The sequence below is a fragment of the Molothrus ater genome, chromosome 7 (assembly GCF_012460135.2).
Source record: "Molothrus ater isolate BHLD 08-10-18 breed brown headed cowbird chromosome 7, BPBGC_Mater_1.1, whole genome shotgun sequence".
NCBI classification, from domain to species: domain Eukaryota; kingdom Metazoa; phylum Chordata; class Aves; order Passeriformes; family Icteridae; genus Molothrus; species Molothrus ater.
Window position 1 is genome coordinate 2454181 of NC_050484.2, and position 118217 is coordinate 2572397.

General features: G+C 44.8%; 1 protein-coding gene across 9 annotated transcripts; it reads left to right on the forward strand.

Moving 5' to 3' along the window:
• Positions 1 to 9733: 9733 nt before the first annotated feature.
• Positions 9734 to 115817, forward strand: LRRFIP1 (LRR binding FLII interacting protein 1). 9 transcript variants are annotated; one of them, XM_054515323.1, is made up of 26 exons: positions 9734 to 9902; positions 55957 to 56043; positions 62672 to 62689; positions 65964 to 66011; positions 67265 to 67309; positions 67840 to 67890; positions 71204 to 71236; positions 72711 to 72758; positions 76022 to 76078; positions 79072 to 79152; positions 80285 to 80329; positions 81225 to 81290; positions 84258 to 84335; positions 92604 to 92636; positions 93411 to 93536; positions 93996 to 94067; positions 96079 to 96249; positions 97149 to 97241; positions 97702 to 97794; positions 98888 to 98980; positions 99448 to 99589; positions 109761 to 109807; positions 110627 to 110744; positions 111155 to 111234; positions 111926 to 112030; positions 113022 to 115817. In XM_054515323.1, the coding sequence occupies exons 1-26, from the start codon at positions 9813 to 9815 to the stop codon at positions 113130 to 113132; spliced, it is 2031 nt and encodes a 676-aa protein (XP_054371298.1). In that variant the 5' UTR covers positions 9734 to 9812; the 3' UTR covers positions 113133 to 115817. The 9 variants fall into 9 exon arrangements, with proteins under 9 accessions (XP_054371298.1, XP_036243174.1, XP_054371299.1 ...); XM_036387281.1 differs by lacking the exon at positions 79072 to 79152; XM_054515324.1 differs by lacking the exons at positions 93996 to 94067; positions 97702 to 97794; positions 98888 to 98980.
• The last annotated feature ends 2400 nt before the right edge of the window (positions 115818 to 118217 follow it).

The window sequence follows — 118217 nt, forward strand, 5'->3', positions numbered from 1 at the left end:
GTATTAATTATTAACGTTGCTAAAACACTCCAGAGATTGGCTTGGAAACATTAAACAAACTTAATATTAATAGCTCCCAGATGATAAGTGATGGTGAACATTAGCATGTGTTAAAGACCGAGGAGGGAAAATAACTACTGACTACAATAAACATTTGAAGTCTGGTGGCATTAAATTACAAAGAGAATACAAGTGTGAACCACAAGAAAGGCTTTCCTACAGCATTAGCACTTGAAGAGACAGGTGAGATTGTTTTCACCCCTGAAATTGCACTTGACAGCTCACAATAAATAGCCTTGAGGCATGTGCTGAGGTTCTTGCCATATGTCTAATAAGCAAGGTGCAGCTTGGGTGACAAGTAAATGTATGTGGCTTGCTCAAGTAAAGATGCCTGCATTGAACAGTTTATCTCAAACTTCACATTCTCATTTCTCAGCAGACCTTGGCCAGGAGGATCCCTCTCCAGGAGTCCAGCCCACCTTGCCAGGAGAGCTGCCATGAGAGACCTTTGGCTCTAGGCTGGGTACCTGACTTCAAAGGAAACAAAGGAAAAGCCAGCTCCCAAGGGCCACAGAAATGGAGGAAATGGTTCAGTGAAACAAGAGACATCTTTATCAGACAAGGTGCAGGTTTGGCAGCATTTCTCATGATTAAAGCATTTAAGCACTCTCTTCCACGTGCAGGGTCTGGTGTCTGCCCTGAGCTCCATGTGCTGCTTTCAAGCCAGTGGGGATATCACATTTGGGATGGACCTTGACCTCTCAGGAAAAATTGGTGGCAACTGGCCAGCTGGCTTCAGCTTTTAGTGTGGCACTGGCAGAGTGATCACACATGTTCCCTTAGGAAACCAGGCTAAAAATGGCTGTAGGTGGTACCTTTCCAAGCCAAGGGCTGTAGAGGAGCTCCCTGAGAGCCAAAAGTTGCTCAATAATCTCCCCCAGAAGCGCTTCATCTCTCTGTGTTTGCGAGGCAGCTGTATCCAACGCAACTGAAAATGTTTTGCCCGTGCATGGAAAGAGAACGATTAAAGCAATGCTGTCTAGCACAGACTTGAAAAGCTCATGTGGGTGTGAATATGAGCTTCACTTCCCTGAAGTCCCCCACCCAGCTTTGGGGATGCCTAGCCCAGAAAGCTTCACAGGGCATTTTATGACAGGTTTTGCCTCTCCATGGCAGCCAGGCCCAAGGCCACAGCATGGTTTTGCCTTTTCAGGTCACATCGAAATGTTTGGCTGGTTTTCAGCTGGGTTTTAGTCTCAGGCACTGTGTGTTACAGGCATGGTCTGTATAAGCACAAGAATAGAAATTATTTCATCAGTTTGAGCCTGAGTAACCTCGTTTAAGGCCAGATGCTGCTGGAAGAGTTGTAAAGCAGTCATCTTGGGCAGAGGTGAAATGAGTCATCTGTTGCCAATAAACTTGGAAGGAACAGAGATGCCTGGGGGCAGGGGGGGACAACATCATTATCTGCTGTTACCTCCAGCAACTCCTTTTATAATTGAAAAAGGTATTAAAAATTATTTTGGGAGTTTCTAATTAGTTGAGCTGAACCACTAATGTGCTCCGGATGTTTCAGAAACTTAACCTAGCAGCTTCCCCAAAAGAGGCCACGCAGAGAAGTGTCTTTCCTGCCTTTCCCCTCTGCCACCACCAGCTCCAAGGTCAGGGAGGATGAAAACCTCAGCAGAAATTGAAGTTGAGCAACAAAGGCGGTGCCTGTCAGCCCCTGGGGAGGTGCCTCCTCCTAACAGTGCCCAGACATCCATGGCTTAAGGCTGGAAGCCCTGCAATATATTGAGTAGCTGTCCTTAGGGAAAGGCACAGATAGCAAAGGCTGAAGGCAAGAGGAAGGAAAAGCAGAAACTTGGTGGCAGAGTCCATTCTACTCCTGTCTCTGGCTTCTTTTTTCCAGTGTGATCTTAACAAGCTGTTCAGCTGGCTGTGGAAATTGGTTATTTCTAGATGCAAAATGTTTTGCTTTCTGTCCAGTTTGGGTTATTCCATGCTTTATCTACCTATTGATTGATTTATTTACTGTTTTTACAGCAGCTGAAACAAAAGGGTTCTGCAGCAACTCAAGTTTGGAGGGGGGGGAAATTATTCTCCTAATTGTTGCTACAATGGGAGGAAAACTAAAAACTGGAGACTTTGACAAGACTTGTCTGACTCTTTTGGCTCTTTGTTGATGGAGAGGAGAGGAGCCGATCCCTTCACATTCCTACTGGGAAGGATCAGAGGGGTTTTAGTGCTGCAATAATTAAAGCTGAGGGAAAGCTCAAAATGGCAGAGCACAGTACCTGCTGCAGGGCTGGGATGGATGAACTGGGTTGGGATTCCCAGCAAGGCACTGGGCAGGTGAGTCAGCCCCATATGCCATTCATCAGTCACTCTGCATGGAAAACCAGGAATGCTGTGGATGCCAGAAAAACGTGTTATGATTTAAAATCAGATGCCCCAGCTCTAACACACTGTATCATCTCAGATGTTTTGTCTCCGTTTCCTCTAATGTTTTGTTACCAGTATCATCTTTCACTTCCCAGTTTAGGCAAAGTCCTTTATTTCAGGAAACTATAATGACCTGCCTTCCTGCCCTGCTGGTGATTATCCCAGCTGGAATGTGAAATCCAGCATGGCTCTAGGTAAGCCAGGAATTGTTAGCTGCCAGTGCTGGTTCACTGCTGTTCTGTGTGACAGGAGGTGGGGTAGGGATGCACAGCTTCAGATCATAAAGCAGAACCACAGGACATCACACAGGTGCTTTTCTGTCTGATGTCAAGTGGCTGGAACCATTCCCTGAGAACAGGCCTGGCCATTTTTCAGTTTGCTGTATAATAGGTGAGAGGAAAATCCTTCTTCCCTGACAAGAATGAAAGATGGTTTGAAACAGAGCACAGCTTTCTGTGCTTGAGGAGAGGGATGGTTTGCCTCTGGTTTGTGCCTTGGAGCAATCTGGATAGATTTCCATGGGGACAATAAACAGCACCTCCTTCCCCTCTTCCGCTCCAGCTTAGGGAGTTTTAGCTGTGATGTGGTTTCCCAAAAGCTCTTCCAAAAGCATGTTCATATGGTATTTTACAGAACACTATGACTAATTAGTGCAAGCACTTGGTCTTTTGCAAACAATTGGTTGTTTTTAGGCCATGTGTTGTGGCTGTGTTTTACCCCAGCCCAAAACAACTGGCGTTTCAGAAAATCTGGAGGGCCTGATTGGAAAATGTGGCTCAGCTTAACGCTGCAACATTTGGGATGGGAGTGGATGAGGCCACACAGCATGGAGCAGGAAAAACACAGGGAAACTTGTATCAAGGCCATGTGATTCCTCACTCCCGTGTCTCCAGGCTGTCAGTGGGGTGAGGACACCGGCACCACGGCAGCAGGAATGCTTTGAAATATTAATCCCAAAGTGGTGCAGGGTTAGCTCCTCAGCTGCTCCAGCTGATGTAATGCATTGTTTGCACGGAAGCCAGCCCAATTTTGTCTGGCTGAAGGATTTACTACTTCAGACTACGTTTTTGGACAGATGTAGAGGCTGTATTCCCAAATTAAATATGTACATTGATCTCTCGCCTGCATTCCACCTGGAGTGCAGGCAGAGGGGATGCAAGGCATCCCATAGCCTGGAATAGGTTTTAGGCCCACAGCACTTGAGGTAGGGAACAAGGTTTTTAGATTAGGTGGAAGAGACTAGGATGTCTTTTCTTCTGAAAATAGCACAGGGCTCTCTTAAAATGTAGCTTTTTTTACACATCAAGAGGGGAAGCCACAGAAGAAGCAGCCAAATTTGGAGCTCAGTGGTGCTGTGGCAGGCTGGGAATAGCAGATAGGAGCAGAGAAAGCAAACAACAGCCCATGACCATCCGGCTTTGGGAGACAGCCTGGGATGGGTTTGGCTCCCCACAGCCCCAGCTGCTGTGGAGCTGGCTTCACTTTGCTCTGCTGGAACACTGAGCCGTGGAGTGTCTGCTGCTAATTAGATTAGGTGCACAGAGGCTGCCTTGAGCGGGTTCCCATTTTTGCCTGAGAATTTTGCCCCCCCATTTTTTGTCACTGGGCTGCTCTCAGTGAGCTCAGTCGTGGATGGCTCAGCTGCAGGTGAACTCCCTGCCTGGCACAGCCACACAGAGCCTGCATGTGTTGGTCTGGGTGAAGGCTGGAGGTGCCCTCCAAGCAGGAGCATGGATGGGACAAGAACAACCTCTCCAGGGTCACTGAGTGTCAGCTGGGGTGGATACCCGTGTCCCAGATTTCCTGGCAGGGTGAAAAGCCTGCAGTGTTTGGACCAGGGCTTGCTAGGGCAGACAGACCCTCAGGGTAGTGCTTACCACAGACTTGACATACCCACTCAAAACCTCTTTTGGGGTGCATGCTCAGAAATTTGGCAAGAAACCTCTGGTATCCAGACTAGAATGATATATGGTCTGTTTAGCTGTATGCTTTTGTGCTGCCTTGGCTTTAAGCTTTACATAGCATCATCCCCATCCCACTTATCTCCAAAGGACTTTATAGAAGAGAGATGCACTTTGAACAGAAAAGCCAACTCCTTCTCATCTCAGTAAAGTCTTCCTGCTGCTTATCCTAGGAGCTGTTCTCTCCCCAAGTATTCAAGTTTGATTTATTTTTAATATGGAAAGGCAGGCTTGTGGCACCATTTTAGGTAAGGTCTTGCAGATGGTTGTGCAATGACCCTTTCTTGAAGTGCTCTCAACTTTAAATGCAATGTTTTGGTGTTTCTGTTGTGATGGTGGCACGCAACCAACCCTTGGCCATTTTGTGACCCCAGAACTTCCTCCTTTTTCCTTATTAACAGTTGGTGAGATCATGAATTTAGCCCTTGGCAAGGTATTGGCTGTCTGCTTGATTTCACTCCACTTGTTTCTCAAGTCCTTAACCTCTTGTATGACTTTACCCTCCTTTTTTGGTGACACTGTAACACTGTGTCATCAGCTTATTTCATTAGCACTGTCCTACTTGTGCTGGGGTGCAGATGGAAATACTAAATGAAATCAACCCCGAGGTTAACCTTTGAAAAACTCCCTCCAAGGGAAGATTCTTCCTCAACGCTAAAAGTGATCCAACGTTGAGACCTCGAGCTCCCCAAAGAGGCATCCTGAGTGACCTGTGAAAAATTCACAAATGGAAAACTATCTCTCATGGCATGCCAAGGTGATTAAAGGAGGCCAATAACTCATTAAGGGGTTTTGGCAAGATGAAGCCAAGAAATAAGCTTTCTTCAGAAAAAACCCACATCACATTGCTGTTGGTAAAAGTGATCAAGGGCTGCTGCTCTTGTGGGATTTTTTTTCTCCAGTCCTCCTAAAGCTTGGCTTGGAAGCCCCACAGTATTGTCCTTGGCCAACCCAAGCCCATGGATCTCTGTTTTGGACCAGCTGGGAAGACACTAATCAGTTCTGGCTTTGCTGTGTGACTACAAACTCCAGGCTAGACATGACAAAGCTCAGCAAGGCTCCCCAAGGGCCAGGGCTCTGCTGATGTAAATAATGACCCTGCTGACTTGAAGAGACAGAATAACAGTAAGGAATTTCATCCAGGCAAAATACACATGGACACCACCATTCTCCTGAGCCCTGTCTTGACACTGCTCAGATGTGGCAACACACCTGAAAGCTTTTCCCAGGAGGTCTGATTTGCTGGAGAGGATCACCTTGGTTGCACCAGTGTTTTGTTCATTTTTCTGCAGAACTTCAGTGCCAGCACATACTTGTCTGTGATGTAATTTTTTTTTTCCATTAATAAATCTGCGGACCCTGCTGGATGCCACTGCTGTTATGTTTGCAAAATATTGCAATGCTAAAGGAGCCCTGCTCATCTCATGTATCCTGACAATCTCAAATATTGGCCTCCTCAGTGTGGATTTTCCAAGGTCTTTAAAATGTTCCACTCTCCTTGGACTAATGGACATCTTGTTAAAGCTGCCAGGCTTCATTTCTGATTTGGCAGATGCCGTGACCTTACAGTGGAGTGGAGAGGTGCCCTTGTGTTTGCTTTTAACACCCTCACTCAGCCACTGGATTCCCCTATCCCAGGGCTTGCCTCTAATATAAATGTAATCACATTTTCCTTCACAGGATAAAAAAACCCATCAATTTTATTATGTAAAAGAGGTTCATCAAGTACACCACCACCAGTTTGAACAGCTGACTGCTTGTTCTGATTCTCAACAGTGGGGTTTTACAAGAGAGTTTGGTTTAAGAGCAGTACAGAGGGAAAATTGTATCTTTTAGGGTGTGCTCTGCACAAAGCAGCTTCCTTGCTCACAGGATACTGGAGAATGAGGGGTTTATAATGCACTTATAACAAAACCCTTTAAAACTGGCATGGGATACTCAGTGTTGTCCAACTGTCATTCATCATAGTCATGACTTTCAGACAAAACCAGCCTCGCCCTTGTGTTGCTTGTTAAAATAAGGAATGTATGCTCAGTGTTTCATTTTCACTCGCTGCACTCCACAGTGCAGCCAAAACCAACGTGGTTTGAACCATTATTTCAAATTTATCTGGACAAATTATCCATGTATAGTATTTTTATAACGAGATGGCTTATTTTGTCTATATTCAAAGAAAATAAAATTACTGTGCGTGTCTGGAATGCAGGGAAAGGGAAGGATTTCTTACACTGCAGAGCACATTCAGTGAGTGATTTGAAATCTGACTGCAGTCACCAACCAGCGTGTTCTCTTCCAATTTCTCTGCTTTATTCTTTGAATTCTTCCTTCCCTCCTCCAACTTTCTTTCCCCCTTCCCCTGTATTTCCTTTCTCTATTTCTTCCTTTCTCCCCCGTTCTGTTTCTTTCTTCTCCCCCTTTCCCATTTTTCCCCTGGATTTCTTTTTTCTCTCTGTTTCTTCCCTCTCCATTTCTTCCTCATTTTTCCTCCCTCCTCATTTCTTTCTCCCTCTCCATTCTCCATCACCCATTTCTTTCCTCCTTCCCCTGTATTTCTCTTCCCCCTTTGCCCCCTCAGATTTCTATTTCCCCTCTATTTCTTCCTCCCCTTCCCTTCTGCCTTTCCTTTGCCACCTCAATATTTGGTTTTTGGACAGAAAAACCTGCCTAGCCCAAGGCTCTGCAAGGCTTTCAGCAAGGCAGGCAAACAGCCCTGATGCAAATCCTCCTGCACCCCTGAGCAGGGAAATTCCTCGCATGGATACCGTGATGCAGCTGCACAGGTGGCTGAAATCCCTGCGTAACAGGGACCTAAAAATAAGGCACTGCCCCGCCTCTCCAGCCAGAATTCCTCAAAGGGCAGGGGCAAATGTGAGGATAAGGGCTCAGGGAATGAGTTATGCAGAGCCTGGAAGGGTGGCAGTGCTAAGCCAGGGCTTGGGGAGGTGGAAAAGGGAAGCCTGAGGGATATCTAGGAAAGCCAGACCCAGCAAAGCTTTGCCTTCAGGGTGAGAGATCAGTTTAAAGCCCCTGTGCTGCCTTGCTCCCTTTTAATCCACTTGTGTGGGGTCAGAGTAAACCTGACACCAAATCTGAGGGTGTGACACATGTTCTGCTGCCCAAGCAAGGTGGGGGGACTCATCCATCTGCTTCTGCTGACAAAATAATCATTTGATTCTTGCAAAGATAAACAGTCCCAGGTGCGAGGAGCAGCATCGATGCAGTATCACTACCCAGTCAGTCTGATGAGTCTGATCCCAGCCAGGATGACTCAGATCTCAGGTGTTGTACATGAAAACTGCAAAAAAATATTGAGCGGCCAGGTGTTGCCTTTTACTTAATCAAGTTTAAATCGATGGTAAAATTAAATCATAAAGATTAAAAGGAACTTTCTGGTCAGAAGGAAGTGGGTGGGGTTTGTAGTCCTTTTTGTCATCCTTTTCTCTGTCTATGTAATAATGTGAGCTTGAGCCACTTTGATTCATATTTAGGGAATTAGCATGAAAATTGAGGTGTAAGGGCTGTGACAGGAATCCCAGAAAATACATGTTCCTTGTCAACGTGAGTTAATTAAGCACTGATGTACTTGAAACTAAAATTAATCCTGTCCACTTACACTTCATAGGAAAATTCATTGTTGCAGAGACTCCACAGGGCTATGAAGATGTGTAAGGCGTCAGGACACAAGGAGTGTCTTGTTTCTGTCCTGCTCCCCCTCTATTTGGGGCAGAGGAACCCCCCAGCTTTACAACTGGCAAGGTTTTGATGCCCATTTCCATGATTTCTGGTAAATTTACTGGGCCCAGTTCTGAGCTCCTCAGGACAAGAGAGGCAGAGCTCCTGGACGGGGTCCAGCAGAGGTGATGAAGGGATTGGAGCATCTCTGAGGAGGAAAGGCTGAGGGAGCTGGGGCTCCTCCACAGGACCCACAGCTGAGAGGGGACTTCTGTAAAGTGTATAAATATCCAAAGGGTGGATATTTATATATCTGGATATTCCAGAGCATGGACCAGGCTCTGCTCCACGAGGCCCAGCAGTGGGACACAAGGAACAGGCAGATGCTGATGCCCAGGAGTTCCACCTGAGCAGGAGGCAGGAATTTTTCCCTGGGCAGTGACCAAGCAGTGAATAGAGTGTCCAGGGAGGCTGTGGAGCCTCCCTCACTGGGGATATTCCAGAGCCATACAGACACGATCCTGTGCCCTGTGCTCTGGGATGACCTTGCTGGAGCAGGGAGGTTGGACCAGATGATCCTTTGTGGTCCCATCCAACTTGACCCATTCTGGGATTCTGTAATTTCCTACAGCTTGGGGCACCCCAGCGGGAAGGGGGTTGGTCCACAGTGGGGCTGTGGGAGCAGGAAGGGGACCCCACACATCCTTGTGGGGAGAGTGAGCAGGGATCATCCCACAAACACACATTCTCATCGATTTTGGATGGTGAGGACAGCAAGCAGGGTCCCTCAAACAACCACCACCACCATCCCCCCAAATTTCAGGTGGTGAGAGCAGAGATCCCCAAATACACCCTGATTTTGGGTGGTGATGGGAGCAAGGAGGAATCCCACACATCCCCCAATTTTGGGTGGTGATGGCAGCGAGCACGGACCCACACACGATCTCGGGCGGTGAGGGCAGAGGACAGGGAGCCCCAAACGCAGCCCCGGTTCGGTGTGAGGACAGCGAGCCCCAAACACAGCCCGGGTTGAGTGTGAGGGCAGCGGGCAGGGAGCCCCAAACACAGCCCCGGTTCGGTGTGAGGACAGTGAGCCCCAAACACAGCCCGGGTTGAGTGTGAGGGCAGCGGGCAGGGAGCCCCAAACACAGCCCCGGTTCGGTGTGAGGACAGTGAGCCCCAAACACAGCCCGGGTTGAGTGTGAGGGCAGCGGGCAGGGAGCCCCAAACACACCCTGGGTTCAGGTGTGTGGGCAGCGGATAGGGAGCCCCAGACGCACCTCGGGTTGGGTGTGAGGGCAGCGGGCAGTGAGCCCCAAACACAGCCCGGGTTCGGTGAGAGGACAGCGGGCAGGGAGCCCCAAACACAGCCTGGATTCAGTGTGAGGGCAGGGAGCCTCAAACACAGCCTGGGCTCGGGTACGTGGGCAGCGAATAGGGAGTCCCAAACACACCCCGGGTTCGGTGTGAGTACAGCGGGCAGGGAGCCCCAAACACAGCCCGGTTTCAGTGTGAGGGCAGCGAGCGGGCACCCCCAGCCCGGTTTCGGGCGGGCGTGAGGCGGCCCGTCCCCCCAGGGCGGGGGGCGGCGGCGCATGCGCGGGGCGGGGGGCGGTGACGGCCGCGCCGGCGGAGGCGGCGGAGGGAGCGGGAGGGTCGCTCGGGGCCGGCGGGCAGCGGCTCCGGGTTCGGCTGCGCTCCGGGCCGGGCCGGGCCGGTCGGGACCGCCCCGCCATGGGGACGCCGGGCGCCGGACGCAAGCGGCTGCCGAACCGGGAGCGCCTGACGGCGGAGGACGATGCGCTCAACCAGATCGCCCGCGAGGTGAGCGGCGGGAGGCGGCATCCCCCCTTCTCCCGTCTCCATCCTCCTCCCCTCGCCTTCCCCCACGGGCTCCCCCGAGCGCCGCGCAGGCGCCCCCGGCCACCGGCACCGCGGCGGCTCAAGGGCGAGGTGGAAGCCCTGCTTCATCCCCGCCTGTGCTTCACCGTGCCCGGGCTCCGTGAGGGAAGGGCGTGCGGTGCCGGAGCCGCCCCGCTCCAGCCCCGCCGCAGGGGATGTCCATCGGCCGCTGCTGCCGAGAACCGCTGGGGTTGGTGTTAAGCACTGAAAATAGGCCGCTCGGGCGTGTTATGGATAGGTATAAATCATAGAATGGCAGCGTGGTTTGGGTTGGAAGGGATCCCGAAGATCATCTCCTTCCAAGCACGCTGCCGTGAAACACCTTCCACTGAACCAGGTTGCTCTGAGCCCCATCCAAGCTGGCCTGGAACACTTGCAGGGACGGGGGTGAAAAATGAAAACCAGAATACTGCAAGGTGGTGCTGGGTGTGGGCATAAGTGACCCCTCTCACTTGAAAACTGGTTTTTGTATTGCTGCCCACCAGATGCTGCATTGTGCTCAATGTGACTTTAACCTTCTAAACCAGCTGATTGCTGATGCTTCCTGCCTCCTTTTTCTCCTTAAATTGGTGCAGTGGTGACCAAGATAATGTGAATTTGTTTTTTATGTTTCCTAAATCTGACAAAGTCTGTTCTCCATCCTTGGTGTGGCAGTCCTTCAATAGGGGAAAGGGGGATAAGCAGCCCTGGGGTTCTTCTCCAGTAGGACATCTACGAGAAAGATGGAAAGGGACAGTTTACAGGAGCATGTAGGGACAGGACCAAGGGAAATGGATTCAGACTGAAAAAGACCAGGGTTGGATGGAATATTAGGGAGAAATTCTTCCCTAAGGAAGAATTAGGGTGGGGAGGCTCTGGCACAGGTTGCCCCAAGAAGCTGTGGCTGCCCCATCCCTGGAAGGGTCCAAGCTCAGGTTGGATGGAGCTCTGAGGAGCCTGGTCTGGTGGAAGGTGTCCCTGCCCATGGCATGGGGTTGATCTGAGGTCCCTTCCAACCCAAACCATTCTGTGATTCAGCGTCTAAACTGCTCCAGTGCTGCTGCTGAATGTGGGCATCCTCTTCCCCTAGTGTGGGTTATGTGTGTCAGCCCTCCTGGTGTTGCTATGACCCCAAGATGGATTACAAGATTAATTGCTCTTCTGGAAGACTTTTAGGTCTCTCTTGGTTTCCTTTGCTGATTCAGAGCTGCAGCAGGATCAGGTGAATGCTAATGTATTGCTTATTTCTGGTGGCACTGGTAGGTTGAGTTAGCTGTGACATTGCACTCCTCATTACCACCAATGCCTTTCCAGTTGTTGTGCACCATTTTCTGGTGGTTTGTAGAATCTTTGGAGTGCATCCAGCAGAGTTTTGTGTGAGTGATTCAGATAGTGTGTTCTCCAAAGGCAGATTTTTGTGGCAGGATGCTGAGTAGGTTCCCAAGGATGGAGTTTGAGGTAGGAGGACAAGAATGTCTCATGTCCTGGACATGAGATAGCAAGTAAGAGTGATTGTGCTGTCTGTTAGAGTCATGATAATATCCTAAGAATTGTTTTGGGATGAGGGTTTGAATTCCACAGATGTGTCCTGGCTGTGCTGTCATTTGATCAAGAAAGGCATAAGTCTCTAACAAGGAACCCAGCTGCTCTTTTCTGTTGCACGTTTTTCTCCCACTTTCTCTTTTCTTTATCTTAGATCTGCTTTTCACTGCATTGTGTAATGGTTTGAGGACTCAAACACTGTGGTGGTTTGTGTTTTGTTATTTTTTTTCCCTTTCCTTCTCCTGGGGATTATTTAAAGGACAACTCCATTTCCTCAAAAAGCCCAACACAAGCATGTCTTTTATCTTTTCCCTTGAGTGCTAAAACTGTGAGCTGCCAAGTTCAAGGTTCAGCATTTTCCCATATTATTTTATCTATTTGCATTACCCTGTCTCGGAGCACTTTAATTGTTCTGTTGTTTAACTGCCTGTTCTCCACACAAAGGATCCCAGATGAATCCTTCTGGATGATCCAGAATATGTCAACTAAACCTTTTGTCTCTCATTAGCGAGGATGCTGGGAGCCTCTATGTTTAGAAGGTGGGAAGGTTGCTGATATTTTGGCTCTTCCAGCCTTCCTCACAGGTGTTTAGACAAAGCTGGGACACAAACACGTGGCTTTTGCACATAAATTTTCACTCCTCTCTTGGCTTTGGTCCTTTGTTATCCAGAAGCCAGAGGTGATGGCAAGTTTTTTGCAGATCCTAGAGTCTCATTTTCCCTGTGGGAAATATATATCTTCCATATGGGATAGCCCAAGAGAGCATCCAAACCAGACTGATTCACAGAGCTACCTTTTATTTTGTGGTTATTTTGGCAAACCCACTGTTCCCACTCTACTATGTGCTCCTATAAGAAGACAGCAAGACTTGCAAGGTCTCTATGAAACTCCTGCCATTTGAATATTGAATTTGTTTGGATTTGCAGCTGGGATGTCTTGCTCTGTGTCTTGCACAGCCCAGGAGAGAGCCTGGCGTGGTGAAGAGGGCAGCGGGAGCGAGCGTGAGGGGAAGTAACTGAGCAAGAGGAAGGAAATTGTGAGAGTGAAGCATCTTGTAGTGACAGGGGTTTAGTAGCAGTATTGGTCATGTTAATCAGTAGTGGTTTTAATGGTTGAGGCAGTTTCTGAAGTAGTTTATCACCTTGTCTGGAGCTATTCAGAGCAGAGGTGGAAGGTGCAGATCCCTTCCATCAGGAAAGGGTAGTGCTGTACCGCCAGATCCTGCAGGGTTTGACAGGCACGATAATGAAGTGGATGGCAAATATGTAAATATAACTAACACGAAACACGGCGTTCTGAGTTCCTAACAGACTCACAGGCTGCCACTCACAGGATTTGCTGTTCACACACCTGCCCTGTGCTGCTGAGCTTGTTTTTTCCTGGGCGGCAGCGCGGCCGATCGATGATCGGCTTCTCCGCTGTCAGGCCGGCCTCCACACCAGCAGATTATTCCGTGTTTAGGCCAGTGGAAACTTTTGGGCTCTTTCATTGCCCTCGGTGAGCCCATGCCAGCAGAGTTTGCAGAGTCCAGCACTTTGATACTGCTCAAGGTCTTTGCCAGCAGAGCCAGCGGGAGCCGCGTGCTGCGCGCTCATCTGTGGCTCGGGAAGGCGCAGTCCTGCCCGGCTGAACCTTCCAGGAGCCGCCTTCCTGCTTGGATTACATGGCTTTGATGTGATTACTCGAGACATTGGTTCTTCAAGGAATATTTTTTTTTTGCTAACTTCCACTCCGCTGGCCGCAGTAATAATTGTTCCGTGCTGCAAATCCAGCGAGGAGCTGTGTAAATGAGATATTTCTCTTGTAGGCAGATAATATTAGTTACTGTTTTTCGTTTTCTTGAATGAGGAAGGACAGGGTCCATTTCTTGTTTGTATTAGGAATGTAATTGACACCTTGTTTTGCAGGCAGATGTGTGTTGCACTGCTCACAAAAATGATCCTGCCGTGTGTCCTCTCTCTGCTAACAATCTTCTTCATCCACCACTTTACAGAGCAGAGCTGTTTAGGTAATAATTAATTTGCAATTAGTAATTCAAGCAGCATAATTTATTTTTTATTGTTAAAGAAAGTAATGTTGCGAGGGCTTTGCCATCACTCTTTGTACACTTCGTGTCACTTTCAAGAAGTCACCTACATCTTTGTAGATACATAATTATTACTTTGTTAAAAACTAGCACGATCCATTTATGGACCATGCATTTGATTATTTCACTGGAGTAATCAGTTTGAGCATTGACCTGTATTCTTAGAGATTCAAAAATTGGGATGTTACACTGCTATGAAGGAGCAGAAAGTGTTGCTAATTAGAAAAAGCTCAAAATGCAAATGAAACTAGCCAGCCAGGTTTAATGGTTACAGTAAGAAGGCACTAAGTAACTTCAACAGGCTGAATTGGAGTTTAGAGACTAGTGAAGAGATCCCATGATGGTTGAATGTGGAATCTGTTAAATGGAGGGGTTAATGTGGGGGAGAAAACTCTGTTTTATACAGCACTTTGGGTGACTTCCATTAATAGAAATGGAAACAATTTGATACAAGTTGAAGCTAAAGCAAGCAGAGTGGCCATTTGTCCATGGAACACAAGCCACACAAACTTTATTGAACTGTTATGCAAAGCAGAGCATTTAAAGCAGTGTGTTCCCTAAGGATATACTCCCTTAGGATATATTCCCTATAAGATCTGGGTGCCTCGTTAGGGTGGGGGTGGAACTTTTTGGAGCAGCGTTTGGCATTACAGATGTGTGAAGGCTTTTGTAAGCTGGGTGGATGTTCCAAGAGAAGCCCTTACAAACAGCCTGGTTTATGTAGCACCAGTACTTGACTTATTTTTTTATTGCATTACTTTGTGCCTTTAGGAGTGTTCATGGATGATCCAAACAAATGATCTGAGAAAAGCATGTCTGGCTTTTCTGTTCTAGAACAGGGAGTTACGAAAGCAAGGGATGCTCTTGGAGGCCTTGACTCAGCCTGGCTGACCTAAATATAGGAAGGAAGGAGGACTCTGTGGGCGAGGCTTGCCAGTAGGGCGTGGGGAATTGTTCCAGATTTGAGATGATTTTATGTGGCAAATATGCTCTTCATCAAACTCTCCTTTTCCCCTAATGCTTTGCATCCATATATCCAACAAATGGTGTTGGCATCACTTACAGTCTCTCTCCCCCAAAGTAAATGTGGGAAGGAGCAGTTTAAAGAAGTGAGATAAAAAAATCTCAAGACCCATCTCATGATGGTTAAATGGGTGACTGGAGGCTGTCTTACAATCTGCCTCTCAACTTGAAATAATCAGTTGCCTTTTTTTGTGTCCGTGCCTGGCCTGAGTCCCCTTCAGCTGTTCCCTTGCTGTCTGAGGAAGCAGCTGTTTAGGAACTGTGATTCCTGTTTCAGTCAAGCAAGAGACTACTGTAGGATTAACAGCATGGGAAGCCCAGCCTCTGTCCTTGTGAGCCCAGATGCTGAGCTTGGCTGCAGGATGTAACACTAATCATTACCTCATCTAGAGGTATGTTTTTCCAGGCCTGTTGCTGGATAAAGTTGGAGCTCAAATGTGCTTGCAAGGCTTTCAACACTAGGATATTTTTTTTTTCATTCTTTGCTTGCAAGGAGCCTAATCCAGGTAGCATTTTGGGTTTGTGGAGCGAGGTATTTGTCCCTCCTGTCAAGTCAGCAGGTTGCCAAGAGCAGTGAATCTGTCTAGCTAGACTGGAGCACTCGTAGGCAATCCTTAAAATAGCAGCTCTGAAATATCAGCTGTTGTCTTGCTGGTGCTGAAATACTTTTTGGGGAGAAGCTGCCCACTGGAATGTGGGCTATGGTGGGGAGGGGGTGAGGGAGCTGCAGTAAACCAAATTTTCCTTGAGAAAGGTGACTTTGAGGGTTTATATTAAAGCCCAGAGATGGGGAAGTGCATGGTCACTTCAATACCAGAAGCAGAGAAAGCTCCCTCATAACTGGTGCTCTTGCACCTCTGAATCCACCAGTGACACAGCTGGCTTTGCATGGAGTAGAAAAATAAGCTGATTTTTGTGCTTCATCACACAATAAAGATGAGGGAAGTGCTTAAGGGCTTCTTGTCAGAGGACATAGGTACCCTTTAACTCTCCTTCACCTTATTTTAGTTATGGAACAAGAAGTAGGCTGAAGAACTTTCCTGGCTAATGCTGGGAAAATAAACTGGCACTGAAATGAGAACATCGCATCAGGCCAAAAATATATTTCCAAAGCATCCTTATGGGCAGGCTTGGTGTAGAATCAGTAGGTTGCAAGAAATGTAAGGCAGCTCTCAAAGGCTTGGCTGCAGAAGATCTATCTGTTGAAATTAAAGCTTGGTGTGGCACAATAAATACTAAATAAAGCAGTGCTTCAGTGGAAGGCATGTGATGGTTTTAGATAGGCAGGAAGAGCCCTGCAGTGCTTGCAGTGTGCAAACGACTTCAGGTACCTGAATGAATTTTCTTTTATGAAGATGTGGAAGTTCTGCTCATGCTGTTAAAAACTCACAGTTCTGAGGGTCTGGAGAGGGTACAGAAGTCTGGGAAAACACAGAAGTAGCACCTTGAGGCTGGCAGGAATGGGCCAGAACTCTGCCCACTGGGAGAGTTTGCAAATGTCCTCACCTAGACCTCAGCACCAAAGGCATTTCCGATTCATATTTGCATGGTTTCTCCTCCTGCCTTTAAACAAACTTAGCTAAGTGGCATGAGGTGTGAAGGACAAGGCTCAGAAGCATTTCCCAGTGAGCAGAGCTAGGAGCACTTTTCTGGCCCAACCAGCTGAGAATTTTGAGTGTTGAGAGAGGAGAAGACTCAAACTCTGACTAATGCTGCTGTTTCCAAAACTGAGCGTTGCTTGTTTTGGGATGTGGATGTGTGCCTAAACCAAAAACTGGGCAGAAATGGGTGGGTCCCTGGCTAAATGAAGCAGTGTCCTCCTGAGATGGATTTGACTTGCACTTGAGCATCCATCCTGCAGTTCTGTGCTCTGTTCTTCCATCCCCTCAATGCTTCATATTTTCCTGTAAGTGAAGTTCTGATTCACTGTGTGCTGCTTCAGGGTGTGGAATTCTGAAAGGAGACATGTTTGTCTTCAAATTGTTTGGAAAGATGTTAGTTTTGCTAGAACTTGCACATTTTCATGTCTGAAATTAAAATAATCTATTTCTGGGTTGAGGAAGGATGGATGTTTTGGGGTTTGGATATACTTGAACATAAAGGGCACAGCTCTGGTCTAAAACTTCAAGTGACTAGTTCTGACTTGAAAGTTTCACTGAATACATTGAAATAACTTTTGTCAATTTAAGGACTTAAGATCCTGTTTGATGCCAAGAAAAATGAGTGTCTGAGCTAATTGCTCATTAAAGATGTCTGACCTAGAAGTGGGAAGTTGATTGCTTCAGGGAGTGCTTTCAGTAGGAAATAGCCTGGGTGTGATAGGAGGAGAGGTGGATTTGCTCAGTGGCATCTGCCTTGCCCTTCTGTGTGCCTGTGAGCCACCTTGGCATGGGGCTGTGGGTTTGTCCACCTTGGCATGGGCTCTGGGTTTGTCCACCTTGGCATGGGGCTCTGGGTTTGTCCACCTTGGCATGGGCTCTGGGTTTATCCACCTTGGCATGGGGCTGTGGGTTTGTCCACCTTGGCATGGGGCTCTGGGTTTATCCACCTTGGCATGGGGCTCTGGGTTTGTCCACCTTGGCATGGGGCTGTGGATTTGTCCACCTTGGCATGGGCTCTGGGTTTGTCCACCTTGGCATGGGCTCTGGGTTTGTCCACCTAAACACTCCTGCAGCTTCTCACAGGTCAGCTGGAGACAAGGAAAGCGATCTCAAAGTGCCAAATCCGAGCTGTGCTCCCATCTCAGATGTGGTGAGGAGTGAGGAAGTCTCTTGATTTCTTATTGCTTCTACTCCTGGCTGGTTTATCACCTCTCTCTCCTCCTTCCTGCACACTGCTTTTCTCTGCAAGAGTGGAGTTTCTTTTGTCACACAGCTTAACCCTCATATTAGGCTTGCAAAAACACCGTGTGCCTTCTGCTTCTCCAACACTTTGTGAGCTCTTGGAGACAATATTTTAATTTTATTTTTGTGTTATGTGGTGCTGTGCTAGAAATCTGAGGCTTTGGCACACCCTAATTGCCAGGTGCATCACTGTGGCCATGTTCCTATTTTTGGTAATCAGGTATGAGAGTGCTAGTTGTCTTTGGCATGTGAAGAAATGCAAAGGCAATAGTTGGGTCTCGGGGCTGCAGTTTGCTTTCCTTTTAGCTCTTGGAAGGTTTATGTGAACGAGATTGGAATATTCAATTTGTATCCAAACTTTTGTCAAAGAAATAGCAAGATGGTATCTCCAACTGGCTTCCTCAGAAATAGAGCTGGGCTTTTCCTACATGATGTCATTACTTGCAGTTTTTGGGTGTAATTAGTGTCAGATTGATTTATCTCTCCCAGAACGGCCGAGTTTACTGGAAGAGAGTTCCACAAAAGGAGTTTATTTGTGTGTTTGCTGTTTGGGCAGTGATTTGTGTGTTGATATTGCCTGCAGTGCAGTGGTGATGCCTCTGTCCCACTGATGATTCTCTGCAAACCATTCCCCAGTCCAACAGATGCTCTGCTCAGACAGGGAATGTAAAGGAGTAATATTTCTTCCCTCCTGCTTTCTGCTTGTGCGTATCTTGTGACCTTTCCCTTCGCCAGCATCTGATTTAAATTTAATATTCCCTTTTTTCCCTTTGCCCTCCTCTTTTGAGTACTTCCTACGTCCCAAAATAACCTTTCTCTAATCCCACTGAATACCATGTTTAGTTGAGTCTGTCTCTCGTGTCTGCCTTTGCCAGCCCTTTCCAGTAGGCAGAAATGGAATACAGGAGGATCTGGCACGCTAAAAGCTGGGTCAGGTTTTTAAACTCATTCCCTCAGGTCAGATGGATTTCAGGCATCCCCACTTGGGTCTTCTAATTATGGAGCATTTATCAGCTAACATGCTGGGATGACAGGAGAGCAAGGAAAGGCTCTTGGTGTGCCTCACATGCAGAAAAATCCCTGGGCTCTGGTCTCCTATCGGACTCTTGTAGCTTCACATTTTTTCCCTTTTAAACCACACGTTGCTCCAGAGTCAGATAGTTGAGATATGTCTGTTTTTATCAGTGCCAAAGTGCTGCAGTCTTCACACAAACCCATGGAATTGTATTTGTTTCTGCTGACTACAAACAGAGGAAACAGCCTACTGCTTTCTTCTGCTTTCTTTGGTTTTGTTTTTTTTTTTTTTTTAATCTGTATTTATGTTTTGTTTCTCTCTGATCGCAAACTTGAAGTTCTTTCAGCAGACTTGCCAGGATAATAGTAGATACAACTCTTAGGAAACAAGTCAATTTTTTGATGGTCTACAACCCCTATTTCTTTGCTGTGCAACTCTGCATTTCCCATAAGCTATTTTCCTTAAAATGTCTGCTCTCCCATATGAAAAAAAATATGTGTGTTGGTCTTGGTTTGCTTCCTTTGCTGCATGTGCTGCCAGGCTCTAAGAGGATTTACACTGACAAATATGTAGAACCAACATCTGTTGAAAATGAAAGTGGGCTTTTGGGACATGTTTTGTGATACCCAAAGGTCACTCTGCTCCATTGTCTCTTGCATATGAAATTGAAATCTGCCCCGATGTGAAATGAGTGTGTTGGAACAGTGATGTGACCTAACCTTTACATGAACTGTGGAGGAATCCAGGGGCTCTGGGAAATACTGTGGATACAAGAGATAATGTTGGTGTATGTAGAGAATGTCTCTGTTTTATTTATAGAGTTACACTGTGTTTTTAGGAATATTTGTGCATTCTTGTTTAATTACCCTGGGGAAAAAAAATCATTATTTGGTGAACTGTAGCAAGTGAAGAAAGGTTCTCTGTATGTGCTGGTGAAGTGATTTTGTATCACTGATGGGATAAGCACATCCTATCAAACTGAGCAATAATTTTCAGTCAAGAGGTAACCCAGAGCTTTCTGTCTAACCAACCTACAAATTTAGCATGAGAAAATAAAGATCAGTGGGTTTGCAGGCCTGTTACAAAAACCTAGCCTCATTTTCTAGGGGAGACTGAACCTGCTAGAACAGAAACAAGCTTTTTAGAGATCTGAATTATCCAGAGATGCTTCTCTGGGGTCTGCTGCCTGTGTTGCTGGCTGCACAAGGCTCCTCTCTCAGGCTTCCCACTATAAAATCAATACAGTGCACCCAAAAGAAGTCTTTTTGCTCTGTGAGTTACAGCAATCAGGTATAAACCCCTTAGGAGTAACCTTTCTAAGATTTCCTTGCTGCACCTCAGAAACTGGTAGAAAACCTTAAGGGAATTGGGATTTCATTGTAATTTCCTCTGATAGAATGTGATTCTCCAAGGGCCCAGCTTTTGCTGCTGGCCTGTCCCATTCTCTCACCCCTTGTTGTTTCTTTGCCATTTTTCAAACACAGCTGCACAGGTCTGCACAATTTGAGTGTTAAATAGTTTGTGTGACTGGGGATACAATTTATAATTCCATCTGCTGGGTGGTAAAGGCTGCTAGGGAAAAATGGAGCAGGCAAGGGAGGCTGCTGGTGCATTCCAGGTGGCATTCTGTGATTTCCAGAATTCCAGTAAAATTCCAGTAAAAATAGCTGTGGAGGTCACTCTTGCTGTACCCCTAGGCAAGGTGTGTGTAGCCCAGCAGCACATTTCAAACTGAATTAATTTGTTGGTGAGAGGGTTAGGGCACAGATTCTCCAGGTAATCCATTAGTGCTCAGCCCCAGTTTGGAGGCAGTAATCCCCTCCCACCCCCACACAAAAGCTGTCCAATCGTTTCTCAAACAATGCTGTTTTTTTAGCCCTAATCCCAGTTGAAGGGTGGTTCAGCGCCATCACTGAACTCTGGGCAAGTTCTCTTGCCATGTCCTGGCTCTCTCTCGGGGAATTCCTCTTCCCAGGAGGGAGAGGATTGTGGAATCACAGCAGCATGAGAGGGTAACTCCTGTCCACCAGCCAGGTAAGACCATCTCACCCATTTCTGAGCTGATTGCAGTAGTGAGGTACAGAGAACAGTGTAGTTTTAATTTTTTTTTTTTTAATTTATTTTTTTGACAGGTCTCTTAAAATTGCTGCAAAAGTGTGAATTTTTTTTTTTAAAAAAAACCTCTTGTTCCCTGTGAAATATCCTCTGTGTGCTTTTTTCTGCAAACTGAGTGTGGGACTTGGCTCTTCTCCTGGAGAGCCGTGGTTTCAGCGCCATTGCTAAATGTTTGAAGTTTGCTATTTGTGCTTGAAGGACACAAAATCCAGTCCAGCATGGTGTAGTGGAAGCTGTTATCCATCCTCTGCAGCATCCAGCTGTACTAACAAGAAAAGCCCAGCTTTTTTAAGGTGGTTTCTCTGGATTTAGACACTTTCCCTTATATCAGATTTGCTCAAGCAGGTTGTGGCATTCCCTTGGTGGATGTTACAAATGGAGAATTTCAGCCTGTGTTTGAAGTGTTCTGCCTTTCCCTTGAGGATATGAATTAGCCTGAGGGAGAGCTGTGGGCTATTTCCTGTAGCAGAATATCTAAATTAACCAGAAGCACAGCCTCTCTGCAGGAAGGTGGTACAGTTTGAAGCATTCCATGAAATTCTTTCCCACCTGGATCTCTCCAAACACTTCTTACACAAAGAACTTGTCCAGAGCTTAACAAAAATGTGTTGCAGTGAGGGGCATGGAAAATCACAATTTTTACGATCATTCCCTTGTATATGGTGATTTATTTTTGTTTTACAGGAGTTTCTCTCAGATGGCATATTTGAAACATGGCTTGTTTTATATATAAAATAAAAACAGTGACCCCTGGTGACATCTCTTGTAGAGTCCCTCATGCAATATATTTTATAGACTGCACTTCTGATCTTCTCCAGTGCTTATGATGACTCTGGGCCCTTCTTTTAGATTTCATATAAAATCAGTGCAGTTGGAGAGGGTGGAAAACCAGTGCCTAGCAGCTTGTAACCATTGCACAATATCCAACAAAACAGCTCATTGTAAACATAATAAAATGGTCTATTAACAAATTGCTTTATTAACTCTAATCAGTCTAAAGAGCTAAATTTAATTAAATCTGCTTGTGGATGAGAACATTCCACTCATGGAAGGGTGCACTAAAGGTCATCTCCTGTTTTGAATCTTAATGTTTGCGCGTGAAAGTTTGTTTTGTCTTTCATTTGCTTGAGGTCAGGCAGGGATGTGCCTTTAAGGGTTTATTAATGTTAATTGTTTGAAGAGGTTTTGTCTCCCTGCCTTTTTGTGAGAGAAATTAGGAATATACCTATATGGCATGAGGAAAAACTTTGTCTATTAGATGTATGCAGTTGCAGGTATTTAACACTTTTTGAAATGAAAGTCATGTGCAAAAGGAGTTGGAACCCTTTGTTCTGATACTGTTTTGAACTTCCACTTATTAAAGTACTTAACTCTAAATAGTATTTGTTTTTTAAATATCTTGAATTTTAGGTCAATCCTTTCCAGGGCAAAAGGCTCTTAAATGAGGAAAATGGAGAATATCCATTTTCAGATACATGGCTGGGAAAGGAAAATGCCACTGAGTGCACATATGAAACCTTTTTCACTACTGAAAAGTTGTCTTGGACTTATTTTTTTAAAGGATGCTCAAACAGTATGGAGTGTCCACATTTCTGAGTGGCTTCTGCAGCATTATCCCTTGTTTGGACATCTTTGTAATAAATTTTAGAAGAAGGCTCTGGAACATCTGCCTTACCAGGAGAGTGTTCCAACACAGTGATTTTTGTCCTGCTGTCAATGAGCTGTGGGATTGAGGATCATAACTGTTGCAATGAGGGCTTAGCAGAGATAAAATAACAATTATTTTGACTCCCTGACAGTTTCAATAGTGCTGATAGCAAATGATAATGTGGGGTCTGTGTAACCTGGTTTGATTGTGCAGTCTGGTCACAGACTTTGAAAGAAATGCTGTGTGGCACCTGAGGTGAGGAGTGCTGAGCAGTCAGTGCTGCCCAAATATTGGGGAGACACGTGCTGAAGCAGAGAACAGGAGTTCTGGGAACTGGACAGGTTAAAAATCCTTCAGCAATCATTAGAAAAATTAATTTCACTTGTGTTTTTTACATTAGACTCCAGGAAGTTCCACGAGCTGACACCAAGGGCATGGCAGGAAATCCTTCCTGGCAGCCAAAAGTCTCAGTGTCACCTTGGGAAGGCTTGCAGAGTTCTGTAAATTTGATCATTTGTTATGCCTGTGTTATACCTGTGTTATTATATACCTGTGTTGTGTTACTGCTGAAAACCTCAGGTGTTTTTATTTCTGTGTGCAGAGTTTTATAAATTTGACCAAGGGTAACTGTATTATACCTGTGTTGTGTTACTGCTGAAAACCTTAAGTGGTTTTATTCCTATGTGGGATAAAACACTCTTCTGTGAGTAAATGCATGCTGGTTTCTTGGATGTATTTTTAATATTAAAAAAAAAGGCTGGGGAGGCAGAGGGGAAGAAAACAGAGGCCTGGGAGAAAGGTGAGATGCTGCTAGGGAGCAGCTGATAAGTTCTGGCAGCAGTGCTGCAGCTTTGTCACTCCTGCAGGGTTTTGTCTCCTCCTGGCCTCAAATCTTTGTTTCTACTGCCTTGAATGATGTTCTTTACAAAAGGCTTTGCAAACTTAAAGAAACTCAGTAATGAAGTGTAAGTGGTAGGTGTGATGGCTTTTTTTCAAAGGCTCTCTGCACTCCAGCTCCTTGAGAATTACGGGGTGCTTTGAAAATAACTCCAAAGGGGGATTTTTTTTTTTTCCCCCTCATCCAGGAGAGCTTGGATTTGGCGTCAGGCAGGCTGTATAATTCAGACATACTGTGCACCAGACAGGCAGTTTATATATAGAAGCAACACACTTCTAGTACTGTCTTTAATGTGCTAAGCTTGACAGAATTCCATCTGAGTGAGATGCAGTAAGTGGTTGCTCTGGCTGGATTTGCTAGCTGATGGAGACTGGGGGGAAAAAGGGAAGGTGTGCCCTGGTAAACAAGGGAAATGCAGATAATTAACATCATACATTGAATTGTTTCCTTCAGAATATTATATATGCTTTCAAAAGGGTCAATAAGGCAGTTATGTGATTTATTGATTTATTTATTGTCACACTCTTCACTTTGCTTTTGCCTCAGTTGTGCAACAGGAAAGCAGGCATGGGATGCACTGAGATGAAATATTCATCCCAATGCTACCAAACCAGGACAATTATATAAATGGATTTAATTTCCAGTTCTGTAGTGTTTCAGGGGGTTCTTTGTGAAGTGTGACCTGATTGTGCAGGGAACACCTTGGGAAGTACAGAAATGAGGGTTTTTAATTTAACATAATGGGCCAAGTTGATAATCTTCTATGCTTAGTTATTTATTTGATACAGCTTTTCTTGCACAATAGTTTTAAAACCAGTCCTATTTTTATAGTACATGAAAATACTTAGGCAGGGTGGGAGTCAGCAATAAATATTTTTATTCCCTAAAGTGGTGGCTCTTGGCCAATTTCTGTGCCCTTACTTATCAGCTGCTGGTCTTAATTCTGCTGAATTCAAACTTTTTTTTTTCTTTTTTTTTATCTCTGAGAAGCAGGAGTAATTATTCATGCATGATTCCTGCTCCTGAGTGTTGTTTCATTAATGAGATGCTGTGATTCCACAGTTCTTGAAAGGAGTTCATTCAGGGGCCTGGCTGTGCCACTGCCCTGTGTGACACCGTGCAGCTCAATCAATAGAGATGTTGGCTTCAAAGTGTCCTTGTGTTTTCCTAAGTTTTATTGAAGATGGAGTCCCTTGAAAGATTGTATGGCTGGCAATGCTCTGTATGATACTTTTTGGATATTTTTTATTTAAGAGAGACCTTTACGCTGGAAGTTTGATTTCATTTCTTTTTTATGGGATAAAAAAAGGTGGATCTGAGCACAGCAAGGAATTTTCACTCTGTTGGTTTATCTCCTCATCCTGCTTGGTTGCTTATGCTGTGAGATTATGCTGAAAGAAACCCCAAACCCCACACACTTACAGCTTCCTAGAAGTTTTGTCAGTCAGTGCTTATTTTAGAAATGGACTAGTTCAGGGGCATGAGAGAAAATTATGGTAATGCCACTGAATGCTTCAGTAGTCAGATGTCAAAGCACTCTGCATTTGTTTTGCTTGAATGCCATTTCATGTTGCTGCTTTTAGAAGATAATGTTCTGCTTGCTCACTTTCATGCATCCCATGCTGGCATCAGCTGTCTCCATCATGGAATGTTCCAAGCTCATCAAATCCAGAAGTTTCAGTCTTCTTTTTGGTTACTCTTAAATGCAGGGCAGAAAACAAGAGCCTGGTTTGTTCTGTTGTCTGGTGGCTTTTTCTACCATAGCTGGAAATTCCAGGGGAAGGGGCTATGGCTGGAATGGAAATGGAGAATGAATTTCCCTCACTTGGACATGGATTCAAACCAGGAGCAGAGTGATCCTGGCAGAGAACTCGGGGAAAATCTGTCAAATGCCACATTGAGCACTGTAACACTTATTCAATAGAGGAAAAAAGGGAAAATTAATTGATTGTGGGGGAAGAAAATGAGGAGAAAAATGAGAAAGGTGTTCTTATACCTTAAAATATATTTGAAAGCAAATGTTGGTGTTGATTTTACCAGCTGCTTGGAAGTTGTGCCATAATTAAGGGAGGGGACATGATCCTGTGTGTCCATCCAGGGCACCAGTAAAGAATGAGAGCAGAACCCAGTTATGGTGCATCTTTATCCTCCTTTCTTAATTCCCAAGCACTTGCTTCCCTCACTTTTCCTGTTGTTGGAGAGGTGAAGCAGAGCTGGCTCTGGAATGGTGTCACCCTAAGGTTCTGTTGTTGCTGACTCACATTTGCACCCAAATGGCCAAGTTAACCCCTTAGAGCAGCAAAAATAAGAACTCTTCTGGGAATGCCCAGTGCAGGAAAACGGCTGTCCTTTCCTTTTTTATTTTCCTTTGGAGTTTGGATTTTGCCTCAGGGCTGGAAATGTACTGAGCAGCTCTGCAGGCTGAAGTAGGTCAGAGTGTGGAGTGTCTCAGTCTCTCTGGTTCAGGTGTCACAGAGCTTTTCTGCTTGCTGGCTAACTTTTAATTCCATTCTGAAACAGATCGTCGTTGGCAGCTTTTTTTGGATACAGCATCTTGGGTATTAGTGAAAACATTGCAGGAAATGCTTTTTTTTTTTTTGTTTGTTACATGAAGAAGACTTGTCTTTTCCTGCCTGGATTTGGCAAGGTAGGAAGCCAGAATTGAAGGATTATTGAGATGAATTGACTGGAAGGTTAACCTTGCTGTTGATAGTCCTTCACTGTCTCCATGTCAGGATGGTTTTAATAATCTAGTGCTGGTCTCAAGCATCTGAAATCTATTGTAAAGTGATTACATTGGGTGGAATTGCACTTCAGAAACCACAGCCTGAGTTCAGCAGAAATTGCACCGAACCTTCTTTCTGTGAGTAAAAGCTCCCTGGTGCAATGGATGTTGCCTCAGGATACTTCTAGAAGACAAGGATGTATTTAAAAGCAGTACTGATTTACTAGCAGAATCTAGAGAAAATGAGCTTTTGTGCTTGGCAGTTCTTCTCCTCCTCTATTTCATCTTTTTACCAGTGCAAATTTGAGAAATTTTGTCTGTGTGTCCCCAAAGTTTGGCAAGTTCAAACCATATAACTTTAAGTATTTATTTAATTCTGGAGAAGAGACTCAGTAGGACTTATGAATGAGGTGAAAGAATAGACAGGACAAGCCAAGAGATTCTTAATAGTTCTGGCTGCTTTTGTATTCAGTGCACCTTTCATCACTGCTTTTGGACTGGAGTCACTTCCTCAGATCCAAGATTTTTGGCATCCTGGCTCTTCTCTTAATGTAGCTGCAGCAGTGTTAGACCACGACTGCTTTGCAGTAACCTCAAAGAACTTTTGGAGGAGAAGAGCTGGAAAAGTATCCTGGTAAAGCTCAGGAGCAGAGCTGTCCCTTCATCTGTTCCTCCCACCCTCAGAGTGACCAAGTGATGTGTGTGCAGGCAAAGGGGGCGACAAATGACACCTGTGAATGGGCTGGGAGTGCTCATGTTCACCTACTTCTGGTAAAAAAGTGAAAAAACCTCACATAGAGGCCTTTGCATTTCTGGCTGTGGCTGAGGATTTCTCCCATGCAGGAGGGCTGAAAGCTTAGCTCGTTTCTTTTACAAGATTATGTTGCAATCACTTGGCATCTGAAGCCAAGCTTTGTCAAAAAAGACATTGAAGATGACAGCTGAGAGCTGAAGAACTGGCACACCTAAAAGGGGAGGGACTTGTCACACTTGTTGCTGCTCAGATTCTGTGCAGGGTTCTCTGAAGATGCTGCAGATGCAATATTAACCTTCCCATATGGTGTGTGAGAGTGGAGTTTGAGGGGCAGGAAATCTCTGTGTGACAGCTCCAGTTGAACCAGCCTCTGTTGGAGATCTCCCTCTGCTCTCCCAGCTTGGCAGCTCCAAGTCCTCCCCTATTTCTGCTCCTCTAAGATGGCAGTGTCTGCTTTTCCCCTTGGGACAGTCACTCCTTACCTAAAAACCAGATTTCCTAATTGCTGTAAAATACCAGTCGAGGTCTGAGCCTAAATATATCCCTGATTTTTAATTTATGAAGCATGGCACTCCAAACAGGCGTGGAAGTAAAAAGATTTATATGAAAGCTTAAGAGGAGAGCATCAATTCTTTTCAACACTTCCTCTGAAGCCCATTTTGTATCTCCAAGTGAATTTTGAAAGGGCTGTTGCAGACTCATAGTTGGATGCTGAATCTTGTCCACAGAGATATTCATGTTTATCAATTTCAGCTGCTCATTGTACTGAGTGAAGCAGCTCCATCATCCTGAGCAGTTCAGGATGACACATGATCAAATTGATTCTTTCAAAAAAAAAAAAAAAACCCTCAAAAAATTGCTCAAAGCTTTGATTTGTACTGGTAATTATGGCTAAAGACCTCTCTGAGTCTTACAATTAACTTTAATAACCTCATAAATATTCTCCAAATATAATTAAGGGAAATTACATGTTAGGGAAATAAAGATTAAGTGGCTGTGTTGGTAGAGGACTAATAGGCCCTAGCAGAGCTGTGATTTACAAACAAGACCTCACAGAGAAAGTGGCAGCTGTCTGGCAGGGATTTTGTTGATACTTCTAGTTTGAGCAGATAGTATTGTTTATACACCTTGTGCATCAAAATTAATAATTATATTGGATAATTTAAGACTGGTCAACGCCAATATCACCAATCTGTGCTTGGATTTTTGAAGGCTTGAAAGGTAAGTTTAGCTTGAATGTACTCCCATTACCCTTTTTCCCATTGGATGGGAAGGGTGAGAGAATCTTCCCCAGAGTTATTCCTAAGGCAGGGAGGCACAAATAAGGAAGGGCTGTGTTACATGAGGGAGTTATGGGAGTTATTTGGACTTGCTCGACAGCTGCAGCCCTCTGCTCTCGTGTGAATGGTTTCCTTTTTGTCACAGTGCTTATTTTAATGAACTCCATCTGCACAGAGCTCAGTCCATCACAGAGAGCAGCTCATGATCCCTGTGGATGCACTGTGCATGCCATGAGCTGTCCAGTCTATCAGGTTGCACATGAAAGCTGGATATGAAAACGAGCTCATCGTCTGCAAAATTTATTTTGTAGTGAACTCCCTAGGGGGTTTGTTGTCATTTGGTTTTAATTTTTTCTTATTTTTCCTCCCCTCCGAAAGTCATGATGATAGTGGCTTACCATTTGGGATTTTCCTGCAGTGGAAAGTAATCTTTTATTCTGGAATCTCTGATTTTAGTCAGATATTGATGTAGAAACTCGATGTCCTATCCTTCAACCTCTGGCCAAGACAAACATGACAAAGGAAATAGAGAGTGGGATTATTTTATGGCAAATTCCATCTGAAATCAAAAACTTCTTTTAAAACAGAAATAAGGAAGCAGAACTAAATAGAAATAGAAGAAAAATAACTAAGATTTGTTAATAAGATTTAATTTTTAGCCTCAGCTTGCTCAGGTAAAGTTGCTTCTGCCTGAATCTAAATATATGAAGGATAGCATCCAAAGCTTACTGGGAATATATGGTGCAGCATATTTTCCTTTTCCCCTGCCATAGGTTGCACATAAATCCTCAAACAGCTCACCACACCAAAAATAAGGCTGTAAAAATATCTGAGCACATGGAAAAATACCTCTCCTGTTGCTAGCACATTAGAAATTAAAAGAATTAGACCGTTTGAGGCACTAGATGGGGACCTCTTAAATTAGTAACAATTCCCTGAACACAAACATCCAGGTTTTGGGCAGATTTCTGGAAATGAGCAAGGCACTGCTGGCACTGAGATGACAGTTCCTAAGTAGTATTTCAGAGGAAGTGTTTGTCTGAGGGCTTGAACAATTTCCAGCAGCTGACATTTTGCAACCAAAAGTGTGCCAAATTAGGTAATTTACGGTGCTTTTTCACTCTTTGTGCTCCACTTGCTTCTCCTTAGATTGCAGCATCCACACAGAGAATTCCTGACTTAATCTGTGACTGCCTGAGAGCATGAATTAGTCACCTGAGCACTTCTCATAATCTTAAAATGACACTGTGGAGGGGAGTTAATACCTTAGGCTGTCGCTGGTGGGATCTGTAAACTCTCATCTGCAGCTGTCAGGTCTGTATTGATAAGGAATTGCTGTTGCAATTGGATGCCTGTGATAACAATTAGGGTGGAAGAGATGCAGAAAAGAAGCTCAGCTGTTAATCTGGGCATGGTCTGCTGCTGGAGGCTCCTTGGTGCCTCCTTTGGACACTTTCTAATGACTTTCTATCCTCCTTATATTGTGGTGCCCAAAAGTGCAAACAGTAATCTCTGCACTCAGTAATCTCAGTCTCCCAGGCAGATTTGGGAGCACTCTCAGTGCTTTTCCTATTAATGAAAAGTTAATGCCACCCACTCCCCACAAATCCTGTGGAAGCAAGAAAGGGAGAGTATTTTACAACTTCCTCTGATCAGCATAGCTAAGAAGGTGCTAAAATTCAGGATACTGCAGCTTCTTGGTCCTGTTTCTGAGGCATTTCTTCCATTAAAGCTTAAAGATGACTTTAATATTTTTATTATCAGGAGACAGGATGTTCATTCCTAGACTTTAGCCACAAACTGAGCTGTTTGTGTCTGGTGTGGCTGAGTTTCATTTCTGTTCAAAGGAAGCAAAGTTTACATGGATGCTCTTGTTCTCCTGGTGAAGCAAGAATTCCTTGCTGTGTCTCCAGGCAGCTTTTTCCAGCATGTGTAGCTTTCATCACTTCCAGCCCTGAAGTTGTGAATAAAAACATTCTTTCAGGTGAAATCAAGTGTTCATGAAGAATTTAGCCTGTCTAGATTGTGCTCTGCTGGTCTGAACTTCCATTGCTCCCAGGGCTGTGGATGCTTAGGCAGTGGGGGTGACTTTAGTTGGTTGTTTTCATGAATTTGTCCTTTTTTCTGTTTGTAAAAAACACTCTGCTCAGGTGTATGAACAAAGTGTCAGCTGGCAAAAATAAAAACTAATGCTAAACACGGGGTGAGAATAAAGGGATTGGGGCTGGATTAACCAGGATTTTGCTGGAGTACTGGGTTAGAAATTCACTGTATCATGTGCCAAGGTTCCCGTCTGGCTGAATTTGCTGAAATGTTGAATTTTTAAAATTGCAAAACTAAAACAATGATAGACCCTGCTGTACTAATGGATATGTCAGATTTTTATATAGACTGTTGTTGATGTTGGTTTAAGTTTAGATTTGGAAAAATCAAGACACTGCCCATTTTTAAATGCAGTTTTCTGTAAATACCTGTGTGTTAACAAAGCTTAGTAAGCTTTTTACTTAAGACCACTTCATCCCTAAGTCCTCTGGAGCAGCATGGACACTTTGAAACCTATCAGCTACCAGTGAATTTGAAATCAAAAGCCTAAGGCTCAGATCTGTGAAAATATTTTTTTTCACTATCTATCTCTCAGTGACTTAAAAACCCCATCTTTATAGTTTTGTGCATTTTTTAACATCACAGTCATGCAGTTAAGGGTCAACTCAGAGACCTTGGAGTGGTCTCCCACCCTGTGGCTTTGTCACATCAGGGCTGATGTGAGCATTGCACAGATCCTGATCTTGTGTTCCCTGAAAGCTTGAAGGAAATGACTCCTGTAGATTTACATCCTGAAAACCTGTTTATGAATATCTGAGGAGAAAGGTTCATATTTAAAAGGTTCATTTTCATCATTTCCAGTCTGAGCAGTGGTTGGTAATGGTGGTGACAAGAAGGGAAAAAGTAATTTTAAAGTACATTTTAAAGTAATGGAAAAAAGGAATTTCTCAATAAGTTTTTGTATTCCAGTTTCTCTTGGAAATGGTTTCCTGGAAAGCCTGATGAGGACCATTGCTTGGGAAGCTAGGACTGAGAGTGCCTGGGGGAAGTGCAGTGTGAGTCCAATGGAGTGGTCTTTGAGTGCTTTAGTGAACACATTTTAAAGATAAAACCAGCACAAGAACTGTTCTGAATCCACGATGAAACGCCCCTGCAGCACAAAGGGTTTAAATGTCACTGTGAGGCATGAAAGTCTTGGTTTGGGGAGAAAAGACTATTTTTGTACAGCTTGTGTGCTAGAAAAAAACGTGGTCACATAACTGTCAATTCTGATGCTTCTTTAAGATCAGGAATATCCCACTTATATTTAGCAGAACTATGGCTCTGTGTGAACGCTTGAACATTTGTTCTTTTTGTAAAGGCTATGGCAGCTCTGTGGGATTCAGAGCAGTGCTGGTGCTTTTTGACACTGAGGGGCTGCAAAGGTGAGGTTTTAAGTACTCTTCATGTTAAGACAACATAGAAATGCCCATACAAACCCACTAAATAATTCTATTTATAAAGAGCATTGTTGCCAGCAGACAGGCAGGAATCTAGTTTTGGAGGGTGATATGTGCTGTGAGGAACATGCAGCTTTTCCAGAGTCCTTTCCTGGCTTTCCTGTCATCAGAAAGGCATTTGCTCGTAGTAAATGCATTTAATGAAACTAATTTTAGAACTACAGGTCAGCACTTAAATTTGTTTTCTCCTTGTTAGTCTCACAGCTAGATCAGGCCCTAAATTTTATAACAAACAGGACTTCCAGGTCTCATTCCTTCTCCCTGTGCCAGAGCTGTCTTTCACACAAATGAAAGAACCCAGTTGTCGCCAGTTTTGTACCCTTTCTAAGTCAGATTCCATTTTTTAACACTTGAATCATATTTCCAGCGCTGGGGTGGTGCTTTCCCCCCCTTTTCTTACTCAATTTTCCCTTTGTTCCCTCTCCTTTATTTCTTTTGTTAGTGACAGAAATAGCGGTTGCGCAAATCAGCAGCGTTGTCACAGGGAGACATCACAGCGTGAACGTGGTGAAAAATGGCCAGTTTTCTTTCCTTTTTTTATTTCTCTTTCTGCACTGACACACCACCAGAGGGATGAGCAGAGAACTCACTGTTTTCCTATGATTTTTCTATTTTCCTATGATTTTTCCTGGACAGGGAGCAGTGGAGTGGTTGGTTCAGCTGGGCTGAACAAGGGGGACTCTCAGAGTGTCCCCTGTGTGGAAAACAGTCACTTGGTTTTTAAAAATTTTTAAAGTTTAATGATAATAAAATGGTTGTAAAAATAGCAATATAAATAGAGTAATAATAATTTGGACAATTTGGATTAGGGCAATATGAGACAATAGAAGCAAAGAGTTATGATTGTCCAGGTACCTTTTTTGGGGCAGCATAAGCCCAAAAAAGGACCCATATTAACAGAGGATTAACCCTTAAAAGCAACGGCCTGTTGCATATTCATACACTTCATAGATGATGCATAAATTCCATTCAAACAGAGGATTCTGTCTGGTCAGTGTCAACTTCTTCCTCTGAATCCTCTTCAGGGCTGAGCAAGGCGGGAAGAATTTAATTTCCTCTGATAATGGGGCAATAAATTCTCTAAAAGATTCAGGTGTCCTGTGGCTGCTATCTCGCTGCAAGTCCTTTCTTTTAAAAAACTATCCTACATAGCATAGTTTCTATTTTAACCTTATGTTATAACCTAAAATATTTAACACACTACTTAAGAGAATTAATACAGCATAACTTTCTAACACAACACATATAATATTCATTTGAATATTTGCGAAAAGCCAATCATAAAATACACATTTTTCATTCACACCTTGGCATCCGAGCCGGGCTGATTCCTTGGAGCAGCGTGGCTGGAGTGCCAGTGCCATCTGTCCCCCGTCCCTTGGATCCGTGTGGCCGAGGCTGGGCTGGGGCTGGGTGGCAGCTGCCGTGCCTGCTCCGGGCATTAATTCCCTAAGGAGATCGGATCAAGCCGTGCCTGTGGAATGGGGATAGCGCAGGATGGAGAAACGTGTGAATTCCGTCTGGAAATGCCAAAGGGAGTATTCAGGTTGTGCGGCTGCCCCTGAGGGCACCCTCTGCACGGAGGGTTTTGAGGGGTTTTTAATCGGCCTGTTTAGGATTCTTCCTGCTGCAGGGGTTTGGTGGCCCCCCAGGAGGGTTTGGTGGCCTTGGCAGGGTTTGGTAGCCTCCAGGATGGTTTGGTGGCCCCCAGGAGGGTTTGGTGGACCTGGAAGTGTTTGTGGCACTGGCAGGGTTTGGTAGCCCCCAGGAAGGTTTGGTGGCCCTGGCAGGGTTTGGTGACCCCCAGGAGGGTTTGATGAAGGTTTGGTGGCCCTGGCAGGGTTTGGTGACCCCCAGGAAGGTTTGATGAAGGTTTGGTGGCCCTGGCAGGGTTTGGTGACCCCCAGGAGGGTTTGATGAAGGTTTGGTGGCCCTGGCAGGGTTTGGTGACCCCCAGGAAGGTTTGATGAAGGTTTGGTGGCACTGGCAGGGTTTGGTGACCCCCAGGAGGGTTTGATGAAGATTTGGTGACCCTGGCAGGGTTTGGTAGCCCCTAGGATGGTTTTGTGGCCCTGGCAAGGTTTGGTGACCCCCAGGAGGGTTTGGTGGCCATGGCAGGGTTTGGTGGCCCAGGCTGTGTTTGTGGCCCTGGCAGGGTTTGGTGGCCTCCAGGAGTATTTGGTGACCCCCTGGCAGGGTTTGGTGGCCCTGGCAGTGTTTGGTGAACCCCAGGAGGGTTTGGTGACTCCCAGTAGGGTTTGGTGGCCCTGGCAGTGTTTGGTGGCCCTGGCAGGGTTTGGTAGACCCCAGGAGGGTTTGGTGAAGGTTTGATGGCCCTGGCAGGATTTGGTGGCCCCCAGGAGGGTTTGGTGAACGTGGCAGGGTTTAATAGCCCCCAGGAGTGTCTGGTGACTCCCAGGAGGGTTTGGTGGTCCTGTCAGTGCTTGGTGGCCCCCAGGAGGGTCTGGTGACGCCCAGGAGAGTTTGGTTCCACCTGCTGCTGTTGGTGGAAGGACGTGGCAGAGGCTCAATCCTGGCCATCATCAAAGGAGAACAAACCCTTCGTCTTGGCTTCGTGGTGGTGAGAATTGGTTGTTATTGCAATGTCACAGCAAGATTTAAAAGCTCCAACAGATCCAGGGAGAATGATCAATACTCCCAGCAGTGCAGTTCTGTGGGATTTACAGGACTAATAAAAACCACAATGCACAAAGAGGGAAATAGGATAAACACTTAAATTTCCTCATAAAAGAGATGGCTGGGATGAAAGCTGGGATTTTGCTGTAAGGAGGTGGGAGTGTATGACTTTACTGTGACTGTGGTAATGCTTTCCTTTTCCAGAGTATATTTAGTCCGTGGGAATCTGCATGCAAGTCAGGAATGTATTCTAGGAGTAGCACACTAAACCTGTCACCTACTTTGCTAATTATGTGCCATTTTGAGAACAAAAGCTAAACCATGTGAAACATCTAATATAGAGCAAACTCCATGTTTAACCCTGATCAGCTGAGTGGTTTGTTATATGTGGGTGATGGTATTGGCCAGATAAATCAGGTACTGCTGACCCTGGTATCAGTGCTGTACTTGCATTGTCCATCACAGCTAGAACCCTTATAATGACAAATATTTAGGCAAGCTGTGATGTCAGCTGAATCTCGCCAGAACACCATCATTTAAAAGGGTATTTTATAAGAAAGAGGTGAAAAATCCTTATTTGTGAAGAGTAAATATTGCAACCTAGCTGCAACAATGTGATGTTCTGTTACATTTGAGTGGATAATTTACCTCCAAAGGTGATACCTCGTGAAAACAAATGAAGAGTGTCAATTAGATAGTTGAAGAGTATCAATATTAATTTTGTATCAGTCTCTTGAAATGAATCATCCTGGTTGTGTTTTTAGTGGGAGAATCAATCAGAGGAGATCAGATCATCAAAAAGAGTTCAGAAGTGGCCACCAGAGAGGCAAACTTAAAGCATCAGCAAGTGTGTGCTGGCACTGGGGCAGCTGGGCTCTCCTTTTGCCACCTCCCAAGTCATCCGTGGGCCTGGCTCTGCAGAGCCCGTGTTTGTTTTGCTGCCTGAGATAAGCTCAGCAGGGTCCCTGTCTGAAATCCTGTCAGTGAAATCCCAGGAGCTGAGGGGGCTGGCATTGGGAAGTGGGACAGGGCTGAGGGGGCTGGCATTCTGTGCCTGGTGCTGGGAAGTGGGACAGGGCTGGGTGGGCTGGCATTCTGTGCCTGGCATTGGGAAGTGGGACAGGGCTGGGTGGGCTGGCATTCTGTGCCTGGTGCTGGGAAGTGGGACAGGGCTGGGTGGGCTGGCATTCTGTGCCTGGTGCTGGGAAGTGGGACAGGGCTGAGGGGGCTGGCATTCTGTGCCTGGCATTGGGAAGTGGAGCAGGGCTGAGGGGGCTGGCATTCTGTGCCTGGTGCTGGGAAGTGGGACAGGGCTGAGGGGGCTGGCATTCTGTGCCTGGCATTGGGAAGTGGAGCAGGGCTGAGGGGGCTGGCATTCTGTGCCTGGTGCTGGGAAGTGGGACAGGGCTGAGGGGGCTGGCATTCTGTGCCTGGCATTGGGAAGTGGAGCAGGGCTGAGGGGGCTGGCATTCTGTGCCTGGCATTGGGAAGTGGAGCAGGGCTAGGTGGGCTGGCATTCTGTGCCTGGTGCTGGGAAGTGGGACAGGGCTGAGCCAGCTGCTGGGCTGGCTGCCAGGGCCCTGGAGAGGAGCTGCATGGCCAGCAGGAAGGCTTGTACCCATCCCCAAGGCATTCCTTAGTGATGGAGCTCCGTGGGTGTTCCCCACTGAAACCCCTGCAGGTCTCTGCTCCTGCTGGGAATGTCAGAGAGCAGGGGCATCCCTCCCTGCCAGCCCTCAAGGCAGTGTTTGGAGGAGAATTATTCCTAGATTGGGGTGGCAGAACTGGCCAGTGAGAAGTGCAGACTGGGCTGGGGCCCTGTCCTGGCTGCTGCTTACCCAGTTTTCAGTGTCAGTGCTCAGCTTTGACTCTGCCATAAAGCCAATGCTGATACATGCCTAATGTGAAGTGACTTGTTCCTCCTGAATTGTACATTGCCTAAATTCTTCAGAAAGAAGCCAATTAAGTCTTTCTTGCATAGCTAAAGAGCTGTTTCACATGTATCTTTGTATATATCATTCTTGGGATGATACTCTACACTTACTTGTTTCTTAAATATTCCATGGATCACTTTTTATCCTGCTGTTCAGCTGAAAAATAACATAGTGGAAGTTTTTAACAAATAATAACACATAGCAATATTCTCACACATCCCAATTTCTAAATGCTAAGTGAGGCCTTTGATATGGATTGCGCTGTGACCTATTCCTGTGTGTAACTTTTCCCTGTGCTGGGATATGAGCTGTAGCACCTTGGCAGGTGTAGTGTGATGTGACAAGGTACTCTTTTAAGCATGTGAGCATTTCCAAGCAGTTTTTGCAGCAGAACAGTTACAAAGGCATTTTTTATAAAAACCTGGGCTGTTTATCATGCTTATTCCTACTATACAGCTGGATTTGTGGCAGAGCCTCTCCCGTTTGAAGGGATTTAGCCTTGCTTTTCCCAGGCCTGCACCATGGATTTGCATAAGCTGCAGTTACACACTCCAATGGCTTTTCCAGGCTCTGTGCTAGAGGCTTTCAGGGAAGCAGACTTTGCTGACTGCAGCCCTTGTCGAGCCATTAACTGAGCTGGAGAGTGTCCTCTGAATGCTGAAGGTGGTTTCCAGATAACCTTGGCATTGCCAGCGCTTCAAAAGCCCTGTCAGGTTAATAAGAGTAGAAGTCCACAGCCTTTTCCCTGCTGTATGAATGGAGCAGGGACTGATTTTGTGATGTTGCTGCCCACTGAGGTGACAGCCCCATTAATTGAGTGGTGGTGTGAAATCTGCAGCACCACATGTTTTATTCAGAGGAAACCTTAAACCTGCTGGTAGCTAATGCACGGTGTAAGCTGGGTGTATTCATCTGCTGGCCCAATCCTCAGCACTCTGAGCTTCTGTCTTCAATGTCTTTTTCAGAGAAAGAGTTCCCTTTTTTACTTCATTCTCTGCTAGAAACTGTATGAAGGAGTGGCTGGATAGCAGAAAATTGCATCTCCTGGATAGAGTGAGGCCTGGTGACCTCAAGGGGTTTTTTAAAACTTTTTTTTGGCACCTTTATCTCTGTGTATAAATAGCTCAGAAGTCTCTTCCTCGGCATTAGCTAGATGTAAAGTAGTGTTAAATGCTTTTGGGAGGTGAAAGTAGGCTTTCTCAGTTCCTTGTGGATGCAGCAAATCCAAGCTGCATGCTATATTTACACACTTAGGTTCCCTAGCAGCTTTTACTCCCTAAGTAATATGTGCTGATTTGTTGCAGTGTATTTAAAATGCACTCCTAACAAAAGATTTATGCTGGACTTAAAAGACAGAGAAGTGCTTTAACATCAGTTTGGAGCTGCATGCTGTCAGCAGCTCCATCGTAATTTATTCATGCAATTTTTAGGTAATATTTTGATCAGCAACAATTCTTACATCTCTGGAAGAGTCATTTAAGGTGGCCAGGTTGTGCTGCTCCCCTCGCTGGTGTTTGCTGAGAGCAGCTGAATAAGCTTGTCATTCACGCCCTTGAGCCTGCACTGATTGATTTTTTTGGAATTGCCTTGGCAAGGGTACATTTATCTCAGCTCACTTGCTCGTACCACAGGAGAATTTCTCAACTGTATGAAGTGCCCTGGCACCAGATCCTCCTGGAGGAGTTCACTGAGGACAAACCCAGGGGTTTATCTGCGTTTGCAAAAGGTCACCAGGAATTCTCAGTGACCTCAAGGAGACTTTTCTTTCCTTTCAGGCAGCATCTCAGGTTTCAAGGAGCTCTGTTGCTTCCCTGCTTAATTGGTGCTGTTGAGCCATGGAGATTTGGAGATTTTGGAGATTTTTCCACTGACATGGAAGGCTTTGAGGTCTTCTCCCCAAATTTTAGTTGGTTTAAACTCTTGTGCTGTCTGACATGGCTGTGAGCATCACTACAGCCTGGGAGAAGTTGCTGTGAGTCTTTTCAGAAATGCTACTCTGCATGAAATAGTTTTCAGGGCTGAGATGATAATGGAAGTTATTCTTTGTATAACTTCCATATGTATGGTGGGTTGCTATTTTAATACAACTTAAAAACCCTACTTTAGCTTTAGTAGTAGACTGTGTTGTTATGATTAATGTTTGACATTAATATTCTGGAATAATTTATAATAAATCTTCTGTTCTCTGGCAGACATGCCTCTAAAACCTGTTGTTTTGTATGTCTGTAGCTCCAAGTATTTCTACATCCATATCAGACAGCTTTAAAAAATCAGAGGAGCAGTCAGAGATTTTATTAAAGTCTGTACTGGGATGATTGATGTGTGCAAAGTCTATTGCCAAAGGAACCCAGAACATGTAAAAATGCCTTGTGTGGTTTGGGGGTTTTTGTGTCTGATATTGGCACTGGGTTGGATTCTACAGATGAATGTAAAATCCTCATATTTTTAATGATTAAAGGCATGGCTCCAATTCAGATTCCTTCTTTCCTCCCTTTGTCAGTCAGTAGGATGTGCATATAATGAAATACCTGTTGAGGTCACTGTGGGTAATCCTAGAGACAGAACCCTGGGAAAAGAGAGCAGCAACAAAAAATACCAGAGGGATGAGAAGAGGACCAAACACACCCTCCAGGGGCAGCCAGAAGAACTAATGATGGGTTTCAGCTGTGGTTCCTGTGTCAGGGACCAAGCTCAGCTGTGCTCTCTTGGCCCTCCTCATATTGCCCTGAGGTACAAAAAGAAGAAATTCAATCTATTCCTCTGTCAAAGAGTTTCCACCAGTTTCCCATCTCTATTGTAATTTATAGTTAAATGGTCTCTCTTTACAATTCCCACTCCTAACTAAGAAAAGGCAATAAATGATTAATGAGTCCCAAAATACTGAGCCTGGGAGGTAGGAGACAAAACAAGGCAGGAAGTTCTGCCCCTAAAAACAGCATTTAGTTGAATCCTCAGCTTCTGCTCTGGGCTCTGAGGTGCTCCTACTTAAAAACCATCTGTCAGCACAGCACATTGCTGCCTGTTCTTCCACTTAGCCACAAGGTTGTGGGAGCCTGCAGGATTAATATTCTGAACCTTTCCAAACCTCTTGATGTTTGTTTTTTTCCTGCTGTTGAAGTGATGCTGAATGTGGAAGCTGTTACCTTTGGACAGGCTGGTTGGTATTTAAATAAAAAACCCTGTAGGTTTTGTTTGAGTCCTTCAAAAGTATTGGAGATGGAGTGGAGAGTGAGGATGTAGAACAGGAATTACTTACAAAATAAAGCTAGCTAGGATTTGTGGGTTATTTTGAGAATCTGGAGGGTCTGGAGAATTAACACAAATTCTAAACATCCCCACTCCCCTGCCAGCTTTGTTGGTTGGCTTCTTCACATAAGTGCTTGAAATTTATCTGGAGATGGTAATAATTTAATCCTGAATTACCAAGTCCTCAGTAGGAATACAGAGTGTCCCTTATCCTCTAATGGTAATTTTCATCCACATCCTCAGTGAGAGAATAACCATGTGATTAAACATTTACATTGAAAATTCAGGGGTCCAGCTTTGTGTGGTGGAAGTAGTGTCTCCTTAGGGACACAAAAAAGTGTGCTTTGCTTGATTTACTTGATTTGCTTGATTGCTGCTCCCTCTTGTGGGGTTCAGGCCAGTTCAAACAAGCTTGGAGTTCATTCTTGGTCTGTTTAGATGGAGGAATTAATCAGTGGTTCTCCTCTGATACACTGGGTGGGGTAATGACCTTAAGGCTTGCTCCTCTGTGTACCTCTATAAATCAGAACATTCTTTTCTATCAAGGGGACTAAATCTGTAAAAGCATTTAATTCACTTCTTAAATTTAATTCCGTTTTTTTTTTCCAAGAATTCATCCATTGATTGTGCTGTTAATCTGTGGCAGGGTTTACCTTTCTGTCAGAGCAGAGATGAGGCAGTGGCACAGCTGTGGCAGCTCTTGCTGTGCTGGCAGCAGTGACACCTCTGACACCTCCTCTCCCTTAGTCAGTGCTTCTGCCTCGCCCTCCTCGGGCTGCTGCCCTTCTTCAGGGAGTTGCTCCTGAAAATTAACCCCCCTCAAAATACCTCCCACGTGCTCTCCTGTATCCCAAATAATAAATGCAAGTGCTGTAGCTGTGGGAAAGATTTTTTTCTTTCTTGTAATTTCTCAATTTTTCTGCTGGCCGAAAATCTCCACATCTGATGTGTTGTGGCTGAAGATGTAGAAATACTGCTTATGTTTGTTTTCCTCCAGAGAGACAGATGAGCTCTGGACATATAATCTCTGTCCTCTGGACAAGAAATTGAAGTGCTGTGGATTTCTTCATTGCTTCTAATTGATGGCAAAGACCTGTGCAGCTTCACTGACGAGTTTTTGGCGTGAAACTCTTCCAGGAATTTCCCTCTGAAGCTTAAAAGACAAATTGTCCTGACCTCTTGCAAAATGGGAAGGGGCCACATGAGTGTGACACTGAAACAAGAGCAGTTCACATGATGTAATTTCTAATATTACACCATTTCACAATAATGATAGGATTTGTCTCAGCACTGCAGTTTCCATCACTTCACTCATGTTGAACTGTTTCTGTCCAGGAGCTGCAATATGGGTATTAAATCTCAGCTTTGGAGAGTATTCAGTGGATTACCTGAAACTTTTGATCTTCATTTTACTTGGCTTTAAAAGAATGAATCAATCTTAAATGTGCCTGCATGCAAAATCTGTGCTTCTGTGGAGACCCAGTGCTGTTGTTTAACACATAATGAATTTCTTGTAAATGTATTTATTCTTTCTGTGATGCAAGCAAAAGTGGGATTTTGGCTGAGATTAAACCAGGAAGCAGGTGCACTTGATTTGAGGAAAAAAAAAAAAAAGAAAAAAAGCAGAATTTAGTGTTCTATTTATGCCTTTTCTCAAAACTTTATATCATTTTGTGTCACAGACTGGGTAACCCCTAGAACAGCATCAGTAACCTTTACTTCAAAACTTGTGCTTTTCTTTTCTTTGGCTGGTAGTGTGAGCATTATTTTAAGCAGTTGCTGGGGTTTGTATCTACATTTTAATGTGCTCTAAGTGCAGAGCTGTGTTCAGGATTTGCCCCCTTTTATTCAGATGAAATTTGCAGTTCAGTGGGGACCAGAGGGTGATGCCCAGAGATTATTACATTGCTTGTAGCAGTCCTTCAATTTCACTTCTTATTTATACTTCAAATAACAAAACCTCTCTTTGTGTCCATGTATCAAAAAGATGTTGGCACCCACTCAGGCCCAGTCCTCCCCAACCTGTGTTTATGCTGTAAAGGAACCAGATGAGAAATTGCACTTCATTACAAGTTTCAAATGGGCTTATTGTGCTTTACTTTATGGTCATGACAAATGTGTTTGCTCTTCAGTAACGTGTAGCAGTGGCTGAATTAATTTTGCATGTGTGCTCCTTGCTGAGATCCTTTCTGCTGTGTGCTGGTGCCTGAGGATGAGTCCCCAGTGGGAAACACTGGTTGGAGCTTTGCTTCCAAAGAGAAGTCAAACACCAGAAGTCTGAAATACAGCTCAACTCTTATTTGTGAGCTCTGAGTGACTTTAATTGCAGTTCTGCAATCAGACAGAAATATGGTATTTAAGTGGCACTCTGCAATACAGCCATTCTGCTTGGGTGTTCTGAGGTTCAGTTTTATTTAAATTTTAAATGAGGACAGCAGTTGCTGCAGAACACGGCTGGTGCCATAGAGAGAACTGCAAGTGGTCACTGCAGAAGAGAAACTTCTCTCTTTTTATAAAGAAGTTGGGTAAAACTGAAGAAACCACTGGCTGCAGCTTCATGCAAATAACTATTGCTGGAGACAACACTGGGAAGATTTTTAGGCTTTCCTTGTGAAATTCCAGCCCATATTTGCTAATGCTGCCAGTGGGTTTTGGGTTTTTTTCCTCCTTCTAGTTATCATTTCTGGTTGATTAATTTATTTATATGAGTGATCCAGCTGTTTCCAAAGTCAACTGGACTCCCCCAAAATTATTTCCATGAGTTGCCAGCCTTGATGTAAATCCATGGCTGCAGTATTATCCAGGGTGTAGAAAACACATGGATTTGTTCTCAGAGGTAACAGCTGTAGAGGAGTATCCAAATTCCTCCCTGGTGGGACCAACCACTTACTGACCAGAGAGCTATTTAGGGAGAAAATGCCAATTGAAGAAGTGACGTAAATGTGGTCAGTTGATACTAACTGAGGAGCTGCCAGCCAACATCCTATCCTGGAGTTGCTCTTTCATCCCTGTTTTGCTTTTTTGGAGTGGAAACAGCACGAGTGATTGATTGCTAAATAGCAGTGGAAGTGGTGCACTCTATATATAGAGTGGGGCTGCAGAACGGAGCTACAATGCTTATGAAAAAGAAAAACCAAACCAAAACAAAACCCCACCAACAAAAACATTTACTGAGATAATAAATGCCTCTAAACCACTGCCAAGATGGAAATGATAACAAGATACCTCGGTTTTAAGAGGTGTTTTAAGATCAATTCCTCGTGGCAGGATTTGCTTTGGTAATCCTGGTGGAGCTCAGTTATTGTTTAGACTAAATATTGTTTATTTTTGTATTTTTAGCAGCAGCTCCTTGGGACTCCGGGGCAATATAATTTCCGAGGTAGGATGCAAGTCCCTAATTGTGTCTTGCATTGTACAGGCTGTTCAGTGCAGAATAAACATTCTCCTCCTTCGTGGGGGGGAAAAGGTCTGTGTCAACAAGACTTTGCAGCCTCTGCTCGCATGCCTAAGCTCTATCTCCAAGATGGGTTTCCTGGCAAACACATCAGCAAATGTTTCTCCAAAGTGCACAGTGCTTATGTATAAATTCCTTCATTAGTCGTGGCTCTCATTCCCTCCTCCCCTTCCCAGTCTTGGGCTCAAAATGTTGAGCAAGAGGACCAGGAATGCTGAGCCCTTAAACTCAGATAACTCACAGCAGCACCCTCGGCGTGTCAGAGCAGAGGGAATGCCTGTTCCAAACAGAAAACCAGAACTCTGGCATTCAGAGAAACCCTAAAAACAAAATTGGAAATCACTCTTGGAATGCCCTTGCAAGAAAAACTTTCCATCATTTAATCTCCTACCATACTTCAGGCTTGTAGGATTTAGGGTGTGGATGAGCCTGAGCCAGGGAAATAGGTTCAGGCTGCACTCAGGGTGCTCATGGGAACACCACAATAGTTCCCCTGGCCAGGTTTCCAATGTAGGTATACTTTATCATCTTCTTTCTATGGGAAATCTGGACACTGCTCAAAGAGAACTGTCAATTTTTTTGCTAAAATGTTGGATAATGAGATTCTGTGGTGTTTGCAGAGGATGTGATCCCTGTTCATTGAAGGTGCCATCCTAGTTCATTCTCTCTAGTGAGTGCAGTCAGATATCCCAGTTGAAGCCCTGATGAAGTCTAGCTGTAAGTCTGACTTTTTGGACTTGATTTTTACTTTGAATTTGATTTCTTTTTTTTTTTGTTGTGTGTTCTGAGTGGGAGAGCTTGGTGACTTAACCGTGGCACTCCCAGAGGCTACAAAGGCTGGTGGTGCTTTCCCACCTAATGTCCCTGATGGGGTAGGATGGAGTGCAGAACCTCTGCCCTTTTTGGAATTACTCTTGGGTTTCCAATTCCACAACATTTACAGTTGTGGTGGGAATGGTTAATTCCAACTCTTTAATCTCATTGGGCTGGAGGTAGAGCTTGGGAGGTGGCAAAGCCTCGTGCTATGGATACACCACCAGAAACGCACTTTTCTACAAGTAAAAGGCTCTTGCTGGATCATTTTTGTATTTTTTTACACAGGTTTTTTACACTCGGGTTCTGTGAGATGATCTGAACCAAAACTCTTTTTTCCCCCTTTGGTCTGATCTTTTTTTTTTTTTTTTTTTTATTATTAAGCAAAGGAATGGAAAAGCTTAAGACTAGGCCAGGAATTTTTATTATGGGAACAACTCTTGAATCTGTCACTTCTACAACAGGAAGATCACATAATTTTTCATCCACCCTCATTTCCAGTTTCTGAAGCTTTCATCCACCCATATTTCCAATTTCTGAAGCTGAAATAGTCTGGCTTTAATATATTCAATGTTGGTTTTTGGATTTTTTTTTACTACTTTTACTACTACTACTTTTGTTAAGGTTTGGATTGAAGCTTTTGAGATGGTATTTCGTGTTTAGGTTTAAATGTTTATTTTATTTATGTTATAGTTTTATAGGTAGTGAGTTTTGTAGTATTTTACTAACAAGGCACAAAATGAGTAATTATCTTTTGTTGTAAGGTTTTTTAAGGTTAAACTATCTAATTAAGAAATGACACTTAAATTATTTTTACTTTTAATTCAATAACTAATGACTCGAAGCCCGCAATGCAGATTTTCTTTGTCTAATTACAAAATACTACTTAAATCATGAAGAAAAAGTAAGAAGAAGGATTAGGTTTTTTTTAAGACTTCTGTTTTGTTTAATGTATTTTATTATATTCTAAAACTTTATATTATACATATAGACATATGGGATATTATACATAGAGACACATATGTCTATATAGGCATATATATTATACATATAGACATTTATATCTATTGTACATATAGACATATATTATACATATACTATATTATGTAGTTTTATTTAAACTCTATAGTATATAGTTTCATTTAAGCTATATACTTGTAATAATAATATAAACTATATAATCGTAATAATAATATAAAACATATACTTGTAATTCTGGTCTTATTAATTAATTTTGGAAGGTTTTTCATGGCCTTAGGTTAAATATAGTATTTTTTTTTTTGTATGTTTGGGTTTTAAGTTTCAAATTCTCAGCCTCTGGGGTTCTAACAGTTCAATATCCAACTGCTGATGGCATCACTGTTTTGAGGCTGAATGACAAATGTGCCATAGACTCCCCATGAGCCTCCCAGCTTCCCTGCTGGAGCATGACTCAGTCTGACCTGTGCCTGATCCAGCAGTTTCCTTCCTCCTCCTCCTCCTCCCTCCAGGCCGCCGTGCAGCCTGGCCAGAAGATAATCTGTTGATCCTGGCAGGGGATTGTGGTGCTGAAAACCGGGCATTGTTTTCCTAAGGAGCACTTGGCTGCGTGTGCTGGAGCCCAGCGCCTCGGTGGTGGCTACAAGGAGGTTTTGTTCCCGGGGCCAGCTGGGCTCCAGGCGTGCCAGGATGGCCCAGCAGGCAGGGATGATGGAGTGATGAGGCACAGATGTCACTTTTCCTGTCCCTCTGACCTCCTCGGGTGGCTGTCACTCCAGAGGTTTCTGTTGGCTTTCTTCAGCATTCGAGGAACAACATTGTGAGCAACCAAATATTTCTTCTAATATAAAGTATTTTTTTGCTTTTTTTCCCACAAAACAAGACTTTCTTTCTCTGTTCCCACTGTTTGGAAAGCCAAGACTGAATAAGACACTGACAGACATTACCAAAATTCCAAGAATCATAGAATCATTTGGGTTGGGAAAGATCAAATCCAACCAATAATCCAACACTGGCAAATCCACCAACAGTGATACCACTTGAAGAGAATGCAGGAAATGCACAACGGAATTTCATTTTTATAGCTATAAATGATATCATCTGAGATCTATATGGTGGTGATGGATAGTGTTGGGAAGTGACTGAAGAATTAATTAATGTTGGCTGTATTGCTGAAGAATTAATACTGAGGTGGGCTAAGCTGGAGCCAGAGTGCTCTAAGGTGCAGGTTTCTTTCAGTTTTTAAAATGTCTTCAAAGGTTTTGACCACTTTATTCCTACTTGCATGCCTCTTAACCTGCCCATAACATGCCTTAAAGACAAAATAAAAATCATTTGAGTGTGAGCTGTGCTGGGGGCCAAATTCCTTGGAATTTGAGTTATCAGTGATATTCACATGCCTGGAGGCTGACTGGGTGATCTTTCCCTCTTGCTTTTGACACAGCTCCTCAGTTGTTGGTTGTTAAGAGTAAAGTGCAGTTCTGGCAAGCTGATTTTTAGGATTTGGGCCAGCATTTGGTGAGGATTGCCTTGTTCTGAGTGCAGGCATGCATGTTGTGTGTGTGTGTGTTTGCAAAGGAGAGGCGTGTTCCCCACGGGGAGATAAGGAGTCTGTGTCACTGGAATCAGAGCTGCTGTCCTAACTGCAGTAAACTTCCTTTTTACTCTCTGCTTAGACATACCCAGCTCACAGTTATCCCACCAGATTTCTGGAAGTGTCAGCTGACTCTTTTTTCCCCCTTCTAAGTCTCCCATTACCTGTTTTTCTTCAACTCAGTTTAGCATTGTAGTACGTGCAGTGCATAAATGGGGACATCCTTCCTGCTTAGATATGTCCTGGACTTAATGTCACTCTTCCACAGCATCCTATTTCACATGGGAAATGCATGGACACAAGAACAGTGTGCTGAATAAATAAATAAATAAATATCAATTTTAGAGGATGCTGCTGTTTTTCTGAATAGGAGAGAGCTATAATGAAATAGACACTACTTTTGAGGGGATTTGTCAGGACCTGATTGGAATTTCGAGCCTCCTTTTACATAAAACCAATTATAAAATGCTGAAGTGTGTGTTCAGAGCACTGCCAGCTCTGTATTGCTGAAAAATGGAAGTTTGCTGGCATTAAAAAGACCTCTTGATCCTTCAGTTCCTACCCAGCAGGTCTGTAGTACAGCTATTTGTTTGAATTTATCCCAGGGTATGTATGAAGTGCTTCCTCAAGTAAACCCAGTAAAACCAAACATCTTGGCTTGGAAAGTAAATAGGAAAAGGTGTGTGTGAGTGGGGGGGGGGGGGTAATTTATATTTTCAGTGTATTTTCCAAGTGACACTGCAAAACCTGTAGAGATTTGCCAGTGAATGTAAGGGGAGGTTAATTCTTGTTAACCTAGAACCAGAACAAATTGTCTGTTTCAAGCTAAGATGAAGATATTTGTCACGCTGAGCTGTTCTGATGGCTCAGATTTATACAGTTAACATCACTCCCCTTCTCTGTTAAAATGTCTCATTTAAGGCAATATGGATTTTTCCTGAAGAATTGACTCCAGTGCCTGGTCCTGGCTGCCTTGGGGTGAGCTGCCATTGTGCAGAAGTGCCTTCTTTAGAGCTGAGCAGAAAACATTTCTGGAAGCCCCAAATCATGCTTTTACCTGCACCAAAACTGGATACTGAGCAGCCTCTGGGAATTAGGGCATGACTCCTCTTGGATTTAGGGCTGTTCACAAAAGACAGACCTGCTGGAGGATGAAGTGAGAGTCTGTCAAATGAAGATTTAAATTATAGATGCTTCACAGGAACATAGAGTATTTATTAGTTTCTTTATGCATGTGCTGGAGTGGATTTGAGACAGTTTAGATTTGGAGTGGATTTGAGACAGATTAGATTTATTTTGTTAAAGCAAAGTTGGGGCATTTACCTGGTAAAGGGGTTAAAAATAACTTGTAGGCTCAACTGGTGGCTTTGGAGTTTAGTGAAAGATGTGACTTTGGAGATCTTACTGCAGCCTTCCAGTACTTAAAGAAATTGTTATAGAAATGACAGAGACTTTTGACAAAGTGTATGGGAGTGACACAGAGGAATGGCTTCACAATGACAGAGGGCAGGGTTAGATGGGATATTGGGAAGGAATTCTGAGGCCCACAGAAGCTGTGGCTGCCCCTGGATCCCTGGAAGTGTCCAAGGCCAGGCTGGATGGGGCTTGGAGCAGCCTGGGACAGTGGGAGGTGTCCCTGCCCGTGGCAAAGGGTGGGACTGGATGGGCTTTAAGGTCCTTTCCAACCCAAACCATTCTGCAGTTCTATGATTCACATAAAACCAGCCTATTTTACAATTGTAAAGCTTCACCTGACCTAAGCAGGGTTTCTCCCAGGGGCAGGGTGCAACTTAGACCATCCCTAATCCCTCTTATTTAAAGGAAGCATGACTGGCCTTCCCAGGGACATGGCTTGGGTCCAGGCACTGCCAAGTTATCGCCCCCAAATGTAAAACAGTGCCAGCGCTTCCAAATGAGCTAAAATACAGTCAGCAGCATGGCAGGGTGTGCTGTGCCAGCCTGAGCAGCCAGATTCCTTGTGCTGGGCAGGCAGCTCATGGAAAAACTGAGCTCAGCCGCTGGGTGGAGGCTTTGCTGGGCTCCTGACCGGGAAGGAGGGCGCAGGCTGAGTTGCTAAGGAGCAACCTGTTTGGCTGGCCCTGGAGAATCCCGTGCCAGGAAGAGATGACTCCCCGAGTGCTCTGCTGTCGCTGCTGAGGAATGGCAGTGGGTAAAACGAGCTCTTGAGGCTTCGCAGCTCTCCCGGCCCCCGGGCGTTTCTCCCTGGCCTTTGGGAGGGGAGGGATGGGTGTGCGAGCTTCAGGTGAAGTCAAGGGGAATCGAGAGATGCTTTGGGTGAAATCTGGCGGAATCAACAGGTGGCATTAACCTCCGTGGAGCCAGGATATCTGCTCTGACCGTGTCTCCAGTTGTTCTTGGGGTATCGTTCCGTTTAGTGCCACTTAAAGCCATTTGTGCCCTCTAATCCTTCTGTGCCTTCGGCTCATCTACCTCATCACCTTTCGAAATGCAGGGTGTCCTTTTTTTGGCCAGCCGCTATTCCCGATTGCTCTTCTGCAGTGCCGTCAGACTTCAATCACACGTTTTGAAATTTTTTTCCCATTATTCCATTTCTGAAAGATTAAAACCAACACCAGCGTGGATGGCTCGTTTTAAGCTCGGCTCTACACAAGGCAATCCTCAGCCCCGATATAATTGCAGCAATTAGCAGCGGTGGGGCGGTTTGTTTGTGCCATGCAAAGGCCGCCCGGCGTGAACAGGAATATACATTTATAAGCATGGATGTGCAGCCCGGAGGGAGGGCGGGCGTGCGCCGAGCTCTTGGGATGCTCTGTTTATCCTCCTCGGGGACACAAAGGAGGCGAGGAGGCGCTTTCCGTGGGGGTTCCGGAGCGATGCTCGGCAGGTGCGTAGGTGTGTGTGTGTCTGTGCGTGTGTTTGCTCTCCCTCGCTGCTGTCCCGGCCGCCGAGCGCCGCTCCCCGCCCGCTCCCCGCTCCGCCCCCGGGCCGGGCGCGTCCGGGCGGGCCCCGCCGGGGACAGACGGCGGCAGCGGGAGCCATGGACGCGGCTGCCGAGTGCCTCAGCCCGGCTGCCCAGCAGCAGGTAAGGCCGGGGGGCTGCGGGGGAGCTCGGGCAGCGCCGCCGGGACAGCTCCGTGTGGTGCCCGGGAGCGGCCGGCGCGCAGCGCGGGGGCTTGGCCCGGGATCGCTTCGCACAATCGCTGAGCAGAACGTGAGCTGTGAGCTCTGAGCTGCTCCGGGAGCCGTCGTGCCAGCGGAACCTGGGAAATGATTGCTGGGTAAAGTGTGGCAGCAGCCCCGTGGGATCATCAGGTGGCCGCGGGTGGGTCGGGCATCCCTGGACACGAGCTGTCACTCGGGCTCACCGCTGTCACTGCGAGGGGGACAGGAGCTGTCAGACCAGCCCGGAATGGGCTGTCGGGGTATTAGAAGGGCATCCCTATGGTTACGTGTAGGCTAAGGTTCATTAGCCTGCTGCCTCTGAATAGTAATTTGCATTTAAGAGAAAGGTGAGGGGTAAAGCAGGATGTGGACTGACCGAACCCTATGTGATTCACGGGTTCATTACCATATGAGTAAGTGGTGCAAAGTGTTGTATGTATTTATAACTCATATGCAAAAAAAATGTCAGATGAATACGCTGCTTTGACCTCTTAAACATAGTCCCTCTTGTTTCCATGCTAAATAGTCACCACTCACCTGGTGAGCTCCTGGAACTCCTGGATTAGGTCACATGCTGCTGAAATGGAGACGGGAAAAACATTGCCATGGGTTAGCACTGGCTCTACCCGGTAGCTAAGCTGGTCAGCTGTGTTACAGGAATATTGCAAATCAGGTGTTGCTTGTCCAAACAGACTTTAAATTATGTAGGAGGGCAAGGAACCTTATCAGGTTTTTGACTGATGCAGTGTGACTTGGCTAAACAGATGAACAGTCCTATAATATTTGAGGAAGAGGATACAGAATACTGGAATGGGACAGCATCCATCAGGAAAAATTATGTTGGCCTCAAAAATGACTGGCTGGCTGTGTGTTAAGCATGTTGGCAAGAGGTTTAAAACAGCCTGAGAATAGTTATTGCAGCAATGCCCAGCAGTGGCTGCTTACAGGGAGCAGGTGTAATTTAGTCAGGCAGACTTGTGTTTTAAGGTTTCTCTGGCAGTGGGATCAGAGAGCTTTTCTGGGTATGGTTTGGTGCTGGCAAGCTAACACTTCAATCCTCCACGACAAATATGACACTGGCTTTGATTACTAGTCTTAGAAGCAGGTAATTTGGAGTGCACTGGAATTGAGGGGTGCTTTGTATAGCTGGAAAACTCTTACACATGTAACTATGTGGCAAGTCAACATAGTCATTTGTCACCGCTCAGAAAAGCAGCGTAACTTCCTGCCTTTGTTGGCTGTGTCTTGGGGCTGCCAGGCGAACAATGAAGCCCTGGCTGTTCCAGGAGGGAAAGGCTCTGAGAATGCACACCTTCAGGATGTGTGTGTGTGTGTCACTGGCCTCTACCTTAGCAGCTCACCTCAATAATTCTCTCATCGTGCGATGATGACAGCGCAGCTTCCCCGGCGCGCGCGCGGGGCCAGGAAGCCGCGGCTTCCGTCACCATTGTGCTCCATCCCCGCCACGGGCCACAGCCAGGCCTGGTCCCCACCAGTGGGGTTTGAAAAGGGGCTCTGTGGGGTAGGGGTCTCTCCACAGCAGCTGCACATGCCGTGCTCCCACTTCTGCAGGCAGCAGAAGATGCTTCTCACCCTTTCCAGCTGACACCCAATACCTGGTTTGGTGTTTTTTTCACATGTCGTTGTGCTCCTGTTAGAACCTGCTCAGTTCTTCCCTCTTCAGATCTAAACATACTGAACTCCTTAAGCCAGGGTAAAGATTTGCTGCTGCACAGGGCTGGGGTTTTATTTTCAGGCTGAGTGACCCTTAATCTGGAGTGTCAAGTGCTGAGCAAGTAGCCCAGCAAAAGCAAGGAGCATTCTGCAGTTCAACAGTGCATTTCTTTCAGGGCTTGGTGACTGTAAATCATTCTGAGCAACTGCAATAAAAACCCAAGAATTCAGTGTGTATATTTGTAGCATTTGAGCGAGTCCCATAAATTAGGGTGATGATTTTTCAGCTGGTGCCCAGTTCTGTGTTCATCTCAGCAGTCTGGTTGCCATCTCCTCTCGTTTTGCCCATGGGGCCTTACAGAAACCTCTGATGAAGTTTGGGTTTTTTTTGGTATGACATGCTCAGTAGGGCTGAAGCTGCCAGTTCTTCTTGTCAGATGAGCAATATTTCATAAAAGGGAAGTTGCAAAAGCTTTGTAATGAGTGCAATTAGGCTTTGTATTTTTATTCTTCTGTTTTTGACAGTGATCTGTCACTTTTGATTGAGGCCTGTATTGCTTGCTGAGTCACTGATGAATTTTAGATGATTTTAAGAAGTCAAGGGGACTTCTTCAGTCTTAGTGATTTCTAATTTCTTTTTTTTTTAATCTTTCATTCCTTGAATAGTTATTTATGCCTTAGGCAGCCTAAAGAACAGCTTTTAGTAAGCTGAATTTCAGAAGCATGTGAATTTTTGGGTGGTTTTCTAATGTTAAGCAGTGTCTCTTGCAGGCTGCAGTGTGTCTCTGCTACTGCCCTTCGAGGTGACTCGGCTCTGTCAAGTGCTTGGGCTGGACAAAGACCAAAGTCAGCCAGGCAAAGCCTGTTTTGGTTTAGTCAGCACAGAGAGAGAAATGTAAAGTTAGCGTTGCTGCTTGCAGGCTGTGCAAGAAATCAAGGTATTTATAGCACAGAGCAGAGTCCAAGAGGCTCAGAGAGTGTGGTCTGACAAACCCCGATGCGTTCCATCACGCCCGTGCTGCTGAGGAAGAGGCCCACAGTAAATCTGACACTCCTCTGTGTGTGTCTGAAAGTCTGGCCTGTGTTTTTATTCTTACATCTCCTAAAGGTTCACAGCTTGAGCAGCTGGGGCTGTTCTGGGTGTCCATGCCCTGTGCCGTGCTGGGGGGCACCCACTGTACCCGAGCTGGGCTTTGGCACAGGAAAACCTGCGTGCAACTGGCTCCCACCCTCACTGCAGGATTTGTTAGGCTTGCTACCAGCCTTTGGTTTGACTTTGATAACCTCTTGCCCAGTGAGATGTGGGCTCCTCCCTGTCCTGGTGGATTTACCTCCTCTGAGCTCACAGGTGACACCAGCTTCATCGCCAATGCCACCTACAGAGTATTAAAAAACAATTCATTCTGAGTTAAGTAATTCCATCCACCAAAGCATGCTAGAAGTGAGATTATGAAGGCCACAGGTTGACCATTTGATGGTTGGCCTGGCTATAGCATGATGCTATTTCTGTTGAGCTGGAGAGAACCCTCCAAGACTTGTGGGTAGCCTCACATACTGAAGGCTTTTTTTCCTCCTCTTTGCATATTTCCTGTCCCCCCCCTTCCCTCATTTTGCTGTGGGCTCAAAAACCCTTTAGGGAAGGATGGCCTGTTTCTTACAAACCCTCCTTTGTCCAGCACAAATGAGCTGGTGTTTGGTCAGGAACCACGGTGAAAATAACTGTGTAATCATCTAAATGGCACCCAGACATCCCTGAGAACGTGCTTGAAAATATTCCTTAGTGCTTGATGCAGCCCTAAAGGGACAGCAGCCTTCTGACAGAGAAGTTGGAGTTACTAAGGAGCCAAGAGCATGATTTGGTGGGGACTTATTCCTTTACTCCATGAGGATGGTCAGGCAGGGGAACAGGAGCCTGGAGAGGCTGCAGAGCCACCAAACTCAGAGGTTTTCAGGAGCCATCTGGAGCAAGCCCTAAGCAGTGTGATCTGAATGTGATGCTGACCCTCCTTTGGGCAGGAGGGTGGACTGGAGACCTCCTGAGGTCCCTTCCAGCCCAAACAATTCTGTAATTATTTGTTTCGATGTGATGAAAATGAGTTGCTTTAAAATATGAGTGTTCAGGATGGAATAACACTTGATGACTTCTTACAAAGGTACCAGTCTGTGATGACCACAGGTTTTTAGCTTAAAGTTCAAGAACCCAGGATACAGTTTCTGTTTTTTTTTATTTAAAGATACTTAAGGCTGATGTGGTCATGGAAAGAAAAAGTTCATAAATAAACAATATGCTTGTTCTAGGATGTAAGCCATTGTTAGTCAAAGCTGCTGAGTGAAAATGTTTTTTTATTCTTACAAGATTTGCAGGTTGGCTTTAAATGGGCAGCTGGAGGGCTGCAAAGATGAAATAGAATAAAGTAGAGATGCACCATGGATTGGCACTAAAAGCAGAATTATATCCTAAGAAATGACACACAAAATGTGTGGTTTTGCACAAGGTAAAATTCATTTAACTTCCTGCAGTTGGTATCTGTAATTTAGAAACTGACAAGCCTCATTCTCAGGAAGGTCTGAAAAAAACTGGCTAAATTTTAAAATTATTTTTCAAGTTCCTTCATTTCATATTGTATTGTGCTTGCTTCTGGGAGAATATATAATTCTGCAACATAGCTAGCAAATGTGTAAGTCCTTTGGCCCTTATCATACAAGGAAAACAAGGGTAAATATGTATCATTTGAATTATATCTGAATTTTCCATATATGCACCTAGTTCTGATGTGAAAGCTCAGCTGGTTATTGAAATTCATGAGGATGACAGCTACAATCATGTTAACATCCAAATAATCTTTTTCTATTGGGAGGAAGGTTGGGGATACACAGCCTGTATTTTTGGTGTGTTTTGCTTATGGAGACTTTAGGGCCCATTGTTTTCCATAAGGTAAAACCAGTTTGTGCTGGTGTTATTCCTCACCTCTGTCAGGTGGGGTTTGCCACTGTTTATTTAAATAAACAGAAGTGTTTATTTTTGAATAAACAGGAGGGATCACATCAAGTCAATACCAGGCTTATTTCCAGAGCTGTGATTTCGTGCCTTCAGCACACTTTTCAGGGCATGTTTGGATACTGGGTGTCATCAGCAATTCCAAACACTGCAGGCGGGTCAGGGCACTGCCTGCCAGGGATTCACCCAGGCTTTGCCCAGCAGCAGGGCTGGGGCTTTCTTTTCCTGCACAGACTGCTTCAGGTTGGGAGGTGTTGTTGAAAACACATTTGGGGATTCATGCCTGCACCCAGAGCCTGCTGTCACCTGGCTCTGTAAGTAACAGGTTATGGCAGGGGATGGTTTTGGGTGCAGGTGTGGAGGGTCTGCTCCTGCTACGAGTGTCTGTCCATGGCAGAGCCACTTACCTCGAAATTCAGGCAAAGAACTCAAGGGAGAGCAGCTCTGTGCAAAGCCAGCCCTGTGCTCTTTCTGCCATGGGCTTTTTAAAAATTCTCTGAGAAGGCTTGTTTCCTTTCTAGAAGTCATTTTTCACTGGGACCTCTGGAGTCCCAGTGCAATCCCCTGGGTCACCTAGAGCAGGTGACACTGAAACATGTCCAGATGGGTTTGGGATGCCTCCAGAGAGGGAGACTCCACCGCTGCCCTGGGCAGCTGTTCCATGCTCTGCCACCCTCAGTGAACAGAAGTTCTCTCTCGTGCTGAGGTGGAACTTCTTGTGGTTCAGTTTATGGCCATTGCTCCTCATCCTGCCACTAAGAAGAGTCTGTCACCACCCTCTTGGTGGTCTTTGGGATATTTGTATGGATTTGTATGGATTGATGAGATCCCCTCTTGGTCTCCTCCAAGGTTTTAAGATCTACATCATCACAAGGCTCCTGGTCCTCCCGTGCATCACCTTGTGCTTGATTTTCAGATTTTCATCAGCCCTTTTCTGTTAACTGCAAGTTTCAACCATCATTCTCCCTTTTTTGGCATTTTTCCCCCATGTTTGGTTTGTGCTTTTGAAGGCTGTGACCCTTTCCCCTGGGTTTGAGTGGTGACTGCACTTACAGAAGGGAAAAGAAATTACACCTTTCTCTTTTTTGGTGGTTTTCCTTCTGTTTAGAAGCACTACTGAAAACACCAGTGTTTTGATTTCTCTGTGTGCTTGACCTTGCTGTTATGGTGGATTTTCCTGTCAATTTGGATGCTGTACTTAACAGTGAAAGGTTTCAGAAGCAGAGGAGTTGGGTGTAACACCAGGGTGACTGGCTGTGAGCTGTGCCTTTGGCTCCCTGCTGAGCTGTTCTGAGCTGCTCACCGTTGTGCTGTACCAAGCCTGAGCTAATTTTACTTTTTCCTCTCTAAGATCTACTGGCTTTGCCTGGGATTTAAAGCAGAATATTAAAAATGTTACTCTGTATGATGTTCCATCACTTTCAACTGGGCTGAAGTGAGGAAGCACTGTAGATCTCTTGAGAGGTCTGTTCTTGTTCTTGGCAGAATTCCATTCCAGCGAGGTTTGGACTGGAATATGGAATTTTGGAGATTTATAATGGAGCTAGTGCATTTTCTCTCCATAATTTCAGCCTTAGCTGTGCATACTGAACTCCAGTGTTTACCCAAATCCTGTGCCCAGGTATGTGTGCACAGTGTCAGTGGTTAGGAAAAATGGCACATAATATGTTTGTTGTTGGTCAAATTAATTCATCAATAAAAAATAATCCACACTGCAGGGGGGGCGGGAAACCAACAAAACAACCCAAAACAAAAAGAGCAAAACCTGCCTTTCTTAAATAAATCAACCTGCTTCCTCTCCAGCCACACAAATAATAATTAAAGATCTCTTTTAAACACAAGGGTGCTCAGGGAGGGTAGTGCCTGCACGGGGGTGTTACGATAACAAGTTAGGGAAGGCAGGGCCATTACCTGCAATAGGGAATTAACTCCTACAGATGTGTTTACAGCCTTGCCCAGTCAGACCTCCCCATTCCCTGCCCTGCTTCCAGAGCTTGTTCCCCGTTGGGTTGCCCAGCTTTGATCTCATCCCATCCCTGTGTTCCCCTTCCCAGGCTGAAGCCAGACTCGCGGCGAAGCGAGCGGCGCGGGCGGAGGCGCGGGAGATCCGGATGAAAGAGCTGGAGAGGCAGCAGAAGGAGGTAAGGCCGGGGCTCTGGGGGTGCCTGGGTTGTATCCAGGGAGGAGGATGTTCAGGGATCCTGGAACAGAGGGCTTGTCTGTGTTTTGTTGAAATAGTCTGCGTGGAGCTAATGTAGATCATAGAAAACCTGGAAAAAACGCGGATCGTGGCAAGGATTTTATCTCGGTGAAGCTGGCATAATTATTCACAGAAAATCCTGGTGGTTAGTAATTCTTGTTTAATGTTAAACTTTGAAGTATGCAGCTTCCTTGTGGAGGTGGTGGATTCTTATCACTTTGTTAGAAATCCAATGAATATGGAAGATTCCTGGCCCTCTGTGTAACTCCAGTGGGAAGTTGTTCTGCTTCCTGCTATGAAGCTGGTGCCCTCCCCAGGTTTGTAAAAAGGATGGGCTGCTCCTGGCAGGGGCAAGGGTAGAAGCTGCACTTGTAGGCAAAGCATTACCTACCTGGTGAACTGAACCAGAAGCTCTCAAAAGTTGTGCTTGGTGATGTGCATTCAGTGAAACGGCAGAGTGGCTGCAAGAGGGACAACAGTAATCACAATTTAGTTTTTTCAGTAGATTTTGGAAGGAGAGAGAAAAAGTAGGGAGTCTGGGGGCAAGGTCTGGGAATACATACTAGGAATTTATGTGGGACGGGAAGAAAGGGAAATGGCTTCACTCTGACAGAGGGCAGAGTTGGATTGGATATTAGGAAAAACATCTTCCCTGTGAGGGTGGGCAGGTCCTGGCACGGGGTGCCCATGGAAGCTGTGGCTGCTCCTGGATCCCTGGAAGTGCCCAAGGCCAGGCTGGATGGGGCTTGGAGCACCCTGGGATTGTGGAAGGTGTCCCTGCCCATAGCAGGGGGTGGAATTGGATGGTTTTAAGGTCCCTTCCAACCCAGGCCATTCTGTAACTCAGTGGTCCTACATTTGCTTTAGGGTGCAGAGCAGGATCTGGTTGAGCTTTGGAGCAGTGAATCAGGAGGTGGCAGCAGGATGTGGCTCAGGATGTGACAGCAGAGCAGTGCCAGTGCAGGCTGCAGCAGCCAGCCCACAGAGAAGCTCCTGGGCAGGCTGCCCACGCTCAGCTTCTGGTGAGGCAGGTCTGGATGTGTCTCAGCTCCCTTGCTGCAAGCACAGAGCTTGGGGAAGGTGGGAGCCTTCTCCTGCTGCAGTTGCTGCTTTCTGAAGGATGTTTCTTGCAGCCTAGCCCAGCCTGGGAAGTGCTGTCACTGCTGAGCTGGCAGCTGGGGTGGGGGGACTTGGGAGCAGCCGTGGGAGGGCTGTGCTAAACAGGCACCACGTGTTTTGTTTGGGTAGCAAAGTAAATAGGGGTGTCCTGGCAGCTGACACCATCTAATTTACAGGTGACTTAATGAATCTGATGACCCCTTTGCAGATTAAAAGCTGATGCTACAAAGGGTGTCTTGGTAAACTGAAATTTAGGTGTGAAAACTAAAGCTCCTGCAATTAAGGGCTTGTCATCTGAAAACCTGTGAAAGCTTTTTATAGATAGAAATTGGGTAGGGCAGGATGTCCCTCTGAAATACCACAGTCATTGAAAGCTCAGCCAGATACCCATCACAATCTGCTTAGTAACTCACTGGCACAAATGACACATTTAATTAATATTTGCACGCTTGGGTATTCTGTAACTTTTGGAAATAGTTTAATCTTAGCCCCCAGATGCCAGGTAGACATGTTAAGGATACCTGCAGGAAGTTTTTCATTGCCACAAGTGTCTTGCAGGTATAATAAAACATAAATACAGAAAATCCCAAGCAGTGATCAACACAAGATATTTGGCACCTACCCCTTCCTTGGAGGGGAACCTGCTGTGACACTGGGATCTGTACACCTGGTTCTCTGCCATCTTCATTTCCCTTTGCAAACTTTTCAGAAACATAAGGAGCGCTTTTCCACTGCTGCCATGTTAAATAACCAGAAGTTAAAGCACTTGCTTTACTACTTCAGAAGGCTTTTTAGAGCCCTAACTCCCTTCTGGGAGTTAAAAAGCAATAAATGAATTTATTGCGTGTGCGTGTAGTCTTTCATGCTTTAAGCCGTGTGCATGCCCTGGCAGGCTTCTTGTGGAGCATGGATTACTTGGAAATATATTTACACTGCTGGTCTGAGTTAAAAGTTTCCAGGTGCTACCATTACAGGCTATAACTATGGCAGTGAAAGAAAGTGTTTTAATGATTTGGGTTTGGAAACTGGCTCCTCTCCTGCCCACCACCTCATATTTATGACATTTCTCAATCTTGCACTTCATTTCCCTCATTTTAAAGTAATTGGGTGACTTTTGCATGAAGAGTCTACACATAGGATTGAGAAATTGTGCAGTAGGAATAGCTGGGCTTCTGGCAGAGAGCTCTCAGTTGCAGGGGGAGATGTGGGAAAGTTCTTGTGGGAGACTGCTCTGCGGTGGGGCAGGATTGCAGGTGTGCTCCAGAGGCAGCATCATCTGCTCACCTGGCACCTCCTCGTGCCAGGCAGCACAAAGAAGGGTAACTGTGCCAGTGGTTTGGCTGTTTTGGTTTGCTTTCTTTGTTGTTTTTTTGTGTTTTTTTTCTCCAGGGAAGGGAAGCTAAAGAGGAGAAGGTGACCACAAGTTTCTAGGGAAGTATAAGCTGGGTACATGAAAAGTGTTTTCTGAAGTCGAAGAAAAAAGTGAGCACAAGAATTGTGACCTGATCACAGAATTCCAGCGTGTGTTAAGTTGAAAGGGCCTTAAAATTTAACTTGTTCCACCCTCTGCCATGGGCAGGGACACCTCCACTAGCCCAGGTTGCTCTGTCCAACCAGGTCTTGGACATTTCCAGGGGTCCAGGGGCAGCCACAGCTTCTCTGGGCACCCTGTGCCAGGGCCTGCCCACCCTCACAGGGAAGAATTCCTTCCCAATATCCAATGTCAGCAGTGGGAAGCCATTCCCCCTTGTCCTGTCACTCCAGTCCCTTTGTGTTCCACCATCTTTCCTGTTGGATGGGGCTCCTGTTGGAGGAACATTCCCAATTCCCCCAGCCTCTTCCCACAGCAGAGCTGTCCCATCCCTCTGATCATCCTGGTGCTTCCTCCAGCAGCTCTGCAGGTGGGGTCTCACCTGAGCCATGCAGAGGGGCAGAATTCGCCCCTTTCCTGCTGCCCACACTGTGGGATCAGCCCAGGACATGGGGAGTCCCTCTGAAGATAAGGGTGTTGATCACTCCTGAATCACAGAGATGTGAATCAATTTCTGTATTTATTAGAGGATGTATTCTTGGTGATGAGGCTTTAGGAAAGGCACAGGTCTGACAAGTGTTACAGCTTGAATGCTTCTGACTTCTCATTCAGAGCTGCTTTGTTGTTGTTACCCACCAAAAATGTAAATAATTAATCTGGAGGTCTGGTTAAATTCTCTGGTTTGCTTCCACACATCAGTGAGTGCAGGACAGCTCTCATTGCCAGGGCCTTTCTGAGCTGGAAGGATAATTAAAATATGTGGTATTTCCTCCTTTCCCTGGTTTCCCAGCACTGGTGGGAGTCAGAGCAGTGATGGGTCCTGGTTTACCATACCATGCTGCCATGCTTTTGAAACACTTGGTTTCCAGCTGCAGAGTCTGAGGCCAGTCCTTTGGCTTGTACTGTTGAGATGTGCCTGGTCCTGAGACAAATTCCTGTGTGCATTCAGGTATTTATTGTTAATTCAGGCAGAACAGCAAGCCAGGAGTGGGCAGCCCAGTTTTTCTGAGTAACAATTTGTTAATTCTCAGGGGCTACAAGGTAAAATTGGAGGAAGAATTTTTTTTTTTCCTGTGCATTTATTTTTTCTGTCAGAAGTTTGACCTGAAATGTATTAAACCCTTTTTTTTCCCAAGCCATATTTAACAGTAACAGTTTTGAGACACGTGAAAGCTGCAGCAGTAGGGCTAATTGCAGAGAATGCTTTCTGTAGGAGTGCTTTCTGTGTGTTCTGCTGGCAAGGCTTTAAATGTCTCTTCAAGGGCTGACACTTGGAGACCACAGTGCAAGCTGATATTAGTGCCTGAAGTGAAAAGAGACTGATCTCCTCCCACTCCTTAATCGGTGGGATGAGATTCTTCCCTGCCAGTTCACACAGCAGATGAGCCTGTACTTCTGGTTCAAGGCAAGTGCGCTGTGCTCGTCTCCTGCCTTCATTTGCAGCACTTGCTTTAAGGGCACAGCATGAAACTTGCCTTGGCTGTTTTGTAAATTCCTTCCTTACCTCACTTGCACATATTTTTCCCCCTTTGGATTCATATTTCTTTGGAATAAAATGTGCCACCAATGCTTTCTAGTAAAAAAAAAAAAAAAAGGGAAAAGCAGATTCTTGTGGCTTGAATGGGGAGGGGTGAGACTGGCTATGAAACTTGGTGCTTACATAAGCAAGGAAGAAATGAAGGAGGTTTATGGTGGTTCATCTGTGTCTTACACACTCACTGTGAAGATGCCCAGGAAATTTTGAAGAGGGATGATGTAGATGATGTTTTTAGCAGACTCTTCTGCCACCATCTAACACTGGCTTTTTCTGTCCAGTTTTAAACCTACTTCTATGAAAAATTTTATTTTTGTGGGCAACCTCCTTTGATGAGGAAATCAGGAAAGCTGTCTGCTGTTAATACTGTGGATGAAACACATTTGGGTTTTTTGGTCATACCCTAATGACCTACCCATACAGAAAACTGTGTACCCTAATACAGGAAAGTGCTCTTTAAAGCATTTGACTGCTTAGATGTGTATTGACTCTTTTTTGGGGGCACACATCTGCAACAGAGGTGATTGTTTAAAAGTGTATGTTTTTTCTAAAGAGGATAATGTCATTAGAGAATCCTAAAATGGCTTGGGTTTGAAAAACCCTCAAAAACCCCCTGATTCCAGCCTCCCTGCCATGGACAGGGACACCTTTCCCTCGTGCACTGCTGAGGGACCAGTCACTTCGGAGCAGAGCTGTAATGCCTGTTGGCTAATGGGTTCCTCCAAAACTCCAGGTTTTATAAAATGCTGGAATCGTTGAATGATGAATTTGGCTTTATCCCTGAGGCCTCCCCACCTCCCTCCACAGTGCCTGGCCTGAACAAGGGCCCCGTTGTTATCTTGTCCATTGGCAATTTGGGTCCTGGGCACGAGGCTCCTTGTGTGCCTTGCTTTGGACTCAGCAGGGAATGAATACCTGCTGTGCCAGGCCTGGAGCACTGGGCTTTGAAAAATAAGGATTCCATGGAGCTGCCTCCAGGAGTGGGTGAAAAAAAAAAAAAAACAGCATGGAAAAGTTAAAGCTTTGAGGTTAATCAGCTGTGTGGTAATTGCCACATTTGAACCTGTGGTGTTTGGCTCCTGTGTGTGTGGATGAAAGGCACTCTGAGTTGTGCCATGGAGAAGCCAGAAATTGGAATTGTGGTGCAGCCTTGGGGGACGGCCCACTTCCATTTTCCTCTCCATGGCTTTCTTAGGGAAAGGGAAGTGGGGTGGTTACTTGTGTGGTGGGAGTGCTGATTTTTAAATGGTCCTAATTTTCCCTCCTGTGCTTGCTGGAATGGGAATTAAAGCTGCTGAGGCATTAATCTGCGTTGTGCAGTCGTCCTTTGTGAAGGGGAACCTGATCAGGAGGGCAGGGATTGAGAGACATAAGCTTTGCTTCCCAGCACTGGGATCCAGGTTCCCATGAGGTATCCCTGAGAGCAGTGAATGCCAGGGATCCTCCAAATACCCCAAAATCTGGGAGACTTGACTGCCTTGCCCCCAGAGGCTTGTGCAGCCAGCCAGGTGGTTTGGAACAAGAAGGGTTCTTTGGGGTAACCAGCAACGTTTCTGGTTTCAGGAAAGATGTGAGAAAAAACCTGTTTTCTGTTTTCATGTGGATTCACAAAGCTCATCAGTCAAGGGCAGTTCTCCAAGAGCACAAAATTCAGGTGCAGTAGAGTGGCTGTAAAGGTTTTGTGTCTTATCAAAGTGCTCCAAGACTATGGAACAACAGTGTCAGCAGGGCACTTATTAAAGCCTGAAAATAGTGTGAGGCTCCGCAGAAACATTAAAAATTGACAGAACAACCTGCAGGGATCCTTTAAGGCTGTGCAAGGAATTTCCCAGGAATTTTCACACACTGGCACTGTGCTGTGCCCAGGTGAGAGGTGTGTGGGGTTGGTGCTTTTGTAACTGTGATTTATCCCTCAAGGACAAATTCTACCCTCCAAAGAGGAACAGTTGATCTGTAGTTAATGCTGTTTGCTTTTATTGTGCTGGTAGATACACAGCTCATCCCGGGTGAGTATTTGGGCATCCATTCCTGTTTTGGAGGCAAGGCTGGAAAAATGAGAGGTCCTGGCTCACAGCTGGGCTGGGCTCTGGCCTGGTGCAAAGCCTGGGGATAAAATGTCCCATGTGCACCCCAGAGCCTGGTGGGAATGGGAACAGGAATGCTGTGCCCTAGCCAGTCACATGGAGGAGGCCCACGATGCAAACACTGCTTTTGTCCTGCCTAAATCCACAGGGCTTCACTGTGCTCTTCTGTGTATTGATGTTCTGCTGTATTTTCTCTATAAATGCTGTTTTTTCCCTCCAGAAGGAGCTGTGGAGCATTGCAATGTACCCATCATTCATGCTAGCTTTGTTCCTTGTTTTTTTCCTCTCCCTTTCCCCCCAGATCTATCAGGTGCAGAAGGTAGGGCTTGCTCGCTTTCCTTCTTGTTTGCATGCCTTCTTCTTCCCACCCTGTGAGTCTTGCTACAGTTTCACAACCACACAGCCATTTAGGTGGCAAAAGACCTCCAAAATCCTCGAGTCCAACCTTGGAAATCCTCTGAAGAGTGGGAGATGCCCAGCAGGCTGCAAATTTCTGTGTAATTCTGCCCTCCCCTCCCATAATCTTGTGGGGTGGACAGTCAAGGGCAGTGGGGGAAGATGACCCATGCAAGGTGTCTGGTCAGGCACTTAATGTGATTTTTTTCTACAGCCTGTTTGGCAAAGGATAAGCAATAGCAGAGAAGTGACTTGGCAAAGCAGGGTCACAGGAGGGCACAGTGGCTCCCTGTGTCACCTCTGTTCATGTGCTGAAGGCCAAGAAAATCACTGGAGTGTTTCAGGCTGGGCAAGCATTTAACAGGTGCCAGCAGGAAGAATGACTTGCAGATGACTTTATTTGCACAAAGTCACTGAAGGAAATCAGGGATGCTGTGTTTGAATTCATAATCCTTGGGTAAATAAATGGTATGGCCTTCAACCCGCACATTAAACGTGATTTTATATTGTTTAATCCTCTGTCATCTCAGTTTAAAGTCATGATCTCTTCCCTCTTCCCAGTTTCCTTTCCACAATGATGGCAAAGAGGATGATAACAGTAGCTCTAACTGAGGTCACTTGCCATGTAGAAACAGAGATTTTGGGGTTTGTGTCGTGATGTCTGGCTGAAATAACAGCCAGACATCTGAAAAGAACTGAATATAACAGCCTGGCTGTTCTACACTTTCAGCATGTGAGCTGAGTGGCACCTAGAAACAGAAATAACTCCCAAGGATTTTTCCAGGGAGGGAGAAAGCACATTTTTCTTCAAGCCTGCCATTTTCTACCTTATTGAATATTTCTCTTTTTTTTTTTTTTTTTTCCTGAGTGTTTCTATTGCTTGCTGAGTGCTGAATGTCTCCCTAAACCACAGTGTGCTTGGTTTTGTTCTGGCACTCCAGCTGCCCTAACTGCATGTTTCAAAGCCTGACCCAGCCCTGCATGTGCTTCTTGGGAGTGCTGTTCTCCTCTTTGAGTGTGTATGTATATGAAAAGAGCTGCTCAAATCATGTGCTCTGGTATTTAATCCTGGCCCCATGAATTTGGCAACAAGTCCCTCTCACTCCTGGTTTTATTTCTGGAGTTGACTGCGCGCTGAGTGACTCAGTGTCTGCCCATGGATGGACAGGCTCCTTATTAATCTTCTTTATGGAAATTAATTTAACCTGCTGATGCAGAAGCAGCCCCCTGGGAGCCAAGGAGGTTGTTTACTGTTGGTGTCCTGACATGGATGAGGAGATAAGTGGGTTGTGCTCCCAACATCCCATGGTGAGTTTGTGAGTCCGGCAGTTTCGCTGGCACTCAGTGAGCGAATCGCATCTGGAATTCTCTCTCAGTGGTATTAACATCATTAATTATTGAATTGTAATATCACTTTTCGAGGTGGAAGGGAACCTGAGTCCAGCAAGGGCCTCTAACTGAAACCTGAATGAATGGAAAAGCAGCATTTCCTCCTTCAACCCATTGGAATCAGGCCCCTGGAGACAGAACAGAAGAGTTGGTGTAGAGGGAGAACTGAGAAAAGTGGCTGTGAGGGGTCAAAATACTTGAGAGCTCAAAAGCTGCCAGTTCAGTCCAGTATGACATGTGTTCTTTAAAAGATTATAAATTAAAATAGTCTCTGGCAGTCTCATTCATTAAGATTTTTCTTCAGGGGATGTTAAGCATGTAGCTGAGTAATTTGAAATGGAGAAGGAAAAGCCTGTAAGTGGAACCTAAACTGTGACATAGCAAGTCTTGTAAGGGCTGTTTCCTTATCTGCCTTTTGCAAGGCTGAATTCATAAACCAGTGTCAGACAGTGAGAGGGCATGAAAAGAAAGCAGCAAACCCTAAAAAAAATTACAATGTGTTTATGGATCCTTCCTATGCGTGAAAAAGGATTCTCCATTTTAATATTGTGTTTCAGTTTTTTAAATTGATGTCTAGTGTTAGAAAATGTTCTCAGTCTGTTAATGGCTAAAAAGCCTCTAATAAGGCTTTACCTGACCTGCTTTACTACAAAGCATATAATCTGTAGGTTCTCATCGTGTACTCAGCTCTGGGAGTTCATGGAATTCTCAGGGATCATTCTCAGGCTGAGATGTGCATGACAGTTACTTTTATAACAAGCTGGTGCATGGGTTATGAATCTGAAGTGGGAATAAAGTAATACAGCACTGAAGAATGTGCAGCTGTTTGGTTTGGTTTATCAGTAAATGGTGAATGAGGTTTTAAGGGTGAAAATAAAATTACATTAATACCATTGAGTGAGTGCTAAAACCAGAGTGCAATACAGAACAGGTTCCTGATTTTTTTAAAAATAATTTCCTAAGGTTTTGGCTGTTGATACTCCTGCTTCCTCAAGCCTGTAAGAAAGCTCTAAAATACATATTCTTCCTTAATTAAGTAGGATTGCCATTTGCCTATTGTTGCGCTTTAAGCCAGTGATTTTAATTCACACAGGAATCATTTTAATGGACACCATTAAAACCACAAAATTCCTGAGACCAGATTTGCAGGCTTCTTTGGGGAGGAATAAAAGTCTCATTAAACCTGTGGATCTTTGAACAACTTGCTGCCTGGGGGAAATTCAAGTTCATTGGGAAGTTCCCAGTGTTGTCTTGCCTGCACTGGTGGATCTTGTCCTCTTGTACCCTTGTTGGTGCTGCCACTGCGCTGAGGTGGGTCAAACGTAGGCAAAAAGCCTGGTGCTCTGAAAGGAGCTCTGTGGAGCTCTAATCCAGCAAATCAGGGTGCCCAGAGATGAGTTGTACCCAACTTGTCTGCCCAGTTTGACAGACCTTTACGGGAAACATGATTTGACAGCAATTTTCATCCTGGAAGTGTCCTGTGCTCGCCTCCCTTGTAATGAGTCTTGACTTAACTGGGTCAGGAATTCAAGACTCATTACTCTCCTTGCTCCTCTCCCCCAGCACAGGGGGTTTTGCAGTGCTGAGGGAGAGGAAGCTGCTGAGCACCTTGGTGATGCCCAATCTCCCCTTTCCCCTTTCCAGGCAGCTTTTTCCAGGCATTCACTCCGGTGCCACGCGGCACAGCTCTCACTGGCACAGTCATGTGGAGCTGTGTGGCTTGGCCAAGGCCTGGCAGTGCATGCCTAAATGTTCTGTGTCTGCTTTTCTCATCTAAATTCTGGTTTTTTTCCCTTTTCTGTCTGTAGAAATATTATGGGCTGGATACTAAGTGGGGAGACATCGAGCAATGGATGGTAGGACTTGATCAACGTAGCTCAACAACTTTTACGTGTGGCAGTTCTGTGTAGTTCATAGAGTTTGAGATCCCTCCAAGCAGGTATTTTCATCCACTGGGAGTGTGAGTTCCACTCCAAGCAATCCCACAGCCTTGCTTTTCCAACTGAAATGTGAGTTTTGATCAGCTTAAAACTGGCAAGGACTGGGTTCGAGCCATCTCTTTTTACAGACCTGTGTCCACGCTATCGTTGGAAGATTAGGTTAGGGTAAAAACCTGTTAAAGCCCCTTGGGATGCAGGGAGTAATTGTGCTCATTTTACTTTTTGTGGGTTTCATCACCACTTGAGTCTTCTTAAATCTGCCTTCAGGTAAATTGTGGGCAAGTTTTACTCATGCTGTTTCATTTCCCTTAGCACTTACTGGCCCAGGGAAATCCCTCAAAGGAATTATTACTGCCATGTGGCAATCCTCACTTTTTTCCAATAATACCCTGCTCTGGATTTTAGAATTTGCTAAAACCAGTGAATACGAGCTGCAGACTTGGCCACTAGCAACATCTGACTGTTTTAACACCCATGATAGGAGATGAAGTTGCTAATGGGCTGGAAGTCACTGGCTTCAAATGTGTTTCAACCCTAAGTTTATGAAGCCAGTTAGTAGCCATGCCAGCTGAAAGCTGTGGCCTTGCCCTGCAAAACTGAGTAGCGAACACTGGCAAAGGCAAAACTGAACAGCCAGCTTCCAGTGTGGAAGGTAACTTCCCAAATTCCCAATTCCTTGGTCTTTGATAATTAATCAGTAAATACTGGTCTGCATGGACCACCCACCCACCCCAGACTCACACTGGGGTCTCTTCAAATCCTTGCTGGATGAGCATAACTCCACCTTACTGGCAGTTCCCTTGCTTGGAAATCAGCTCACCTGTGACAATCTGTTGACTACAATATTAAAACTTTTTTTTTTTTTGCTGTTTTCTACTGCTGTTTTTAAATTCAGTGGCAAATCCATTTGTTAAAACCATCTTGTTGAAATGTAAAACATCTGATGGCGTTTCCAGTGTCACAGAGGCTGTGTAGCAGAGAGGAATTTTGGGGTCTCAGAGGAGGGAGGAAGGGTTTTTCTGCTTTGACAGGGTGTCACCTCCTGTTGTTTGGTTTAACTTTACTGGCTCCTAAGAGTGGCTGGAGTTCGGTGTGTGTTTCTGGAAGGCTCTGTTGCTGTGTCTGTCCCCTCAACACCTCCCTCTGTTTTCTCTCTGCTGCCTTGGTAGGAAGACAGTGAGCGTTATTCCCGTAGAGCCCGAAGAAATGCCTCGGTCAGTACCTGCTTTTGCTTTTTCTGTTCAGCCAGACATTTCAGATTAAGAAAACAGAACTGTATAAGTGTACAAGTCACTTCCTTCTCAAAAGAAAAGGAACCAAAACAAGCTCCCACCACCCCCGGCAAGTGGAAACCCCAAAGCCACTTCCTGACTTCTCTGCCCTCTCTCCCCAGTCACTCCAGGGAGCTTTTGCAAATGTGCAAGAGTAAAGGGGGTGGAAAGAAAGGGGGAAATAACCTGCTTGGAGTGTTTAATATTCATTAAAGGGCCAAGAGCATAGAGCAGGGAACACCTGAGCAAGCTCCTGCTTCACCCTACAGTAAAACGCTTGACTGTTTCTTGGGCAGGGTGTGATTTCATTTGCTTTCTGCTTATACTTCCGATGCAATTCTTTTGTAAAAACATTGAGTTTGTGCATCTTTCCCTTCCTCCTGTCCCATCAAAGCCATCAGTGCCTGTTACCTGTGTTCTTTTCACTGTTTTGTTTTGTTTTTTTTTTTTGTCTCTACGCTTTCTCTCGCTAGGCTTCGGATGAAGATGAGCGCATGTCAGTGGGTAGCCGTGGAAGCCTGAGGGTTGGTAAACTGTGCAACCTCTGTGTGCATGTCTGTGTGTGGTGTCACTGTCCCCTGTGCCCCCACACTCCGAGGGGACTGTCCTGGACGTGTTCCATGTCGGGTTTTTTCAAGTGGATCACTGATTGTCTCCAGTGTGTGCCTCGTGCAGGGCCCTTTGTGGTCACTGCTCTTCACTCCTGCAGGAGGGACTCAGCCAAGACATTGGTGTCTGCATGCACCTTGTGGGCTCCCCTGTTTCACTCCTGCAACTGGAAATTTGGGAAGGGGAAAGTGCTGGTGGGGTCAGTGTTTATTAGCCCAGGAAACCAGAAGTGATTGATCAGTGGAAATAAGTGTTGGGCGCTTTGGAATTGCAGGTGAATACTCATAAAATAACAGAATATCCTGAGCTGGAAGGGACCCACAAGGACCATTGATCCAGCTCCTGTCCCTGCACAGACACCCCAACAATCCCACCCTGACATCCCTGAGAGCCTTGTCCAAACTCTCCAGGAGCTCTGGCACCCTTGGGACTGTGCCCATTCCCAGGGCAGTGCCCAGCACCCTCTGGGGGAAGAACCTTTCCCTGATATCTAACCCCAAAATCCCTCTGACACAGCTCCAGCCATTCCCTTGGGTCCTGTCACTGGTTACTGGCTTTAAAAATGCTTTAGAAATACTTGAAAATCATCTGAGTTTTGTGGAGCTGGGATTAGTAAAGCAGTGAGTACTCATCTCTAGGAAAAGTTCGAACAGTCTTTTCCTCAAAATGTCCAGACAGTATTTTCCCAGATAACACACATTTATATAAACCTTAACTCTGTTTTTAAATACTGTCTAAAAGACTCATTAAAAAAAAAAAATTCTGCTGCAGAGCCTTCTCAGGGATCCCACTGTAAAATTGCACAAAATGTGCTTAAAAATATAAAGTGCTGCCTTGTTCCCTTTTTACTGGAATCCTTATTGCTACTCATGAAATGCTGTTAAAACCTTTTTTGCTCAAGATGACAAACTTGAGTGCTTTTCAGAGCTAGGAGATGCCTCAAAGCTCCAAAGATTCAGTGAAGAAAAGCCTCTCTGCACAGCAGAACGTGAAAAGCAGTGTTTATTTTACTTAGGGTTAAATGTTGACATATGGAAGCGTTTTTTGGAGGGGAAAAAAGATCTCTAGTTCAGTTGAAATATCAATTCTGTCTGTTTGGAAGGTGATGACAACACAAATGGGTTGTTTATCCCTGGCTGTAATGTGGCACGATGCAAACACACTGGCTCTGTGTTTACAGAGAGATATTTCTTCTGAAATATCTTCTCTTCATGGAAATCCACCACTGATTCTTTCTGAAGTGCTTTTGCAGCACAGTCCCGGGGTTTGTATACATTTAAAGAGCAGAAGCCCTGCATTCTGCCTCCTCACCAAGCCTTGGAGGAGCTTTTCTGGCCCTTTTCCCCCAAGCAGTCTCAGGCTGTGATAACCATCAGCCTCCAGCTGCTCCGTGGGATGGCCCCAAATTCCTCCTACTTCTGCAAGGAATGTCCTTCTCTGACAGAAGGATCTGCCTGAAACTTTCCACCCTGGTGTTTCTCAGTGATGTTGCACAGCCCCTGTCCCCAAAAAGCAGCATTTGGTGGTGGATGTGCTGACATTTTGGCAGGCACAGGAGAAGTTTTGACAGAGCTTCCTTGCCTCATTTTTGTGTCACTGGGATTGTAGAAGCACATAAATATTTGCCAGTCTGAACTGAAATTTAGCCTTCTACATCTTCCAGTTGTTCTATTCACAATTAATTGACAGAATCACAGAATGGGTTGAGTTGGAAAAGACCTTAAAACTTGTCTTGTTCCACCCCCTATCACTAGCCCAGGTTGTTCCAACCCCATCCAACCTGGTCTGGAACACTTCCAGGGATCCAGGGGCGGCCACAGCTTCTCTGGGCACCCTGTGCCAGGGCATCACCACCCTGACAGAGAAGAATTTCTTCCTATTACCCAATTATAACCTAATTTTTGTCAGTTTGAAGCCTTTCTTTCCTTCCATGTCACTCCAGGCCCTTGTACACAGCCTCTCTGATCACTATCCCAGTGTGGATTTACAGCAGATGCTTTTGGTCATTTGACCACATCTGTAGCCAGTCTGTGAAGGTTTGGCTCTTGCTGCATCTGTCTTTAAAATAACAAAGCCAAAAGCCCCATAAATTTTGACCAACCTTAAAAAATCACCTGAGTTCTTGGGTTGAGTTTGTCTTTGGAGCTATTTTAGGCTGAAGTCAGCATCAGAAACAGTTGCCTTGTGTCCATGAAGGGTTTATAAAATGCCTTGGAGAATTCTGAATGATGCTGTCTTTTTGGAGGCTCTCCTTCCATTGTTGCAGGATGCCATTTTTGGAAAATTCCTGTTCCATCTTTGGCACTCGGGCTCCCTGCACTGTGAGGGGCTGGTGGTGCCAGGGGCTCCTTTTTGCAGCTGTGCTTCTCTTCTGTGCAGGAAGTTTTCACTGAAGTGAGCCAATATCACACATTCACTTCTCCCTAGGGCTTCACCACCCCACAGATCTGTGTGGGTTTCACTCTGCACTTTTCTCCTGGAATATTTTTGAAGTGAATGCCTGGACTGCAGGCACCAGAGGTGTGCTGAGCTAGCTTTTGGGGAGCTTCTGGATGCCTCTAGCAGAGCAGGCAGCCCTACACACTGCAGAACCTCCAGAGATATTCATTAGACCAGGCCAGCAGATGGGCTGAGGCTCCAGAGCTGTGACTGTGCTGCAAACAGGGACCAGGGGTCCAGGGCTGTGTCTGTGCCTCCTCCATGGAGAGGCTTCTTCAGCAGCTTCCCTGATGATCCTGAACCCATCAACAGCTCCTGCCACTCCTGTTCCAGGAGTTCTGCAAGCTCGGTTCTGTATCATGCAGATTTTCCTAGGGGAGCTCAGTAACATCAGCCTGTGTTTGTTGAGGCTCTCGAGCCTTTCTTCAGTCTCTTTTCTGTTTCATTTGTCCTAGTTCTCCCACTTCCCAGCTGGCTGTCTCTAATCCAACACCATCAGCATGAAATATTAATGTGTTATCAATCAGTCCTGATTATTTTGTGCATCCTTATTTTATCAATCACTCCTGATTAATTTGTGAATCCTTGTTTTGTATCCTCCCAGCTTCCAAACTTGTGCCTTTGTGCAAGAAATTCTGCATTATCAAAGTTCTTCAGTTGGGATTTCCATCTCCCTGCCTATTTTTGTGCTTGTTTGTTGTTTGTTTTGTTTTGGGGGAGTTCCTTTGGTTGACATAACTTGTGTTTTCCTTTGTTTTCTGATTTCCCTCTCCTCTCATGCCTTTACAGTCTCATTTGGATTATGCCAGCACCTACCCAGTGGTGAGAATAGTCTGCAAGTTGCAGAGCGTGTGTGTGTGTGTGTTCAAAAACTAATCATGAAGAAGAAGCTAACACAGGTTGTGATAACTGCTCTGAGATCAGGGTGATCTGGAAGCATCCTGAGGCAGTTTGTGGTCTGTGATGTCAGGGTGCCACTTCCTCTCCTCCTGCTCTGACACAGTTCAGATGAGAAGTGACAAATGATTACAGAGATCTGAGCTGGGTTTAGCTCAGGAGTTACCACAGGCAGAGCAGAATGGATTTCCCCTGAAACACTGTCTCTGTTAAAGCCTGTCCATTGTTGGACCAACTGCATCTGGATTTATTTCAGCACAGATCTGGAAAGGAATAAAAATCTCATAAACTCACTGTAAATAGATCTAGCAAAGGTGACAAGATGTGGTATTTTCAGGGTCCCCAGGATGAAGGAGGAATTGAGAATCTGACTCCATGTTCTCAGATGGCTAGTTTATTGTTTTATGATATTATATTAAAGAATGCTATACTAAAACTATAGTAAAGAATAGAGAAAGGATACAGACAGAAGGCTTAACAAGATACTAATGAAAAACTTGTGACTTTCCAGAGTCCTGACACAGCTGGCTGTGATTGGTCATTAAGTCAAAACAATTCACATGAAACCAATCAAACAACCACCTGTTGGATAAACAATGTCCAACCCCATTCCAAAGCAGCAAAACACAGGAGAAGCAATCAGATAATATTGTTTTCCTTTTTTTCTGAGGCTTCTCAGCTTCCCAGGAGAAGAAATCCTGGGCAAAGGGATTTTTCCAGAAAATATGACAGTGACAGACAGGACAAACACACTGCCTACCAAAGCTGCAGCTTGTGTTACCTTCACTTGAGAGGACAAAATCACATTAATAATAATGCCTTGACAGCGAGTATTTGCTCTGGGAACACTGAGATAAAGCTGCTCCTGAAAGAACAGAAAGGGGCAACGAGGACTAAAGCTCAGTTTAAAAGATTTCCACAACTGGAGGTGTGCTGGTGTCTGCAGGAAGCAAACTGGGCAGTGCAGTCCTGTAGATTCCCCTGCTTTTCCCCTCTCCTTCATTCCCGGCGCTGTTTCCAACCAGGAGCGCAGCGCATCCCTTTGTGCCTGACCTACATCCCAGAATAGTTCCAGCACGTTTGGGTGTTTGCATGGCTCTATTGATACAGTCAGGATGGACAGCTGTGCATTGACTGAGCCCAGCCAGCGTGGCTGATTGGAAGCTCAGCTGCTAAATTTACCAGTGCCATCAGCACTTGAGAATATTCCCAATAACCGAGCAATATTCCCAATAACCGAGCAATATTCCCAATAACCGAGCGTTTGACTCCAGGGGTGCACTGGCTGCTCCCCGAGCCCTGCTCTGCTCCTCTGCCTGCATGGGGATGTGCATGCCTGGCCCCACATGGGGGTGCACACACTCACTGATCTCACCCCACGTTCTTCATCCCACTGCAGGCTGGATTAGAGAGTGAGAGGACCAAAAAGAAGAACTACTCCAAAGCAGTATGTATTTCTGTGTGTCTCAGAGAGGGTTCTGCCTCCAAAGCCACTGTGGCAGGACAAGGAGTGTGTGCAGGTGGGAGAGCTGCCAGCCCAGTGTCAAGGATACACCACAGCTATCAGCACTTCCTTGGGAATAATGAGCACCAGTTCATCTCCAAAATGTGGGATAATGCAAACTCTTATTTCAGTGCTGTGCATAAAGTGCATGGGGGAAACTCAAAACCTTACTGGAGCTACCTAACTTGGACACAGAAATAGGCAATGTTGAGAGAATGTCATAGAATCCCAAATGGTTTGGGTTAGGAAGGCCCTGAAACCCCATCTCATTCCACCCCCTGTCATGGGTGAATCTTATTCCAGGCAGGCAAAGAGGACACTGATGCCTCAGGTTTTCTATTTTTCAGATTCTGTGCTGCTTTAGTGTGTGGGTTTGAGCCTCATGTTAGGGGATGGTGAGCTCTCTTCACAGAGTAGGGAGACAAAACAATTCCTTCTCCAGCTGGGGACCAAGGACAAATCATCCAAATCTCAGGCCCAAGAGCACAAACAACATGGACTGAAGAGAGAAAAACAAGCAGGATGGGACTTCATAACCTAAAGCTATAATTGGACAATTAACTCCAATATGCAAATGGACCAGAACTTATAAAAGTGAGAGACCCCATGACCAGTTGTCCCTTTTGTGACCATTTTGGCTCATCTTGGGTGTAGCCCTGGCTGGGCTCTTGTGCTGCCCAAGGTGGAGCCATTGAGGAGATCCTTTTAATAAATCCCTACTTTATCCTTTAGCTCATGAGATGGAGGCTGGGTTGGGGTTCTTTGCCACACTGGAAACAAGCAGAGAATTTTTCTGAGGGCTGGAAGTTGGGTGTGGGATTGAGAAAGCCTGAGGGAGCAGCACCAGCTGCAGCCTGAGGTAAAAAAAACATTACAAGCAGAAATGGACACAGTGACAGTGAAATGGTTTCCTTTGTCAAAAGCAAGAAGAAAATGCAGAGAGAAAATAGGGTCACAAAAGGGAGAAAAGTAAAATGGAGTCATTTTAGCCTCTCTAGCATGCAGTGTTATTTGTTCCAGTTTTCATGAGGGTCAGATGCTTTGCATGTAAATGTAGCCTAGAACAAAGGCCAGCAAGGTCTGATAAAACTGACCCTGCTCTCCAAGAGCTGCCTGGAGCATTTGCCTTCAAAAATATGCACTGGAGAGGTTTCTGGAGAGGATGGGTCAGAGGGGCAGGGAAATGGCCTCAGCGCTGGGGCTTCAGGCTCAACTCTGGGAGACACAGGGCAAATGAGGCAAATTCCTTTAGAAGGGCCTGAACTGTCAAGTGATGACCAGTTACCCTGGGCTTGTGGAAAATCCATCATGCCAATGCAGCTGGAGGTCCTAAACAGGGTAATTATTTCAGGGCATAAAGGATGTTACTGTAAATGGAACTGTGAGGCTCCTGGCTGTCTCTGCGTGACATGAAGTGAAACCTTGGGCCCAGATCTCGTTCTTGTAAAAGGAATGTACAGTTGGAAAAGAACTTGGTTAGAGAACAGGACAGCTGGGAAGGATCTCAGCTGGTCTGTTCCCAGCTAAGACAGCATCATCTGGGTTTTTTAAGGAGGGAAAAGCAGTTCCCCAGGAGTCTGTATTGCCTGGCTGGCTGAGTGCAGGGAGTGAAGGCAGTTTCCTACAAGAGTTAGAGAGAAAATACTGATGATAAACAGGAGACAACTTGTCAAGATGGAATAACAGTAAAAACAAATGGGGAATACCACATCTGGGAAAAATGAAGGTACCATTACAAAGTAATAGGATGGTTCAGATAGTGATCTGAGGTTACATTTAGTCAATATTGCACAGCTGAAAAAGGCAAACAAGTCCTCAGTGTAGCAATAAAAGGGGTGGTGGAGGTAATTGGTCTGCACAGAGCGCTGCCTTCAGCTGCTGGAGATCCATTTTAACCATTCTTAAGCGTTGGAGAAATTCAAGGAGCTTGGAAAAAGAAAAACAAACAACCTGGTAAAAGCTGGAAAGAAGCCAAGCTGTGTGAGAAGGCTACAGCAGTATTTTAAATCAGTTCTTGAATAAAAGAAACTTGGAAGTTTGCCTTCCATTTGGGGTGATAGGATTGCATTTCAATAGAGATTCTAAGCTATTCCCAGAAGTAGTTTTCCCAGCTTGGCTCTGATTTGGTTTCTAAGTTAATTTGTTTAATTTTTCATGCAAGCTGCTGTATAGCAGATGATAAATATTTCCCCTGGAGATTGATTCAGATTGGTTCTAGTGGATTTTCATTTTGGGAACTCATTAAAACATGGACTTCAAAACTTAATTTTAATAGAAAATTCTAATTAAATTTCCACCAAACCCCCACCCCAAATACACAGAGTGCTTCCTTGTTTTCAGTGTTAAACCAGGGCTGGCTGTGAGGTGATACCTGAACAGTGAATTGCTGGGGAAACCTGAGCTTTTAATGCTGTCCATTGAGGAGACTTTTGGGTCTGTCCTCTCTTCTTCACCACCACATTCCCAGACTCAGGACTGAGTCACTGATTGTTTTCTTTTATTCCCAGCACTGCTGCCATAGGGATTTGAAGCACCTCACCTTGTTTATGGAGCAGTCCTTCTGGGCTTGTTTGTTTTCCCTCCTGACCCCAGGGAGGACAGCTGAGCCCACCCAAATCTCCTACCAGCCCTCAGAATCCTGGGGTGAGGCAGATGGCCACTGTCTGGGTTTCATTCTGATGCTCAAAATCAAAAAGAAGAGAATTTATCCAGCACTGCGTGTTTGCTAAGCTGGATTTCTCAAATAGAATTAATTCCTCTACTACAATTTGCAGCTTTTTAGGTGTTTGGCTGCCTGAGGTATAAACAGCTATAGTGATTTATGCCCTTTATTGTAGTCTGTGATCTCCTTTTTGTCCCCATTTTGTGTCCTATTCCCTTCACAGTGTTTGAATATAGACCAGTAATAATAGGAGAGGCAAAAAAAATCTTAAAAAAGGGGGATCAAAAAGGGCAAGCAGGAGTATCCTTGACATTTTTGGCTGTTCTAGAGGCAGTGACACAAATGTTCGTGTCCTCATGTTTGAAGTCATGACCTAATCCTGCACTTCTCCTGTTCTGGTGTATCTTTGAAAAGTTCTGTCTCTGCCTTTGCTTTTCATAAGTGATGACATTTGCTTAAAAATTCCCTTCAGGGTCTCTGTCAATTTTTCTTCTCTCCTTTTTTTGTCTTTCCTTTTTTGTTTTTTCCTTTCCTTCCATAACAGACCAATGGTTATGAGGAAGACGTGTATGGATCATCTCAGAGTAGAAAATCTAGCAGGGTTAGTAGATGATTTCTATTGCTATAAAATTCTATCACTCCATTTGATGGGATTACAGCTAATTAGCAAATTCTTTTTGGCAGTGAAGCAGGTTTTACCTGTCTTGCACGTTGTGGGTTTGGAGTTTGTCAGGCACTGGAGGTGCAGCAAGAAGTTGTTTGGAAATAAAAAATCAAAAATCAGGCCATGAGTGGGGAGTCTCAGAAATTGGTACAGAAAGATCTTGGGAGCCAGAGCTGCTTTAACTTGTAAACAAAACTGGTTAGAAATTACATTGTGGCAGCACTGGCAGGGGGGATTTCCACATGCTGGAAACAGAGTGAGTGTTTTACAACCTCTGCAAGGTGTTCATGCTGTGCTCTAGTACTGAATCTCCTAATTTAGTCCATGCCTTGAGATTTCCATAGTTAAAATGGACTTTGAATTTGAATTTGCATAGTTAATATGGATTTTGAATTTTCCCCAAATGCACATTGTTTATTTGAAGTTTGCTTAACTAAATGCCTTTGGTTTTTTGGCTTTTTTTTTTTCTTTTTTCCCTTTATAAACCATATCCTAGGGTTTCTGGAAACGCCTACAGAGCTGAAGAGCCAGTGCAAGTGTTCCCACTTAACTACTTAACATTGATGGACTTTTATTTCCAGTCCAGAAAAGCTTAATAATTAACTCAATTGTGAGGATGCAGGTCACAATGTTCCCTCCTGTTCCAGCACAAGTGTTGTGTGTCAATTACAGCAACTCCTGGCCCTGCTTTGTTAAAAATTGGGGATTGTGCAAATGATTTAAAGGGGTTGTCCAGGCACAGCCTGGGGGCAAAGGGGAAACTGTTGGGGTTTTCTTTTTCCCTTTATTTTAACAAAGCCAGACAAAAGCTCAGAGCCTGTTGATCTTTGTGCTATCAAGGCTTCTAAAGAAATTTAGTGCTATGCAGCCTAAAGCTCAGTGTTTAGGCCAAAAATAAACTCTTTTAAGCCCCCATTTATCCAAGTGTTTGAGCAATAACACGCTGAACATGAGAGAGAGTTCAGGGGGTGACTTTGTAGGCACGAAGTTAAGCAGGAGCCTGGATAAACAGTGAAATCTGATATTTCACGTCCATCTAAAATTGTTGCTGCCATATAATTTACCTGGCATTATGTGGATAAGAGACAATGAAATACTGTTGCTTGGACTGCTGAAAAAACAGCCTGTCCTGTTGCTGAGCCATTTGAGGAGTTCAAGGAGCTTTATTCCGTAGCACTGGTGATAAATGATGTTCTGACTCTTTACTGACATACTCCAGTGCTCCAAGGACTGTAGGGAGAGCAAAATATCTGCAAGAAAGGCATCCAGGGAGAAGAGGTTGTTTGGTTTCCATTTAAATAATTTAAAATCATGCTGGAATTAGCGTTTGCAGCGTGGGGGTTTAGTCTGAGTAGGGCTTAATTACAGCAACATCGTTAGTTCCTTGTAGTTCTGTTGCTGTTTGGATTAATCATTAATTAGGAGGGGGAGGAAAGTTTGGGGGTAACTCAGAATAGCTGAAACTTCAAACCAAATTGATGCCAGCCTGGCTGGCATTCACTTTTTAGGAATATTCTCTCCAAAAAGCCCAAGCTGAATCACAAAGTGACAAGGAAAAATGAAAAATAGGAAAATTCTTCAGGACAGCAGGGAAATGATGAATGAACCTGCTGGCAATGGCTGTTTCCAAAATGGGTGTCCAGTTTTAAGTCACAGAAGGGACTGATCTCCATGTGCACACTGCACTTGCAGTGTCACAGGTTGATCCCTTAAATATGATTAATGCCATGTGCCAAACAGCCCACGTGCAGATTGAAAACTCTAAGCAGGAATGAAAATCATTTCTTAAAGTTTAGTTCAGGTTTCCTTTCAGACAAAGTCTTATTGTACAGGCATTGTTTGGGTGGGTTTTGGTTTTGGTTGTTTCTTGGGTTAGGTTTTTTTGAGGTTGGACAATGATTTGCCCTCAGCCTGTACCTGTGGTTATTGTGACATATCTAAATTTCTGTTTGCTTACAGTGACAGAAGAAAGCAAACAAATTCCTTTATTTTACCACAGATCTGCCTCCTTTGTGAGGAAATTAACACCTCCACGGATCACAGTGGTGAGGCAAGGATGAGTTAGGGTTTGTCAGGAGCTGACTGCTGAAAGCAGAGAGCCTTGGCTGTCTAGACCCCATGAGAAATGTTTGGAGAGGAAAGGTGTCAGGAGTAGGTGTGAAAGGAGAGCTCTGGAGAGCAGCAAAGGAGGTGAAAGTGTGAGACCTTTCAGAACAACCATTCCTCATTAAGATCCCCTGAGTAGACCAGAAGTGCAGGGATGACTGGATGCAAGGCAGAAAGCAGGGAGAGAAGGTGTTTAATTTAAAGAAGGTGCTTAAAGTCTCACTTCTTAGAGAACAGTTTTCTCTCCACTCAGTCTTGCCATGTCTGACAGTGGCTGCTCACACTTCCTGCTGGGCACAGGCAGCAGCTTTGGTCCCTGGCTTTGCTCTCCATCTCCCAGCATCTCAGCTTCCCCTGGGGGTGTAGCTTACAGGACATAAACTCATGGGGATGTAGGTTACAGGACATAAACTCATGGGGGTGTAGCTTACAGGACATAAACTCCTGGGGGTGTAGCTTACAGGACATAAACTCCTGGGGGTGTAGCTTACAGGACATAAACTCATGGGGATGTAGGTTACAGGACATAAACTCCTGGGGGTGTAGCTTACAGGACATAAACTCCCCAGGATCTCAGGAGGAACCTGGCCAGCTCTCTGACCAGTGCATTTTTCCAGTGCTTCAAAGGTCCCACAGTTTTCACACATCCTCACAGCTTTAATGCAGTTCTCTCTTCTTGCATCTGTGACCACTTTGACTGCTTTGCAGTTTGTATTCACTTAATTTACTTTTTGCTTCCCATTTAAAGGAATAAAGAGTGAAGCTGAGTTCTCAAGGAGTTCTCTTTTTTCTTTTTTATTTTTTTGCGTTGTTTGTTAATGCAGGCTTCCTACTACTCTGACCTGGGTCTCCCCAACAGCAGCTATGCTTCCACCTCTCAACTTTCTTCCCAAAATGGAAATTGGGTCTGTTGCCCTCTGGCTTCACCTGGCCTGGACTTTGTTTGGATAATACAACCTCTTGTACTTAGGAATCAATTGGACCAATTGTCAAGAGTCTCTGTAGCTCTTTTTAGTGAAACTTTAAAACAAGCCCCAAACAAATCAGACCTTTTAAGATTGGAATGAGTCATGGAAAACTGTTTTCAAATGAGCACAGTCAGTTTTCCTTTGCTGCTCCTCCCTTTCCTTGTCTGCCACTGGCCTCAGTTGGTCTAGAAAGATAAGGGAAATCTTAATTACCTGAAGTTCTCTGTTTGAGGCAGCTCCTCTGCCTAGCGTGTCAGTCTGGTGAGCTTGAGACAATCCAGTCTGCACCACACAGAATTACAGGGAAGCAACTCCCAGAGTGCTGGGAGAGCATCAGTGAAGTGTAAAACCCCTGGGAGGTTGCATTGTCCCCTGTGTGTGGCAGAGCTGGGTGCCAGCAGAGCTCCAGCAGTGCCCCAGGGGGCAGCTCAGCACAGGGGTGTGGATGGGGCACTGTGGCAGCAGGACCTGGGCTGGGGGTCACTGCTGGAGCCTCTTGCACCCAGCTCTGCCACACACACAGAGTGCTCTGGGTTTGTGTAAGTTCTGCATTTTGGGGGGGATGGTTACTAACACCTGTTTCAGCCTGCTCTGACTGAAGCACTTGTAGTTTTTTCCTGAATTGGTTGTGTTTTCTCTGCATTTGTAAATAATGAAACACACAGGAGATGATCTTATAACTAACAGTGTGTGCTTTGAAGCACTTCTGTGTAGCTCTTTTTCATGAGGACAAGCCCCATTTCTGGCTCCTGTACACAAACGTGTGGGAGACAATAACAGCTTAACAACCTAAAATTAAATTCTGCTGTTTTGCTTTTGCATACTGTCTGTGTCCTCCCTTCCTGTAGGAAATGCACGTGCCTGCTTGGTATTCTTAGTCTTTGGGGAGCAGAGATCTAATGCTTTCATGGAGCACATGACTAATATTCTCTGTACTGGGCTTCCTTCTGTTGTCATATAGTGGTCCTAATCTCTCACCAAGAGGGTTCATTCTGCTCTAGGCACCTGGTTTTTTTTCCTGTTGAATTTTCTGTGCCAAACCAAAAAGTGTTGTGCTTGTCTCCCCCAGCCCTCCCTGCTGTACAGCGATGCCCTGCCAGCCAGGAGTTACAGGGTTTGTTGTGCTGATGCTCTGAGCACCAACACCAGAGCCACCCACCCCCAGCCATGCACATCCTGTCCCCTGCCTCTGTCTGTCATTCCCCCTTGGGTGCATTTATTTGTCTCACCCCTGGTGTCCCATCCATCTGAATGCCACGTGTGTGATGCTGTTTGTGCACACCTGGGTTTGCTGAGCCTTCCTTTAATTCCTGTTGGGATTGTGCTCATGGGGTTGTGATGCTGCCAGGGAATTGTCTTCCTCGGTGTCTTTCCAGGAGCAGGACAGAGAGGCAACATCAATTCTTGCTGGCTGCTTAAAAACTAACAAAAATCTGCTCACAAATATAATTTTTTAGACAAATTCCTGCCTTCTTCTTTAAAATGAGCTTCTCAGAATTTTTTCTCAAAGCTTAAAGGTAGAGTTTCCCACTCCCCTTGAGTTTCCTGAACCATATATCTCTATGCTAAACCAGAGTCTGTCTTAAAATATGCATTTTCCTCCTATTTTATTAATTTACTAAACTGGCTGGTAAGTGAAGCTTATTAGGAGGTAAGTGGAGCTCATCACTGCCAGCACCAGCAATGAAGGTGAAACAGATGGGATCAGTGTAAGAATTGATGTAGCCATGTTATGGGTAGGCAGTGAATTGAGTTAAAATTAAATTGAAGCCCTGGGAGCAGGGTTGGTGTCCCATCTCGGGGTGTGTCACATCCTGCACGTACGCTCGCCTCGGCTCTTCCCCTGCATGCTGCTTGTGTTGCACCCAGGAGATGGCCCTGTCCTTGCCCCCAGGAGGTGTCCCTGTCCCTGCCCATGCTGCTGGCTGCCTCTTCTTGTTCTGGGTGAGTTTGTGAGTGTGCAGAGAGGCTGAGGTGCCGTGCTGTGCTGACTCTGTGTTTCATTGTAGGCGTCCGTGTACGACGAGAGCGTTTACAGCGGGAGCCGGCGCTATAGTGCCCCCAGTTCCCGTGCTGTAAGAGCTTTTCTGCTTTTCCCTGCTCTGTCCCTGTCCTCTGCCAGCCTGGGCAACCTTCCACCTGGGCTCTGTGACATCCAGCACCTGCTGCTCTAGGCAGCAGGAGAGGGAGCACCATTCCCACCAGCTTCCATGGAGCAGTGATCAATGGGAACACGTCCCTCTGTGGGACAGGGAATCCACTTCTGCCTCACACAGATAAAATACCTAGGAAAGGCCATACATGAAATCCTTTCCCTCCCTCAGACTTAATTCTGCTTGTCAAATACAATTTTGAAAAATAATCAGCCAAAAATTTAAAAATCAGTTCCATGTAGGCCGTGTGAAGTGAATGATTTTTGGGAATATATGGGTTACTTGGTTTTGTTTCTTGGATTTCCCACCAGCTTCCATGAAGCAGTGATTAATGGGAACTCATCTCTCTGTGGGACAGGGAGTCCACTTCTGCCTCACACAGATAAAACACCTTGGGAAGGCCATACATGAAATCCTTTCCCTCCCTGAGACTTAATTCTGCTTGTCAAAACTGAGAAAAATACAAGTTTAAAAAATAATCAGCCAAAAATTTAAAAATCAGTTCCTCATAAGCAGTGTGAAGTGAATGATTTTTGGGAATATATGGGTGGCTTGGTTTTGTTTCTTGGATTTATAGTCAAATATATTTTACATTCATGTATGTGACAGTGCTTCCAAAATGTGTGTTCCTGAGAGTGGAGGGCTCTGTCATGGGGATGGGGAGCAACAATGTAAGGAATGGCCATATCAATTGTGTATTTTCAAAAAAGAAACTCCAGGAGCTGGTTTACAGATTAAAAGGCACAAAATGCCTTCATATCTCCTCTGTGGGTGTTTGGGGCAGCAGAACCCAACCAACCAAGAGAGCCCCAGCAAACAAATAACCACCATCTAAGGCCATAAGAGTGAAAAACCTGGAGACAGAGCAGTGATGTTAACTTTAAACATCACATTTTTATTAGCTGGGAGGAGGAAACACTTTGAAGAATGCTTTCTAAGCACTTGTTAGTCCTTCGAGGGCTGTGCCATCCTCTTGCCAGCCCACTGATTCACATCATTTACAGCCCAAACCTTTCAGCCAAAAACCTGTTTGTGGGTCTTTCAGGGGCTGTCAGTGGCATGAGGACTGAAACCCTGGTGCTTTCCCCTCCCTCCATCCCCATCCCACTCTGAGCCACAGGTATTTATTTGTGTGTAACCCAACCTTTCCAGTTCCTGGAGTAATGAGAGAGTTGGGGCAGGAGGGGTTTGTCCCAGAGGCAGTGACCTTGTCACAACACCTGTGACAAGCTGTTTTGTTTTAATGCCTCTGAACCTTGCAGCACTTTTAACCTGGAGTGGGAGTGTCACCTCTGCTGGCTGTTCCCAAAAAGTGTTTTTGGAAGGGCAGGTGGATGCAGGGGGTGAGGCTGACAGTGGCCTTGCATGGTCACAGCCACTTCCACAGTCAGCCCTGCAATGCACAGGGAGCAGCTGTGGGATAAATAGGGCCTGGGAACATTAATATGGGACTCAGCAGTAGGTACAACTTTTTCCCTGTCACAAGTTTCAAATTTATTCTAAACCCTTCTTTTGTTAGGCATAAAACACTGCAGTGACCAAACAAAATCTGTGGCTTTACTTCAGTGCTTTTTGCCTTTAATTTAGGAATTATTGTGTGACTGGCAATAGTTGGAAACAGTGTGCAGCAGAGTTTTGTACTGTGTATATTCTCACCTCTGAAATGAAGATCAGGTGCACAAAGCCAGTGTAGGACACAGAGTCAACCACAGGACAACCCCAGCTCTGGGGTTGGAAGGGACATTAAAGGCCACCTGGGCAGGGTCACCTTCCACTCTCCAGGGTGCTCCAAGCCCTGTCCAGCACTGACCATTGCAGGGATCCAGGGGCAGCCCCAGCTGCTCTGGACACTGTGCCCGGCCCTCCCTCGGGGTGCCCCGACGGCACTGTCCTGCCCATGGGCTGTGCACCCTGCACAGGATGTTTTGTGGGCTGACCCTGTGCTTGTGCTCTAGCTGGGGTTATTTCCAGCTTACCCTCTCACCATTCATTAGTGCTGCAAGCTTAATTTGCAGGTGATGCTGTGCTGCTGTGACTAATGGTGATGGAACAGCCCTGTAGTGGCCAGGTGACTTAATAAAAAAAGCCCTGAAAAAACCCACATCTCCAAAGTATACTAATTCTTCAGATTTCTGTGTGTTTGTATCTGAGAAATCCTAATCACCTCTGAAATAAACTCGTTGTTTCCAGGGTAAGTTCTAGTTCTGTTTCCCTGATGCTTTAAACTTTTATTTCCCTGTTCCATGTCCACTGCATTAAAACCTCTGGAAATAAAAGAGCATGGACACATTCTTTGTCCTTGTCAGCAGCCAGCCAGCCCTGTCCTGCCTCTCTGCTCAGATCTTTCCTTTCAAAAAAAGCTGCAAGATTTTCTTTGGCAGGAGATGAGGACTGCAGGTGCTGGAAAACCAGGAGAGAGACTCAGTCTCTGAGCTGGGCTCAGCTTTTACTTTAATCCCCACATATATGGTGGATGTTTCTTCCTTCGGCCTGTGGAGCACAAATTCGTTTTATAGGTGCACAGTGTTGGGAACATGGGAAAATGATTCACCAGAGAGCGTCAGAGCTCTTGGAAAGTAGTAGGATGGAGGCTTTTGTAGAGAAACTGAATTGTTTACTTGTCACTGGTACCTGAAGAGATATAAATAAATTATTAGTATTCTAAGAATTGAGCCAAATCTCTACTTGAACTGCCAGTGGAATTACTGCTTGCCTTAATTTTCAAATTAACAATTCTCTGTTTTTCACTGCTGTTCCTTTGTCCAGCTGCATGTAACCATCTCTTGAAGTAATTTCAGATGTGATGCTCTACATCCTTCTCTGCTTCCCTTGCCAGTTCTAATGGCTTTCTCTTTTCTCTGCCTGCTGTTCCTGGATTTCCTGCTGCAGCCTTCTGAGTACAGCTGCTACCTTGGGTCGGGATCTCGGGCATCCTCCAGAGCCAGCTCTGCTCGGGCCAGTCCAGTGGTGAGCTCCTCTATTTCTCTTTGCCCCTCAACTGTTTCATTCCTCTCTCCTTCAAGGCCTTTTTTTTGTGCAGAGAGGTCACTGTCTCTGAGTAATTCTTAAGGGATGTATTATTTGCTTAAAAGTGCTGTCACACTTCTCCTGTAATCTGCCTAAATATTTGGAACCTTAGAGTGAAAAATTCTCTAGTAGTAGCAATGGCAGCAGCACAGAAATTTCAGCTATAAAATTCCATTTGCAATCTGGTAGTGCATAAAACAGTAGGAAGATTTTTTTAGTAATTCAGGTACATCTACCTCAGACATTTCCCTTAATGGCACTGTTAAATAGTAACCACTAGTCAGTCATCTGAGCATGAATCCTCTAAATGTCAGTGCTTGTATCCCTGGATTTATAAATGCAGTGATGAAGAAAATTAGTTAAAGGAGTTTCTGTGAGTTTCTTAGGGTGCTAATTGGACCTTCTGGGCAGTGCTTAAGACAAAGAAACCAGAGGAGGAATTGCAAAACTGAAGTGATTTCTATGCAGATGTATGTTAAGACAAAGAAACAAGAGGAGGAATTGCAAAACTGAAGTGATTTCTATGCAGATGTATGTTAAGACAAAGAAACAAGAGGAGGAATTGCAAAACTGAAGTGATTTCTATGCAGATGAATGTTTGGACTCTCATGCACTTTGGACTCTCATGACAATGCTGTGTTTGCTTTAAATGGAGAAAAAAGCACAGCAAGGTTATTGGGGAAAAGACTGGGATGTTGATGGAAGTGCTTTTGGGGGAGCAGGAAACCCTAAATCTCCTGCAGCATTCAAGCAGTTCAGTTTCTGTCCAGTGAGCAGTATTTTGGTGCAGAGCTGCAGGGCTCTCCAGAGGTTGGTTTTGATCATCTTTGTGGGATTGCAGAGTGCCAGGCACTGCAGTCTTAAGCAGGGTGAAGTGCTAGAGGGATGAGGAGCACCCAGCACAAGCTGTGGCTGAGCAATGCTCAAGTGCTAATGATGCCTCAGGTTTGAGCTTTTATATTTTTTAGATCCTGTGCTGCTTTAGTGTGTGGGTCTGGGCTTCATATTAGGGGATGCTGAGCTCTCTGCACAGAGCAGGGAGACAAAACAATTCCTTCTCTAGCTGGGGACCAAGGACAAATGATCCAAATCTCAGGCCCAAGAGCACAAACAATGTGGGCTGGAGAGAGAAAAACAAGAAGGATGGGACTTCATAGGCTAAAGCTGTAATTGGACAATTAACTCCAATATGCAAATGGACCAGAACTTAAAAAAGTGACAGACCCTGTGACCAATTGTCCATTTTGTGACCATTTTGGTCCATCTTGGGTGCAGCCCTGGCTGGGCTCTTGTGCTGCCCAAGGTGGATCCATTGAGGCCTTTTAATAAATCCCTGCTTTATTCTTTAACTCTGCCCAGCCTCTGTTCTAGGGCAGCCTTCACAAGGCATCACTAAAGGCTTGGCCATCCCCTGCTTTTAGGGAGTTTCTGTCTTGAATTTTTTAATGCCACATTGTGCTTTCTCTCTGTGGCTGTTGGTCTCTGTGGCTGTTTCCAGCTCTGGGTATCTTTCTGATTTATTTCCAAGCATGGGGACAGCTGCTGAGTGCAGTTGGATGTCTGGTAGAGGAAACATGCAGCTTACAGTAAACTAAAATATAACAACATTAATTTGCCTCAGAGAGTGAATTTTGGAGTCTGCCATTTGAAAACTGATACAACAGAGCTGTGTGCTCTGAAGTTTTGGTGTTCTAAGGGTACATTCACTTTTTAAAATTGTTAAAAAACAGAGGGGTTTTCATCAGATAATGTATGGCAGCCGGTGAGCTATAAATAAATCAGTGTTTTAATTAGCCCCTGAACCTGAGTCCCTGAGCTATGAGTTCTTGCAGAATATAACTTATATTAGTAATACATCTTAAATGGCTTTGCAAACTGAATTTCAATTACCCCCAAAGCAAGAACTAAGCAGAATAAACAGGGATTCCATTACAGCTCTGTAAGGGCAATAAGAACTGGGTACCCACACAGTGCAGTTGGTGTTTTTTGTGTGCCAGCTGAGTCACTCCTGCAAGTTCCTCAGAGGAATCACAGGATGCTGGGAGGTGCAAGGGAGGTTTTGGGTTTTAAATTCCCTGCTTACACTTTGGCCCCGTGGTATGCAAGAGGCTGGAGATGCTGTGCTGAGTCAGCACCAAGCTGAATCTGCTCTGCAGGGAGACAGCAGGCACTCCTTAAATTACCTTTTTTTGGTTTAATTAGTGGTTTATTGCCTGCTGTGAAGAGCTTCCCTTATCTCTGTCACCTTGAAGAAGAGCAGAGTTAATGTCATAGTGAGTCCAGCTGATCCTAAAAGTTCTCATTGCTACACAGGGTCAATCCAGCAGCACTTTGTGATTATAGTATTTTTTTCCTGCATTAAACAGATACTGCTTTTCCTGTAGCTCAGAGGATGGATCACTTTTGCTGACAAGCTTCAAAGTGTTCTTGTAGACTTTCCAGTCAGGTACTTGAGAGTGGAGAATGATTCCGTGGAACTTTATAAACTAAAGCATACAACAGCTTGTCACTGCAGCTCTGAAATTTTTTACTCAGAGTTTTGTTTCCCCCTCCTGTAACTGTTCACTGAGCAGTGAGCAAAAAGCAGCAGTAGTTTTCCTGCAGTGGTTTTCCTGCTGTGCACAGCTTTGCTAGCTGGTGTTCTCATTTCTGTTACCATGTTGGTGATACAGTCAAACTCAGGAAGATACTTCAACACAATGTGTGAATATTTGGCTTTGTAGTTAGTTACAGAATTCACTATATCTGAAAGAAGTTTGCTGTTTGTTTATTTTTCTTTTAACATTTTTCATGTTATCCCACTGGTAATTATCTGCTGTCCTTGCAGTTACTGCAGATATGCAAATATGTTGTTTAATATTAAACCATCCTCACAGAAAGTACAGATCTTAATACGACTGAGAGCAAACATCAGATATTTCTGTACAGATGGGCCTGAGCTCTCAGCATGTTTTGGCAGAGCTGGACTTTTGATATAAATTGCAGGAGTTTTGTTATTTTTCTTTTCTAAATCAAGAAGCTACTAGTGAAAAGCAATTATTTCTAAATCTGGAACAGGCTCAGTAGTATTTGTCTGAAGGCTCTCTAAGGCAGAGGCAGGTGAAACAAGAGGAGAGGGCTGTGCTGAGATGATGATGATGGTTCTTCCTGGCTTGTGGAGGCTCAGGCAGCAGCACAAGCAGTGAGAGTTCAGCCTGAGCACACACAGAGCTGTAGAATATCCTGAGCTGGAAGGGACCCACAGGGATCATCAATCCAAACCCTGGCCCTGCACAGACCCCCCAACAATCCCACCCTGTGCACCCCTGGGAGTGCTGTCCACTGGCAGCCTGGGGCTGTGCCCATTCCCTGGGGAGCCTGGGCAGTGCCCAGCACCCTCTGGGGGAAGAACCTTTTCCTAAAATCCAGCCTAAACATCCCTGACACAGCTCCAGCCATTCCCTGGATCCAGAGGCATTACAGGGAGCAGAGACTGGAGCTGCCCCAGGGATGGAAGGTGCCAGCCCTGCTGAGCTCTGCCCTCAGTCTCCTCTGCTCCAGCTGAACAATGCAAGTGCCCTCAGCTGCTCCTTGTACAGCCCCTGCAGCCCCTTCCCTATCTTCTCTCCCTCCTTTGGAGGCTCTCTAACAGCTTTAGATCTTATCTAAAGCTGCCCCCAGCACTGGAGGTGAGGCCCAGAGCAGACAGGACCTGGCCTGGCTGGCACTGCTGGGGTGATCCCCCAGGACAGGGATGTCCCTGCTGGCTCCAGGCACTGCTGGCTCAGATCCAACTGGCCATCGACCAGCACTTCCAGATCCCTGCTGCTCTCTCACTCCCCAGGCTGTCCCTGCCTCCAGGGGACACCTCAGTGCCCAGCTGTGACCACCTTTGCTCTCTGGCAGAGACTTAGAGAAAGAAATGAAGGCACTGACAGATTTAATTGTGGTGGAGACACTTAGGAAGCTTTGCCTTCTCTCTGGATAGGGTAGGTTGTATCCTAGCCCTCCCTCTGACAGTCTGGATGTGCTTTGGGATCCTTTGGTTAGGGTAGGTTGTATCCTAGCCCTCCCTCTGACAGTGTGCATGTGCTTTGGGACCCTTTGGATAGGGTAGGTTGTATCCTAGCCCTCCCTCTGACAGTGTGCATGTGCTTTGGGATCCTTTGGGATAGGGTAGGTTGTATCCTAGCCCTGCCTCTGACAGTGTGCATGTGCTTTGGGACCCTTTGGATAGGGTAGGCTGTATCCTAGCCCTGCCTCTGACAGTCTGGATGTGCTTTGGAATCCTTTGGATGGGGTAGGTTGTATCCTAGCCCTGCCTCTGACAGTCTGGATGTGCTTTGGGATAGGGTAGGTTGTATCCTAGCCCTGCCTCTGACAGTGTGCATGTGCTTTGGGATCCTTTGGTTAGGGTAGGTCGTATGCTAGCCCTGCCTCTCACAGTCTGGATGTGCTTTGGGACCCTTTGGATAGGGTAGGTTGTGTCCTAACCCTCCCTCTGACAGTCTGGATGTGCTTTGGGATAGGGTAGGTTGTATCCTAGCCCTGCCTCTGACAGTCTGCATGTGCTTTGGGCCCCTCTGGAGTGAGGATTTGCTGCAGTGCTAACTTGCATTTCTGGCACTGATAAGTTTGTTTAGGCAGTGATGTTTGGCATAGCACTCATTCCTGAGAGAGGATTCTTCTCACAAACCCTCCTCAGACCTGACAGATTTCAGCAGTGGTTTTCCCCTGCTGACTCTTGCTAATTGCTGGAGTTCAGGTGGCTCTCAGAGAAGCAGCAGGAACTCAGTTACTGCCTGGCCCAGCCCAGCTGATCAGACTGGTAAGATGGGGGTTCTTGGAGGGGTTGTACTGACTGCAGTACCTCTTTCCTTCTTAATTCCAGGTTTTGTAGGTACCATCCTGTGTTAAGCACTAGCCTAACAATTTTTCTCTGCTGTGGGCCATATTTCCATTTCAAGCTGTGCTGTGCTACTTTAAGGGCAGGAAATGATCTTAATTTGATTTGTCACCAAAAATCCCCTTTGCTTTCGTGGGGAAGTGAGTTAAGTGCAAGATGTGAGCTGGAGCTGAGCAGGGACAGCCACATACTGAACACTGAAGCTGTTCTGATACCTGAGCATGGGACATGGCACAGGCAGAAGAATTCCAGCCTTCCCTTCCCTGATTGTTCAGGAGCCTGGAAGCTGGAAACTGCCTCAGTCCTGGCCTTTCACTGATTTTAAGATCCCTGTACTTGCAGTAGGTGTTTGGTTGGATGCTCTGTGCCGGTGCTGCAGGAACTCATTTTGGACACTCCACTGGTGGCAAAGAGCTTCACCCTAAAAGGGTGTAACCCTTTTAATCCATGGAAAACAGGCACTTTGGCCATATAAAGGCTTGTGGGGTGATCTTGCTCGTGTTGTGTTTCCAGCTGTGGTGAGCTCTGATATTGCTGACATTTTTGTAATGTGGCTCTGGATTTATTCTGAAATTGCTGTCAGGAGAGGCTGAACTCTGATCCCACTGCACTTACTTTGCAGAGAGCAGCCAAAACAAAGATATGCATGCTGGAGTTCCTCAGAAAATTACTTCCTTTTCCTGCTTTTTTATGCACTGAAGTACAAATTGCCCCAGTTGTTGGTGGAGAGGAAGATAACCTGTGATTAGAGACAGACCCATGTGCAAATGAGAAATGGTAGTGTTGTGTCAATTAAAGGTAAATTAAGTGAATCCCTCTTTAAATCTCCTTTTCTGGCAAGTATTCTGTCAATCCTTTATGTTTGTGTGTGGAAAAGTCCCAAAGCCAGGATATTTTTATGAAGGGCTGTGCTGAGTGCATGTGAAGGTGGAGAAGTTCTTCTCAGCCTATTTAACAATTGCAGTGTTCTTGATTGAATGCTAATGCAGAAGCCAAGTGTTTGGGGCAAGAATTCTGTACAACTTCAAATAAACATAAACATTTCTCTCCTGACCTTTCTCTGTTTTATTTATTGCTGAATCAACTGCCAGAGGGCTTGGGAGGGACTGGGGGAAAGCTGGAAACCTGGAGGTCCCTCTGGTGGCTGATTCCTTTAGGAAAAATTTATCTTTTTAAAGGGTACTGTGAATACATTAATCTAAACATGAGCACGATGAAAGCTGTATAAAATATTCATCTAAAGTAGGTTTCTCTCTTTCTACAAGACAGATTTTGGTGTATCACTGCCCTGTAACCATAAAATTAAATGCTCCTTGTTTCAGCCTGGCTTTTTGCTTAGAAAAGTGTCATGTAGCAGGAGGCATCTGTGTAATGTTATTTTGGTGTGAGGAACTGGCTTTTCTCGAAATTGATTGGGTTTTAAAGTGTTAATATTTAAACGAATTATTAGGGATGGTTGCTGGTTATGAGGAGAAACTGCTTTGAGTATGGCATTCATGGCACTGAGTGGATGAAAAATGAAGATGAAATCTGGTTTGTTTCCTTAACCAGCTCAATTTTAGATGTTACTTAATAGCTTTCATTAATAGAGATTATGCCCCATCAGAGTCATTATTTAAGATAGTTTTGCAGTAAAGGTGTAGCAGGCTTCACAGGTGTGGTGAGGAGTGCTCTGAGTAGAAACACTCACTGCAGTCATGTCTCTCACCACGTTGTCTTCAACATTCCCCTTTGTAAATGCAAGCTTCTGTTTGACTCATGTGCTGAGTCAAATTTATTTTATTTTATTTTATTTTATTTTATTTTATTTTATTTTATTTTATTTTATTTTATTTTATTTTATTTTATTTTATTTTATTTCATGTGATGCATCATTAAAACAATATCAATATTTGCTTCCATCTTTATTTTGCTCAAACCTGAGATTTTACTTTGTTCCAGAAAGTAGAGACCATTGTGCAAATGGCTGAAGGAACATAAATATTTTGAGCTGTGCCCTGTAGGACAGATTTTGCAAAGGCTGTACACAGATTTCCAGAGGTACATGTGTGTGGACACACAAATCTTTTGTCACATGCCTTTATTGACACTGCCACAGCTGTCTTGATAAACAACAACACCACAGTGTTTGGCCAGGCTAGAAGGCTGCCAAATCCAGCACTTGGAGCTGTCAGGCATGAAAATAAAAAGCTGTTTGCACAATTCAGTCCATCTTGTTCTTGGTCTGAGCTAAATTGTCTGCCTTCATTAATGACCCTCTCTTATTGCCTCCAAATTCAGAGATTTGAGGGGGTTTTCCCTAAAGATTTTATGTATTCAGTGTCTTTGCAAGTTTAGATCTAGTGCTTTAAGTCTGGCTTATTTTAGTTTGAAGCCTCAGCCTTAAGTTTTCTGAATTCAAATTTATAGAGAATTTTAGCTGTGAGATGTCAATGTAAAAGGCTGATTTGTAACAGGTACCTCACATTTCTGAGATTTTTTTTAATAGGGTAACATAGGTGACATGAAGAATAATGAGTGAGATTATCCCCATATTGTTCTATGTAATAAAAGGAAAAAAAGCTCCAAACAACTGTGCCAAATGTGGACTGATTAGGAAGAGATGTAAGTTTTGAGTGTGTTTTCAATGGAAATTATCAACTTAATCTCAATTATGCCCTGCCTTCCCCTGAATCAGCTCTGTCCTGATTGTTTTTCCAGTAGTTTCAAAAGTACAATTCCCTTTGGCAATTAGGCTCTTCTTGCTCTGGGGAAGACATTAATATTTCTGGGAGTCTTTTGGGAAACCAGCTTGACAGTGCTGAATGTCCCAAGAAGAATTCAGGTTTTGTTGAGTTCTACTGAGTTTTTAGTTTCATTCGGTCCTTTTTACACTTAGTTCCATCTTAGATGGAGATGTTCTGTAACTTTTAAACCCTTCAACTGTCTGCATCTGTGGTGATTTTCTGTCCCCCTAAATGCTGCTTTTTCACTGTTTGGGTTCTTCTAGACTAGTTTTGGTACAGGAATCTCTCTTTAAATTAGCAAATTGCAGTGAAATACTGAAACCCTTAAAAAGCCATTTATTTAGACTTTGGCTTGATCCCTGATTTTTGATTTGGGGGTCGGTTTTGTAGTCTAGGATCTTTGCTTGAAGTTGCAGTCCCCACTTGTCTTGAAAGGGGATTATTAACCACAGGTTTGAAGCTTTAGATTGCAAGTCTAACTTGGTACCTTGTGCTTTTTGGGATGGGGAGGATGTGGTGGCATTTCTGGTGCATTACTGCTTTCTCTTACCCTTTATTGATTCTATTAATAATTCCTTCTCAACCTCTCTTTTACAGATTGAGGAAAGGCCAGAAAAAGACTTTGAGAAGGTAAGAAGGATCTTATCAATTATTCTGACAATAGTGCTTTGTTCATTCTTTTCCATGGGTACAGCTTGCCATGAGTGCACAGAAATCTCCTATAAAACCCATTGTGAGGCAAAAATTGGAATTTCTGGAGCCTTCTGCTGCAGCATTTCTGAAGATGAACTTTTCAGCCCCTGCTTACTCAATGTTAAGTAGCTGACCTTCAACAGCAGTTGGCTGAAACTGCTTTAGGCTAAGCCACACAAACACTGTGTGTGTTTATTAGATCTTAATTATGAGACCTAAGTTATTTATGTAAAAATAAATAAATCATCATAATAAAAGAGGAGGCTGCTACATTAACCCTGAGTACAGTCAAACACTTCATGTGGCCACTGCTGTGGAGTAAATAAATATCCATAAAGGAGAGGAGCTTCCAAAGCTTCCACAGAATGTATTTTTACAATTTTTGAACATGTGTGGCAGGCTGATACTTGCCCCTAAAGACTTTCTCCAATTAAGAATTAACAGTTAGAAGCTAAATTATGCAAACTCCTATTGCAGTATTATTTAAATACTTCTGATCTGCCTTTTCTCATTAGTTTCCCTTGGTAAATCTTGATTTTGATTTTTTACTTCTTGGAAAGTTTGATTTTAATCACAAGCGCATCATTTAGAAGTGCAAGGATTGGTGTAATGTGTGTATTTAAAGAAAAAAAAAAGAAGAGGGGAAAGCTACAAAGCCATAATTTATGTGGAAAAGAAAGTTCTGAGCAGTTTATCTGTGTGTGATTGTAGGGAGCACGAACTGTCTCAAGTTTATCAGCAGCTACCTTGGCCTCTCTGGGAGGGACTTCTTCACGGAGAGGCAGTGGGGACACGTCCATCTCAGCTGACACAGAGGCTTCCATCAGGGAAATCAAGGTGAGGAATGCTTAACCCAGAAGAAATCAGGGAATATCCTTCAGGGGCAGTGAATGGGGTGCTGGAAGGAGAAGCCTTGCTGGAGATGTGTCTCAGATAGGACCTCCCAGCCCGGAACAGGGAATGGGAGGAGGGTGGAGATATCACAGAGGGAAGAGCCTGGTACAGAGGGTGATCATCACTGAAAGGGACAGAGGAGGGCTGGGATTGCTGCAGCCTTTGAACCTGGGTCTGCACCTTGTCCTTAATGCTGAAGATTTCGTTTTTTCCAGAAAAAAAAATCAGAATTAGCCCAAACCCCTGACCACAAAATCTGGTAGTGTGGCAAGGCCTCAGCTTAGGGTCAGAGCCCTTGAGGAGGGTGGGAGAGGTGCTGGGAGCAGCACCTTGAGCCCTGCTGGTCCCTCCCAGCTGCACTCTGCCCTTAGTGCTGTCACTGATCTTTCTCACCTCCCTCAGGACATCTATGAGTTAAAGGACCAGATTCAGGATGTAGAAGGCAAATACATGCAGGGGCTGAAAGAATTGAAGGTACTGGTGTGTGAGCATTAACCCAGTGTGAGCCCAGAGCTGCCCTGCATGCTGTTCTCCTGGGAGCTGGGTGCAGTGTCTCATTAACTAGCAAACTTTTCTGACTGGGGGGGTTGTGGTGGGAAATGCTTCCAAGTGCTCCCTGAAAGGCTGCTGGTTGCCACTGCACGTTGTCTTTGCTGGTTTGCACTTTTTCCCTAGCAAATTAAAATTATTTGGTTTTTTTTTTTTTTTAATACAGTTTCCTAATCCAGGAAACCTTCCAGTGTTGGGAGATTAACTAGAACTCATCTCCTACAGTACTAACAACAAATATGAGTTTAGAACCTTGTCTGTTTTTATTTTTATAAGGCAATGTGAGGTGTCATTTTGGTTTCCCCTTAAACAGTTCTTGCAACAAAACTACATTTATCAAAGCCTGTCACATGGAGAAGGAATGCTGAAGCTGTTACTGCTTCCATGAAGCCATAAATACATTTTGTATAAACTAAATGTGTTTTGTTTATGAATACAACATAAATACAACAACCAGCTTGTACATCCATGTACCACCCACCTCCTAAGTGAGCAGTGACATGAGCTGTGGCTTTTGGAAAAGGCAAATGGATAAATTCAACATTTGCCAGCATTAATTGCTGTTTGTGTCATCAGCTCAGTGCTGACAGATGAAGGTGTTGCCATTTTAATTGAGTTTTCAGTGGGAACAGAGTAGTTAGGCCCTTTTTTGGTTAAATTTTTGTTTTCTTTGTGGTCACTGAGTAGCAGATAGAGCAAAATAACCACAGTGCATAAAAATATTTCAATCCATGTCCCTTAGACTGCCTTTGGGGTGATTTGGACCTAAGCTGCACTGTTTGAGCTAAGACACCAAAACATGGCATGCTGGAGGAGTGGAGCAGAACTTCCTTAACTTCTTCCTTGCATATACTTCCTTTCCAGCTCCTTTCTGAGCTTTCCAAATCCTGGTGCCTTTCCTGTGCTTGGCATTTCTCATCTGGAGCTGAAAAGTGCCCCAAAACACAGTTAAGCATTTGGAACTACACAAATTTGTGTCCTAAAGGACAAATTATCTCAAGCAATGTCAATTAAACTGATTTAGACTTTGCCACTGTCATCCTTAGTTCTATTATCAGCTGGAAAAGGAAGTATATGAAACTCATCCATACTTGAGTTGAAATAATTAAAATTACACAAGTTCCAAGGGAAATTGTTTGATCAGTAAACTAAAATGTTGACACGTGTGTCCTCCTTGTTTGCACATTTACACTCCTTTGTTTGTATAACTCTTTGTTTATATAACTCTTTTATTTCTTTATGAAAATCAAGTAGTGCAAAGTTTGCATAAATGAAAAATTATGCTAATCTTTCTTTTACCATCATTTGTTGTTATAAATGTCTCAGTATCTTATATTCAGGTCAAGCTGACAGAAGGGGTTTTCAGGATACTGGGAATTGTATCTTAGAGAGTAAATTTGTAAAGAAGGGATGTGATATGGGAAATCACACATCAGGTCACAAAAGCTGCAGCTTTCTCTGCCACAGTGAATCCTGAGTCAGTATTTAAGGGTTCCCACACTGCAAGGATCTCTGAAATTACTGTGGCTGTAAAGCTGCCTGAATTTCAGGCTCAGATCATCCAAAGTGATTTTAATCAAGGCCGGTTCACCTTTAAAAATAAAAAAAAATCCCAACTTGCCATCTTGAGCAGCAGCTTTGAGCTGCCAATGTGCAGGGGCAGGGGGAGGAGGGAGAAGGAGGGAAAGCAGGAAGGCAGGAGCTGCAGCAGCAGAGCTCAGGGAGCGTTGGATCCGTGCTGAGGTAAGGCTGCCTGCTTGGCAGCACAAGCCTGCTGGGGACAGGGCAGGTTTTCCTCACCTTGGGAAGCCTCCAGCACAGGATTTGTGCTGCTTTCCTAGGCAAACTTTGGTGATTTATTTCCTCAGTGAAGATCTTGGTTGGCAAAGTGCCCTCCTGTATTTCTGACTCTGACCGAGTTGCTTATTCTCTGCAGGACTCTCTGGCTGAAGTTGAGGAGAAATACAAGAAGGCTATGGTGTCAAATGCTCAGCTGGACAATGAGAAAACCAATTTCATGTACCAAGTGGACACCCTGAAGGATGCACTCTTAGAGTTAGAGGAGCAGCTGGCAGAATCCAGAAGGCAATATGAAGAGAAAAGTAAAGTATGTAAAGAGCTCTGGCATGGGGAAAAAACAGGGAGAGATTTGGAGGGGGGTAGAGACCTTTGGGAGGAGGCAGCTAAATTATTATTCAGTATTTTGAATTACTGATTTAATTAGTATTAACTGAAATACCAATTTGTTGTGTACTTGTGATCATACAAATGAGAATTTTCCCTAAGCCCTTTCTGAAGAAGGGGAGAAGTGTTCTGGCTGGTAAAGGATACATTGATATTATCACATCTCCTTTTATATTTCATCTCTAAAGTAAATTCCTAGGGTTTGTCCATAGGGATTTCTGGAGCACTTTGACATGCAAAGGTGTCTCCAGGCAGCCTGTGGGAGAGTTGTGCAGTTCAGGCAGCTCCGTGGTTAAATGTTGAATTAAGTTTTACATTAATTCAGCAGCTGACAGTGATTTGGTGTTAAATAATAAAACTGGGGCTTATGTTTTCAGAACTGCTTCTTGTAGCTTGGGGCATTTGACTACACCCCACTTCAAAACACAGTTCCTGAAAGATACTGTGGTTTGGTTTTTTTTTTCTTTTTATTTAAAAGTCCAGCTAACTTTCAGTACATGGCCATGTGGGAAGAGTGGGTTAAATTCCCATCCATTCATCTGTGCAGTCTGAAGGACTGGAGTGTAAAAGCTCTTCAGCCTGCTGCTCAGCTTATGAAATGGGCTAAATGATGTCTGCCACTTCTACATTTGGTGCAATAATAGCATCTTGGAAAAAGGACAAACTTGTTAAAAATTGCACTCTTGTGGGATTGTGATTAGAGGGATATTCATGAATTACATTGCAGTAAGCATTTTCTTTGTGTTTGGGCTTATTTTCCTCTTTTTGATGGGATGCTATTTTTGATTAATATTAATCTTGTGAATATTTCATTATTCACAGGAGTTTGAGAGGGAGAAGCATGCTCATAGCATATTGCAGTTTCAGTTCATGGAAATCAAAGAGGCTTTGAAGCAGAGAGAAGAAATGCTTGCAGTAAGTAACTGGTTTTTTCTTTTAATGGCTTCTTTGATTGGTACATTTCCAAGCAGCAATAGAGTGGAGAATGTGAGGCATGGAGAATTTTATTCCTTATTCAAGTTTCTCACCAGAAGAAATATTAGTGTTTCAGACCAAATAGGTTCAGAGCTGACTAATGCAAATAGTACTTTCCTAAGTATTACCTTATTCTTCCTAAATATTGCATTTTGGACAGCTGTTTATGGAGATGCAGAGGAAAATAACAGAACTGTGTAACTTGTTTTAAGTCATGTTGTGGATAACACAATTGTCTTCAGGAGCACACGTTCAGTTGGGATGTCAGGAACTGTGCATTGGAGTTACTCATTTACTTTAGCACCTGACTTTTTTCATTCTTTGGCATCACTGCAATCTTGGCCTTCCTTGTTAACCTGTTACCTGCTTTCTGTCTTCTTGTTTTGCTCCTGCCCCTCAGGAAATCCAACAGCTGCAACAGAAACAGCAGAGCTATGTCAGGGAAATTTCTGATCTTCAGGAGACAATAGAATGGAAAGACAAAAAAATAGGGGTAGGACTTGTCAACTCCTGCAATGTGCTCAAAGTGACACTGATCCTGCTTTTGTAAAACCCCTCTGTAGTGCCTTTGCTTGCTGTGGCTGTCCTATGATGTTGCCAGTGAAGTAGCAAATAGCAAGTGTTGTCTTTGGCCAGTAGTACCTTAAAATCCAAGGAAAACCTAGCAGCTGCTCTGCTTTCAAACCAAGGGCAATTGATTTGCTGTGCTGCACCATTTGCATTTGCCATATGGGGAAAGGAAGTGCTATTTATAATGCAATTCCATCAGCACTGAGTTTTCTCTTATTCAGATTCAATCTGCAGACTGAGCAGAAACTGGAGTGGGATAAAGAGGTAATGGAGCTATTTATAGGATGTTGGGATGAAAGTCTCCCTTGCTTCTCATCCCTTCCCACCACCTCTTATCAAAGCCACATGGAAAGCCACTCTGGTTTTCTTTTCCAGCTGAACACTGAAAGGCTTACTGAAGAAAGTAGCAGAAAGAAATCTGGCAGCTTGCCCATGTTTGTGATGTCCAATAATTTGTAGCAGCTTGAAACTGAAAATTGTCTAATTTATTTTTAATTGTTCTATATAGAAATACTGGGAGGGGGGAGTTCAGTAGCAAAATATGCATTTGTACATGGTGCATCCCAGACTAAGGATGACTTAATGGCAGCTTTCAAATTAATTAAAAAAAAGACTTCTGAAATCCAGTGGGCCTACTTCCATGCCCTTCCATTAACACATGGGAATGACATGGAGTCTTCAGTGTGCATGCTAAAGCAATGTGGGTTTGGAACAGCTTGTCTAGCAGATAAGAATAAAAAGTGGACCCTCATTTGAAGGATCCCCAGTGAAGAATTGGGCTCTGAATGTCTTTGGCAGGAATTCTTGGTTACTCAGGAAGCTTTCTTGGATTTGAGGTTTCTCCCTCTGTATGCAAACTCAGTCCTATAATCTGTAAACTCAGCCTTTTTCATCTGTGCCCCTTCCATCCCCTGAACATCTTAAATCTGCTCATTCTTACCTACATTTGCTTTTCATGGCCTTTACTTGTCTCCCTTCCTTTCTTCATATCTCCTCTGTCTGTGTTGGGAACTCAGGCACTAGAGAGGCAGAAAGATTTCTTTGATTCCATAAGGAGTGAGCGGGATGACCTTAGAGACGAAGTGCTTGTGCTGAAGGAGCAACTGAAGGTATGCAAGAGGAATAAAATAAATTTATATTCATCTGCTGACCCTTTTCCCCTGTACATTTGGGCAGAAATATTAGGTCTGGCTCAGTAGCAATAACTCAATTTTCATGTTGCCTATAAATTGCCATTTCAGGGATTTTTTGTATGAAGTCCTTTCCCCTGCTATTGATTGTGAGTTCTAGGTGTAGACTGGAGTATAAAGAAGTTGTTTTTGTAGGAGACACTTTTCTGAAGAACATCTTATGCAGCAGATTTATGTTTAAAAAAAATAAAAGAGCTGGGATCACATGCTTTCTGTCAGAATGGCTGAACTGAGAACTGCAATATCTGTTCTCCTTCCTGACTCCCAGCCACGTTTAATGGAATGATTGAAGCAATTGTTTATTCAGAGTATCTTGGACAAGAGCACTTGACAGTCCTTCCCTTTCTGAGCAGCAGGCTCTAAAGCATTGCTTTTGCTTCCCACAGAAACACGGAATAATCCCAGACTCTGATGTAGCCACCAACGGGGACACATCAGACATTCTGGATAACGAAGGACACTTGGATTCTCCCCGAACTGCCCCAGGCACCACTCAGGCATTAAAGACAGGAGGGGAGGGGATGCTAGGTAAGTGCTGTGTGTCCTCTCAGCCCCTCCTGCCTGTCTGTCCTTCATTCATCCACCTCTGCTTGGACGGGGCAGTTGTTAGTGGGACAATTAACAGCACGCAGCATGCTCCTTGTCCAGTCACTCCCTGTGCATTTCCCTGCTTCGTGTTGATTATCACTCCCAGTGTGTCCTGCAGTCTCCTCCAGCAGCAGACTTCACCTCCCCTGCAAGGTGACACAGGATGGGAATGCAAATAGGACATTACAGATAAGTAGCAGTCATTCACATTGCCATTTAAACTCTGAATTGGAAAATTGTCCCAGGATAATCCTACTGCTGCTCAGTGTTTTTCAGCACATACCTTAAATATTCAGGGAAAAAAGGCATTTTAGTTTTCTATCAAGAGCTTGTATGTTGGTTCATTGATATCCCTGAGAACTGTGTCTGCTTGAACAGTGCTGGGCTCTGCCAAAGCCCACCAAAGGATAAATTCTTTGTTCCTGTGCTATTGACCACTTAAAATTAACACTTCTGTGTTTTTACTTGTTACATTGACACTAAAATTCAAAGGATGTGATTGAAGTGGACAGTGTTAGGAAGGAGAAATCTGGTTAGCAAAACCTCTTTATGCTTTCATGTGTTGAACTTATTAGAGAACTATTGTACTAGTGTAAGGAAATAAAGTAATATTTTTGCTTTGTTGGATTTTTTTTTTGTTCTAAATGAACATACTAATAAATAGCTGCAGGCAGCCAGTTGTTGCAAGTGCAGGTTCTCTTTCTTTGAGCTTTTGGCTGCTTTTTCCTCACTCAGTTTCTGTGTGGAAACAATGTGGAACACCAAAAATCAAGGTAAGGGTGTATTTTTAAATGTAATATGTTTTCTACATCTCCTAATCCTGGGGTTTCTTTTTTCAGAATAGGTACAGCATAGACCCAAAAACTAACAACACTATTGTTTTAATATCTGTTGCTTTTAAATATAAATTGAAGGAAAAGTGTTACAACAAAAATAATCTTCAAAAAAACACAGAAGTCCCCACCCCTTTGGGTGGCTGAAGTAAGGGGCACAGATTACCTGAGCTTTGATCTGTGTTGGGAGGTCTGAACAGCCAAATTATTCCCTTGCCAATCAGATTTTACATTCAGTGTCTGTCATCAGGCACTGATGATGCCTGTCTTGAGATTTGGAAAGCAAAATATTACTGAATAGTCCTTCATGATCCCGTTGTAATGGCATCAGACTCCTGCATGGCTAGAGGGGTGTCAGGGTTAAGGTTGGCAGAGAAAATTGCTGAGGAAGAGCAGTCCTTAGAGGTACATCTGCAGGTATTGCTGTTAAATCACACTGCTTCAGCCAGCTGATCTCCTCTACCAGAGCTGTCATTCCCACAGCCAGGAGCAAAAATCTCCTCCCTTAGAAAAACATGAGCCAGCACCTGAGACTTCTTGCTTTGAGAGGGTGGTGGTGAGTTTCACTGATCAAACCCCCTGGATCCTTACTAATTCAATTGCTGCTTTGCCTCACAAAATTGGCAAAAGCTGATCTTTTATTAACCTGCTCTTCTCATTCTGTCTTTTGGGTTTTGAGTGGGGAGGTAAGTGCTGTGGTGTGGCCCCCTCAACTTTCTCAATGGTCTTTTAGGCAAAGCCAATGAAGTGGAGATGAAAAATGAGATTTTGGAGGATGTGGGGAAAAGAGAAATCTTGCAGAATACTGAGCATGAGGAACACAAAGAGGAGTCTGAGGAGGAAGTACAGACATTGCATGCTGCTGAAAATGCAAAGGCAGAACAAATGGTTGAAGAACGGGACGCCCTGCCAGCAGTGATGTTACCAGAGAGTAGGTTTGCAGAGCAAGCCCAAAGCCTCCCAGAAACTGTGTCAGGGAGCACTTCTTCAAACAGTGACAGTGACACAGATGGCTTGAGAAAGGTCACAGAGTCCAGGGGCACAGCAGCCCAGCAGCCTGAGAGTACAGAGGCTGAACACCATGACTTGAGTGCAAGGACAAATGAGAACCTGGAGCTGGGCTCTCTGCAAGGCCACCTGATTTTTGAGACTCCTCAGGAAATGTTCTGTGACTCAGGTACAGAGCAGGAGCTGGGAGAAGCTGCACCCAACCAGGAAGAACAAGAGGATCTTGAAACCAGCCATGCCCTGAGTGATGATGAAATGGATGAAGGGTCTGACAGTACAAGTGAGGGCAGTGAGTTGGTCTCTAACCAGGCAGGGCTACCTGAGGGAGCAGTGGCAGGCTTGCTTAGGGAAGAGGGAAATGTGGAGAGTTCCACTCCAGAGGACCCCAGCACTCAGAAGAAAGTGCTGAAAACAAGGTTGCAAATGTCTTGGAGGAAAAGTTTGTTGACTGCACTGATGGAAGAAGTGATAAAACAGCAGGTGACAGAGCTGAAGAAGAAGATGAGGTTGGGAACACAGTTCAGGGTCAGCTGAGGGAAACTGAGTCAGTGGGTTTGGAGGGGACAGAGCCATGTGAAAGGGATGTCAGCAGAGCCACTTGGAAAGGAAGGTGGAGAACATCAGGCATTGATCCAACCAGATTCTTCAGAGGACAGTGCTTCAGCATCCCCAGAGGAACCAGGTACACAAGGTAAAACTGAAGATGAAGCTGCTACAGCTGAGAAGGATGGACAGAAGGAAGAGCTGATGGAAGAGCTGGAGAAGTGTTCAGGTTCTGCTGGAAAAGGCGAGCAAGGCGTGGTGTCTGTGGAGGCAGGAGGCTCCATTCCTGAGGGAAAGGGAGGTGAGCTGCAGCAGGCACAGCCAGGAACAGAGGTTGGGAGAGAGGTGATCACTCAGGAAACCCATTCAGACCCAAGTCTTTTAGATGATGAAATTAAGGAGTCAGAATTGGAAACAGGGGATGAGGCTGGGGAAGGACAGGGAAGTAGGACAGAATGGGTCGAAGATCTAGATCCAAAGGCAGAGGTTCAAACAAGTCAGGGCAGTGAAGAAACAGCAGAAGGTACAGAGGGAGAGAAAAATGTTCCTTTAGAGGGTGAAATGCAGGAGGTGGTTCAACAAGTAGAAGGTGAATCTGAAGAGGAGTCAGGTGTAGGTGTTACTGTAACTACTGAAAACAAAGCCAGTGAAGAAACACTGAAAGAAAATGAGCGAGAGGTAGAGCTTGCAGACCACCCTGGTGGGGAATCTGCTTCTGAGGAAGGTGCAAATAATGCCCTGAAACAGAAACTTGTGCAGGATAAAAACATTAGTGAACAGGTTAAATTGGAAGAAGGTGTAAATAATTCCCTGCCACAGAAACCTGTGCAGGATGAAGACATTGGTGAACAAGTTAAATTGGAGGAAGGTGCAAATAATTCCCTAGCACAGAAACTTGTGCAGGATGAAAACATTGGTGAACAAGTTAAATTGGAGGAAGATGCAAATAATTCCCTGGCACAGAAACTTGTGCAGGATGAAAACATTAATGAACAGGTTAAATCGGACGAAGGGGCAAATAATTCCCTGCCACAGAAAGCTGTGCAGGATGAAAACATTGGTGAACAGGTTAAATTGGAGGAAGGTGCAAATAATTCCCTGCCACAGAAACCTGTGCAGGATGAAGAGATTAATGAACAGGTTAAATTGGAGGAAGGTGCAAATAATTCCCTGCCACAGAAAGCTGTGCAGGATGAAAAGATTAATGAACAAGTGAAATTGGAGGAAGGTTCCCTGAAACAGAAACCTGTGCGGGATGATATTAGTGAACAAGTGAAATTGGAGGACCAAGCAGAGGAAAGCCTGGAAGATGATGGTGATGCATTTGATTTTGATGAAGAGTCAAATCAAATACTAGAATCTGATGAAAAATGTGATGAAGAGAAAGCTGATGCACATGCAGAAGAGGGTGATGGAGCTAATGGTGCTGTTGGAAAAACTGCCCACACAGACAAAGCTGGAGAAGGAAGAGACAAAATGGAAACCAAAGATGCCTTGACCAAAGGTGAAGTCCTGCAGCATAAGAAAGATGAGCCTGAAGAAACAGGGTGCTTGCAAGGGGAAGCACTGGGGAAAGCTGATGAGGAGGAAGATGAAATCAAAGTATCAGATTCTAGTAGAGTGGGAAAATTCCAGGATCGAGATGTTTTGGAACAGGATTTGGAAAGTGCTTTCATTAAGAGGGCTGAAAGCAGGGAGGATTTGCAGGTTGGTAAAAGGAGCAAGGGCAGATCCAGAGAAGACTGTACAATCTCCTGAGTTCAGAATCTCAAAGCTGCACGAGTTCCATGCCCTGTGAGCAGTCCCAGGACACAAACATGCACTTTGCACAAGACATCAGACCTTGGAATACTCTTAGAGCTTTGTCTTTGTAGGTAACTCAGCATAAAGCACGGATGTGGTAATAATGCAAGTTTTAAGTTATTCACTGTTGTACCTACCACAAGAAATTGTGAGTGGGTTTGGTTTTGCTGTGTCTCAGGTTGAAAGCTTATCACCTGATGAGGAAGCTTCACAACTTGACTATTGAAACTATTATGCAATTAAAGTACCTCTAGTGTGGATAGCTGCTCCTGGGGAATTTCTATAGGAATTTTTTTTTTTTTATTCTAGCCTAGTTGATCAATATCTTGAATGTACATTGGGCCTTTGTGAACTTATGCACATTATGCTTACTTGTACTTAGATCTACAGCAAGTACATGAACTCTTCATGAAGGAACTCAGCAGATCAGCCATCACTGATGGTGAAACTTCTTTCAGAATGCTTAAAGCCTATGAACCAATCTCTTATTTTTTTTTAATATGAAGAAAAAAGATCTTCTCATTCCACTTTGTGTGTATTTCTTATATGGTCACATTCCAAAATATAGTTAGATCACTGTGAATCTGCTTAGTCTGAGCACTTTGGAAGAGCAATACACAGTTTGGAGAAAGTGCAAGATGCAGGTCTTAGTTTGCTGAAAGGAATAAATATCTACATGTTTACTTCATTTAGGCACTTTGCACCACAATAGGCCTTTTACACCATGTCTCACATGGGGTTTTTATTTTTTTCCAGAGAAAGTGTCAATACACACTGTAATGTGTGCTTAGGTTTGCTATCAAGTACTGTCTAGATATGAATATATAAAATGTCTATTTTTCCAAGAAGATTTTTGTTTAAAATTGCATTTGCTTACTGCATTTTTTTTTTTTTTTGCAAACTCTGATTCTGAAAGAATGTTTTTTATCTCTGAAACAAATCTTATCTCTTTCCTTCTGGAAAGAAGATAACTTTGCATGTCTTAACTCTTGCTGGATATCAGACCAAAGATGACTGTTGTTTTGTGTACTAGCCCCCCTGTGCCTTTTGGAAAAGCTGGATTGCTTTGAATTGCTGGCATAAATTAGGCTCTTGGACTCCCTTGCTGTATTTCCTCTTGCATGTCTGCTAGTGCTTGGGAGGAAGAGCATGTTTTGCATATATAAATATTCGTTTAAAGTGTTAAGCAATGAATGTCCCAAGGGAATGCAGATCGAGGGGGGTGTGGGCTATGGAAGGCTGTATTTGTGTTGATGTTACAAAGTTGTCAGAGCACAGACAGACTGCAAAATTTGAAGATGTATATCCAAATGTACTGCTGTATATAATTTAAATAAACATATTTTATACTTTAAAGTACCTGTCCAGAGCACTGTTTCTAAACCTGCACAAGGAGTTATTTAAACCTGTGTCATTTCAACACCATTTTTCTGCAGCTTTTGTTCAATTTATTGCCTTGTGCCACGTAGCTACAGGAGCCATCTCCCTAGGACTGGGCAGCCTCGGGGTTTGAGCACCTTGAATATGTGATGGCACCTTAACTGTAGAGCTCTAACAGGTCTGTAACCCTGTAACTCCTTTCATGTGGCTTCTCTCCAACTTACAGCAGATCCACCGTGGTTTCTGTAAGTATTGGCAGTTGTTCCTAAGGGTTTACACTAGATGCTAATCCAAAAAGTCATAGATCTTATAAGCATTTCTTATTAGCATGTAGCAGTGTTTATTTAAAGATTTAGCTCTGAGTAGTTCATATAATATTCTAAATAGTTCGTTGAATAATAAATAAATTCAATGAAAAGCAGTGTTTATTTAAAGATTTGGCTCTGCCATACTCTCAACAGTAATATATGGTTTAATGTTGGAAGTGGGTTTTAATTGTTAAATAGATTTCAACAGATCATTAAATGTTCTTACCTGGCTTCACCTGTACTGTGGATGGATCTATCAGAGTTAAATTAGGCATTATCTCCTGTATTTCTTATGAGTGCATTTCTGATTTTAACTAGTTTTTCCACTTCAGAAAACACAGCATCTTTAAGAGAATTCCTTTTTAAAGCCAAGTCCAGGAGCAGAAACACCTCCAGTCTTACCTGTCCAAGTACCAGCTTTGATCCCACTCCCAGTGTAACTGGGAGCAAGAACATGGAGAGGCAGTGCAGAGTAGCTGCTGTGCCAGAAATCCATCCTGGAATGTTGAAAATGAGTGTGTGACACAAGTATGAAACTTCTGTCTTAGTAACAGAATAACCCCAAATGCTCACTGGGTTTTCTGGTCATCACCTAGTGGCACATAAATGCTGTAGCCCAGGTTTGTGCATATCAGAGCTAGCCTGAGATGCTTTCAAAAGCAATATCTCAAGAAAATTACTTGATAAAAAAGGGGAATAAATAGTGAAAAGGTCTTGGTCAATATCTTCTCTACTATAGAGAACATCAGTCCTCCTGTCCCCCTCAAAATCAGTACTGCAAGCCAGTGTCTTCCAAATCCTGTGCTGTCCCTGGCAGTGCCCCTCTTCTGAGAAAGACAGGGAAGCATTTTCTCATCTTCCAAAATAAACTGACAGATCTGGAGAAGGAGCGTGGTGGTGTTCACAGGGGTCCCAGGACAAGGGAAGAGACGAGAATCTTGACTCCATGTTTCAGAAGGCTGATTTATTATTTTATGATATATATTATATTAAAAGAAAATTATATACTAAAAGAATAGAAGAAAGGATTTCATCAGAAGGCTAGCAAGGAATGGAAAGGAATGGAATGATAATAAAATCTTGTGACTGACCAGACAGTCTGAGACAGCTGGACTGTGATTGGGCATTAATTAGAAACAACCCCATGAGGCCAATCAAAGATGCAGCTGTTGTGTTCCACAGCAGCAGATAATCATTGTTTACATTTCATTTCTGAGGCCTCTCAGCTTCTCAGGAGGAAAATCCTAGCAAAAGGATTTTTCATAAAACATGTCTGTGACAAGGGAGTATTGCCCAAGCTGCTCTGAGAGCTGGATTCTTGCAGGCTGTTCTGAATAGCTGCTTGGGGCTGGGATTCCATGGGATGTCTTTCCCCCCTCCAGGAGCAGTTTACCCCTTTCATTTACATCAGGGTTTGTTACTTCCTGGGCCACACATCATGTAGATCCTGCAGGTTTAACCAGCTGCTTCCCATCCCATGCTCCCCTCCAAGTGGAAACAGACATGGAGGATCTGTGGCTGATTTGGGAATGTTTGGAGCAGCACCTGAGCAAGCAATGCCTCGAGTCACCTGCAGTGCCAAGGCAATGAGAGCAGTCACTGGATGTAGAAAGTGTGGCAGAAGACACTGGTCAGCACCATGCTCACCCCTCTGTGTCCTGCTCCTCACAGGCCCCATCTCCTCCTCAGCCCTCTGTTAAACTCTGGTGTGGGAAGGCCATGAACTGGTGCAGTGAGTACCCTGGGAATCGCCTTTCCAGAATTAACTGAGGTGAATGTCACACTCTCATTATTCACTGTAGTGTCTTTCTATGTGGAATAAGGATAATGACTGTTACAGATGAGAATTTTAATTAGCTGCTTCCTGTCCTGATTCAATAAGCTGTTCTTTCCTGCTCATCTGTTCTCAAGATCCTCAGATTTGTTGGAAAAATATCTCCTAAATGCAAAATTAAGGTGACCCCAGCAGAGCAAGTTGCTGTGTTAATGTGGGGATTTAAGATAAGTGAAACCCAAGAGACCCTCATGTCTACAGGCAGAAAACTTTTTTTCTGTGTAAATGGCAATTTTAGTAAACTCATTTTTTCCCTGACCTGGTAAACCCTGCTGTCTAAATGTCCCAGTGGGGTGCACAGATGTCATAATGAGGGCAGCGAGAACTGGAGGTGAGACCAAACTTGAAGGTTCACCCCAAAATTCATCCTCTTTGCAGGAAAAGGGCTTTGGGGAAGCCAGTGTGCTTCCTCAGTGGAAGCTGGCAGAGGTGTCCTTTCTTCAAGCAGGCAGGTTTCACCCCACAGCAGGGGTTGTGTTAATGAAAGTCACAATGACATTGTTTTCAGGATCAAAATGTGTTACTTGGCCCTTTTGGAGTCAGTAAGTTCAGGCTAATTTTGTAGTGGCCTAAAGGTTTTCTGCTGCACCAGTCCTCATTCTCTTTCCAGTTCTTGGAACTCCATTTCTCAGTCTTTGCTGGCCTGTAAATCCCAACACAATCTCTTGAGGCCAAGTTTCTCCAACTTGTTTGCTGTTCTTGCTTTCTTCGTTGACCTATACTTTTTTGCAAGATCTTTCATCTTTTGCAGAATTTCTGTCTTAAGTTTTCTTTCCTTCCCATATAGATCTGTGAAATTGTTTTATCATTTTAAAGGGGTTTATACTGGGAAATTTTGTTTGTGGGTGGTATTTACAAAAGAATTTGGGTGGTTTTTTTTGTTTTTTTCATATCAGTGCTCAGGTGTAGCAATGTTGGGTGTGTTACAAATGAATGGGAAAAAAAAAAAAGAATAGGACTTCAGGAGGTTCATAATTAATCCATAGATCTGCTGAAGTGGGATGTCATTCTAAGATCTGTGTATTTGAGTATTGCATCAAAACCCAAGGTAAAGATTTTATTCCATGCTCTGGAATGGGACTGTGTGGGGGTGTGTATTCCCAGCAGGGGAATGACATACCACATTCATAGACTCCATGTATCTGCTGTACAGAGGGACTTCCATTGGGAGAACAGTTTTCACCATGATTTGATTCAATACAGACTCTTGATTCCCTTTAAGTGCATGTGCTAACAAGAAAAAAGGGAGAACCACAAGACTTTGGCCTGTTCAGGAGTTGTCAACAAAGAAGAAATGGTATTTTAAAGCTGTTAAAAATATTTAAGTCTGTCTATCAACAGAATTTACCTGGTAAAAGCCCACGAGGCTCTTATGTGTAATTTACCTTGCTTTCCTAAAGTTTGCAAAAAGATCTTTTTCTTGAGTGACCTATGGATTTTAACCATTTAATCAGGAGGCCAGACCTCAGCTGTGGAGTTGAGCTCTGAACAGTCTGAGCTCTGCACTGCTGGCAAGGGAGGCCAGCTGAACAAACCTGCAGTGAGACCCAGCTGAGGTCAACAGATCCTCTCCTAATGAGTGCATTTCCATGTGGTGTTGCAGTGCACTCCTGCCTGAGGTGTACCTGAACAAACTGAGCTTGTTAATTAATCATTTAGGTCATTTGGGTGGTAAGAAAATGTGCTTTCACATTTTGCAGCCCTTAATGGGGAAGGAAAAAAAAAGTGATTTGTTTGCTTACTTTGTAGTTCTTTTTTCCAGCTGTCTCATTCTGTAGAGTGCACTTTATAAATGAAGGCTGCACATAGCCATGTGCTGATCTGTAGCACTTCCAAGTTCAAATGTAGCACAACAGTTGGTGCAGGTTGTCCATTGCCTCTTGATGTTTGACCTGGAGAATTGACTCTGAAGATAAAACAGAGTTTTACCAGACTGCTGCGTTCGAAACACAAATCATTTGATGAGCAAATGTTTTTTTCTGGTCATAATATTGGAACTAAAATGTCACTGCCATGTAAAAAGAAGGGAAGAGTTAAAGTGCTGAGAATGTGATTATAGGTGTTTACAGTATTGTCATTGTGTTAAACTGTCAAGACCTGTGAGATTTTGTGTTGCAGTTGTGCTTGACCCTAGAGTTCTTGCATGCTAACCTAACGTAGAAGATTAGCCTCTTTGCATGCAGCTGGCTGCTGCTACTGCTGGGACAAGCATGTTCTGTGAGAATGCCATAAGTGCCCTGGCTGCAGCCCCCTGCCAGCCCCGCTGGGCCTCGTGTCCTGTGGTACGTGCCCTAACTCCCCATCAGTAGTCACTAACCTGAGCGGGCCAGCCTCGTGTCTCAGATGCACTCCCCGATGCGCCCTGCCTCGGTCAGCACTGAACTCTCCCTTTTCTCTTCCAGACAGGCTGAAAAAGCTCATTGATGAACGGGAGTCCTTGCTAGACCAGGTAATCACAGGGCAAGGGAAGGATTAAGAAAACAAAAATAGCCCAAACACAAGGTGTAGATCAGCAGCACTGTGGTCTGGTTCCTCTTGCTGCCTTGCTGGCCACTCTGTTTTTCCTCTAAAACATTCCTTCCATGTGTTAACTCAGGATACATGGAAGATATGACCCTCTTATTTCTGAATAATAGTCCTTCAGTCCTTCTCAATAATAGTCCTGCAATAATCCTTGGAGTCCTTGGCCAAGCCCCAGGGGAAAATGGGCATGGTTCAGAAATTGTAGAAGCAAATTTTCTCTCCAAGAGTAAGCACTCTCCCTTGCTGGGTCTGTGGTAAATGGGCCTTTTGGAAAGGTTTGTTGGAGGAATTGCAGATGGGTAAAGAGCAATTAAAGGAATTATTGTTTTGGTATTCCATAGTGGCTATAAAGCTTATTCAAAAAACTTCAGCTGATCTGTTGCCCTGCAGGGCACTCTGTGCTTTCATTTATGCTCAGTGACCTTGGCCTTGAGACTCGCACGCAACCAAACCCAGCTTTGGGAGTTTTTAAGAATGTTTTACATGGATGTGCCTGCAGAAGATTTATGGCTTTTCTAATAAACCAGTCATTTTTCACTCATTGTTTTGATCCTGAGCTTGTACATAAGCACTGATGTGTAAAATACTGTGAGTCATTTGCCAAAAGAATTTCTAGGATGTTACTTTGTAACAGGAGATATTTTTGAATTTATGTTTAAAAAATCCATAATTTGTTTTATAATACTGGAGTGAATTGAGCCACAATTTCCCTTAGTGATTTTAATAACTATTTCCTGTCCTTCAGATTAAAAAATTAAAGGGACAACTGGAAGAAAAGCAAAGGAATGGCAAGATGGAAAATACACAGTCTGAAGATGAAGTTCTGGAAAACGGGACAGATATGCACATGCTTGACCTCCAAAGTGAGCTGTATTTTGATTTTAAGAGAATTTTGTGCCCTGCATGTGAGTGAGAAAATGTATCAGTACAATAATAAGCACATGGCTCTGACTAAGACTGAGCCTTCAGTTCCAGTGGAGCTTTGCCCTGGGAGCAGCCATGCACCTCTGCAGAGGTGAGGGAATTAGGAGCTTTTATTAAAGATTGCAGTTGGAAATCTCTGTTATTGCTCCTCAGCAGAGCTGGGGGGAGTTGAAATTAATTCTACCTTCAGGCAGGACTGGGAATGGTGCCTCTCTGCTGGGCACTTACTGAGAGAACTACTCTCCTGCTGCCCCACGTAGATCCCTGATGCATGGTAATTTTACCACAGACTTGTTAGAAACTGTTCAAACTTGTTCTGACATCTCTGATAAATCTGCGATTCTTTTAGGAGATGCCAACAGACAGATCAGTGATCTCAAATTTAAACTAGCAAAGTCTGAGCAAGAGATAACAGCATTGGAGCAGAATGTAAGTTTTTGGCTTGTTCTGTTTGTTCAGGCATGGTGAGAATACGAAGAGAAAGTGTGTTTTGATAAATGATAAATGAAATTATGTTTACTGTGATTTTCCCTTAAAATAAGAAACGGGAGTGTTGGAGCATGAGGGCCACTATGACATTTATGTATGGGGAAGAAGGAATATATTATACTGATATATTATATATATTATAATATTATATATATATATTATATATACTATATATAATATATTATATATTGTACTGAGGGAAGAATGGTCAAAACCAAAAGTACCTGATGAACTCTGCTGAGCACTTCCTTATGCCTAGCTGTCAACAGGTTTTAAATGGCTCCCAGCATGTGATGTGGCAGAGATGGAGTTTATACACAGCTGTTCCATTTTGATTGTTTGTTCTTGTCCAAGGTACATCAGCAATGCTCTTGGCTAAGAGAAATTTAGTCAATGGACTGTATTTTTTGTTGCTGGAAGCATATTAAATATGGATATGTACAAAAGGTCAGCAGTAAATTACTGTTGCCAGGCTTCCTTGGTGTTGTTTTCTTCCCTGAAAATATGCCTTTATTTTATCAAAGAGGAGTTAGCATCTCTCTGGTTATTCCTTGAGTACTAGTGGAAGAGTAAAGCTTCAGAGTAACTTCTTGGCACAGCTTCTAACTGCCAGCCTTTGCCTTCACCTCAGGTAATACGACTGGAAGGCCAGGTAGCCCGATACAAAACTGCTGCTGAGAATGCTGAGCGAATAGAAGATGAACTGAAGGCAGAGAAACGCAAACTGCAGAGAGAGGTAACTCCCCCTGCGAGCTGTCACAGCTCAGCCTGCTCCTTTGGGGAAACCTGCTTCCCTGGGTGTTTTAGGGGAGGAACCACCTTTCTTGGCACAGCAAGGGATGAGCATCTAAGTGCTTTAGTGCTTTAGTTACTCCTTCTAAATGTGCAACCAAGTTTTCAGCACTCAAACTGGAGTAACAGTCACAGCTGTGAGCTCCCACTGCCTTTTCACCGTTCCTTCCTAAGCTGACTTGCTAAAGGGATGTGAGTTGTTCTTTGTGAGCCTGTTTGCCTTGCCCTGCCAATCTGTTCAGGCCTGTCTGGGGTAGTGTGGGTGTCCATAGGCTCTGACTGTGCCTCTGTGTCCTTAGAGCCTGAATACCTTTATCAGCTTCTCTCTCACTGTCTCCAGAGGTGCTTCTTTGATTTGTTTCTTTCATATGGCTCCTTGCTTGTTCTAAATACTCCTTCTGCTTTGCTGCCCATAAATATTGTTCTGTGCAGTCCAGCTCTCTCTCCCTACCCCGATCCCATCATGGGTTTTACAGGAAACTGAGGCTGTGGATAGAGTTCTAGGAACCAGAAACACAAAAGCTGAGCAGTGAGACAGGTGTACATCACCCAGAGCCTCATGCCTCTGGATTGAGGGAAATTCTGTGATTCTCTGGGAATCTCCTGCTCCACAGGAGTAACCTTCTGTCCATGCTGACTGCCTCAAGACACACGGTTCTATCAAGCCAAATCCAGACTTGGGAGACCACATTTCTTCTTACCTTGGCCTTTTTTGTTCAGCATTCTGTAAATACCCTGGCTTCTTGGCAGTGTGCTTAAACACCCGTGTGTGTGGCCTGCAAAGCAGTTTAACGCTCTTAGAGGAATTTTCAGCTGCTTTATGTTCCAAGTTAATGTGGTCAGTTAGCCTTGGCAACCACAAACCTTGCTTTGCCTTTGCAAAGGGATAACACGGTGAAAGTCAGGGTGTTTTTCTGCTTCCTTCCTTCCTTCAGCTCCGTTCAGCACTGGACAAAACCGAGGAGCTGGAGGTCAGCAATGGCCACCTGGTGAAGCGGCTGGAGAAGATGAAGGCCAACCGGAGCGCTCTGCTGTCCCAGCAATAGCCAGCCCCTGCCGCTGCTCGGAAGCGGAACGCCGCCGCAGCCGCTGGCGTGTCCCGCTGCCCGGGACGCTCGGCGCCATCGCCTCCTGAGACCAGGCCGCCCCAACACCCGCTCCGTGCCTCCCCGCGCAGATCCCAGCCTGCTGCACTACATCCATAGGAGGAGTGATGATCCACGTGGCTGTGCCCGCGGGAGCCCTCCCAACGTTCCAAGTACAACGCGTAAGAAGCACATGGAATTCTCCATCCTGAGGGCACAGCGGCCATTTATTGCCGTTTAAAATGGCACTCAAAGAAAACACTTTTGACTGGAATTTTTGTGTCTTGCTGAAAATTTTAAAACGAACACTGTAAGTTTTGGGACTTTTCTCATGACAGTATCTGTAATTTAGTGACTACGGTAGAGTTATTCATAGTAGGTTTTTCATTTACAAATCACTGTGGAACCACAAGCCATTACAAAGCAAAACTCCTTCAGTGGAAACCATGGAAGAAGATGGTCTTGGAAGCAAAAGTGACCTTAAATGACTTTGCCAATAAAACAAATGTGTTTGGAGGGATTTTTGCACCAGTAGAATTGTGAGACTCTTTCATTTCAGGGTAAATAGGCAATAGCTTCATTGAATTTTCAATTTTTATTTGTATTATTTAATCCCTGCTCTTGGAGTCAAAGTAAATGACTTCTAAAGATGTAAGGTTGCATTAATAAACCAGCATAAGGCCGTGTTTTCAGAGATGGTGGGGGTTTGCACTTGGGTCACTCTCTTTGGTGCATTTATCAAAGCAAGTGTCATTTGCTTAAACAAAATATGTAATGGGTTTTTTACATCAGAAACTATCTACCGGTCCATGACCTACTAGGAAACGATGCCGCTACAAAATCCAAGTCTGATTTTTAAAAGAATAACTGCTAAGTAAAGAAGCACTTTAGAAAATATTACTGCCTATGGGTTTTCTACAGCTACGGAAGTAGCGAGTTATCTCCTTCTAGGATCACCGTGGAGGTTTCCCACTTCTCCGGCAGAGCAGCGTAACCCGGTGAGAGGCTGCAGGCGATCCTTGCGTGTGTAAAAATGGCACACGGCCGGCACTACAGCTCTGGTTCATCAGAACTCATTCTGAATGTACTACTCAAAGGAGAGCAGCAGCTACCCCAGGAACAAAGCTGCCCGTCCCACCTCAGCCCTAACAGGAAAGCTGGTCCCTCTGCGATCCGCTCACGCGGTGGAGCGGCGTCTCCTGTCCCCTTGTGGCTGCCTCAAGAGCTTCTACCAAGCCAAATCCATGCCCAGGAGATCACATTTCTTCCTAACTTGGTCTTCAGACCCTGCAATCCAGGTCTTTCCCCAGCCTCCTCCTCGCAGACAGGAGGTTAGAGCAGGAGCCACTGCTGTTTCCAACACAAGGGGATGTCTGGTATCTTCCTCGAGCACCTTCACGAATTCAGTAAACCAAAACTGCTGTCTGAATGTGTTTCTCTGGTTTGGCTAGGAAATAACACCCTCGTCTTCATCTCTTCCAAGTGCACAAGGAAAATTTAGGAATGAAGTACTGAAATTATTATTCCAGGAAAAGGATGAAGAAGGCTTTTTTTGTGCCCCTGGGGAATCAAGTATGTCCTTGTTGATGAAATGTGGTGAAACATGGGGTTGGAAGGAATCTTTTTAAGTTAAATTTCCACTCCAGTTAGGGCTTTGGGTTTTTGGGGTTTTTTTTTTAATTGTTTTTGAGAGGAACATTCAGGTGCAGAGCCAGGTTTCTTGTGGAATACCTCAAAATGGCTGTGGATACCAATTTACAATTTTCTGTGCATGACTTGTGTAATTTCTGGTGTACAAAGCCTCGGGGGCCTAAAAAACAAGGAAAGGGATTTTCAGAATGCAAAGAAAGATGCTAAATACGACATCTTACCAGTGGTAAGGTGTGTGATTGCCACCAGTCATCACTTCATTTGTGGCAGCAGTGAAAGCTGCCTCTCCTGGCAAGGCTCAGGAGAAACAACCCAGCAACCAAGCGTTGGTCCAAAAGGCAAAAAAATAACACTTTGTTCATCAAAAAGGGATGTGTTTATCATTTTGAAGTAGATTTCATCTCGCACCCCATAAGCATCAACCTCATGACGGAAATCAGATGTGTATTTCAACCTGGATATGCTCTTAGTAGAAACCTTTGTGTGTGATAAAGTAGGTGAATGTTGAAGCCACATTTCCCCCCCTCTCCCTCCCCTAACTTTCAGTATGACTTAGCGTTAGAATAAGGGAAGAAAAAGAACTGGTTGGTTTACTGCAAACTGTTCTATGTTTTTCTGTGAAGAATGTACAACAACAACAGGGCTTTGAATGGTGATAATAGCACATGTCCCAGTCCTAAAATTTGAGCACCAAACGAGAGCACCTCGGTACCCTGAGAGCGGGGCCGAGGTGGCGGCAGCCAGGCGAGGAACAGCTCCTGGGGGAACCAGGATGGGTTTTCCTACAACTTCTATTTCAATTTGTTATCCTCTGTTTTATTTTTTAAATGTTACATGACTTTTATTGCTTGCAAATGGAATGTTACCCAAAATGGTTTTGTTTTTGTTGGGTTTTTTTCACCCCCAATCGCTCTGTTAGGAAATGTGAGCGTGGAAAAGGAAATTCATTATGAGCAGAACTCGCCAATAAAATGTCACTTGTTTGGGTAGTTTTTATGGAGTGGTCTGTCCATGCTGATGTTACCAGTACAGGTTCTCTTGGAAAATACAGAAAATTCAGGGTGATATGGATGTAACAGCTCATTTTCCTTTTCAAAACATTGCTGCAGGTTCACACAAAACATGAGCAACAATGGTTGGGAAATGTACAAATTTAGGGGTTTGTGTGACTGAGGCCACTGGTGTGAGACATACCTCCAAATATCAACATTTTTAGTGGCAGGATGCACATGCACCTCCAGATTTTGACATTTTAATAGCAAGGTGCTCTTGAGGAGGGGGGAGGACAGGGATCATCCCCCATCAGGAGAAATTTGAATGGTATTGCTAATTGGATTCATTCTCCACTTATATTTATGGTGAACACAGAGGTAACCCACACAGTAGCTTTCCCTGAAGAACCCTCCACGAAGACTCCTTCACAACAGGAGGCAGCTTGGTTCATCAAAAATATGTTATTTTAGTATTAAATGTCCTCTTGCTCTGATGTGTTGCTAGAGCTGTCACTTACATGAAAGAGACTAAGCAGGAGTGTAGTGCTTGTCTTTGCTTTAGATGCTCTAAACCATTGTATGTCTCTGAAGGTTAATTTTAGGTGAATGATGTTTTACACACTTAATTACAACCTTTACACGTGTTTAAATGAAGAAGCAGAGCCCCTTGCACAAGTAACATGGATCTGTGTGGCAGGTAAGTTTGTCTGCGCTCCTTCAGCCTGGAAACTTTCAGGTAGGTTTGAATGTGTGCCAGAGGAGGTTAGAGCTGGATATTAGGAGAAGTTCTTCCCCCAAAGAGTGGGTTGGACACTGAACAGGCTCCACAGCAAATGGTCACAGCCCCAAAGCAGAGTTCAAAGAGCTGCCGGCGTTTGGTCAATGCTCTGAGGCACAGGGTGGGATTAGTGGGGTGTCCTGTGCAGGGCTGGGGGTTGCACTCCATGATCCTCGTGGGTCCCTTGCAGCACAGGATAATTCTTTGAGTCTTTAGTAGCTGTACAAAAGCTACTGTGCTCTCTCCCTGCCGGCCACGCTTTGGTCTGTCAGTGCTCGGCGGCGGGAGAGCCGTGAGGGGAGAGAAGGAGCCATGAGGGGAGAGAGAGAAGGGACCATGGGAGAAGGGTCCATGAGGGGACAGAAGGGACCGTGAGGGGAGAGAAAGGTCCATGAGGGGACAGAAGGGTCTGTGAGGAGAGAGAAGGAACCGTGAGGGGAGAGAAAGGTCTGTGAGGGGACAGAAGGGACCATGAAGGGAGAGAAATGTCCGTGAGGAGAGAGAAGGAACCGTGAGGGGAGAGCAGAGACCGTGAGGGGAGAGCAGAGACCGTGAAACGAAAGAGAAGGTACCATGAGAGGAAAGCAGGACCGTGAGGGGACAGAAAGGACCGTGAGGGGACAGAAAGGACCATGAAAGGAGTGAGAAGGAACCGTGAGGTGAGAGAAGGGACCGTGACAGGAGAGTAGGGACCGTGGGGGTACAGAAGGGACCGTGGGAGGAGAGAAGGGTCCGTGAGGGGACAAAAGGGTCCGTGAAGGGAGAAGAGCCATGAGGGGACACGGCGACCCCGCCTTTGAGGGGATGCAGCGGTACTGATACTGTATGGTAGTGGTACCGGCTCTGAGGGAACACGGCAGCACCGATTCTGGAAGGACACGACGGTACCGCTTCTGGGGGAATATGACGGTACCGCCTTTGAGGGGATACAGCGGTACTGTCTCTGACGGGATATGACGGTACCGCCTTTGGGGTACCGATTCTGGGGGAGACCGGCGGTTCGCCTTTGAGGGAATATGGGGGTACTGATTCTGGGGGGACACGGCGGTTCGCTTTTGAGGGAATACAGCGGTACCGATTCTGAAGTAATATAGCGGTACCGCCTCTGAGGGGACACAGCGTCCCCACTTTCTGAGGGAAGGGGGGAGGAGGCTCACGCGGCCAGGGCGGGCTCCGCGCCGGCCAATCAGGCGTCGGAGCGCTGCACGCCGCAGCCAATGAGCGCGGGGCACGGCGGCGGGCGTTGGGTGCGCGTGTGGCGGGGCCGTGAGGGCTGCGGGCGGTGACCGGAGCGGGCCCGGGGCTTCGTGAGGGCGGCGGGACCGCGCCTCAGCCTGCCCTGGAGCTGCGGTGAGACGCCGTTCTTCCTCCTGAGGGTTTCCCCTGGGCGAGCTGGAGCACCGGGCTGCCCTCAGGGCGGGATTCCCCGCCCTCAGCCGGCGCTGCGGCGGGGACGGGCTCGGCTGTGGTTCAGCGTTTGGTTTTGTCACTAGCAGCGACAAGGGAGGGGCTATTGTACCTTATCTGGGGCGTGGAGGTGTTTTGGTCCTTGTTCTCAGGGGAAAAGTCACTTCTATGTGGCAATAATGTTGAGATTTCTGTACAGGCAGCTGGCATGTGCTTTGA

What these genes read in the sequence shown, in the direction of transcription:
- LRRFIP1 (XM_054515319.1), top strand. Translation starts at nt 9,813, where the DNA reads ATGGGGACGCCGGGCGCCGGACGCAAGCGGCTGCCGAACCGGGAGCGC. An exon ending in CTTCCCAAAATGGAAATTGG is followed by an intron (nt 79,153 to 80,284) that starts GTCTGTTGCCCT and finishes TGTCTCCCCCAG; the next exon opens with CCCTCCCTGCTGTACAGCGA. An exon ending in AGGGGCTGAAAGAATTGAAG is followed by an intron (nt 94,068 to 96,078) that starts GTACTGGTGTGT and finishes TATTCTCTGCAG; the next exon opens with GACTCTCTGGCTGAAGTTGA.